The 127617-nt window shown below is 39.2% G+C and overlaps 19 protein-coding genes and 2 long non-coding RNA genes across 34 annotated transcripts; 6 read left to right on the top strand and 15 right to left on the bottom strand.

Moving 5' to 3' along the window:
- Positions 1-16251: 16251 nt before the first annotated feature.
- LOC133726292 (protein RIK) lies at positions 16252-21737 on the top strand. 2 transcript variants are annotated; one of them, XM_062153804.1, is made up of 12 exons: positions 16254-16435; positions 16903-17137; positions 17389-17487; positions 17589-17623; positions 17708-17783; positions 18126-18257; positions 18340-18417; positions 18960-19053; positions 19153-19270; positions 19631-20174; positions 20806-21034; positions 21193-21737. In XM_062153804.1, exons 1-12 carry the CDS (start codon positions 16380-16382, stop codon positions 21312-21314), a joined length of 1818 nt encoding a protein of 605 aa, XP_062009788.1. In that variant the 5' UTR covers positions 16254-16379; the 3' UTR covers positions 21315-21737. The 2 variants fall into 2 exon arrangements, with proteins under 2 accessions (XP_062009789.1, XP_062009788.1); XM_062153805.1 differs by lacking the exon at positions 21193-21737 and having other exon boundaries at positions 16252-16435; positions 20505-20946.
- Positions 21738-22459: 722 nt separating this feature from the next.
- On the bottom strand, positions 22460-25458 carry LOC133726291 (exocyst complex component EXO70E2). The gene is made up of 2 exons (XM_062153803.1): positions 25176-25458; positions 22460-25003 (listed from the first exon to the last, which is right to left on the bottom strand). Exon 2 carries the CDS (start codon positions 24729-24731, stop codon positions 22758-22760), a length of 1974 nt encoding a protein of 657 aa, XP_062009787.1. The 5' UTR covers positions 24732-25003; positions 25176-25458; the 3' UTR covers positions 22460-22757.
- A 3864-nt stretch (positions 25459-29322) lies between these two features.
- On the bottom strand, positions 29323-34010 carry LOC133726290 (serine carboxypeptidase-like 25). The gene is made up of 8 exons (XM_062153802.1): positions 33439-34010; positions 32093-32296; positions 31317-31492; positions 30926-31210; positions 30683-30813; positions 30491-30586; positions 29955-30060; positions 29323-29780 (listed from the first exon to the last, which is right to left on the bottom strand). The coding sequence occupies exons 1-8, from the start codon at positions 33719-33721 to the stop codon at positions 29634-29636; spliced, it is 1428 nt and encodes a 475-aa protein (XP_062009786.1). The 5' UTR covers positions 33722-34010; the 3' UTR covers positions 29323-29633.
- A 2502-nt stretch (positions 34011-36512) lies between these two features.
- Positions 36513-37091, bottom strand: LOC133733482 (cytochrome P450 71AP13-like). Its single transcript, XM_062161117.1, has one exon. The coding sequence runs from the start codon at positions 37089-37091 to the stop codon at positions 36513-36515; it is 579 nt and encodes a 192-aa protein (XP_062017101.1).
- A 764-nt stretch (positions 37092-37855) lies between these two features.
- LOC133726289 (uncharacterized) lies at positions 37856-39120 on the top strand. Its single transcript, XR_009854735.1, has 3 exons — positions 37856-38567; positions 38712-38813; positions 38937-39120. It is a non-coding gene; the product is annotated as an uncharacterized LOC133726289 (long non-coding RNA).
- An 8367-nt stretch (positions 39121-47487) lies between these two features.
- Positions 47488-48334, top strand: LOC133745519 (uncharacterized). The gene is made up of 3 exons (XM_062173606.1): positions 47488-47766; positions 47885-48000; positions 48113-48334. The coding sequence occupies exons 1-3, from the start codon at positions 47576-47578 to the stop codon at positions 48175-48177; spliced, it is 372 nt and encodes a 123-aa protein (XP_062029590.1). The 5' UTR covers positions 47488-47575; the 3' UTR covers positions 48178-48334.
- A 128-nt stretch (positions 48335-48462) lies between these two features.
- LOC133745509 (protein CHLORORESPIRATORY REDUCTION 7, chloroplastic) lies at positions 48463-49943 on the bottom strand. The gene is made up of 3 exons (XM_062173596.1): positions 49785-49943; positions 49292-49398; positions 48463-49203 (listed from the first exon to the last, which is right to left on the bottom strand). The coding sequence occupies exons 1-3, from the start codon at positions 49867-49869 to the stop codon at positions 48931-48933; spliced, it is 465 nt and encodes a 154-aa protein (XP_062029580.1). The 5' UTR covers positions 49870-49943; the 3' UTR covers positions 48463-48930.
- A 260-nt stretch (positions 49944-50203) lies between these two features.
- On the top strand, positions 50204-52378 carry LOC133745494 (uncharacterized). Of its 2 annotated transcripts, XM_062173585.1 has the most exons (4): positions 50204-50405; positions 50477-50588; positions 50809-51648; positions 51929-52378. In XM_062173585.1, exons 3-4 carry the CDS (start codon positions 50846-50848, stop codon positions 52125-52127), a joined length of 1002 nt encoding a protein of 333 aa, XP_062029569.1. In that variant the 5' UTR covers positions 50204-50405; positions 50477-50588; positions 50809-50845; the 3' UTR covers positions 52128-52378. The 2 variants fall into 2 exon arrangements, with proteins under 2 accessions (XP_062029569.1, XP_062029563.1); XM_062173579.1 differs by having other exon boundaries at positions 50204-50588.
- A 2519-nt stretch (positions 52379-54897) lies between these two features.
- On the top strand, positions 54898-58824 carry LOC133726288 (LRR receptor-like serine/threonine-protein kinase RPK2). The gene has a single exon (XM_062153801.1). The coding sequence runs from the start codon at positions 55148-55150 to the stop codon at positions 58580-58582; it is 3435 nt and encodes a 1144-aa protein (XP_062009785.1). The 5' UTR covers positions 54898-55147; the 3' UTR covers positions 58583-58824.
- A 10069-nt stretch (positions 58825-68893) lies between these two features.
- On the bottom strand, positions 68894-71797 carry LOC133726287 (ninja-family protein AFP3-like). Its single transcript, XM_062153800.1, has 2 exons — positions 70784-71797; positions 68894-69625 (listed from the first exon to the last, which is right to left on the bottom strand). Exons 1-2 carry the CDS (start codon positions 71424-71426, stop codon positions 69207-69209), a joined length of 1062 nt encoding a protein of 353 aa, XP_062009784.1. The 5' UTR covers positions 71427-71797; the 3' UTR covers positions 68894-69206.
- A 5732-nt stretch (positions 71798-77529) lies between these two features.
- LOC133733475 (agamous-like MADS-box protein AGL103) lies at positions 77530-78332 on the bottom strand. Its single transcript, XM_062161105.1, has one exon. The coding sequence runs from the start codon at positions 78330-78332 to the stop codon at positions 77589-77591; it is 744 nt and encodes a 247-aa protein (XP_062017089.1). The 3' UTR covers positions 77530-77588.
- A 400-nt stretch (positions 78333-78732) lies between these two features.
- On the bottom strand, positions 78733-83890 carry LOC133726286 (nuclear transport factor 2-like). The gene is made up of 9 exons (XM_062153799.1): positions 83692-83890; positions 82807-82993; positions 81751-82039; positions 81418-81656; positions 81158-81338; positions 80863-80984; positions 80700-80765; positions 79779-79842; positions 78733-79628 (listed from the first exon to the last, which is right to left on the bottom strand). The coding sequence occupies exons 2-9, from the start codon at positions 82990-82992 to the stop codon at positions 79102-79104; spliced, it is 1674 nt and encodes a 557-aa protein (XP_062009783.1). The 5' UTR covers position 82993; positions 83692-83890; the 3' UTR covers positions 78733-79101.
- A 1022-nt stretch (positions 83891-84912) lies between these two features.
- LOC133745484 (phenolic glucoside malonyltransferase 2-like) lies at positions 84913-87149 on the bottom strand. The gene has a single exon (XM_062173570.1). It carries the CDS (start codon positions 87027-87029, stop codon positions 85650-85652), a length of 1380 nt encoding a protein of 459 aa, XP_062029554.1. The 5' UTR covers positions 87030-87149; the 3' UTR covers positions 84913-85649.
- A 3772-nt stretch (positions 87150-90921) lies between these two features.
- On the bottom strand, positions 90922-92540 carry LOC133745477 (phenolic glucoside malonyltransferase 2-like). The gene has a single exon (XM_062173560.1). It carries the CDS (start codon positions 92398-92400, stop codon positions 91036-91038), a length of 1365 nt encoding a protein of 454 aa, XP_062029544.1. The 5' UTR covers positions 92401-92540; the 3' UTR covers positions 90922-91035.
- A 330-nt stretch (positions 92541-92870) lies between these two features.
- On the bottom strand, positions 92871-100202 carry LOC133726285 (phenolic glucoside malonyltransferase 1-like). 5 transcript variants are annotated; one of them, XR_009854734.1, is made up of 6 exons: positions 98337-100202; positions 98048-98127; positions 97473-97547; positions 96989-97152; positions 95798-95872; positions 92871-93111 (listed from the first exon to the last, which is right to left on the bottom strand). XR_009854734.1 is itself a non-coding variant. In XM_062153798.1 (6 exons), exon 6 carries the CDS (start codon positions 95424-95426, stop codon positions 94044-94046), a length of 1383 nt encoding a protein of 460 aa, XP_062009782.1. In that variant the 5' UTR covers positions 95427-95872; positions 96989-97152; positions 97473-97547; positions 98048-98127; positions 98337-98403; positions 98532-100202; the 3' UTR covers positions 93397-94043. The 5 variants fall into 5 exon arrangements, 3 of the variants coding, with proteins under 3 accessions (XP_062009782.1, XP_062009781.1, XP_062009780.1); XM_062153798.1 differs by lacking the exon at positions 92871-93111 and having other exon boundaries at positions 93397-95872; positions 98337-98403; positions 98532-100202; XR_009854733.1 differs by lacking the exon at positions 95798-95872.
- Positions 100203-102243: 2041 nt separating this feature from the next.
- Positions 102244-103664, bottom strand: LOC133733467 (phenolic glucoside malonyltransferase 1-like). Its single transcript, XM_062161094.1, has one exon. It carries the CDS (start codon positions 103645-103647, stop codon positions 102244-102246), a length of 1404 nt encoding a protein of 467 aa, XP_062017078.1. The 5' UTR covers positions 103648-103664.
- A 1054-nt stretch (positions 103665-104718) lies between these two features.
- On the bottom strand, positions 104719-106148 carry LOC133745469 (phenolic glucoside malonyltransferase 1-like). The gene has a single exon (XM_062173547.1). The coding sequence runs from the start codon at positions 106146-106148 to the stop codon at positions 104766-104768; it is 1383 nt and encodes a 460-aa protein (XP_062029531.1). The 3' UTR covers positions 104719-104765.
- Positions 106149-114370: 8222 nt separating this feature from the next.
- Positions 114371-116125, bottom strand: LOC133745461 (phenolic glucoside malonyltransferase 2-like). The gene has a single exon (XM_062173538.1). The coding sequence runs from the start codon at positions 115853-115855 to the stop codon at positions 114512-114514; it is 1344 nt and encodes a 447-aa protein (XP_062029522.1). The 5' UTR covers positions 115856-116125; the 3' UTR covers positions 114371-114511.
- Positions 116126-116951: 826 nt separating this feature from the next.
- On the bottom strand, positions 116952-118718 carry LOC133745442 (uncharacterized). Of its 3 annotated transcripts, none has more exons than XM_062173525.1 (4): positions 118212-118718; positions 117883-117968; positions 117592-117653; positions 116952-117455 (listed from the first exon to the last, which is right to left on the bottom strand). In XM_062173525.1, the coding sequence occupies exons 1-4, from the start codon at positions 118289-118291 to the stop codon at positions 117387-117389; spliced, it is 297 nt and encodes a 98-aa protein (XP_062029509.1). In that variant the 5' UTR covers positions 118292-118718; the 3' UTR covers positions 116952-117386. The 3 variants fall into 3 exon arrangements, 2 of the variants coding, with proteins under 2 accessions (XP_062029509.1, XP_062029502.1); XM_062173518.1 differs by having other exon boundaries at positions 116966-117455; positions 118384-118718; XR_009863631.1 differs by lacking the exon at positions 117592-117653 and having other exon boundaries at positions 116963-117455.
- A 1984-nt stretch (positions 118719-120702) lies between these two features.
- LOC133745423 (small ribosomal subunit protein uS5w-like) lies at positions 120703-122639 on the top strand. Of its 6 annotated transcripts, none has more exons than XR_009863611.1 (3): positions 120703-121355; positions 121732-121813; positions 122093-122639. XR_009863611.1 is itself a non-coding variant. In XM_062173496.1 (3 exons), exons 1-3 carry the CDS (start codon positions 120958-120960, stop codon positions 122101-122103), a joined length of 486 nt encoding a protein of 161 aa, XP_062029480.1. In that variant the 5' UTR covers positions 120703-120957; the 3' UTR covers positions 122104-122639. The 6 variants fall into 6 exon arrangements, 2 of the variants coding, with proteins under 2 accessions (XP_062029480.1, XP_062029472.1); XR_009863610.1 differs by having other exon boundaries at positions 122058-122639; XM_062173496.1 differs by having other exon boundaries at positions 121737-121813.
- Positions 122640-123931: 1292 nt separating this feature from the next.
- Positions 123932-126424, bottom strand: LOC133745415 (uncharacterized). Its single transcript, XR_009863606.1, has 4 exons — positions 126095-126424; positions 125259-125826; positions 125017-125163; positions 123932-124127 (listed from the first exon to the last, which is right to left on the bottom strand). It is a non-coding gene; the product is annotated as an uncharacterized LOC133745415 (long non-coding RNA).
- Between the last annotated feature and the right edge of the window lie 1193 nt (positions 126425-127617).

Raw genomic sequence — 127617 nt, 5'->3', positions numbered from 1 at the left:
ATGTATGTGGTTGATAGCAAAATATGTGTTCAGGTATCACATTAATAGCATTGGGAGTGTGGGTATCAAATTGGCCGGTGCACAAGAGTTGAGGGACTGTTGGTGCATTTTTCTCTTTATTTATTTATGAATTTTGATTTATGAGATTATTTATGATTTATTGATATACTGATTTTTATGAGCTTTGGTTTATCGAAATTTTGTGATTTACGCTTTTGATGATTTATGAGGTTGATTATTTGGTTTATCTAGCTACATATGGTTAGTCGGTAGTACCTTCTAGCCATCACCTCTTCGTCCGGTCGGTAGTCCCATCCGATGCGTCACTGGTCGGCAATTCCCTCCAGGTGGCATGAGATGACTAGTCGGCAATTCCCTCTAGTCATCGCCTATTTTGAGATATGATTTTGAGATGTGAATAATTTAAAGAGATTTTGAGATGTTTTACAACACGTGATTGAGATTTCAGTAAAGATGAGAATTAAGAGTTTTTCACGAGACTTTACTGCATGCTTGGTTTTTAAGAGAATAATTTGGGAAAGCAGTAAATCTTATAATTGTTTTCCTTCGATATTAGTTATTTTTCGTCCACTCACTCTAACGTTTTAAATGCTTTTCCCCTGGGCTCTTCGGTTTCAAATGCTCAGCTTGCAGGCTAACTTAGTTGAGGTCAGGCATACATGGAATTGAGGCATAATCATCACTGCTTCCGCATTGTAGGATTTATCGGTCCTTTACCCTTTTTGTTTTATATTCATGTGTATTAGATTGCTCTGATAACCTAGTGGCTATAGTGTTAAGAGTAGAATTGTGTGATGTGATATGGGAGATGATGTGAAACGGGAAGCATGATGGCTCCAAGAGTTGAGGATGGTTTTGATTTTGGAAGTGTATTGTTTTCTACAGATTTTTGAGTAGTCCACTTTGGGGGAAGTTCTACTAAATTTTTGGTAGAATTTCTTCTAATGTGGGCTCCGCAGGGCCACTTCGGATTTCAGTGTGAAATCTGGGGCGGGTCCTGTCACTGACAAGTGTACATACCACCTATATTACATACCGCCAAGCATAATCAACGACCTCATAGGTGGGCCCCGCGGCATGGCTAGCCCCGCCTATGACATGCATCCGGTAGGCCGACACCCGAGCTACGTTGCCATGGTGGAGGTCGGCCGGTATCTAGTCGGGAGGCCACCCTCCCATGCTCTACAAGAGGCTTCAAGGGAAGCAATATATGTATTATTGTCCCACATCGAGGATATGTAAATAGAGTGGGACTTCCCTTAGCTATAAAGGGAAGTCCTTCCCTTCTTAGAAGGGATGGATCCATGATCCCTATACTTGTATCACTACAAAGGTCACTTGACCTCACTCATAGTAAAATATCTAAGTGGACGTAGTCTTGCCCCAAGTGCAAGGTGAACCACTATACATGCTTGTGTCCCTCTCTCTCTCTCTCCCCATCATGCTTCTTAGTTACCGTATTCTCACACAGAAACATTGGCGCCGTCTGTGGGAATCGATACAAAAAGTCATGTTGCTCTTCCCGCTCGTATTCATCTCGCCCATGATATCCATCATGCTTCCTAGAAGGAGGGTCCCTAGGAGTTCGGGTACGAGCCTCCGACCTTGAGCAAGAGTCATGGATGGGTACCAAGAGTCATGTACGGGTACCACAAGTCATCGGGTACATGGGTACATGCAAGACACCCCACCTCCCTCCCCAAGCCTCCAACGAGCCAGGTACTCTAGCCACCCGGTCTATGAGCGATCCGGTACTTGAGTGACCTCTTCTTGGTCAACATACCGCCCGGTATCCACTACACATCCCGACAGCCCCCAAACTTTATGTTACTCACAGTAATATATATTCTACTTGTCAAACTGGGCTAACATATTTCTGTCTTGAGGAATCTCAATCACTCGAACCGGATACATCACCGGCACACTACATTGTGGCATCACTTTTCAAAACACGGAAATTTTGCATTCGGCCAACTCCACCATTGTTTACAATTTTTTCGAACGGCTCCAGATAAGTTCTCACTTGTGCTCTTTCAATTGGAGCTAATGCAATAATTTACATGCTTCAATAACGGTTTCTATAATCTAAGCATGCCTACGATATGTGATAGTCTCGGTATCATATCTATTACGACTATGTATTAATGTCAAGCTTTAATTTAATTGCAATCCAATTAAATTGCTACATATACACATGTGACACTCACTAAAATAAATGCAACATGCATCTCATAAATCCTCGCCCCGAGCGTGGTACCCCCAAGGGGTAAGTCAAGGACATATCATTACATAAATCCTCTTCAATCGGCGAGGTACCCCAACGGGGTTACGAGGCCAATGCCATCATTCTACCAGGGGCCACGCCACCGGGTACCGGAGGCGAAGGCCACCTGTTACCCCAACGGGGTTGCATCATTCTACCCGAGGTCACACCACCGGGTAAAGGAGGCCTACAGGCCCTCATTCAACCCCATTGGGTTAAGGAGGCTCAAGCCCTCACGTGACCCCATCGGGCCACACTGTACAAGCCCTCATGCTACCCCATCGGGTACGAGAGGCATCAAGCCCTCAGGCTACCCCATCGGGTACGAGAGGCATCAAGCCCTCACTCTACCCTATCGGGTACTAGAGGCATCAAGCCCTCACTCTACCCCATCGGGTACGAGATGCATCAAGCCCTCACTCTACCCCATCGGGTACGAGAGACATCAAGCTCTCAGGCTACCCCATCGGGTACGAGAGGCATCAAGCCCTCAGGCTACCCTATCGGGTACGAGAGGCATCAAGCCCTCACTCTACCCCATCGGGTACGAGAGGCATCAAGCCCTCAGGCTACCCCATCGGGTACGAGAGGCATCAAGCCCTCAGGCTACCCCATCGGGTACGAGAGGCATCAAGTCCTCAATCTACCCTTCCGGGTATCAGAGGCCCAAGTCCTCAATCTACCCTTCCTGCTATCAGAGGCCCAAGTCCTCAATCTACCCTTCCGGGTATCAGAGGCCCAAGTCCTCATTCTACCCTTCCGGGTATCAGAGGCCCAAGTCCTCAATCTACCCTTCCGGGTATCAGAGGCCCAAGTCCTCATTCTACCCTTCCGGGTATCAGAGGCCCAAGCCCTCAATCTACCCTTCCGGGTATCAGAGGCCCAAGTCCTCATTCTACCCTTCCGGCTATCAGAGGCTCAAGTCCTCAATCTACCCTTCCGGGTATCAGAGGCCCAAGTCCTCATTCTACCCTTCCGGGTATTAGAGGCTCAAGTCCTCATTCTACCCTTCCGGGTATCAGAGGCCCAAGTCCTCATTCTACCCTATCGGGTACCGTAGGCTCAAGCCCTCAGAAAACCCCACTTGGTACCGGAGGCGGGGTAAGCGAAGGTCCAATCCTTTGCTTTTAAGTCATCTCACCTCCCGGGCATTCTCTATACTTGGGGGACTTATTCATACCACTTATCACAGGTGGAGGTAGTACCCGACCGGGACTATCATTGAGCTTCACGCTCATACTTTCGTGTTATGGTCTATTAATGGAAATATTGAAATTTTTCACCTATTGTTGATCGCAACAATTAAATTTCTTTTACATCCCATTAATAAGACCATAGGATAAAACTCACACCCGCTCAACATGAGCGAGCTCATCTCTTACGTTCCCGTTACACATGAGCCAAGCAATCAGGTTATGACTTATACGTTCGGGTTAAGTAAGTTAGAGTTCCTTCCTCTAACCTATACTTGGGGGACTATCATGGTCACGCCATAGTCTCGCTAGTATTGTCAATGGTTACTTCGATACCGGAGCTTCATTCTTAGCCTTACCGGCTTTGTCTACCATAGCCTAAATCCAAATTCCTGTTTTTCTACGTGACTTGGGGGACTCAGCGAGTAACTACACTCCCGGTCCTAACATGTGTTCATCACGTGCATACAACATTACATATCATTATGTGTCATCGTGTTCATCACACATCTATGCATCATATGCACTTCGTTATACTATCATAACACATACATTTTCGACTTATACGTCGTATGTCAAACATTACATAATATATGCATACACACATTGTGTAACATGCATCTCACATAAACATTCATGCACCTCGATGCATTTGACTCAAATGTCACTTCGATTGCCTTAGCGCAATCAATATGCTTTGTGTGCACTCATCTTATTTGCAGGTACTAGCTTGATGAGGGCCCCGGGGCACCAACATACCCGTAGAGTCCCTTCTTACTTACGGAGTTGGGGGACTAGTATGGGTATAGCGTTCAAACAAGGTCATCACTCATACTTGGCGGCATCATATTTAAACTCCCCAACCAAGAAGCGCCTCTTACTCGGGGACTTGGGGGACTTGTACATACCACCTATATTACATACCGCCAAGCATAATCAACGACCTCATAGGTGGGCCCCGCGGCATGGCTAGCCCCCCCTATGACATGCATCCGGTAGGCCGACACCCGAGCTACGTTGCCATGGTGGAGGTCGGCCGATATCTAGTCGGGAGGCCACCCTCCCATACTCTACAAGAGGCTTCAAGGGAAGCAATATATGTATTATTGTCCCACATCGAGGATATGTAAATAGAGTGGGACTTCCCTTAGCTATAAAGGGAAGTCCTCCCCTTCTTAGAAGGGATGGATCCATGATCCCTATACTTGTATCACTACAAAGGTCACTTGACCTCACTCATAGTAAAATATCTAAGTGGACGTAGCCTTGCCCCAAGTGCAAGGTGAACCACTATACATGCTTGTGTCCCTCTCTCTCTCTCTCCCCATCATGCTTCTTAGTTACCGTATTCTCACACAGAAACAACAAGGTCTCATTGATAGGGTTGCATACTTGCATTACTGGGCCTATGATATGGGATATCAGGCACCTCCAATACAGTTTTGGTTTCGAATTCCGGGTAGTGAGGAAGATACAGGATATCTTCCAGTGATGAATGATAATGAGGCAGTGGACATGTGCAAGTATGTCTCCCCTAGGACCAAGCTTCTGGAGCTGTATATACTTTGTGAAAGTCCAAGGAGGGTGTTCATGGAAAATGAGCTTGACAAGTATGATGAGGATTTAGATCACACTTCTTTCATGAACTGGTGGATTGATGATGTAGAAGAAGGGTCCATTAGTGATAATGGGGATGATGATGGGCCTCCAATTGTGGAGCTGTCAGATGATGATGGGCCATTTGTTGATGAAACTACAGAAGATAATGTTGTTCCAGGTAACCATGATGGGCTGGGGGTTGGTATTGGGCCTAGGGTTGGTGATGGGCCAAGGTAAGATAATGGGCCAGGGAACATGGACGGGCCAGGCCTTGAGAGCCAATCAAGGAAAAAAAGAACTTTAGACAAAGGAAAACAGAAGGTGTAACATGATGACATTCCAGCACCAAAGAAAAAGAAAGGCAGGCCTAATAAGGTTGTTCAGCCTAGATATGCAACACAGTATGGGGGACAATGTTCTAGGCATGGAGAAGGGACATCAAATGGTGGGAGTAGACCTCTGCAAGAGGAAGATTGGGATTCAAGTTCTACTGATTCTGATGACCCCAACTTTGATGGGATTAGAGATTCTGACATTGAGCTGGACAGTGAGGGTGATGACCAGCAATTTGCTGAGAATGTTGATGGTGATCCATCTAGGGTAAATGAATGGGATGATATGGGCTTTGAGGGAAACATTTCAGAGAACGATGGGAATGAAAGTGATAAATTGGGTAGTTTACATGGCTCTTCATATGAGGAGGGTGATCGAGGATAGAGGGAGGTTTCCTGTGAAGTGCAGGAAAAGGTATTCCAACTGGAGAGACTTTAAGGGAAATGAAGACATGAAGAACCCTAGCTTTGAGTTGGGAATAGAGTTTGCCAATTCAAGGGTTTTCAAGAATGCTAAAGCATTCTATTCTGACAAAAAAGGAACTCAGATTCCCAACCAACACCAGACACAAGGTGAGTAATAACTACATTTATGAACTGTGGTATGTTTTCTTTTTCATTTAATTTCTCCACTGTAATTCTTTTCATCTTCATTAACTGATGTGTTTCATGTTTATTGACAAGGTGTGTGCAAGGTGTATAACTTCACCAGGTTGTCCTTGGAAAGTTTATGCCTCAACTACTGATCTTGATAATCCCACAATCTACATTAGGACATTGAAGCTTGAGCACAAGTGCAATACAGTGGTGAAAAAGGTGTACCAGATGCATGCTCCTTTCATAGCAGAAGAGTATCAAGCATTCTTCATGAGTGATCCCAACTGGTCTAGAGAAGGCATGCAGAATGCCATCGATCAACAAGGACTTCTGGATGGAGGTTGGATACCAGATGTGCTATAGGGCAAGGATGAAGGCTAAGAAACTAGCACAAGGCACTTATGAAGACCAATACAATTTACTTGAAAGCTATGCTCATAAGCTCAAGAGAAGGAACCCTGGTACCTCAGTTTGGATTCAGACTGAGTTGGATGGAGAGGTTATTAGATTCAAGAGGATTTACATATGTATAGAAGCTCGATCTGAAGAGGGGATGGAGGGAAGGATGCAGGCCACTCATAGGATTAGATGGCTTTCACTTGAAGACAGTCCATAAGGGTCAGCTGCTCTCTGCTGTTAGCATTAATGGAAATAATGGGATTTACCCTATAGCTTGGGCAATAGTCGAAGAAGAAAGCAGGGAAACTTGGACATGGTTTCTGGATTTTTTAAGGCTGATCTGGAAATACATCACAGTGGACATTACACTTTCATGAGTGACAAGCAGAAGGGACTGGAGCAGGCCATCAAAGAGTTGTTCCCAGATGTTGTATACAGGCATTGTGTCAGACATCTTCACAACAACTTTAAGAGTGATGGACACACAGGTTGTATTATTTGAACTATTTTTCTTCTGAATTGTTTTCTGCAGCTTATGTCAGACTTCTAACTTAGCATGTTTAATTGTTCATTGATTGTAGGGCCGGAGTTGAAACAAAAGTTTTGGGTCTTGGCAAGGAGCTGTACAATGAACACTTTCATTGAAGCAATGGAAGATTGAAGAAAAGCTCAGCTAATGCATGGCAATGGTGCATGGACAGGCCTGCAATTCACTAGTCAAAGTCTCATTTCCAAGCAAAGTTCAAATGTGACTTCCTTCTCAACAACCACAGTGAGAGCTTTAACAAGAGCATTTTGTCAGCAAGGAAGAAGCCTATACTAGCATGTCTGGAAGAGATCAGAACAGGAACTATGGTGAGGTTAGCAAACTGCAGGAATTCTTGCCCTAATTGGAAGTGTAAGGTAGGGCCAAGAGTGGAAAAGTTATTGAAGAAAAGTGCAGACTTTAGCCATGAATATAGGCCAGTTGCATTAAGTCTATGGAGATATGAGGTACAAGGAAGAGGGGTTGGATGTCAGAGTGGGGTGGTTGCACAACACTCAGTGGCCTTGGATACCAAGTCCTGCACTTGTGGAAGATATGATGTATCTGGCCTACCATGTGGCCATGCAATAGCAGCCATTTACTCAAAAGGAATGTCCCCTGATGACTTTGTAGATGCCTGCTATACCAAGGAGACATACATGAAGGCTTATGACCCAATTATGCATCCAATTGCTGGAGTGAAGGAGTGGGAAAAGATTCATAGGCCAATTGCACCTCCTTTGTATAGAAGACAACCTGGTAGGCCTAAAATGAGTAGGACCAAAGAACCAGGTGAGGTGTTTTACTTGTCCAGTTTCTATTCAGTTGGTTGTAACTATTACTAATATCAAGTTATCAACAACTTTTTTTTTTTGGGTTGTAGGTGAGGTGGCTCCACCTCTTGGAACAACCAAGTTACCAAAGGTCTACTACTCTTAGGTAAAATGTGGGATCTGCCATAAAAATGCCACAATAAGAGGACCTGCCTCAAGAGAAATCATGTATGCTTTAGGGATAATTTTGTGTTTTGGAAATTTGAATTAGATGGTTGGAAGTGTTGATTACTGTGGAATGTTGGGGAATTGCTAAACTATTTGTTATTGTAGGCACCTGCTGAGAATGTACGAGCCCAACCTGCTGAGAATGTAGATGCCCAGCCTCAGCCTATGCATATGCCTCCCCAGCCTGAGCTTATGCCTTCCCAGCCCGCTAACCCTGTGCAGCCCCAATCTCAGAATGACCAGGGGCCCCAAGTGGATTATGTGGCTACCTAGCAGTCCTAGACTATATCATCTACCCAAGAAGGAGGATCCCAGCCTTAGTTCAGAGCTAGGAGGTTCAAAGCCCTAGCTCATAGGAAACCCAAGCCTCAAAATGCACCCCCAAGCCCACCAAGTTCAGATGAATGAGTACATGATGTTTTTTGCAAGAACCAGATTATGTTGTCAATGCTTGGCGTTTTAGAGTTATTTTAGACTGGTTCTGAAATAATATGTGATACATGTCATTTTTGTTGTTTATGTGCCTTCAAACATTGGCATTTTAAGTTGTTGAATATGGCTTTTTAGGACATATGCCTAACTTCATCACTTTTGTAGCAATGGACATGCCTTCTTGAATGAAATTATGAGTTGTTGTGGACAAATTTTTAGCTTCTGTGTTGTTTCATTTCTTTGCCATTTTTGGGCTATCAGATTATTGAGCAGACTAAAGTTCAGGTACCAAGATTGTATGCATTTTGGTCAGTCAAAGGATGGTTTAGTCGTTCCATCCAAATTTGGCGCGAAAAAGGGTTCAAAGGGCCCACAAAACTAGTATGACCAGACTCAGTGGCGGGAATACATAAATGGACAGAAATACCCTTCCAAAATTGCCACGTGGCTTACAGCGAAATGGGCTCTAGGTACTTATGCTAGGTCAGGGAGTGAACCTCAGGTACTAATCGGACATTTTTTTAAGTTGAGGTACCAAAGTTACTAATGAAACGAACGTCGGGTATGGTTTGCATTTTTTTCCTAAAACTAAATGGTTTTTGTCCATTTACCCCATTTCTAGGGATTTTTATTCCACTTACCCCATTAAGTTTTTTTAATTCCCCCTTACCCAAAACACTTTAAGGAAGTCTTCCCTAATAACCTATTAAGTTTTTTTTTTTTAAAGACTATTTTACCCTCACCCCTTTGTTACTTAGAGAGAGAGAGAGAGAGAGAGAGAGAAAAGGGAAGAGTGAGAAACCATAAGAGACTTCGCCGGAGCCCCGTCACAGGATTCAGGTCACCGGTCGCCGCCAGCCGGACTTTTCTGAAAATCTCGCCGGAGATCTCATAGGTCGCCGGAAAGATTTATTTCCCTCAATAGACGTCTATTGCCCCACAATAGAACTTGCCCCACAATAGAACTTTCGGTCGCCGGAATGAGAATTAATCTTCCTAAAATTAGACAAATAAAACTTTGATTAAGTAAAAAAATGAAAAGATTACATTAATTCAAAATGTCTATTGCCTCCCAATAAACACTTTTTTCTTTTCTTTCTTTTTTTCATTCCTTCTCGGACTTCTACCCACTGTTTACAAAAAAAAAATGATATGGGCACCCAAGAAGCCATCCAACAAGAACGACGTCGACGCATTTCTACAGGAAAACTTGTCTCCAGCGCCACCAACAACGACGCCGGCCCCAATTCCATGGTCTTCACCTTCGCCAATCCTTTCTGGATCGAAATCTATCACCAAGTTTGAAGTCGGAGACGGAGTCGGCCTTTACAGCATCACAGCGATCATGGAGCTACTTCAGGCGACGTGGATCCACTTCCTCTGTTGCCGGTCACCAAAATCATCTTCGGGTCCGGAATCGAGGTAGGGCCTTATCGATTGGAATCGGAGGCGCTGGGTTGAGAAGGATGAGAGAGAGAGAGAGAGTCGGGTTGCAGAATAATGTTGATGACTCCAGCGCGGAGGCTCGTTCTGGATTTGGAGGCTCTGGTCGCCATCGCTATCGGCAACTTTATCGCCGTCGCTATTGGCAACTTTATCGCCGTCGCTATCGGCAACTTATCACCGGCAAGAACGTCGTCGAGTAAGAGTAGAGTGACGGGGAGAGAGAGAGAGGAGACAGAGTGGCAATAGCTGTAATTTATTAATTGTGTTGAGGGAAAATTGGTCATTTGATGTTAAATTGGGTAGGTGAGAACAAAAAACTGTTTCTGGGGTAAGTGGGATAATTTTTACTTATTTTAGTGCTTTGGGTCAAGGACCCAAAACTAAAACCCAATTCTTTCTTTCTCCTTCCTTCTTTCTTCATCGGAAAATCTCTCTGAGAGGAACAATCAATCACCAGCAATAACAGAGGACAGTGGCACTAGGGTTTCCAATGATGCATTGCAAACAAGGCAAAGGTAATCATGCATCATCTTCCATTTTTCATTCTCAATATATACAGCCACAGAATCATCAAGGTTAATAAAGCTTCTAGCATTATGATCAACAAGATTTAGAAGAGGAAAATCGAACGTCCTGTTAAAAATCCAAAATTTAATATCCCTGCTATTAACAACAATCCAACGCATACCTTTAATAATAAGATCTCTAGAATCCAGAATACCTTTCCAGACTGGAGAGTGATTAGATTGTTTTTGAATATTGAAGAAAGAATGCTTCTGTAAATACTTTTGTCTCACTCTTTCAACCCACCAATTATCTTTTTCGGTTACCATCCAACCAAGCTTGCAAGAGCAGCATTATATATTAAAAAAGAAAATTGGTCTAAGTTCAAGTCCCCCTGGCCTTAGGGAGGCAAATCTGATCCCAGGCCATCGGAGGAGAACTAGAACTATTTCCCCAAGAGAAATTTCTCATGTCTTTTTCAATAGCTTTGGAAACTTTAGAGGGACATTTGAAACAAGAAAGCACATGATTAGGAATAGCTGAAGCATTTGACTTTAAATTAAGGGAAAATTACTATTCACACCTTGTACTTTGGGCGCGTCGACATTTTAGTCCATAACATTTTAATTTCAACAAGTAACTCCCCAGACATTCGAATTTCAACAATTTGGTCTAAAATGACCATTTTACCCCTCACTTTTTTTTTCTTTTTTTTTTTGTTATTTTTTCTGCTTCTCTCTCTCTCACTCTCGGCTCAGCAATGCGATCCAAAACCCACCGCAGCCTCTCCCACCTCATCTGCACCTTCCCTCAGGACACCGCCCTCGCCGGACGCTACCTCTTCGACCTCGCCACCTCGCCTGGTGCCTCAGCGACGGAGCCGGCAGCGGTGCCTCATTTTTTTCCTCTTTCTTTCCCTTTGGCCGCACTATTTTATCTCTCTCTTCCCGACCTCTCTTCTCTCCTCTTTCCTCTTTTACGGCCGGAAACACCACATCCGGCCACCACCTCACGTCGCCATCACTATCAACCAAATCAAGATGGAAATCTGATCCAAGCCCAAGCTCCTCGCTGCCAAAACACGATCGGCAGCCTCCGCGTGAGGTCCTCCAACCCACGACGCCACCTCCATTACCCTTATCTGCTTTCAGGCCTCCATCTCGCCTCACCGTCACCGTCACCGTCACTCGACTCAGCAACCATCAATCAGCCAAACCCCGAAGTCGTCACACCAGCCAACGCCGAGCGACGTCGCGCACACACCGTCGCCGAAACCCGAGCTTCTGTTGAGATTGATTCACCGTTCTCCGGCCACGTCTGAGCTTAAGGATCACCATGATTCACCGTTCTCCGCCCACACTCTTCTCCGGCCACGTCTAAGCTTAAGGATCTCCGGCCGGAACCCGAGGTCCTAGTTTGTTGTTTGCCCGTGAGGTCAAAACTCGAAACTTGATTATTATTATTTTTCCTTTTTTCTTTTTGGCAAGGGTTGTTGATGATATTCATCATGAAATTGAATTTCAGAGATAATTCTAGGGTTTCATAGTGATTGATAGTCGGATTGTTTTTTAGATTGGTTTCATTTGGTTGCAGATAAGGGATTGTTGAAGATTATGGAGGAAGAGTCATGGAGACTACGATGGCGGCGAGGATGACGGCCATGGTGGAGTAGAGTATGGCGTGCCAGTGGGTGCAGTAGGAAGAAGAAGAAGAAGACGCCATTGTTGATTCAGTGAAGGTTCTGGTGTGGTTGTTAAGACTTGAGAGAGAGAGAGAGAGAGAGAGAGTGAGAGAAGCAGAAAAAATAACAAAAAAAGAAAAAAAGAGAAGAATTGAAAAAAAAAAAAAAAAAGAGAAATTGAGGGGTAAAATGGTCATTTTGGACCAAATTGTGTGAGATTTGAATGTCTGGGAAGTTATTTGTTAAAATTAGGATGTTAGGGACTGAACTGTCGACGCACCCAAAGTACAGGGGGGGGCCCAGTAATTTCCCCTTAAATTGAAGAGTAAGTTTCCGGCTCTAGAGAGGGTTGAATTTTTCCAACCATTAAGCCTATTCAAAATCTTAATAATCCGTTCCTTTGCATTATGAGGATCTTTCTAGAAAACAATGTTACAAATGCCCAAATATTTTTCAATAGTTGATCTATGCTGAATACCAAGAGTAGAAGAAATATTCATTTTCACATAAGCATTAAGCTTAGAAGAGAAGTAGATAGAAGACTTATCTAGGTTCATTTAATTGTTGACCAAAGACCAAATTTATCAAGATCCTAGACAAATTCCTAGATGCAGTAGGAGAGGTCTTGCCAAATATTAAACAATCATAAGCAAATAAGAGATTGGAGACTCTGAAACATTTAGGAGAAGTAAGAAGACCAATTTGGTTTTTCAGGTAGCCTTGTTTAAATTTCTAACCAAAGGTTCCATACACAGGATATTAATGTACGGAGAAATTAGATCTCCTTATATAATACACCTTGAAAGGCTTAAGATGACCTTCAGGTTTACCATTAACTAAAATAGAAAAGGAAACTGAATTAATACATTCCATAATCATAGAGATCCATTTCTGGTGAAAACTAAATTTGCGAAGAGTAAGCTTAATATAATCCCAGTTCAGGTACATAGTCATAAGCCTTTTCTAAATCTAGTCATAAGCCTTTTCTAAATCTAGCTTAACATACATAGCACCATTACTTGCTTTCAGCTTATTGAAATTGGAAAAAAGTTCATGAGCAATGAGAATATCATCTACAATGGATCTACCATAAGCAAAGGCTCCTTGATTTTTGGAAATACATTTTTCTAGAATAGGTCTTTGTTTCAAAAGGTCCTTAAACAACATTTATTATTAACTGCAATTTTGTATCCAATTCAGCAATTAAGTTCCGAAACATATTCAGTTCATCGCCAATGAAGGTTCACCAGCAGGTGAACCACCGCCAAAACAGGTGATCCAGTTTTTTCTCCGCCCCTGTGCCACCTTCAGCTATGGAACTAGTCTCAAAATGACCGCCTAATCCAATCTAGTTGCTGCCCAAACTGCACCGCCCTCCACAACTGCCCATGACGACATATCAAAGAGGAGAACCAAAATGGATTGGAAGTTGCAACCAGGTTCTTTATCCTCCGACTGTTGAGAATGTGTATAAATATAACTCCCACATTGGAAAAATATAACTTTACTTCTGGGTTTATAAGGGTTTGGGCCACTCCATCCATTGCCAATTGGTTTTGGATGTGAACCCCAGATTACTTTACACGTGGGTAACCGTCACCCAATATAACTTGTCCACGTGTATGGCTTGAGAAATCACCATACATGCGGGGGCGTGTTGAGAATGTGTATAAATATAACTCCCACATTGGAAAAATATAACTTTGCTTATTAGTTTATAAGGGTTTGGGTCACTCCATCCATTGCCAATTAGTTTTGGATCTGAACCCCAGATTACTTTATCACCGACCATCTCAAGCTCCGCCACCACTTAAATTGTGTTACTCTCTTACTAACAGTTCCAATGCCACCACTTAAATTGTGTTACTCTCTTACTAACAGTTCCAATGCCACCACATAATATCGACTGAAAAAAACCTTCCATCGCTCTCTCTCTCTCTCGAAAGGAGAGGGCGGCTAGGTTTCCTTAGGTAAGCTTGGAGGCTCTCGTCCGGCGGCTCCCGTGCCGCACTAGGCTATTAGCCTTGTTGGTTTACGGTGAGTGCGGCCGGGCGGGGATGTGTTGATGGCCGTTTCTCAGCCTGTGCTGCTGCGGCGTGGCTTGGACCTTGACAAGCTTGCAAGCCTGTGGTGGGTCTGCGTCTTCTGATCGTTTGGAGGCTCTAGCGGCGGTAGACTGGTGGTATCGGCGTTCTCTTCCCTTGCTCGACGGCGGCGACTGGCAGGACGGCGTGAGGTGGGGCTTCGATGGGCTCGTTTTGGATCGGAGTTTTCCGATCTGGTATGGGTGCTTCGGAACCATGTAGAGATGAGGTGTTTTGGGGGAGGTGGTGCTTCTTGTCGGCGTGCTGGCGATGATGGCGGGGTGGATGGTCGTCCGATGTCTACTCGTGGCGGTGGCTAGGGTCTCTCCAACGTGGTGGAGGCGTGGTGGCTGTTACAACTTGGAGTTTGGCTAGGGTTTGAGTGCTCTTGGGTCTGGGCTTTGCTTTGGGCCCAATTTTATTATTTGTTTGTTATTTTATTTTGTGTAATAATGCTCCATCTTTTACTGGTGGGTGCAGTGGGCCTTGGCCCTGTATACCTTGTTTCTTTGGGTTGTTACAATGTTTTGGTGTTGTAGCTTCTTATTGATCAAGGCGGAATAGTCTAGGCTAGTAGTCATTTTTAATGTGTAGTCAGTGCACTACTTGAGCAACGATTGTAATGGGTGATCTTCGGATCTCCTAGCTTGACCTTGTACGGTCGTATGATCTTTTCGATCACAGGAATATATCTTCCTTTCCCCTAAAAAAAAAAACCAGTTCCAATGCCACCAACCATACAAATCGAATCGATTCCACACACACAACCTTTTAGGCTTTTACCAACTACATTGTTTTTTTTGGGCAATCTCACCAACTACTAAAAGTACATTGTTTTTTTTGTGCAATCGCTTCAATCTGTCTAATTTTAAAGATGAATAATAACAATTAGAATGGCTTTGACTCTCTCTCTCGAGAGAGAGAAATATCGTTGTTTCGTCTCCTCGGTGAGCGGTGGCGACAAAACTTATCGCTTGCTTCTCTATTCTTATGGCGGCGGCGACAAATCTCTTCGTCCACCTCTTTCTTCGGTTAGAGGCGGCGATGGTGCTGATGTTGGTGGGATTGGGATTAGATCTCTGATTGTTTAGATCTGGTTTGGTGGATCTCTTGATAGTGAGGTAGGATCTGCTCTTGATCCGTCGATCGATGGTGATGGTAGCGAGTGGCGAGGCAGCCAGATTGATTCTATTGGAGATGGTGGTGCTTGGGGGCGGGGCTGTGTGAGTCCGAATTGGTAGGCTGACGGCGTTGTCTTCCTCTCAAAGTCCTCGTTGTCTTCCAATGGGTTGAGTGCAGATGCTGAGGGTGAGGACGATGGTGACTTGGCTGTTGATGAGACTGACGTCTTTGCCGGTCGAGCTCTTCGAGATGGAGGAGATGGTTGTGACTGCGGCGGTTTGCGGGTCGTCGGCGATATGGGATCAGACTCGGTTTCTGGATCTCGTCAGGGAGCGTTTGCGAACACGGCAGTGTTCACTCGATGCCATGGGTGGGAGGTTGAAGGAGTTGGATCGGTGGCAATGTTGGCGGGTATCGACGGCGATGTGACTGGCGGCTTTGGGATGGAAAGGTACCGGTGGGCTCATTGGGCTAGGGTTTTGGCTTACCCTTTTGTTTGGGCTTGCGTTGGTAGTGGCTGGGCCTTTTGGGTATTAATCTAGCTTGTGGGTCTCAGTTTTTGGGTCACTGGGCTAGGGGCCCTTATGGGCCGGATTACCCTGTTCCTATGGGGTTGGATGTATTGGGTCTTTATGACCCATAATATTGTTTCATTTCTGTTTTGGGTCGCAAAAACCAGTACTTTAGTTGGTTACTTTTAAGTCTTGCTTCGAGGTTTCTTGGTTTTTGTTAGAATAAAGGTGCGTGAATTTACCAAAAGGTGGGGGTACTCGGGATTTTGTGGGATTTTATTCTTCTAGAATAGGTTTTCATGAGATTCTAAGGGGCGATTCTTTCTGACGACCCCATAGGGGTGTTTCGTTCTTGTACTGCTTGCTGAATTATAATGAAAAGGGCTGACCTATTTCTCTCAAAAAAAAAAAAAAACTTATAAATCAAATCATCAAAAACTAACGAAAATGGTGTACATTGACGAATAAAAAAACCCATAAGTTTTGTGAAGGACAAACTAGAAAATAGAAATTGTATAGAAAAGTTGAATTTGGCCCGTGAAAGCGTAAAAACTAAAAAGAAAAAAGAAAAAAGAAAAAAGAAAGTAAACTTGAAAACCAAAAGAACTCTCTTCTTTCTTTTCTTCATCGGAAAATCTCTCTCGGGAGGAACAGTCATCCAACGGCAATGACGGAGGAGAGCGGCGCTAGGGTTTCCAATGATGCATCGCAAACAAGGCAAAGGTATCATCATCATCATCTCTCCTATAATAACCAAAACCCTAATTTCTGTCATCCGCTTCAGAATTTCAATCTGTTCCGTATTTGCTTACGAGTTTCGTTTCGATTAGATGATTGAATGGGATGGTTTTGATGTTCGGTGAGTCTCACGAATTTTGGTTTTGTTTGGTGTCACTTTGCATGTTTGAAATTTTACCAAGTTTGAAACTTTGAGCTCAGCTAGGTTATATGGATTGGGATTAAGGTGGAAGAATAGATATTGATATCGGAAGTTGTTTAGTTTGAAATAATCTAGACATCAGGACTTGCTTTTCGCAGTTTTCGCCTTATTTTACCGAAGTTACTGAAGATTGTCAGTGCTTATACTTTGTGTTATTTTGTGTATTTTGATTCAAGCTTGACCCTTGTTGCAATGTCATTGCTCATTTGTGTTTCACCACAATGTCGTAACCTTTTGGTTCGTGCAACAGAAAGAAAAGAAAGTGGGATCAACCAGCGGAGCCATTGGTTTCAGCTGGTTTAGCGGTGCCTGGGGCGCTCCCATTAGGCAATGTGGGATTGCTTGGTGGGATGACGCTTCCCGGTGTAAGTCCAGTGTCCGGTGCGATGAATCCACTTGCTGCTGGCTTTCCTACTGTACCGCAGGCGTATCAGGTGCCTCTGATACCGCAGCAAGCTGCAACAGTTATCCAGAAACTAATACAAGTGAGATACCTTACGCTTGGATTTTGCTGCATTTTGTTGATTTTTTGAAGAAGCATTGTGATTATAACTGTCAGCACCATTTACAATTACTTTTGGGATATGCGTTGTCTTATTACCATGTATATTCTGGTTTTCGTTGGCTCCACATATGAGTTATTTGTTATTTTTCCTCATATTTCAGCTGACATTACAATTAATTTTTTTCCAAATTTCTTCTTTGCAATTGATGTTCTGAATGATTTGCTATATAGCCAAAGATCCAAGATGAGTTAATAGCACGAGAAATTGTTATTAATGATGCAGAGTCTTCTATTCGGTACAAGCTGACAAAACGCCAAACACAGGAGGAGGTGAATGTTTTTGATTTTTTTTCTGTACAGAAAACTGTTTTAGTGTTAGTTCGTAATGGGTGGTTCTTTTGCTTGAGATTGATTGTGCATGATACTTGCAGATCCAAAGGTGCACTGGTGCTGTGGTGATAACAAGGTTCGTTGGTTTACAGTGGCACATTCATAGTCGGCTTTTTCCTCATGTATCATGTATGTAATGCATATATGATTGAATTTTCAGGGGCAAGTATCATCCACCAAATGCGTCAACTGATGGTGAAAAGGCATTATATCTTCATATTTCTGCAGGGGCTAATGTAAGTACCTTGGTTTCATCTGTTGACATTATTATTTCTGTGCACATTACTGCTTGTGATAGATGTATTATGTTTGATGATAAAGGTTTACAATTATTCTGGGATATTTGGGTAAAATAGGTTTATCCACACGATTTGGTAGTTCTTGTCAAAAATATTTTGCAGATTTGCAGAATCACCTTAAAAATTATTTTAACATATTCTAGATGGTTATAAAATAATTATTGTAGTAATCTGCACCCTATCACCTTTTGATTAGAGACATCATAAGGTTTAAACCGTCCTTCAGTATAAGTTCTCATGGAGGATTTATTTGCTTTCATCATAATCATGACTTGCTAGATAAAAGAGACGACCGAACGGATTTTAGCAGTTGATCGTGCTGCTGCCATGGTTGAAGAAATGTTGAAACAGGGTCAAAATTTACATCCCTTGTCATTGTTGTCTTCTTCTACCGTGAGTAATGGACTGAAGGTATGTTTCCATTAAATGTCATCTTCTGAATGGTATGGCAAATTGCTGGCATAAATTCACTAATGTAAACTGGTTTACTCAGGAACCAAGCACATGTGTATATCTGGGCTTTGATGCAGATCCATCATTGAACATTGCTGCCCGTATACGTGGACCAAGTGTGAGTTCTTTTATCCCCCTTCCCATACCACCTGTCCTATCAGTAACTTTTAGATAGTTCAATTCATCCTTTCAGGTGTGAGTTCTTTTACAAACCCCCCCCCCCCCCCCCCCCCTCACCGTGCCCCGCCTTTTTTTTTTTTTTTTTACTTCATGCATATGGTAGCTTCATCGGTTCTTGAAATTTGTGAGAATTTTTTTGCATTGTAGATTTTAAAAATCTGTATAATCAGTATAGCTCATTGCTGGGGTATGTTGTGGACTTCTTTGTCCACTTTCTTTTATAATATCAGTCTTTTGATCAGCATTTCATGTTTTAAAAAAATAAAATAAAACCACCCTAGTTATTGTGTTTAAATTGCTTCTTCAATTGCATGTTTCATTATGTTGATGCTTGTAATCAGGTTTAACTCTTACATTTTATTATAAAGTTTATCTTGCACTTGATGAAGATATGTGATTCTAATGTTTGAAGCTTTCTCTGACATCTCCATACAATGGGGAGAAAATGTTTTTGTGTCGGATGTTGGTTTGTAAATGCAGGACCAGTATATAAATCACATTATGAATGAAACAGGAGCAACTGTCTTACTCAGAGGGCGTGGTTCAGGAAATATTGATTGTTTACATGGTGAAGGTATCCCTTTTCTCATGCAGTATGATCTTGTTACAAGCTACAAGCCTGTTGATCTTATATTAATTGTTATTTCATGTATTTCTTCTATCTTTCCTGCAGAAGGACAACAACCATTGCATCTGTTCTTGTCAAGTAATAATTTGAAAAGTCTCGAAGATGCTAGGCTTTTGGCTGAACATCTTTTGGATACAATCAGCGTAGAGTGTGGTGTCTCCAGGTAATTGGATTATAACTTTTAGGCATTTCACAGTTAGAAGTTCTCTAACTCTTATTACTAAATAAGTAAATATGCTGAGGGGGATTCTGTACTCGCTCTCTTAATTGCTACATTTATTTTGGAGAATGAAAGTATGGTTTACCTGTATTCCCAAACTTTCATATTTCATTTGCTTTTTGTATAAACTATCTTTTTCTTTTTTCATCCACGATGTGAAGTTAATTCTGTCTTGGCTGTGATTTTGCTTGACAATCCACTCTGGTTATGCTCATTGCCTGGACATGCAGTTTCCATTAGCTAGTTCCATTTGTACTGTAGCTTGTAATTGCGTATATAACTTGTTGCAATTTTCTGTCATAGGGTTTCTTCATCTAAGGTTTATAGTGCTATTGCACCCCCACAGCAGGTATATAGTGCTGTTCCTCCACCACATCAGTTGTCGGCTGGAGTTCAGAGTTCTGGAAATGAGATAAAAGCCATTACAACTTTGGCGTCTGCAACTGTCGGTCTTACACCAGCTCCTCCGGTTTCCTCAGTTGGGACTCCTGTGACCACTACCGTTTTTACTCAAGGGACAGTATCTCAGTCTGAAGGATTTTCAAACTGTGTGCAATCTCAGGCAAGCAGTGGTGGTTGTCCACAACTCCCATCTGGTGGAACAATCTACAGTGGATATGGTGGGATATATCCTCATGTCACACCTTTACAACAAGTTGCCCTGGCCCTTAGACAGTCAACATCCCCTATCACTTCTACAATTGCTCCCACAACATCAGTCCCAAGCACTGAACCAAAGTTGAATACGAAATTCAGCTCTGATTCTGAGAAGGAAAAACGGCCTCCACAAAGACGGAAGTTTCAGGAGTTACCAGTTAGTTTGAAGGGTCCTGCCAAAGTTCATCAGGTATCAATGCATGCTCCTTGGTGGTTTGTCTTTTGGGAAAAACATAAAAATAAAATTTGTTGAACTTAGTTGAACATAGATAGACAAGTATGGAAATAGAAGTCTTTTAAGAGTTTCTGTGCGAGAGGCCAATAAGGTTTTGTTTTAACTGTTCTGAAGATTGGCCTTTGTTGTTGTTGTCGTTTTTTTTTTTTCTTTCTTTCTTTCTTTTCCAGCAGTAAGATGATAGTTTAAGTGATTATGGTCCTAATTGCTACTTGTTTAATTGATTTTGTCTTCACCTTGTATAATTGAATCTTGTGCTGACTCTCTCATTGCTCGTTATTCCAGGTATTTTCTCTGACCTTCTATGAGGCTAACTGGCCGATACTGGACCTCTCTTTTGGGCCATTGGTTTCTATTTTTCACAGGGTTTTCAAATTTTGGGGCACCATTCAAGGGCACTTACAGCTTGAGAGCTTTCTCAAGCAGACAATCTAGATTTCATACTGTCTAGTTTAATGTTTTTACTGGGCATGTTAGCAAAACATGCAGCATTTTCTTTTTGTCAAGTCCAGCGTTGGGATTCTCCATATTTTGGTTATTGAGCTATCAGCTTCTTTTTGGTTTCTTTCTCCCTAACTGAGTGCAGGAATTGGACTTATTAAAGCCACCTGAACTGGTGTCAGATTTGGGTGTGAGGAATGTATTAACTATGCCAGCTCCAAAGAAGTTGGTCCAGCAGGTTTCAAATGGAATGCCGCCACCGCCACCCAGAACCATGCCTCCACCTCCACCAAAATTTACATCATCAACACAGGTTGTTAAAGAGATTGACAAGAACAATGTTCTGAAAAAGACAAAATCTGATAATGTACCTGGTATGGCGGAAGACCTGCTCTGCTTTATGTTTCCTGTTTGTGCTTCTTGTGTTAAAAATATGATGGGAGTCTAGTTGTGTGTGTGTACGAGGGGGCCTATTAGGTACTGGGAGAATTATTTATTGTTTTTCTTATATGTGCTTCTGTTTGGTTATCAGATACTTTGGTCAAGCTCATGGAATATGGAGAAGATGATGATGACTCTGAGGAAACTGATGAACAGTCACCCAATAGCAACCCTGTTGCAGTAACAGCTCGAAAGCCTTTCTGGGCTTTATGAGTTGTCAGTTAGTGGAGAATGGTTTCAGATAATACATCATAATGAATGAGCTCTTTCAACACCATGTTTTGGGAATGTTGACCTTTGCTGTAGTGTGTTTTTCCAGTTAGGGATCTGTTTCGGCACTTACTGGTCACTTTTCTCTGGAGTCGTCAGCTAGTGGAAAAGCTGTGTTGTACTTGTATCTTATCCTGGTTCAAGTAGGTCGAGATTAGTAGCATAGTTGTAGTTTAAAAAGCAATTTCTTTTTCATTAGATTGTGAACATGCGTGCGGCACTGCAGATTTGTAAAAATGACATAACATGCATATCGGTTTCTTCCGAGTATATTCGCTGTGATGTTCAGTGTATGTCCATTCAGAATCAAGCAGGTTAGATATGACAAATTTTTTCTGGTATAAATTCACCGAACATTTCAGTCCATTTGTTTGGGATACCTTGTGGTTGGAAGAATTATCTGCTTACTCATGTATTTAAAACTTTAGTAGCACGCATTGAATCTCTTTCCGATTTGCTGTGCCCTTCTTAATTGAATGAAAATGTGACAAGGAGGTTAGGGTGATCAAAAGTTTCTGGTTGATCGCGACAGTTCATATAGACTAGGTCACGCATTGATGCACAAATGACAATTCTTGTTCGAGGTTACTTGGATCTGGCCTCAGAGTCCTTGACTCGGCGCTGATGGGGTCTTCTCCTCCACAAAATTATAGACGAGGCACCTCCCAATTCAGTGTCTATAAATATCTCTTACCGCTAGCAATAGCATCACCATTGACGAGATTTCCAACTAAGGTTTTCAACTGGACAAGAAATTAGAGGTACAAGTCTTGATTGCCAAGTTCTTTTAAGCGGGACACGTTTTATGGCTCAACTTGCAGGATGACCACATGCTTGACAATTCTGCTGGGTATTCATATGGCTAGTTGGGCACACAACTGGACAACTTCAAATATACCCAAAATCTACTTGACCTCATAAACAAACAGGAATACAATCATTTTATGGAGATTTGACTTGGTATTGACTATTGTGATGGCTCACAACATGTCCCATTCTTAAATAGTCCTGTTTCCAATTTGCAGAAGCATGTGGACTTTATCACAACATATATCTTCATCCATCTCATACTCAAATAATAATAATAATAACAAAAGAAAAACATGGAGAAGTTTAATATAAAACATTGCAGCATCCATTATGTAAGTATCACATTGAGTACAGAGATCACAAAGTGAACATTTTCATCATATTACATTGCACACATTGAGTACAGAGATCACAAAGTGAACATTTTCATCATATTACATTGCACAGAAGAAACTACTGAGAAAAAGAACCCATTAAACTGTTGTTGATTAATCAAGCATACATGAGTAGAGTGGAACATAGAATAAAATCATTCCTCTGCTGTAAGTAACATACCAGTTCTTATTCATGATGATGTCACCTCCGGCTGGAATTTTGTAATAATTTTGAGGAACCTTCAAAGAGATCCATGAGGTAATTCTCCATGTCATCAGCACTGTACTTGATGAGCTTGTCACTTATGTCATTGGAGTGTCTTCCCACAAATGTCCTGTAAGCTTGGATCACATTAAGGGATGTCGAGATTTGCAAGTCTTCTCGAAGCTGAGGATCCGGAATGAGCCATGCCGACTGGACCTTGTATATCTCCTCGAAAGCAAGATAAAAGCTGCGGAGCCTTTCCTTGAGAAGGCTTTTTGAGATAGAATTTGACCCAGGATTTTGTATGCCCTCCTCTTTTAGCAAAGAAAGGATGTAACTCCAACTAGCTCTCTGGTAGCTCATTGCATGCTGTTGAAATTTCCTGTTGTGCTTTCTAATCCAATCATCTCCAAAGATAAGCCTCAATTCTGCCCCTTTAACCTTCTGAGCCATGTAATGTATATTGTTCATCAAAAAGACGTGTTGCAAAGAAGCATCCTTATATAACTTTGACTTCTCATCAAGATTGGATTCCAGACTTGAAGCAAATGATAGGAACTGGTGAGCCATTGGGGATTTTCTGCCTGAAGAATCAGTGCTTTTGTTCTCCTCTTCTTTAGTTGGACTAGTGTCAGGAGACAACAAAATGGGATCACCTTCATCGCAGTCCTTGAGAAGCAGATCAAGGGTCTGACCATAGTCTGTAAGAGTCCTCATGTAATTCATCACATATCTAGTCAGCGGGTGTATACCCCCACCTGAAACAGGGTTAGTGGAAGGGTTTGATGCAATGGCATTCTCAAATTCAATAACTGTTGCCTTCACAGAATCACCCAATCTCAGCAGGACATCATGACACTCCATGCTTACAGAAGAACCAGCCTCACCAAAGTATAAAGCATCTATATCAGGAAGAACATCCGCTAGCACCTCATACATGTCAAGAATGCGAACCAACTTTTCTGGCTGGTGAGGGCCGATAGACATGGCTTCGGCGAAATTGAGAAGCTGCAGTATTGAAGCCTTTGATGCCTCAACAAAACAATCTAGCCGAACAGGTCCAAGCTCCTCAAAAATCTGTTCACTGAGCCATTTCTCACTAGCCAGATAAATCCGCACGAAAATCTTCATAACCCAGACCCATCTTCTGATTTTGGAATTCAAAGAAACCCACTCCATCTTCCGCACATCCTCAATGCTCAGTTTCTGAATTTCTAGATATGAGAGACACTCATCCAAGGCATCCCTTCGGAGGTTGGTATAAGCTTGGGTACATTCCTGATCATAGTTGCAATTGAACATCATATTTGCAATGCCCCTGAGGTCAGGAATAACTTCCGGGCGAACCAAGTCAATGATGGAATCCTCAGAGGCTCGGCTAACACTATCCCTTTGAAATGAGTCCTCAATTGAGTCATCCCCAAAAGACATCAATGAGTTCTCATCCACAGCATCCTCTTCACATGAACGAAAAGACATGTGCTCCGGTGCACACGGCTGCCTGTTCTGAACAAGCATGTACCTGAACTCATCCTCCAGCCTAATCATCGCCGTTTGAAGAACATCATTCGCCTTGTGTAACAGCTCATACTTTTCATCATCTTTACTCAGACACAAACTCTCCAAACTTTCAATCAGCTGGTGAGCCTCCTCCACCGTGTTCAAGTACTCATTCGCCTCATTGGAGCTCGAATCCCATATCATAGTCTGATCTGCCTCCCACCCCAAGACCTTATCCTGAATCGAAGTAAGGCGAACTTCAATGTCACCAAAGTCCTCCACCTGTATCTCATTCAGTGTGCTCCTATTAGTCATCAGGGAAGACAATTTGGTGCCAAGATCAGCCAAAATCTTCCTCTCACCGTTTGTAAGGTTCTTCTTCGAACCCAACGCCCTCGCTATGCTTTTGGCTGCAACAATCAAGTCCTCCCCAACCTCCACTTCAGGGTTTCCAGGTTTACAATCCCCCATGGCCAAAATGAACTAACAAACTCTGACACAAACCCAGTAACCCTACACTCCCAAACAACTTTGGCAATTGAACCAAAGCCTCCCTATTTCCTCCAATCACCAAATCAAAACACAACTACCCTCTTTGCTGGCACAACCCAAAAATCAATACTTTTTATTCCACTCAAATAGTCTAATATTGAAAATCGCAGAGACCCAATACAGAACACCATAGAACACTCACAACAATTCTAGTGGGAACCCAAAAGAGATTTGAGGAAAAAGAACAAGTCCTGTCAATCATGAAGAAAAAAGGAGCAAACTTTTTATTATCTAAACCCAAAAAGCACCAGTCTTTTGAAAAGCTGGTCATCAGTGGGAAACAACATAATCAAATAAATTACAGTAACAACAGACAAAACAAACCCAGAAGTTGAATAGACAAAGACAACAGGAAAAGCCTACCTCTTTTGCAAGTCTCAAACTTCAGCTCATCAGAAACTCCATAGATACACAAATCTTTGAACAAGGGAAGAACAAGATCTGGTAAAAAAACAAAACAGTACGGAAGCGCTGACTAGAGAAATCAGAGGTGGATAGGACCAAAGTTTAGGCGATGAATAATATGAGGGTGCAAACTGGGCAACTTTAGCTGGACTTTTAAATGGGTTTGAAAACTTATTGGTCGTCTTTTCTTTCTTGTTGAGAGCCGATTTGACCTTTCTCGGTTCAGTCTGGTATGCATATAATCTGTCTGTCTGTCTATCTATCCAAGTAGAAGAGCAAGATTGCGATGCTTGGAACGCGTATATTATTATTTTTAGTGACAAATGTAACATTATTATTAGAGACAAATGTAAATTGGAATATAATATGGTACTATGGTACGTATTTGAAAGTAGAATCTGTGACGCACTTGTTTGTAATGGTACTGTTTACTCCTTTTTACTCTAGTCGTCTATGCACTACTAGTGTGTGCATTATTAAATTGGATGTTAAATCGTCAATCGTTATGATTTGTTCTAACATGTTAGTTGTAAAGTGATTTTAGTTAATCATTTAATCAAAAAGGCCAATGGGTTTTGTCCATTTATCCCATTTTTAGGGATTTTTTTCTCCCTTACCCTATTAAGTTTTTATAATTCTCTCTTACCCAATACACTCTAAGGGAGTCTTCCCTAATACCCCATTAAGATTTTTTTTTTGTTTTTAATTTTTTTTTAATACCATTTTACCCCTCACCCCTTTGTTACTTAGAGAGAGAGAGAGAAAATAGAAGAGAGAGAAACTATAGGAGACTTCGCCGGAGCACGTCACCGGCCGCCGGAATCCGGTCACCGATCACCGGAATCCGGTCACCGGTCGCCGGATTCCGGCCAACTTTGCCGGATTCCGGTCACCGGTCGCCGGAATCCGGCCAACTTTCGCCGGAATCCGGTCACCGGCTGCCGCCCACCGGAAATTGCTGAAAATCTCACCGGAAAGTTTTTTTGCCCCCAATAGACATCTATTGCCCCCTAATAGAGGGGCAATAGACGTCTATTGCCCCCCAATAGACGTCTATTGCCCTAATAGTCTATTGCCCCCTAATAGACGTCTATTGGCCCCCAATAGACGACTATCAGCCATGTATTGCCCCCTAGTAGACGTCTATTGCCTCCTAATAGGACTTTCAGTAGCTAGAATGGGAACTAATCTCCCTAAATTTAGACAAATAAAACTTTGATTACAGAGAAAAAACAAGGAGATTACATCAATTCAAAACGTCTATTGCCCTCCAATAGACGTCTATTGCCCCCCAATGGACCATTATTACCCTCCAATAGATTTTTTTTTTTTCTCCTTTCCTTCTAGGCCTTGTACCCACATTTTACCCCAAAAAAAGGAAGAGAGAGAGAGTCAAGACGTGCTCGATCTCAGACGGAAAAAAAAAATGCACACAACCAAAACAACCACCTCACAATAGAGAATGCAATACACACATCACCAAAGCAGGAAATGAGAGAAGACAACAACTACAACTATTATTCCATTCCAATTCAATTCAATTCATATAGCACAAAAAATCTTCTGGAAAAAAGCAACCAACCTTTAGTGGCCTACCATTCTCAAAACAAAAAAAAAAAAAAAAAAAAAAACTGCAGTTTCCTACCGAAACCTTGAAAATCCATAGAATGTGCTAATCCAATCTCCATAATTGCATAACAATGAGGATCAATACAACCTAACAGGCTCATAATAGCCAACAAGATAATCAAAACAAGGCTAATACATCAAAATTAAAACAATATGAGATCTTTCTGATACAATATATTCAAAATTCTCATGCATATTCTCCTTAATTAGATCGCGAAAAGAAAACCTCCAGATTCTACATGTCAGCCTTGTGCTTGACATCATCGGCCTTCTTGACGGCATCGGCCTTCTTCGACGGCTTGTCATCGTCGGAAGACGACGACGACGAGCGGCGGTGAGAGTAGATCTTCTCCATAAGCGACGCCCCTGGTATCTCTTCTGGCTCCGCCATGGCTTCTTCTATACTAAAGATCGAACAGTTTCAGAGGGAGAGAAAGATAGAAGGGGGAGATCTGAAGGGAAGGGGAGAAAGGAGATGTGGGCGTCGTCCTCCGGTTCCGGAGCTGCCATGGCAGAGAGAGAGAGAGTGCAGATCGGAGAATGAGAGAGTGCATATTGGAGGGATGAGAGAGAGTGGCATGATAATAGTTATTTAATTAGGTTAAGGGCAGGATAGTCATTTATCTTGAAATTGGGTTAATGAGAATAAAAATCTATTATTGGGGTAAGTGAGATGATTTTAGCCCATTTTGGTGTTTTGGGTCAATGACCCAAAGGCCAAACATATTTTTTTTTTTTCGTGCTACGTAGAAATGAAGATTAGTTATTGCGTACTTACTTACGTAGTCTCAACTGTTGTTGTATCATTTAGTATATTAATATTAGTCTTTATTTTGTAATTGAGAAGCTATGAGTTCGACTAACAAAAGACTAGTTGTTGTGTAGTCTAAGTTGTTATTGTTATAATAAAAGAAATAAAAAAGAAAACGAGAGAGACGTTTGTAGCTAGATTACGATTGAAATTCAAGTTATGAAATTTGTAGATCATAACGGGAAGTAAAACTTCCATACCTAGTATTGACGCAAAAAAAAAAAAAAAAGATACAGTTGCCACAAAAACAGTGGAGAATCGTCTGATTTGTGGTCATTATTGATTACATAGGCGATTGATGCCATCATTTATTTTGTTATCTATTTTAACCTGTAATATATCAGCATATACTCATAGCCACATTTTGTTTTCTAAGAAAAAAAGGGATTCCGTGGTTTATGGGATGACCATTTTGGCTCTTCAGAAGTCCTAGAGTTGGTTTCTTGGTCTGGTGGTCATTTTCGAAGAAAAACACATTTAAATTTTCAATTTGGAAGTCATTTTCGAAAAAAAGCTTATCGTTATGTTCAAGATACATTGCATATTGCCTTCCATCAGCTATCACAATTCTTGTACCTTCGGGTTTCCATCGTCTTTACCATTGTCAATTTGTCTTCTTTTCATTGCCACTATAGTAATCTTCCACACTTATATAATATAATTCTAACACGTATGGTAGTTTTCATTTTTGTCAAACCAAATATCTTCTTTATTCAATACGATTTGTTTTCTAGAAGTGGTCATTTTCTTCTAAACATGTGTTTTCCTCGATAACGAACTTATATAACAAAAGGGTTTTGCTAAAGTCCGAGTCAACTTTCTGCATCAAAAAAAAAGAAGTCCGAGTCAACCTACAACCTCTTGAATCATCATCTATGACACATTTTAACAATATAAATGATGGAGCTGCCAAACAAATACTAATTCTTTAAGGAACAAGTTGATTAATCTCGTTGCAAAACGGCTTGACCAGTATGGACAAACTGATTAGGGTTAGTTGTGTATTTGGTCTTTGTATTTTGGATATATATATATATATATATATATATATATAATCTTGCTCAGGTGCGGATATCCGTACCTAAGCAAAATGTACGGATTTTCAGTTTTTACCCAGTTTTTTATCACACATTTACATCTTAACCGTTCAGTTTTTAGGTCCTAATGTATAGATCATCTCTACAAATTTTCAGCCAAATTGATTATCGTTAAGGCATCCCAAACTGTAATTTACACGAACGAACCGAATCTGTCGAACCGGAACCATTCGTGTTCATTGTTGTAAATTGCAGTTTTGAATGCCTTAACGATCATCAAATTGGCTGAAATTTTCCAGAGATGATCTATACATTAGGACCTAAAAACTTAACGGTTAAGATGTAAATGTGTGATAAAAAAGTGAGTAAAAACCGGAAATCCATACCTAAGCAAAAATATCCGTACACCTGAGAAGCCCTGTATATATTGTTTTTGTTGCTTGTTTTTAGTATGGCAATTTGATTATCATACTCTATTTTTTTTTTTTTGGATCAAATCATCATCCAAGATTATCATACTCTATTTGTAATCTCGGTTCATGCCATTAGATGTTAAATAAGTAAACCTCGTCTTCTCTCAGTCTCCTTTAATAAATGAAAAAGAAACTAAAATGAAAGAGTTGGGTGATGAAACAAACACTTCAACCATCGATCACTTCCACATATATCCTTGGTCTAAGAGAGTTAACAAACTGAAAATACAAACTAAACCTTCTTCGTTTCGAAGGCCATTTGCCTCTCCTAAAGCATAATCAAATCAAATAACCATCCCTATTTCTCTCTACTTGTTTCTTAATAGTGACATATCAATTCCTTGTCTCGCAAGAATCATAACAATTCAGAAGATCAATCACACTGGTATTAAAATGGGAAGGAAACATTTTTTTTCCTTTCTCATTTTGTCTTTAACTATCTTGTTATCTCATTTTAGTTGAATTTTCATGACGACTTTGGAAGGGGCTTCCCCTTAATAAAGGATTTGAAAAGCTGAAGAGCTGCTCTTGGCTTGAATAGCGGGACTTCATGACCTGCTCCTCTCACTGTTGCAAATGTCAACCCTTCGTAAACCTCTGTCCACCCTCCCACCTATCACATCACACGAACATTTTTTCTAAATCGTATCCAGCATCGATCAGTCACTCACATTTTTAATCACATTGCCAAATTCATTAAGAAAACTTAATAACAAGGATTAATGAAAATCTTTGATTTGATCCTAATTAACTTTAGGGATAGAGGAACATTGATTAATTTGCTCACCTGTTTCTTTGTGTACCAGGGATACCATGGAATTTTGGTTGCCAATTTGAGTTGTGCAAGGGAATACCTGGTCGCTGTGACCGGCACCACTGAGTCAACGTCTCCACTACAATTTGCAAGAAAGCAGTCACAGGATTAATACACAATGAAAGAAGAAACAATAAAGGCTAATGTTAGCAAGGGGAGCCCTTGTATGGAGGACATGGTCTTTCTAAGAAAATGAGGACCTCTGCGCCTTTATATACAATATACAATCTAATATTCAAACTAGTATAGATTTTAGGTCGTCATTCAAACTTAGCCAACTTGAAAATTGTTGAGCAATTAATACATGATACGACAAAGTGTATTTATGTGACATATAAATGACCAAACGGCAGCCGATTTGTGTGATTAGAGTGAGTTTTGCCATTTTTGTACGGTTGTGATCTTTAAGCTACATTGCAAAGTGGAGGAAGTGATGAAGCTGTCTACTTCAGAAGGGTTCTATGATCATATATACAACAATAAAGGGAAAGAAAAGGCCAATTAATTACCTGAAAACCCAAATTCTCAAACCAGCAGCAATCATGTCCTTGTAAATAGGAAGAACAGATACATCTGTATCGTTCCAATTTCGATTTAGAACCTCACTGCAAGTATCATCTCAAAATAACACAAATTAGTCAGCAGTTAGTTAATCAAGGTTTTAATAGTATAAAGAGGATGTTGAGTATGCATGGACTCACCTGCAAGCAGTCCACTTATAAGGAATTTTAGTAATGTTGGCATGGAATGCTTTCTGTACTTCTGGTCTATTGTAATAGAGCTCAGCATATTTTTCCGTACAAGGATCATACCCAGATATTTGTCGAAACATCTGAGATCGAGATATATACAAGTATAATTATGAGATAGATTGATTATACATAAATGATGACATTGTATTTTTAAGTATTGTAGATGTAGATGACGGAATACCAATTGCATACCGGTCGATGAGGCAAACGCATAGTCTGTCTCGTAGACATTGAGGTAGTGCTACCATCAGAGTTGTTGCAGGGTGGTGCATAAATGTTGTACTGGTCTATGTTCCCAAATTCTTTATCCATCGCGTAGCTATACAGTGATTCGCATTCGTCTGAGTTCTTCTGATTTCGAAAATCACAAGTGTGGATGAGCTGCTTGTAGGTCTTATCGGAGATCATGGCGTGACTCCACCAGTATGTTACTGTCCCCAGGTTATCATAGTAGTTGTCTGTCACGGCATTACCCACCTGCATGCAATTTGTGATTATTTAGTTCATTATTATTGAAATATTAACGTTTCCTGAGTTCAGAAACACAAAATTATTGACGTACGTACATATATATGCAACATACCATTATTCCTTTGAGATTAATCGGGTGCTTGGAGTTTTCATTGTAAATGATAATCGCTTTGGCAAGCTGAGGCACGTAATGTCCAGCATAGCTCTCTCCAGTGAGATATACTTCTCGGTTCTTGTATCGGGGAAATCGATCCAACCATCCGATTATGAAGTTCAGTGAGTCCTTTGCTGATTCATCATAGTAACAAGTTAATTAATTAGCTAGAACATATAACAATAGTGGTAATTTGAACTTTAATCCCTAAAGTCCTCAACCGACTAAACTTTCACTAGCTTAAAGAAAAAATTCAAAACACTGAATTGCGGTGAGCTAGAATTAGTTGACAACGCACAAACAAACCAAAAGTGGAGCCCAAGAGTACAAAAGTAGGCCCAACGGAAACAAGTAGAAACAAGAAAAACTAAATGGATCATCTTCTTGGGACCAATAAGTCACTTGGAAAAACGTGCACATGCATAATCCATATATGATATATCAAGGTCATGAAAGTGACCAATGATATTTGTTGCTAGGATAGATCTTAATAAGATCTTTTTTAACAATGAGACAGTCAGCTAGGCCATGGAGATGGACACAATCACACAAGTGCCCTACTCCACGGCCGATGATTAATAATCATGTATAAACGCTCGTGCTTAGAAATAGTGAAATACTTAACAACACACACTGTTACCCTGAAATACGTGATGTGCATGGTGGTTAATTAGGAACCGATCGATGACATCGATCATTAACTAAATTATATATCTTCGATCAAGTATACATACCCGTGCGGCCATCCCCGGTATCAAAGACATCTGCGGAGCGATTGGAGTAGGAGAAGCCAACACCGGCTGGAGTTTCCAAGAACAAGAGGTTGGCCTCGGTGTTCCATGAGAACTTGTTCAAGTACAGACCCGAAGCTGTCTTGTTTATTCTGAATGGACCTATCTCTTCCGATGCACCATATGCCACCGACGAGCAACCAGGGCCTAGTCACAGGTTATCACATGCCACAAATGAATGATTAAATCAAACAACATTGACTCAACACCATTATTTTGTTAGACAATGAAAAAATAGCTCTAGATCCATGCATGTGGCCACCCAACTTTCCAAAGACTAAATATGTCGCAAGACCATATGTAGGTTTAATTTCGCTGGTAAATACAGTTAGTGTGATATATCATTATACTCAAATATTATCACATTTTATACATGAATTTTGACATTAAATATTTTATTAGAATGTATGATTATATTTAAGTGACACAATATACGCCTGGTGTAATATGTATTATATAATAGTTTATGCAATAAAGGTTTGTGAGTTTGGTGAATCCGTGAATGCTAGGGTCTCCAGGATTTGTGGCTGGAACTTATTAGCTGGTGGTGGTGTGCAACTAAAGGCATTGATGAGGCATGCCTCAGAAGATACTGACAAGGGTGGGCAAACACAACTGCAAATGGCTCAATAGCTATGGCCTTAATAATTGAACTTTGTTTTTGGTTGTTTTCAATGCATTTAATGACTTCACCTTGTCACTCCATCCCTCCATCCCTAGCCTCATTTAACTTCAGCTTTAACTCTGTACATGTTTCCCTCTGTGCCAAAGCCAGCGAAAGTAATGAATTGGGTTCCTAATTTCTTTTTACCTACACCCAAAAAAAAAAAAACAAAAAGCTTCTTCTTACTCAAGCTTGGAAACTTGTGTATATATTCAATACTGGTAGTTGGATCATTCTGTTCATTTCTGTGTATAAAAACTAATGAAAGCTAGGCATGCAACCCATGCCAGAAGATATATATGTACCCTGCTTCATCCTAATTTCAACTATGATAGCAATGGGAACTGCTTCATCCTAATTTCAACTATGATAGCAATGAGGTTCCCACAACGCTCCCTAACCAACTAAGGGGTTTCATTTCAAATAATAACCAGAAGCCCAGAACATGCATTACATGATATTTACAGGAGGGTGGGTAAAAGACTATGTCAGCAACTATTTACCTCAATTAAGCCAGATAACCTAAACCAAAGTATATATGAGTAATGTAAATTAATAAGTAACTGAAGGCATTAAAACAGTGAGCAAATGTATATTATGTGAAAAGCTTAATAATTAGTTATACCTCCATTGAGCCAAATGACCAGAGGCTTAGACAGGGGATCTTTAACAGCAGCCTCAGTGAGCCAGTAAAAGAGGGCTCTTCCAACCTTGTGATTTACAGTGACGTAACCCGAAAACTGCTGGAAAGAGACCTTGGGTTGCCCAGGAAGTGATACAATCCTATCAGCTTCTTCATCTTCATTCACTGATCCATGACTTGCGCTTATGAACAGCCCCAGAAGTAAAACAGAGACCATGGATATCAGTAGGAGGGTGCTCGGTGTTTTGACCATGACTGTAACCATGGCCTTCCTTGGAAATGAAGAAGAGGAAGAAGAAGGTGGAGTAACTCTGAGATTCCTAGTTGTGTGTATTTGATGTGAAGTGAGACTGTGTTATTCAGCAGGGATTAAATAGGTGAGAGTGAGAATGAGAGCCATTATGAATGGTTTTATGAATGTCCTAACCCCAACTAATAAATGTTTTCCACACCCAAATTTAAATTTGTTAATGGGGTACTCTAGGGCAAACTGAAGCTGCTGGAACACAATTATGACCCTGCTGAGGCCAGTATGTATCCTTGAAATGAAGGCTGCCCATATGATTATGCAAAATTAATTGTGTGTATTGTTTTAGGTGTGGGATCACATGGCTTTTTGCATGCCCATGAAACAGTCCCTTTAATCCTCCATTAAATCCTCTTGTATTCATTTACCAGACTTTGACTAGATTTTTTTTCAATATATTGGCTCTAGCTACAATATCCTCTCATTTTAGAACTTTTTGTTTTTCTCCCTTTAACAAATATTTATTAATAATCTCTCTGGATAACATTTAAAATGTGTTCATTGTGTGATTAGTCTTTTTTAACTATATGATTACAAATGTAATTTGTCCATAGAAGGTAGTTGTGGAATATTTAATGTGAGAGCTAATGAGACTATTATTTTGGCTCTTACATTTTGCGGCCTCATCCGACAATTATTGGAAATAGATTATAAAGTGGCTGCTATGACTTAATCAGAAGTATTTTAAGACTGAATTTTCTTCTACTTTTCATTTAATGAAGTCTAATTTTTGTTAACCGTTATGCATCATCTAGTAAACAAAATTTGCAACAAAAATTTGATTTTACATAACTATATTTTGGTAAAATGATTATCGTAACTCGTAAGTTGCAGGAACATGTAGCTTTAGTATGTAAGTGTAAAAATACTTGAGCATATATGAAGTGAAGAATCATATTTTCTCTCCAATAACGTTGATAGTTTTCATAAACATAATGGATAAATTAACTCATCCGAATATCGGACTTTTATTCAAACTTCATTTACGTATGTCAAGAACTCTTGTTTAACTACAATTAATAAGAGCCTATAATTTCTGCACCATATGATATATGACGAAATATTACTTCTTTGGAAAATTTTAGACAATACAAATGGCTTGGTCAGCATAGCAGATAAAAAAAAAATTAATTTTTTTTTCATAGATGTCTTAACGTGCACGCGATGGAGTTGTGATCGATTTCTAAAAATAGCATGGTGTGGGCTTGGCCATGGTGTTGATGATGAAATATCATCAAAGCTCTTTTGGACTGGCATTGCCTTAATTTCCAAAGCTTGAACTCCCCACTATTTCGTACTCGGCCAAACTTAGCATTCTCCATCATATCCATCATAACCTCCTCCAATATCTCTATCTTTAGAATTGTCCATCATATTAGCTTTTTCTCCATAAATTTTGATGCTTAATATTCAGGTACTTCTTTCTGGGAAGCTTGACAAAGACATCCGAAGATTCTATACTCGACAGTTCCATTTTTGTGGCCTATAATGTCCTATTGTATCCCTTAAGAACATATTCCTTCTGTGTTGATTTGGAATGTACAAGAAATCTCTATATACAAATTTATCCATTAAAATACAAATTTTGTTGGTTTATAATTGAAAAGTAATGTACATTTCTGTAGTAGCTAGATACTTGCGTAGAGCAGTGGAAATAATAATAATGATGGTTATTTATGCAAAAGCAGAGAGTTGTTGAGATGGAATGGAAGAATATATTCACTACTACAGAAATCAGTTTTGGAGACACGTGGTTAAAACTTACAAGGACGCATTTTTAAAAAATTGTCTTTATAACTTATTAAGGACGCTCGGGATTCTAAATTTCATTTATCTAAAACCCGGGCGTCTCATTCTATTCGATACTCCGTGAATCTTTTTGCTCTGTCCTCCCATCTTTCATCTCTCTCCCTCGCAGACTCGCAACCACAGCCATCGCTGAGAACCCATAACGATAACCTTCATAGATCACTATTGGGGCGGTCTTTTTCTCTTCGATCTTCATCTTCGATTAACACTTCTCTAAAAAGGTTGACTCACTTCTCTGGAACTTTCGTTGCGAGAACTCTCTCGCTCTCTACCCATTGGGCGTTCTCGTGTGCTCCCTCTAACGATGATTTCAACCAGGTTTATCTTCTAATCTTGCTTTAATTTCAATTTCGCATTTCTAGGGTTTGGATTTTTGCAAGTCTGCCTCGATTTATTCAATAAATAAGTTACAGATCTACTTTTTCAAACCAAAATTTCGCATCCCTTCCTCTAATAATTGTATCTTGTAAGGTCAGAATATTTCCCCATATTCCAGTTTTCTTAATTTCATACCAATCACTCGATGCTAAAGTTGTTAAACAGTCAACATTTAAAAGGACCAATAGCGGAACTGTTGGTAATGATTCTAATGAACTTTACTCTATATAATCAAAGAAAACTTACTATTATACATCAGAATTAAGTTATGAGATGCTGCTACAACTCAAATTAAGTCTTAATTTTTACCTAAGTTGTATCAAAATGACGATATTTCTGGAAGCACATGATCCCTTAATTCGCTTTTGAGGGTCTGGAATGCTAGTTTTCCCTCTCTTGATTAATAGTGTTTAATTTTAACTATGTTTTCATGTCCATATGTTAGCTTAGATTTCTTAATCGAAGCTGAAGCATTCAGGTTCCAAATGTATAGTGATGCGTGAATTAATGTGCTGATTCATATAATTACAGACTAAACTACAACGGCCTGGCGGCAATGATGTCAATTGACAAAGAAAATAGTAATCCTGACATCAGGATTGGAGCTTTGACATTGTGTCACCCGGTTAGTGTACTTAACTATGTCAACCCGACGAGCCAGACGAGCAACTTCTTCTTCTCTGGCATGGCTAAATGACTGCACTCTTTTGGCACTTAACAGCTCAAGTATGCAAATCTTACGTATGTGTCTCCAATAAGCACCATAAGGGGAGAAGACAACATCAGTGCAATTATAGAAGAGGTGTATGGCTGAAAAGATTTGTGGACGGCTTGATAGTGCAAGATCATGGGTTTTCAGTACTTCCTTGGCAACTCTAGCTGATGAAACCACCACAGTTGGGATCTCACCAAGTTGTAAGTAAATTATTGGACCATACTTTTGTGCCAAGGACCGGAGAGATAGGTGAGGCTGGTTTCCTAGCTGGTGAAGGTTGCCAACAACAGGTAGCTTTGGAGGGCTTGGTGGGAGTTTAAGTTTTCTTTTTCTTGAACTATCCTTGAAGAGGAATGTAAGCAACACTATGAGGAAACTGAATGCCAAAAGCAAAGAGGGTATGTTAAGAAATTGAAGAAGATCCATTGGAGTTTAGATCAAAATCAGGTATGTAATTAAACAAACCTTTATATTTCTGTGTTCATCGATTTTTAGTTGCTTCTCACATGTCTCTTTTATCTCACAAAACAATTTGTAATGCTGATGCTTGACTTTTTGCAGTGTAATAGTCAGTACCAGCCAACGTAGCCGCCTAAATTATTTTGCATCGTTCAGATTTTCCAAATCTGTGTGGTGCTTGTTTTTCTAACTGGAAGTTTCGGTGCTAATTTCTACTTCTGATCTGGTGGCCTTGGAAATGGACGGACAGCTAGAAAAACTACAAAACATGTATGGAGCTCCATGAGCAAGTATCTAGAAGAAAACGACTGGTGTGCTGGCATGACTCATAGGTTGCATCTTTGCACTTCTCTCGAAGATAAAGTTGTAGAAAATGATTCTCATTGATTGGTTTTTTTTTTTCTGAATGTAAATTCACAAACTATATCATAGTTTAATTGTACAGTAGTACATGTAGGTTTATTTTTTTTTTTACTATATTTGCTTGTCTATGGTTTTATTTTAGGTACTTGGTTTTATTTTGTTTTGTTTTTATCTATATTGTTGCTCTCACAACCTTCTAACTTGGTTCTCTGTTTTGAAATTTTTGTTTGTTGCCTCATGACGGTAGCTTGTAGCCTTCTTGTTAGTCTAATAGATACAATATGTTTCTTTTTTCAGATTGTAAACTATATGATTATGGATGGGGACTTGGTTTGCCTTGCAAAAATGGGAAGATCTGTAGGTAATCCTGAATTGTTGTTTTTCCATTGTTTGATATGGATTTATTTTTCATTGATGTATTGGTTGCTTATTTTGCCAATGCCTAGCATTAGATTAATTGGTACACAAAAAAAATTACCTTTCTCCTGCCTTAATACCGAGCTGTACTATATGTCATCTAATATTGTTGCAAGAGGGATATGTGTTTTTTTTTTTCTTACAGAATTGGTGAAATATTTGAGAGTAGAGCTCTTGTTTTTCTTACTAGGTCTGTGCTTGTCTTATACTTGACAGAGATAATTGCATCCAGTTTGGGACTGGATTTTTGCATTGTGCTTAGAGGTGTATTGTTTTTTCTTTCTTGAATATGAATCCTGTAGTGCATCGTCTCTTCAAATTGATTTTTTGGAATATGGATTCATGCTATGTCAGTTGTATGTATATGTCCTATATCTTGCTTTTATGAAATTTGCATTTTGGAAATTTACTAGTTATGTGACTTTATCTTATGTTCAGTAGAAAAAACTATTTGGATGGAAGCTTAATGGCAACACATGGAAGCTTAGGTGCCATGCAGAAGTCATTATTTGAATTTTGGTTTAATTTTTTTGGTCCTTTGACAAGATATATATGAAGAAACTTATGCTTTTGCTTGCAGACATTTATGATTTACGTGAGAAATCGCATTTGGAGTTGAGACCATTCATTAAGGCTGTTTGAAAGTTGCAATGTTTTCTCCAGGTATGGAACTATCTAAAGGCAAGACTAAATTTATTAGTTTTCTTACTTGTTTTCTTTCTCATACTGAAGACGTTATTTGATTGCCTTACTGCTTCTTCTATCTTGCGAGTCTCAAACTGAATGTGCTTGAATGTTGTTCTTTAGGTAATTCTAACTTTACGATGGAGGTTTATGGGATAAAAAAAAAGACTTAATGAGCAGGAGCTTGAGTTCAAGTGTTAGAAGTTGCAATCTCCAGAAAACCTGGTACAACTCATTTTTAATTTTACAAACTCTAAGAACAACTTATATTTACACTTGTTAGTACTTCAAATGTGACAAAAATTCATCAACACTTGCTATTCTTTACTATTTTATTGATTTTTGCAGTTCAAAGTCAAGACAAATTCATGGACATCCACAATGAATGCGCTGTGGGTTGAACTTGTAAAGCTATAGTTAGATTATTGTTAGTAGTTATTATTGAATCGTTACTTATTGCCTAATAACTTTGTGCTCATTGTTTTGTATTTTAGTTATAATAGATATATTTGGTTACTAGTCTTGTATTGAATTGTGTGTGTATTTTTTTTTTTTTTTTGTGTCATGCAAAAGATACAAGGGCGTTTTTTTAACGTTCTAATAGACATTAGATAACGTTTTTATGAGATACGAGGACGTTTTTCATGTGTCCTTGTAGACATTAGATGACGTTTTTTTGAGTTACAATGACGTTTGTTTAGTGTCCTTGTAGACATTAGAAGACGTTTGTGAATAGAAACAAGGACACTTTTTCAGCGTCCTTATAGACATTTAAGGACGTTTTTTCAACGTCTTAAAAGATGACTTACTATGACTCCTTGATAGATGACGTTTTTTTTGCGTGTCATCTAAAGTTTTCAAAGACGTTTTTCGAGTGTCCTTAAATGCATTTTTTGTAGTAGTGATTGCAAGTATAATAATGTTGGATGGCGTTGATCGAAGGCCTTATTACACGGTTGCATCAATGTAAATAGTCTGCGTAGTCTGTACATACAAGTTACAGTTGTAATTATCGGAAAGAGCAACAAAGAAAGAACCAGAGAAAATAGATGGATGAATGGAAGAAAAGCTTATGTCATCAAAAAAAAGAAAAGCAAAGCTTAGCTAGTACAAGATGATTGGTGAGTAGTCAAGGCAGCTTAGCTAGTACAAGATGATTGGTGAGTCGAGGCTTCTATGCTCTCTCTCTCTCTCTCTCTCTGATCAAGTCTCATCCTGCAGCTAGAAGAAAACCTTGAAATGCTCATATGTTCTAGCATTTGGGTTTGGAACTTCGAATATGTTCTCGATTAATTAAAGAAAATTAACTAACCGGATTGAGGGAAGAGTACGTAGTGTTATATTGTATATTTGTATATACGTACTAAATGTCTAAATCAAAAGCTCTAATCGATCAGTGTAATTAACGAATTATATTGTTTGATGTGTGATCACTTTAACATCTTTTGTATTTCAATTATCATTCATCACTTTGCAATGAATTAGCTCTCGAGTTAAATCTCTCTTTAAATCCGAAAATTAAACCCTACCTTACATTAGTTACATACCCAGTGTTGTGCAATATATACTTAATCCAGATTTGCTCACTTAAGGGACAGTTTTAAGAGACTGTGAGGGACAAATGCATCTCAACCACATGTATTAAATATAAAAGTAGAAATTATAACAACTTAAAACTGTGTATTTATTTTCAGCCGTCAGATTCACTTGTCCCTCACAGTCCCTTAAAAACTGTCATTTAAGTGAGCAGACCTTATACTTAATCGATCTATATATCCCGGCCCTACTAATAGTATTACACGACACGTATAATATTGTCCATCACTAATTAATTGATTAACAATCTTGAGCAATAACAATTAATTTCAAAATTCTTAGTGGGAATTCTTTTTTTTTTTAAGTATATATATATATTAACTTGCATCGAGCTACACAATTCAAACACTGTATAAAATTAACCTTAAATTTATGTTCGAACTAACTGCTCTACATACTCCACCATGTTTTCTAATACTAACCAAGTGTCAAACAATAATTTGTGAAATACATTATTTTCTTTACAAAGAAAAAACAAAGAATTAGCTATAGCTATTTCACGAGGAATACTTGCATGTAGTAAGGAATCGATCACGCGAGTAACTCTTTCTTGCTATTCAATGCCAAAGAAAAGGATACGATTAATCATAGCGAGATCCATTACTGGTTCATCCACTCCAAAGGAGCGCATCTCTGGCCTGAATCTGAATTTGTGAATCTGAAGAAGCTAGGTATCAGAATCCTCAGAATTACAGTGTGGCGGTCCCAGATCAGTCGTAGCAGAACGTACTGTTTATGGATCATATACTTAAAGATAGAGGGAGGTGGATGCGAACGCACGTAGCTCTGAATAGTCAATAGTGAATAGTGAACAGTGAACAGCTATTGGTTATGATAAATGATTCCCTGCACTCCACACGTACACTGTACATATATGTATGCCCTAAGCATGCATCACCATCCCCTTCCATAATACACTGCTGGCTAACTTTATTTGCCTCCACTCAATACAATCTATGCAGCTAGCCTATTTCACATTGATGTCATAGGACCAAAAGATTCACCAAAAGATATATCTAGGAAAAGATAGCTAGCAGTCTCGTCGATCTGAGCTACCAGCCACAGGAGATGAGTTCATGTTACTGTGGTATATAATCGTAACATCACTGATAAAAAAAGTTATGGTAATTCATTGGAACACTTATCTTTATAAATCAATGATGATAATCCAAATGCTTTCGAGATGAACTTTGATGGTTCGGTAGTTCAAGGCCTCACTGCACTGCAGCGTCTGGTTTTATTATTGATAAAGTAATCTGGGGTTCACATCTAAAATCAATTGACAATGGATGGAGTGGCTCAAACCCTTATAAACCCACTAGCAATGTCTCATTTTTCCCATGTGGAATGTATATATTCTCAACACGCCCCCGCACGTGTGGCGAATTTTCAAGCCATACACGTGAACAACTTTTGGGTGACGTGGAGCCTGTGTGGCCGTTAGGCATGCACACGTGGATAACCCGCTCTGATACCATGATAAAGTAATCTGGGGTTCACATCCAAAACCAATTGGCAATGGATGGAGTGGCCCAAACCCTTATAAACCCACTAGCAAGGTCCCATTTTTCCCATGTGAGATGTATATATTCTCAACAATTATTAGAGATGATCATGACATCCCAATAACAGCGGGATCCAAAAGAATTAGTCGTGCTAATGTTCCTTTTGTAGAAGCTTTAATTACCTCTTCGTGATGGCCTCATCAAAGCCAAAAGAAAAGGCCTTCTTCATATTCTAGTTGAAGGTGATTTGCAGCTGGTTATTAACTGTGTTACTGGCAAATTTGGTGTTCCTGGAGATTGAAGACCATTGTCCAGGATATCACACAAATTGCAAGCACTTTCTCCTCTATTGAGTATTGATTTCTTTCACATATTCAGAGAAGCAAACTTCATAGTAGATGTTTTTGCTGATATGGGTCATTCTCTATTGAATGAGCAAACTTGGGAGAATAGGCTTCCGTATAATTTTATAAATGCTTTTATATTTGACCAACTAGGGTCAGGTTACCCCAGGAACTATTGGGAAAATTCTGTAATACATACCCGTATGTCATACACACATTTATAAATGTGACAACAAATTTGTTCTCAGAGTGGTAAAGTTGAGTCATATTTTGTGTAATCTTAATTTTATTAGTAGTAATTACATCACCTATGACTTTGTTACATGTTTTGAACAATTCGTTGTCAATGTTGTAATTTTTGTTTAATTATATGTAAATAGTGTAAATGAATATGGTAACTTTGTTCTCAATGTTGTAATTTTGATTCATATAAGTTGTAATTTTTGTTCAAATAGATGTAAAATGAGTGTATGATAAACATCACAGTACCATAGCTTGTCCTGAACTATTGTATCTACTTTTTATTTTTTATTTTTTTATTTTTGTATTAGTCTTGATAATCTAAATTTTCATTCATGTATGTCAGCTAAAAATAGAAATAACATTTAAAGATTTGTCTCGAGTTTAAATTGTGACAATCCACCTTAAGTTGTACCTCTTCACATAAATAAAACTTTCGAGGTATAATCATTTTAGGGAGGTATTTAGGCGTTCTCAGATTCATAGATACATCACAATTAGTTGTACAGCCAAACACATTTATTTAGCTACATGATCTCTCTTCTAAAGCCCTATGGCCTTTTAAATAGTGTCGTGATCATTTTGCCCCTTCTCATGTTTTGGCTCTGTTTCATGCTTCTTTTTTTGGGTTTTGGTTGTTTGCTCGAAACTGAGAGTGAAGAGAGCAGAGGAAGAAGGGAGAGAAGAAGAGGGGGACGGGAAGCTCTCAGTGAAACCATCAGTTCGTTCCATCATCTCATGCATTTTGAGATTTTACAGTTCCGCTAATAGAGAATGAAGAAGAAGAGGGATCTAATACGCATTAACTAATTGCGAGATTTCCAAACGTCTTTGGTTGAAATTTTTGAGCCTCAAACAACTTAAGAATCATCCAGAATCTAACTAATTAAAGGGTCTTCAATCATTTCATAGGGTTATGAACATGATGAAAATCTCACATAAGACTCATTATCAGTCCTCGATCACACATGCTTTATACATGTTATCATAATGTGAGCGAGGTGTACGTTATAATCATGAACTTGCTTTCTTTTTGGACGATAATCATGATCTTGCTTAGTTTGTAAATGTTTGATATATATCATATTTTGCAGTTATTTAACCCTTTAATTTAAGGATTAAATTATGTTTAGTCCCTGTACTATGACCCTTTTTTCGTTTCAGTCCATGACATTCTCAATTAATCTGAAAAGTCTCTAACGTCAAAATTTCCGTCTGATTGGTCCCTCCCGCGTCAAATTATGAGTTGGCCTTAGGTGAAATGTCCAATATACCTCTCTGTATTTATTTTTCCTTTTTAATCTCTTTTTCTCCTTTTTTTTTTCTTTTTCCTTTTTAATTTCTTTTTTTCCTTTTTTTCTTTTTTCTTTTTAATTTCTTTTTTGCTTTTTCTTCTTTTTTTCTTGTTCCTTTTTAATTTTTTTTTTCCTTTTTAATTTCTTTTTTTGCTTTTTCTTCTTTTTTTCTTGTTCCTTTTTAATTTCTTTTTTTCCTTTTTCTTTTCTTTTCGTTTTGCCTACTTTCTCCTTCCTCAACCCACCAATCCCATTCCGATCAAACTCCACAACCCATCTGTTTCTCTCCCCAAATTGAAACCAAACCTAGCAAAGACCTAGCTTGGCGGTGCAGAGATGGACATTGAGCAAAAGCAAGAGGCTAGGAGCTGATCGATCACTTCTTCACATTCTCTGAAGCCATCTCCCTCTGTTGGGATCCGCCATCGCCTCCATCGTCGCCGGCGCCATCTCCCAAACACAAGCAGATCCCAATCAGCTCGGAAATTCGCCGTTAAACCACTCCCCTCTTGTTTTCACAGCCTACTTCTCTCTCTCCCACTCAAATCTCACTTTATCTCTCCACATCAAGCCTCAATTTGGAAACTTTTAACTGAAAACTACCATTTTTTCAGACCCTGAGGTTTTTGGGTCTTGCTCAAAATGGTGATTTTGATTTTGGGTCTGGTTGAAATGATGATTTTTGATGGCCAAGTTGACCAAAACCAGAAGTGAAGAAGAAGAATAATGATGGAAAAGAAAAATGGCCGCCGGTGTGGAGAACAATAATTGGGGTTTCGGGTCGATCTGGATTGGTTCGTCGACGTGGCGCTACCGATGCAACAGGATACGATGGTCATTAAAAAGGAAAAAGAAAAAAGCAAAAAAAAAAGAAATTAAAAAGAAACAAGAAAAAAAGAAGAAAAAGCAAAAAAGAAATTAAAAAGGAAAAAAAGGAAACAAAAATTAAAAAGGAACAAGAAATAAAGAAGAAAAAGCAAAAAAGAAATTAAAAAGAAAAAAGAAATTAAAAAGAAATTAAAAAGGAAAAAGAAAAAAAAGGAGAAAAAGAAATAACAGAGGGGTATATTGGACATTTCACCTAAGGCCAACTCCTAATTTGACGTGGGAGGGACCAATCAGACGGAAATTTTGACGTTAGGGACTTTTCCGATTAATTGAGAATGTCAGGGACTGAAACAAAAAAAGTGTCATAGTACAGAGACTAAACATAATTTAATCTTTAATTTAATATGACCGGATAGGTTTATATACGTAATGTTTGATTGCATTTTACTTCTTGCTCGATCAGTGTTGTCAAACAATGATCAAAGTTTGTTATCAAAAAAAGCAATGATCAAAGTTGGACAGCCTAGCTAGACTTAGAACCTTTTCCCTTTTCCAATGATGATTTATCGTTGTACTTTTACAGGGTCATGTTATAATTAGTCAACTTTTCAACCCTATCTTAATTGATAGCTCGCTAGCTAGCTAAGTCCCCCCATGACTTTATCTGAATGCCAATGCCTTTCTACCTCTACAACCGCAATGTTCATCATTAGCAAATTAAGAATATAAATGATAACAGGCCGGTTCTGAAGCGGACGTCTGCACTTCGCTAAAGTGCGGACGGCGACGCAGCAGCGGCATTCCAGGCGGCGACGGCTGCTCGGGGCTTGGCAAACGGAGGCCGGAGGCATCCCAGACGGTTCTGGGCAGCGATCGAGGTCGGAGGAGGTCGAGGTTGCAGGTTCTGGGCAGCGACTCGACCTGCAACTGCAACTTTCTGGGCAGAGCTGCAACCTCGTTGCCGGCGACTCCACTCGACTGCAGACAGGTCCGTCCTACCCCTGGCCTCCGTCCGGCAAGCGACGCCGCGCCGTCGAAGCGAAGCTTGATCGAGGCTGCTGCGACGACGTCCGCACTTTAGCAACAGTACGGACGTCCTCTTTGGAACCGCTCCGTATATGATAATTAGTTCAGAGGGAAGCTTTAATTGATCAAATTGACTATAGTATTATATGTCTTAATTAAGTTCTCCAATTATATGCACGATTCTTATCACTTAATTTGCAGCAAACTACAAGTAGCTCTTCGGATTGAAGATAATGGCCTCTGACATGTCCACTCAGCTTAATTATCTGTTTCAGGATTGTGGCCATGGTATCTGGATTTTGGGTCAATTAAATTTGTGATGAAATAATTAATGGTAAAAATATCCACACATTCGTGTACATATATATAGCAGTAAACTACATTATGTGTTGATGAATCACAAAGATTTTTTTAGATAAACAATGAAAAATAAGATCGTAGTTCCCACTGAATGATTGGATTTTTTCTTTGGTCAATAAAGTGGGCAAATAGTGCAGCTTATTGCTTATAGTTGAAGAAGCTTGGTAGATAGATGGATTGTAATGCAGCTTTGGAATTATGCATCGATGTGATGTGAGCCATCAAACTGTAGAGAAGATGGCGGCAGCTGTTGCGCTAGTTGGAATTATTATGAGTTCATTACCTATCCTCTCAATTAAGAGAAGCCGGCTAGAATACTAGTTTACATAACGATTAGTTTTCAAGTGATAAAGTAATTTGGGGTTCACATCTAAAATCAATTGACAACTGATGTAGTGACTTAAACCCTTATAAACTCATAGGCAATGTCTCATTTTTCCCATGTGACATTTATACTCTCAACACGCCCCCGCACGTGTGGTGAATTTTCAAGCCATACACGTGGACAACTTATATTAGGTGACGTGAGCCATACACGTGAATAACTTATATTGGGTGACGTGGAGCCCGTATGGCCGCAAGACATGCACACGTGGGATAATCCGCTCTGATACCATGATAAAGTAATCTGGAGTTCACATCCAAAATCAATTGGCAATGGATGGAGTGACTCAAATCCTTATAAACTCATAGGCAATGTCTCATTTTTCTCATGTGAGATTTATACTCTCAACATCAAAAAACTGTGAACAAATATTTAAGTTCAATGGCAATAAGCTTGTTCAAAACCACAAGTCTAAGGTGTGGTGCCAACTTGACTTCAACTTAGGCGGGCTTCCAACTTTCCAAGTCTGGTATCCTCAATTTTAGCTCTCAGGTTTGATTCCAGTTGAAAACATCTGTGGCCAGGGAAGTCCATACCTGAAGTAGATTAGTCTCCTTAAATGTCAGCTTTGGAGGAAACCACCGTAAACAAAAAATAAGCTCGTTGTTGTTTTCCTTAGTACTTCTCAACAAAAGCTTAGATTGTTCTTGAAGGGAAGAACATAAATAATTATTTTTTTTATTTGTCTTTTTTCTAATGAAATTATCGTTTATCCTGTAAAAAAGTTTCATCACTCAATTTAAGAAACTTAGATCGACAGACCAGTTCACAGAACAATTGGTTCCAGAAAGATACTCATTGTTCAAGCCTAGTGTCAACAAGCTTGTTGTTCTCCCCAATTCTTCGAATCAGTAAATCATAAGCCAGAATCAGACATCTCCTCAAAAAAAAAAAAAAAAAAGCCAGAATCAGACATATGAGTAAAGAGTTATGAAGACCTAAAGTTTAGCTTTTCATCCCTTCAATGTGTGAGTATGTCAACAGTCATTCTGATAAGTACATTCACCGTCCGTAGCCCAACATAATATATCATCTCGAAGTTCTTGATTCTTTTTAGGTAGGTATATTGGAATTATACAGTTCTGGGCCAAGTATTTACCTTAGAGGAGGCCCAACATAAGTTCCATATAAATGGAACGGGAACGCCTAGAACATCCTACGTGATCAATGGCTCATCTGGAGCGTACTCAACTGAGTATTTTAATTTTTAAACCATAAACTTTATTTTAAAACCCAATCCAGACACTTCCAAAATTCGACCGTTGCAAATTTCTAACGGTAACCTCTGCCATCAACAAGCACTCTCTCCTCTTAATCTTAAATCCAACATGAATTTATTCCATTCTTCAGTTCATCTCTCTCTGTTTGTTTCATCTCCCTCTTTGTTTCTACAGAGAGGCACACTCCAATGGAAAACGTGCAAGAAATAATGCCTCCTAAAACCCCAATTCAATCTGAGACTATGAGCTTCTCTGATTGCATAACACCACCTCCACTCCAACACAAAGATGAAAACTCTCAAAATTCCGGCAACGATATACACAAAACCATCACCCCCGATCGCCTTAAAGTTCCAAAGGCATTCAAGTTCCCAGAAAGGTATTCAATCTTCCAAGGTTCCAATATATAAACATTTATTAATGTATATGTATATATAATTGTATTAGTTCATATTAGATTATTGCTTATATTTGAAGATCATGTTTCAATTTTGTAGGTATACAAGCCCAACTGATATGATAATGTCCCCTGTAACAAAAGGACTTCTGGCCAGAAACAGAAAGGGTACTTCCCTCTTGCCTCCTAGCAAAAATTTGCTCAAGCCTACTCAAGGTAAGAGTCACATTCATAGTTTTATTTGGCTATCAATATTCTTTTTGTTGAATTGAATATGTTGCTAGTTTTACTCCATGAATACATTGCTCATGTTTTGGTCCTGCTACAGATTCTGGATTTGCAGCAGTAGAATGTGGGATTCCTTCAGATTTGAAGTATGATCGGAAGAATTGAAGACTAGGAGGCACTTTTGGGACATGTCCAATAGAATTTTTATTTCTTTGCTTTACTCGGGTGTAATGAAAAATTGTGGTATGTGATTTTGTCAATGTTTTGTTCATGTACTTTGGAATTTGATACAGTTGTGAATGAATAATGAGATTCTTGATCATACCAACTATTCAAGAGAATCAACAATGCAGAGTAATGACAGTCACTCATTTGTGATATAGAATGTGATTCAAACATGATTAGAAAACAAATGAAGCAAAATTACCAACTATTCAAGAGAATCAACAATGCAGAGTAATGACAGTCACTCATTTGTGATATAGAATGTGATTCAAACATGATTAGAAAACAAATGAAGCAAAATTACCCAAGACGGTGTTAGGGTCCATTGGAACTTCTGTAGGAAGTGCTTTCTCTCAGTAGTACTCATGTTGGAAGCCCTTTTGTTAGAAGCACTTTCCTCAGTACTTTCTATGAAATCTTACTAATAATAATGCACTTGGAAGCACCATCTGAGAAAAGCACCTTGTGCTGAGATGCAATTTTTGCTCATTTTGCTACCAAACTTGGTGTTCTAGAAGTAGTGCCAAAAGGGCCTTTAGTTCTAAGTTCTAACAATGGTCAGCTTTTACAAACTAATGATTGCTGTAAATGAAATCACACTCTCAGTTCACCGAGCGAAAACACTTTTGATCGATCTCTTTCAGTCCACAAGTGTAGAATTCATGTTTCATGAGTAAGGCTTGAATCCTATTTTCATTCTAAACGAACTTCGTACCACTGAACTGAACCAACATCTCCATGGATTTCAAGTTCACAAACAGACCTTACTAAATAAGTAACAGCATCATCAATGCTTTTGAATCTAGCAAGATCAGTTGGAAGGTTCTTGGCTGGCCAGTTTTCGAGCCAACCTTTCAACTTGACCCTCAACTCTTCTTCTGTAACAAACTTCTCATCCTCTCCTGGTTCCAGTAACACATAAGTTTCACTATCAGTATGTATCCTTCTCCTCCTCACAGCACAAACCTGACATAAATTGCAAGACAACTTTAATAACATAACTTAATAGTAATAACTATAATTTGACCATGAAAGACTGAAATTGATGTACAACCTTGACTGTATTTCGGTGATGGACTACAGAACTTGTGAACTCGGTTTTATTGGTCGACATTAGGTGGTTTAAAGGGGTTCGAATCTCCTGCTTTGTTGCTTGTTTGCCTGGACATATGTATCATACAGTTAGCTAATGAGGCTGGAATGCCATAATGTGCTACAAGTTTTGGTTAATTTGTTAATACCAAAAATGAGAGACCGAACTAAACTGTATCAAAGTCATTGAACTTTCTGCAATTACATCAACTGTCAAAAGGTTCAGTTACTTCAGTACATACATGTTCTTATTTTGTACACCTAACCACTTCTATTTTCCAGAACTCAATTAGTCAAAAGATGTAGACAATCTAAATTCATTCAACTAGGATCTTTCTACAAACTCAAACATTTTTAAGAACTGTCAAAATGCCAAATTATGCAGTATTAGTAATCGATTTCGAACACGTACAATTTATAGTGTCAAAGGTCTAAGATTAGGAGTTTGAGCTTACAGTTGATAGAGAGAACTCCACTGTGGCATAACTGTTTCTCCAAAGCTCCTTCCATTGGAACCATTTTGCTTGCAAAATTGAGCATCTTGGTCCAATCCCAAAATAGTACAATCCCAAACTAAAACCAATGTGGTGTGTATCAAAACTCAAAACAAACTTTTGCAGATAACATGCTCAAACTGAGCCTCTGATTTGCAGCTTTCCACTTGTCACCCTCACATTTCATTGTATTTTCGATACTACCCCTCAAAAATGACCAGAGCCCGTTATCAAAAATGGGCCGGCCCAAATTCTAGAAAGACCAATTTTTCCCGCTTGAAGCAGTTAAGTTCGTTTCTTTGTTCTCCTTTTGGTTACAAGAGACCCATCAGTTAGCAGAGAAAGTTCCTTGAGCTAACTTAGTTACTCCGATAAAACAAATTATGAAAATCCCCTTTTTCTAGGTCCTCTATACCTCTCAGAACCACCCAAAATCTTGGCTTGTTCTTTCCAATTCCTAATCCTAACAATCAACATTCTTCACTTAACTTATGGGTTTTCTCCAATTTGAGTTTTGAGCTTCATAAGCGATTAGCAGACAACAATATTTCAATTGGAGCTGAGGATTTGATATTCCAAGAGGTTCTTCTTGAACTTGTTTCTTTTCGTTTTCTTGATTTATTGCACAAAATTCCCAGTTTTTTTTTTTCTAGATAACCAAACATCCTTAAAGTAAAGGAGAAACCCCTTTGACGGACAGGGTTGGCCAAGATCATAGATATGCATGCTTAGGGGATTTATAGGCACTAAAGCTTCTGCTTGAAGGTAATTGCAGTTTCATGATCCAACTTGAAAACTTGAACCAGGGTTTTTTTCTATGAATGGTTATGTCTCTATGACTACAATATTATATGATATTGATTTCTATTGCTTGTGTGTGACCTTCTAAGCCATTTTCTTAAACTTGTAATCTTGTCCATGAGTCCATCCAATGTTCAAAATGCCCCATCTTGAACTTGTTGATCAATATCTTCCAATTTTGCAGTCTGAGGATTTTCATCTGTTTAAAGCTACGTACAGTCATGGCTTATGCATATAGCGATGAAAGTAATAAACACCTAAAGGTTCATTTCGCATCTGAACCCATAAATCGCTGCCCGAGTTCAAGCTGCTACACATCTTCTTCTTGTTCCTCTTCATCATCTTCATCACTGGACGAACCATATGATATTGACAAAGCTGAGGTTGATCCGTCTCCCGAAGCTAAACAACCGGACCTAAATGAGCCTCCGGCGCCTGTGCCATCACCAGAGGTTACTTCACAGACTACTGTTTGGAGCACTGGGTCATCATCTTCACAATCTCCTCCTCAAATTCCAATGGCGGGCGGGCGGCCTTCCGGATATGATCCAAATCGACTCCCATCAGCTATGTTTGCTGCTAAGCCTTCATCTGCTATGGATTGGAGTGTTGCTTCAAATGAATCATTGTTTAGTATTCATGTGGGGAATAACAGCTTCTCAAGAGACCAGTATTTCGTCATGTTCAACAAGTCTGGAGAACTGGGGAAGCTTGATGAGATGTTCCTCAATGTTCCAACTCCGCTTTCCCCAGTTACCGAGACTGTGGAAACTAATCCGAGTTCCAATGCGTTAGTAGAGACGCTTGAAACTGATCATCACAGTGTGGAGACGGAGAGTGTCGACGAAACTAAGAGTGAAATTTCGGAGGAAGAGAATGTTGTGATGGTGACCGGGAAGGTAGAGAAAGACGAAAAAACCAAAGAGACAGTTAGGCTGCCTACTATGGAGGAAACCAAGGGTTCTGCCTTCTCTCACCGTTCGAATGAGAGCAATCATAGTAATCAATCTTTCCAATTTCCAGTGTAAGCCATATTACTTTCATTCCATATTTAGAGATACATGTACATGAGATTGTTTAGATATACAAATCGATCATGAACCAAAACCGTTGAATTAAGGTACAAAAATTAGTTTTACATTCAAGATATCTATCATCTCATTTTAATCGGGAAAATTTAAGGCATATATGATTTCTTGCAATGCAGGCTAGGGTGTGTTTTCCTATATATCTACTATTATGTACTACTTATTAGGTCTCCTGAAGCAAGCATAGTTCTAATTGAGAGCTGTTGTTGTTTTCAGGTTGGCAGGTCATCATGATCACCATGACCATGTAAAGCACCCATTAGAGCAAGTGAAAGAGGAGAAGCAGGAGATGCCGGCGCCTAAGCATGAGCAGGATCAGCCACAGCCCGAAAGCCCTGAAAGAAATGCACCATTAAAGGCTACACGAAGCAGCAGTTGGTTGTCTTGCTTTTCTTGCTGCTGGATCTGCCGGTGATGGAAACTAAACTGTTTTCGATCTCTACAATGATCCTTGGATTCATTGCATGATCTAGCTTTTGTGTATGAGGGTTATACTGCAGCCGGATTTCAAGAATCGTTTGTCTTGTCAAAATGTGGAAGGGAATTCCGTAGCAGGTTGAGGCCAGTGTTAGATTCGGTACTTCAACGACATTTGGTTTTCAATGTTGAGGATAGAAAGGGAAAATCAAAAGAATCCAAACTGAAAGTTGTTGTACATTGTTGAATATGATGTTGAATAGATAGAATTTTGACACTGAATTCTGCAACTCTCAATATTGTCTCTTAAGTACTGCTAAGTCCGACTCATTTAGCAATCATATAGGTAAGAAGAAAGTTTCTATGGTGCTCCGGAGTACTGGAATTCTAGAACCAAGAAATAGTTAGATAGTAAATTATTTTTTGTGAGTAATATTTTTTAGAGTTTCAAGAGTTCGGAGCACTATGAAATACCTTATAAGATTGACTCAAAATAAATGTTGCTGTTTGATTTTCTTTTTTTTAGCCTCATAACTCAAAAATTGAAAATGAATCCCTTTTTTCATGGTTGTAGAGGACTCATAGGTTTCTAAGTTTGGCCCTTCAAATTACCAAACAGGCAAATGTTTGTATAAAGAGAAATAGCCAACAACCAAAGCATTCAAGCATGAAATAGATGGCCCCATAAAGAAAAGGAAAAGATGCTCCCCTTTATGGGTTGAGAAAATACCAACCACATGCAAGTGTAGGATATAAGTTAAAATCTTTTTAATAAATTATTTATATGCAGATAGGTCACATTTTTTTTTTTTTTTTTGAGAATGACATATAGGTCACATTATATCGAGACGATAAACGCTGAATTCAAATGTTTTAAATCAAAATTTAAGATAATCAAATAAGTAAAATTAAAGTTTTAGATGATTGAATGTCTAATTTTTCGGCAATTCTTGATAAATTGTTCCTGATTAAATGTTATTTGACTTCTAAACAAACATTTTGTGCGTTATTATTACTTTATTCCTATAACTTATGAACGATTGCATGTATTTTGATTGTGACTTGCGCCCTTTTTAATTACCTAATCCTAAACCAACCACAAAAGATGATCTTATAGTTAATCAAAAACATATGAGTGATTATATACATTTACCCTATTTGTAAAGTCTCAAGAATATGTGCTCTAAATATACCATACCTAGCAACTTTAGACTACATCACTAACACGTCAATCCTACATCATTTAGCAAGAAAGTTTGCTCTTTCTGATGAGGTGTGAACTTTGTGTTTATGCTACATATGCCAAAAGAAATAAAGCATCTTCTGTCTGGTTGCTGGAAAGCCTGGAATTTCTATAATATATAAGGTGGCTTTTCAACAGTGTGTTATACGCGCATCCATTCCATGCCCACTATGATACTTAGTTTAATCATGCTTAGCTTGAAATTTGAAATAATAGAGCACTCTGATTAATTGCTCCAAGTTTTTATATAAAATCTTGTATATCACTTTGATTCAGAATAGCTAAATATAAACCCAAGTCATACAACTCGAGCTAGAAGGGACACAATCACACAATATCAGAAATCGATCTATCCGCAACTCTCTCAAATGATGAGATTTGGTTAGGAATCTTAGGGATGTGTATATATTTTGCCTTAGGACTGGGATTGTGTCTTGTTGTTGTAAGCTGTAATAATTAAGGGGCAATCATTTCGAAACTTCTATAACACATTAATATTTAGACTTAACAATGAAAAACCTTTTTCATTGCATGTATGACGTACAACATGTATCGCAAACTCTTGTTCTTTACCAATACAGTAAGTAAACATTGAATGATTGTTTTGGATTTAGTCACCGACTCATCATATAATCCCTCACAACAATATATATATATACGTAACAGTGTCTTTGAAAATGTGCTTCATATATACAATAAATTAAATCTCAGGCTTTCATAATTGTTAAACAGCTAATTAGTTACATTTGTCAAAATTCATGAAAGAAGCTCAAACACGAGCAATGATGATAAAATGAAGAATCTTTAGAAATTTTACTATAGAATAATGTTGAGTGAAACTAACATGCATTCTATCTTTTGTGACAGTTATTGTAGTAGAAAGTATAATCTATCACTGAGTGTAATGTGAGAATGTGCGATACAGGTTGTACTAAAAATAGTGATTCACCTGATATATTAATTTTTAAATATTCGACAAATTGCTTCAAATAAACTGCGGTGATAGAAAAACGAGAGATTGATGGTAAAGAGTATGAGAAAGGGGCAGCCGCCAGGCGGGAGGCAAATCGGAGTGGTGAGTGGAGTACATGCAGTTACAGCCTACATAAGATGGCCTCTCTCTGCCTATCTGGACCTCACGAACCACTCACTCTCCTCACTAGTCACTACTCTAGTCTCTAGAGAGAGAGAGAGAGAGAGAGACTCGAAAAGTTAAAACCACCACCAACAAAAAAAAAAAGCCTGGTGGGGCCCCCACAACCTTCCCTTCTGGAAGGACATCCCACGTGGACACCTCTCCGATCAGCCGCGTGTCACCGGAATCTTTTTTTCCCACCTTTAGTTTTCCAATTTTAACCACCACCATGAGGAAGAGGAGGCGGAGAGTATTGACGGGGCTGATGCATTTATTGACCGCCTGTGGCCCCCCACCTCACAGACACAGAGAAAAAGGGACCCCACCAGTAAGACGACAAACCCGAAAAAAAAAAAAAAAAAATGTAAGAATTTTTGAAGAACAAAAAAAGAGAGAGGAGAAGAGAAAAGAAAAGAAGGAAGAAGAAGAACGCGTTTTCTTCTCCAAAGAAACAACACCCCACAGTTGAATTGAATGACCTAATTCTCTCTCTCACCTCATCTCTCTCTCATACCCACAAAAAATTTCAGAGCTAGGGTTTGTCCTAAACCCCTCACTACTCTTTCTAGGGTTTTGGGGGCCTTGATCTTTCCGGGTTTTTTTTTTTCTTTTTCCGACGACCCTGGGGGGTTTCGCCGAAATGGGTGTTCGATCTTCTTCCTCTCCGGTCACCAGTTTGCTGTCTTTTCCGGGACCCACTTCGCCGCTGGTTCTGAAGCTCGTTTTGGTGCTGTGGGTGTGCGCCGCGGCGTCACAGAACGGCGTCGTTTCGGCGGAGACGGACGCATCGGTGCTGCTTCAGCTCAAAGGCTCAGTCTTGGACTCGGAAGGGTTGCTTTCGAGCTGGGGCTCGGTCAATTCCAGTCACTGCACCTGGTCCGGAGTCTTGTGCGACGCGAATTTCCGTGTCGTTTCGCTCAACATTACCGGCGGCGGCGGCGGCGGCGGAGGTAAATCGAAATCGAGCTCCTTTCCGTGCGTTGATTTTGGTCAGTTTCCGTTTTATGGGTTGGGGATTAGGAGGAGTTGTGTGGGTGGTAGTGGGAGGTTGGTGGGGAAGCTCCCTTCTGTGATTGGGAAGCTCACTGAGCTAAAGGTCTTGTCTTTGCCCTTTAATGGTTTTGATGGTGAAATTCCTGTTGAAATTTGGGGCATGGAGAACCTAGAGGTCGTTGATCTTGAAGGAAATTCGATGACCGGGTCTTTGCCGTTTCGGGTGAACCCGAATTTGAGGGTTCTGAATCTTGGGTTTAATAAGATTCACGGTGAGATACCGATCTTTGACTCTGTCAGCTTAGAGATCTTGAATTTAGCCGGGAACCGGGTGAACGGCTCCGTTCCGGGCTTCGTTGGCAGGTTGAAAGGGGTGTACTTGTCATACAATTGGCTCAGTGGGGATATTCCTAGTGAGATTGGAGGTAGTTGTGGGAAGCTTGAGCATCTTGATTTGTCTGGTAACTTCTTGGTTCATAAGATTCCGAGTAGTTTGGGGAACTGCAGTCGACTGAGGACGCTGTTGTTGTATTCGAATATGTTGGAAGAAGGTATTCCGGCTGAACTCGGCCGGCTTCAGGTGCTTGAGGTGTTGGATGTGTCGAGGAATAGCCTGAGTGGTTCGTTGCCTCGAGAGCTGGGGAATTGTTCTCAGTTGTCTGTGCTTGTGCTTTCCTCGTTGTTTAATCCCCTTCCCCTTGTGCGAGCCAATTATACAGATGACTCGTTGTTGGAGCAGTGGAGTTCCATGAATGATGACTTCAATTACTTCCAAGGATCAATGCCGATGGAGATTACAAGCCTTCCAAAGCTGAAGATCTTGTGGGGACCAAGAGCAAGTATTGAGGGCAGCTTTCCAAGTGATTGGGGTGCTTGTGAGAACTTGGAAATGATCAATTTGGCTCAGAATTTTTTTACTGGGGGAATTTCTAGTGGGCTTAACCGCTGCCAGAAGCTTCATTTTCTTGACCTAAGCACTAACAAGCTTACTGGGGAGCTTGTTCAGGTTCTTCAGGTTCCTTGTATGACTATGCTTGATGTCAGTGGAAATTTCTTGTCAGGTTCAATGCCTGAATATGCTAACAGTACTTGTCGTCCTGTTTCTTCTGTGGATCTTTCTTTCAAAGATGATGATTTTTCCTCACCCTATGAAGCATTTTTTGGATCTAAAGCTCAAGCTGGAATGCCATTGCAATGGGCCACAGAGGATGATGTTGTTGTAGTGATTCACAACTTTGGGCACAATAATTTTACCGGCACTCTGCAGTCATTGCCCATTGCACCCGAAAGGTTTCAGAAGAAAATTCTGTATGCATTCCTTGTTGGAGAAAACAAGCTTACTGGAGCATTTCCAGGTAATTTGTTTGGGAAGTGTCAGGGATTAGATTCACTGGTTGTTAATGTAAGCAACAACAGGTTAGATGGGAAGATTCCAACTGAAATTGGTAAAATGTGCAATTCTCTCAAGTTTTTAGATGCATCTGTGAATCATATTATGGGTTCCATTCCTGCTAGTTTTGGAGAATTGGTGTCTCTTGCTGGCCTTAACTTGAGTTCGAACAGGTTGCAAGGTCAAATTCCAACCACTCTTGGCCAGATAAGGGATCTGGAGCTTCTTTCTTTGTCTGGTAATAACCTTACAGGTGTTATTCCTGCTAGTTTGGGGCAGCTTTACTCCTTGCATGTGCTTGAGCTTTCTCGGAACTCTCTCACTGGTGAGATACCAAAAGATCTTGTAAACTTGCGAAACTTGAGAGTTCTTCTGCTGGACAAAAATAAACTTTCTGGCCAGATTCCATCTGGTTTGGCAAATGTGACCACGCTCTCAGCCTTCAATGTGTCTTACAATAACTTCTCTGGTTCATTGCCTTTGAACAATAACCTGGTGAATTGCAATACTGCTATTGGAAACCCCCATTTAAGTTCCTGTCCCTCACTTTCTCAAGTACCGCCAGCTAATACTCAAGGAAGAGTTGGCGATTCAGAACCTTATGCTGCTTCACCATTGGTAGGAACTGAGAAGAGTGCTGGTAGCGGTTTCAATTCAATTGAAATAGCATCCATTACATCTGCATCTGCCATTGTTTTAGTGCTTCTAGCTCTTGTTGTTCTATTCCTGTATACGCGGAAGTGGAATCGGAAGTCTGGAGGTCCAGGCTCTACTAGGAAGGAAGTTACCGTTTTCACAAACATTGGGGTTCCACTGACCTTTGATAGTGTTGTTCGGGGCACGGGGAGCTTCAATGCTAGCAACTGTATTGGGAATGGAGGTTTTGGAGCAACTTACAAGGCAGAGATATCACCTGGAGTCCTAGTGGCTATAAAACGGCTTGCTGTTGGAAGGTTCCAAGGAGTGCAACAGTTTCATGCAGAAATCAAGACTCTGGGGAGGCTTCGACATCCAAATCTGGTCACTTTACTAGGTTACCATGCCAGTGAAACAGAGATGTTCCTAATATATAATTATTTTCCTGGTGGTAATCTGGAAAAATTTATTCAGGAAAGGTCTACCAGGGCTGTGGATTGGAAGATACTTCACAAGATTGCTTTGGACATAGCCCGTGCACTTGCCTACCTACATGACCAGTGTGTACCTCGTGTCCTTCACCGTGATGTCAAGCCCAGCAATATTTTGTTGGATGATGATTTTAATGCATATCTATCAGACTTTGGTTTGGCCAGACTTCTTGGGACTTCAGAAACCCATGCCACTACTGGTGTAGCTGGGACCTTTGGATATGTTGCCCCAGAATATGCAATGACGTGTCGTGTTTCAGATAAGTCTGATGTGTATAGTTATGGTGTAGTGCTTCTTGAGTTGCTCTCTGACAAGAAAGTGTTGGATCCTTCCTTTTCTTCATATGGAAATGGATTCAACATCGTTGCATGGGCATGTATGCTTCTTCGACAAGGCCGTGCAAAGGAATTCTTTTCTGCAGGGTTGTGGGATGCAGGCCCCCATGATGATTTGGTTGAAGTTCTACACTTGGCAGTGGTATGTACGGTTGATTCTCTCTCGACTAGGCCTACTATGAGGCAAGTCGTTCGACGGCTAAAGCAACTTCAACCCCCCTCATGTTAGCTGCCTGACGAGGTTTGTACTGGTTAACATTAGTATATGTGTAGAAAAGAGGAGCCATTGTAATCTGTGCTTTTGCACCGAGCCCTCTCTGGGGACTGGCTTTAGGTTAAATTCTAGAACTATAGTTACCCCACTTGTACAGTGTTAAGTAGTTCTACCCCCAATTTTTGTTTGTGATGTATTGCTGTGATTAGGGTCCTTGCTGATGGATCTGCAGAAGAATGCAGATGTTTATTTCCTTGTCCTAAATGTGTATATTACATTTGTTGTTCAATAAAACATTGAGTAGATATTATGAACAACAAATATGTCTATATTCAGCTTCATTGGCTGATCCCAGATACGGCCCCCAGACACAGCCGTCGATTGGTTCTTGCTATTAGAAAGGCTGAAGTCATTTTTGAGAGAGACTAAACCCCTAAGAAATGATACTGATGAAATCAAACTGTGAGGGTACAAGAGACAAGGATCCAGAACTTTTCTTCATATGGAAATGGGTTGAACATTGTTTCATGGAATGAAATCATACCGCTTGAGTCCAACATGTCCAACATGTCTTAAAAGGTATATTTTCTTTGAAATTTTATATCATGTTTCTTGTATCTCAGTCTATGATTTCATTCCATTGTATGTAAATAAGAATTTTTACAAGTGCATGAATATCAATACTTGATTAATGAGCATTGAGCATTGTGGATCAAAACTTAATAAAAACATACATAACATCAGCGCTTCGGTCTGGTAAATCAACCAAAATTGAATCAGGCAAATTGAAAGCCTATTTAGGATTGTTTTGCACAACGGGCTGTGTTCTCATCTGTCTGAAACAAGCATTATACTGATCAGATCATCAGAGGTCTTTTTTTTTTTGTTTTTTTTCAGGATGGCAAGCCGTGATCCTCGTGGTGGTGCAAGCAATAGCAATGAAGCAATAGACCAAGTAAAGCAGCAGTCGAAGCAAGTGACACACGAGAAGCAGGAGATGCTGCCCCTAAGGAGTTGGAGCCTCAAATTCGATAGCAGTAGGAGACATTCCATTTCATGATCTCAATAGTTATACCTAGATTTCAAGAATCTCATGTCTTGTCCAAGTGAATTCCATTTCTTAGCTTGAGAGTAGCACTGGATTAGGTACTTCGAAGTATTGTGTTGTCATCTCTCATATATATATATATATATATATATATATATATATATATATATATATGGTGTTCTTGTCTTAAACATGTATGTGTAAGCAAGTGGTGTTCGCTGTTGGCTTTACCTCTCATGTTACTATAATCCTGATGGTTTTTACCATTACTCTGATTCTTTTTAGTGGGTAAAGGTAAGAGAAGCAGTATCGAAGTTAACTCTTGAAGTCGGGATTGATTTTCTTAACTAGTTAACTTTTCGGAGTTGTACGTCAGTGTTACTCCTATCTAGCATACTTCTCAAATATTGTAGTAGCCAGGCTCTAGCCAGAATGAAGGTGACAAAAAAGCCAGCATCTAATTTTTCGCGAACCAGATTCCTTTGTACCATTGACGGCCTTCGTTGGGGTCCCTAATCTCTTCTGTTGCCCAAAAGCCTCGGTCCAAATGAAAAATAGAAAATTCACTTAAAAAAATGAAGAACTGAAAATCAAATTAATTAAGCACATTCGCTGACGAAATTTATTATTGACAAATCTTGCTAGGTTAAAATCTTTTTGAGGAGTATGTATAAATTTCTTGCTTGAAAATTATTCGACCATTACTAAGTCAAGTTTGAGTAAATTATAATTCCAACATTGTAAAGGTCATGAGTTCAATTCTCAATGACATATATAAGGATGAGATGAGTTAAGAGTTAAAAAAAAAAAAAAAAAAAAAACAAAAAAACAAAAAAAAAGAGGAAAAAAAAGTCAAGTTTGTTGAAGGAAAATCAGTTTTATGTGTGTTTTATCAAACTAGGAGTAGCAATAGGAGAGAAGGTTCTAGATTTCCCAATCCTACACGGATTAATATTCCATGTAACATTAGAACTAGTACTTTGTAATCCCTATATATAGGGCTCCTATTCTCAATAATATGATTACAATTCTCTCTTCATTCTCTCTCGAATCTATTTTACTTAAACACGTTATCAACACGAGCTCTAACCACAAATCAAAAACCAAAAACCTGAAAATCTTCTTCATCACCACAGCTCCTAGCCCACGCTAGCCTCACCTCCGCGCCCCTGCGCACGCATCCCTGCTGCCCCTGCAGCACCAACGCACACCAACTGCATCCTTCTCCTTTCCTGTGCACGTCAGTCTTCTTGCAAGCCCCGAAACGTCTAGTTCGGAACCTCAGATAAAAATACTTTCTTCATCAAAGTTGTTCGTCTCTGTCTTTTCCATCTGACCTCCGAATTTCAGCCTTATCGGAGTTGTTTTGAGACCGGTACACCAATCGAAGTGCAAGCTGTTCAGAAGAGAATCTGTTCCGAATTTCAACAAGTAAGTTTTTAAATTAAAGTTCCAGCTTTCTGAATTTTAATTTCTCCTTCTTTTTTTTCGGGGACTTGCAACCTCCCTTCTTCTACATCCCACCTTTCTTATAACGTGAGTTCGATTCTTGAAAAGCGGAATCGTGGGGATTCACGCAATTAACGAACTAAGAGCGTTCGTAAGACTTCGGACTAAGAGCGTCCGTAAGCATCGATTTAACGAACTAAGAGCGTTCGTGAGCTACGGACTAAAAGCGTTCGTGAGCATTTATTTTGACCATTCAAACATCATTGTTTCGGTCTAATCCAAATATTCTTGGAAATCGATTTCTTGGTAGCATTAAGGCTCAGAAATCTTATATTAGTTTTCGTGGAAGCATTGACTATGAAACTAATATGTTCTTGCTTTCCTTTTCAGGATTTAAGACTTGAACGAGCTCGATTTTACTCCATTGGATTCTACGGGCATGAGATATTTATTTGCCTACAATCCAAGAGCCCTGTTCTAAAGGAACCGCTCAAGACTCACAAACTGAGATAGAAAATTCCAGGGCATTTACCCTGATGAAGCGCCACATTATGATGGCCCTCCAGTTTGAGTACATGAATGAGGATAACGCTAACAACCTTTGGGTTGCGCCTAGTGAACGTTTTTGGTAACATTCACAACTTTCCGAACATAGAAGCACGATGAAATAATATCTGCTTCACTAAAACTTTGAAAGAGTTATGAAATATGGTTCAGAGGCTCTCTGCATCATATTATTTATGCATGCTTGTGGAAAAACGCGAAAAAATAAACAATTGATTGAGAAAACCCTAACATGACCATAGGGGTCATGACGTTGAGGGTATAGGGTTGGACACCATGGCGCCAATTTTGGCCATGATTGCACTATTCCAACGCCATTGGTCCTAGAGACCATATGTATTTTGTCAATACACCTCAATCAAGAGAGCATCCTCTTCATGGTATTTTATGGAGTACCTGATTAATGGTAATCAAGATATCGAGCTATAAAAGACTTTAAATCTGGCGATAAAGATAGAATGCCGCAGATTTTCATTTAGCATAGTCTTTTAATTTTCCAAGAATTATGTAATGGTAATTATGCCTTAATCAATAAAATGACTTATTGGATTATCTCTTTTCCTCTAGGCGTACTCAATTAAGTATGATGTCTAGGAAAGTAATTGAGATTAGTGGTACTTAAGAGAGCTTTGCTCCACCGACATCTCTCTCTACTTCCCTGGTCATATTTAATTGGAATTACCGAACGTAGGGCTGGGCACGGTCCCAGACCGGCACTGGATTTGTAGAGACCGGGACCTGCTATCTTTTTTCGGGCCGGGCTAAACCCGGACCGGGACAAACGGGCCGGTTTTTTCGGGCTTTCGGGCCCAACCCGTCCTTGAACAAAAAAAAAAAAAAAAAAATTGCTGGGAAAAGAAAGCCAGAAAGGTTTTTGGCTTTGAAAAATCAAAGGGAGAAGAGATTTGGATTGCGGGGGAAAGAGAAGAAAGGTCCTGGGTTCTTCCAATTCTTGATGTCGCAGTCGATGCACGACTTGCGGCGACGGTGGCGGTGGCGGTAGCGGAGGAGGACGAAGACTTAACCGTTCAAATCCGAAACCTCAACTAGTTTTTGATCCAGGTTGGGTTTGGAGGCTGTGCTTCCACCAAGAGAGAAAAGGAACTAAGTGTGGAGGAAATGAGGGAGAGGAAGGAGTGAGGAACTGACGAGCTAAGGGAAGAGGAAGATGGGAAAGAAAGAAGAAAAAGAGAAGAATAAGATAAAGAGGAGACGTAATAATTTTTCTGAAATGAAATGGGAGACATAATGATTGATGAAAGAGGAAGTTGAAAGAGCAAGTAGAAAGAGAAGGAAGAAAAGTTAAGTCGTGAAGAATAAGGAGACAGAAGAGAGAGAATGAATGATAAAAAAATAAAAAAATGAATGATAAAAAAATAAAAAAGATTAAAGAATGATGCATAATAAAAATATACATACAATATTCGGGCCCAACGGGTTTTATGTATTTCAAAATTCAGAACCGGGACCGGACCGGCACACTGACTACAGGGACCGAACCGGCCCGAAAACCCTTATTTTCATACGAAAACCCGACCCGAACCGGCCGGTCCGGATCGGTTCCTTGCGGTTTTTCGGTTTTTCGGTCATTTATGCCCACCCCTAACCGAACGAATTGAGTGACTACAATTTGTCTAATGTTTGATTTTACTTTGGATTAGATTATAGTCACGAAATCTTGATGTAATCATTGGCTATTATTAATAAAGTATCGATTTATTTTATCTCATGTCATGGGCATATTTTTCGAACTTTATTACTTAAAAGATATAAGAGCCAATGGTTTTCATGTGGAAACACATTGTGAGAATGGACAAGAGTTCCTTTGCATCACCTCTAATGACTACGGACATAAAAGAGTCTTAGAGAAACTTATGTGTCGCTCTAGTGGGTTGTATGCAACCACTATTCGAGTTATTGAATCCAATCATGTTATGAGAGATGATTTATGGGATTCTGACACATATAGGCTTTGGCACGACCGTTTGGGACATCCAGGTTGTGATATGATGATCTGTATATTAAAGACTTCACACGGACATCCATTTTTCAGAACGAAAAGAAGTAAAACTCGGTTTTTGGACACCGAAGGAGCTCCTGCGCCTCACGGCGCCGTTCACCCCCAAATCCGGCCATCCTTGGCCGGCGCCGCCATCCCCCTGCGGCCTCAGGGTGGCATTGACGCCACCAAGGCTCCTTTGTCTCCAAATTTTACTTCTAAAGTCCATTGTGACTTCATGGCTCAACCAAAATCCTCATTGGTTGTTGCCCATCATTCGTTCTGCAAAGCCTGCTCTTTAGCAAAATTAGGATCGAGACCATCCTATGCAAAGGACACTAAAGAAAATATACCATTCTTGCAAAGAATCCAAGGTGATATTTGTGGACCTATTCAACCACCATGCGGACCATTTAGATATTTTATGGTGTTGGTTGATGCATCGACACGCTGGTCACATGTCATGCTATTGTCCACTAGGAACGCTGCATTTGCTAAACTCCTAGCACAAATTATTAAGTTAAGGGCTCACCACCCTGATCATCCTATTAAGTCTATAAGGTTAGACAATGCTGGGGAGTTTACATAAAAAACTTTTGATGATTATTGCATGTCCATTGGGATTGAAGTTGAACATCCAGTTCCTCATGTTCACACCCAAAATGGTCTCGCAGAAGCCGCCATTAAACGACTACAAATGGTCGCTAGGGCATTGGTAATGCGCACCAATCTTCCTATTTCTGCTTGGGGCTATGCAATATTGCATGCAGCCGTGCTTATTCGTCTGAGGTCTACTGCCACTCAACCCTTTTCTGCGTCCCAGATGGTGACCGGGTATGAGCCTGATGTCTCACACTTACGCATATTTGGGTGTGCAGTTTATGTGCCAATTCCGCCGCCACAACGCACCTAAATGGGTCCTCAACGACGATTAGGCGTTTACGTTGGATATGATTCTCCAACAATTGTCCGCTACTTAGAACCCTTGACAGGCGATCTCTTTACCGCAAGATTTGCGGATTGTCACTTCGATGAGACAGTCTTCCCGTCGTTAGGGGGAGATAAGAACATGAATGTTCAACAGGAACGACAGGAATTGTCGTGGTCTGTCCCCACTCTGTCTCATCTTGATCCCCGAACCGCACAGTCCGAAATTGAAGTGCGGAGAATTCTCGATCTTCAGAACGTAGCAGAATCGATGCCTGATGCGTTTTCTGATATCGCTAAAGTGACGAGATCACACATACCTGCTGCAAACGTGCCTGCAAGGATTGATGTCCCTAAAATTAGAGGACATGACGCCATCTCAAGGTTACCAGAGCATGGCGCCAACGTCTCCACTCACAGTGATGGTGACGTTGTGGCTAGGCCCATGGCTCCTGCCAGGAAGCGCGGGAGGCCTATAGGTTCGATGGATTCTCGCCCAAGAAAGAAAGCGAGTTTGGCACAAAATAATCCATTAATCATCGATGTGAATAATCCATCTCATGAGAATATTCCGGATTATGGTTATGTCCAAGAGACATCATTGGGGGACGCTCCGATGTCAGAACCAACTCCAGAGAATAGAGAGATCTCCATAAATTACACTAGTGTACATGAGATGATGGATAGAAATTCTATGGCAATTGATGATGCATTTGCATATCATGTTGCAAAAGGAATCATAGAATATGATGATATCAAACCTCGCTCTGTCGAAGAATGTCAACGAAGAGCGGATTGGCCTAAATGGAAAGATGCGATCCAGGCTGAATTAGATTCACTAGCAAAGAGACAGGTATTTGGGCCCATAACGCAGACACCCCCAGATGTAAAACCTGTTGGCCACAAATGGGTCTTTGTTAGAAAGCGTAATGAGAAAAACGAGGTGGTTAGATATAAAGCCCGTCTCGTGGCGCAAGGTTTCTCACAACGCCCTGGAATCGACTACGAGGAGACATATTCTCCCGTAATGGACGTTATAACGTTCCGCTACCTTGTCAGTTTGGTAGTTTCCAAAAAACTTGACATGCAGCTTATGGATGTGGTTACTGCATATCTCTATGAGGATATAGATTCAAAGATATACATGAAGGTTCCAGATGGACTTCAATTACCCAAATCAAGTGGCTCTAAACCACGGAGCACGTTTTCAATAAGATTAAAACGCTCAATATATGGATTAAAACAATCCGGACGGATGTGGTATAACCGTCTAAGTGACTACTTGATTGGGAAGGGATATATTAATAACGAAATATGCCCATGCGTGTTCACTAAAAGAACAAGTTCCGGATTTGCAATCGTAGCAGTTTATGTCGATGACATGAACCTAATTGGAACTCTAGATGAGTTAAAGGAGACTGCTACATATTTGAAATCCGAATTTGAGATGAAAGATCTTGGGAAAACACAGTTTTGTCTCGGTTTAGAACTCGAGCACCGTAGTGATGGGATTCTGATCCATCAGTCTGCATATACTCAGAAAATCCTAAGGCGCTTTAATGAAGATAAAGCAAAGCTTGTGAGTACTCCCATGATCGGTCGTAGTCTTGAGCCCGGAAAAGATCCGTTTCGCCCAAAGGATGAGGACGAAGAACCATTAGAGGCCGAAGTGCCCTATTTAAGTGCAATAGGCGCATTATTGTACTTAGCTCAATGCACAAGACCAGATATCTCATTCGCAGTGAACTTGTTAGCTCGACATAGCTCTGCGCCAACACGCGCCATTGGATTGGTGTAAATACAATCTTTCGATACTTAAGAGGTACGATTGATATGGGCCTATTTTATCCCTACAGAGAGAAAAGGAATGACGGAAGAATGGGATCGGACCCCATTAGGCATGGAGCCACCGTCCACCATGACAAAGAGGCCGGCCATGTTGCCGCCAACGCCGCCACCATCACCAAGGGTGGCCGGCCTCACCCTATCCCCCTTCATCAAAACGACAGTGATGTTTTGATGGGTTTTGCTAATGCAGGGTACCTCTCTGACCCTCACAAATGTCACTCCCAAACGGGTTATGTCTTTACCATCGGAAGCACTGCGATATCTTGGAGGTCTACAAAACAGACCCTTATTGCTACTTCCTCAAATCATGCAGAGATTATTGCTCTACATGAAGCCGTCCGTGAATGTATATGGCTAAGGTCTATAATTATACATATACAAGGAAGTTGTGGTTTGAAGTCTACCACGGATGAACCTACATGCATGTATGAGGATAATGCAGCTTGTATTGAGCAAATGAAGTTAGGTTTCATCAAGGGCGACAACACCAAGCATATATCGCCTAAGTTCTTTTATAATCAGCAACAACAATCACTTCTAAAGATTGAAGTGAATCAAATCCGATCAGAGGATAATGTAGCGGACTTATTCACTAAGTCGTTACCTAAATCCACATTCGAGAAACATGTGAAAAGCATCGGATTGAGAAAGTTATCCGAACTTCCATGATTGTAGCAATCAGGGGGAGATATCGATATCAGGGGGAGTTATGATGTCTACATGTTCGATCTCGAAGAGTAGAGGACGTGTTGTACTCTTTTTCTCCTCCTCGAGCGTATTTTTTTCCCACAGGGTTTTTTCACTCGAGCAAGGTTTTTAACGAGGCAACGGATGAAGCGTCACCACTAAGTTTGAGCGGCATAAGGGGGAGTGTTGAAGGAAAATCAGTTTTATGTGTGCCTTATCAAACTAGGAGTAGCAATAGGAGAGAAGGTTCTAGATTTCCCAATCCTACACGGATTAGTATTCCATGTAACATTAGAACTAGTACTTTGTAATCCCTATATATAGGGCTCCTATTCTCAATAATATGATTACAATTCTCTCTTCATTCTCTCTCGAATCTATTTTACTTAAACAAAGTTTGAGTAATCACAGCTGTACAGTTTCATTATAATATTGAAACCACAAATCAGCAAGACTAGAGACCTTCCTAATTATTGGTACTTCTGACATGCTAATTATTCCAAGGGCTAAACAAACCAAAAGAAAATAACAAAAAATTAAATTAAAAATAAACTGCAACCTAAGCTACTCATCTTCTCAAAACTTGAACTAAATGCAATATGCAATTGTGGAACATATTATTGTAATGTAGCGTAAAACATATTTGAGAAGGCTACCACCCCAGTAAGGGTCCGAATATACTACAACCTTGTAAGTATATTGGCCCATTGCCATTCAACAAATGATTTCCCATTACGACAAGGAAACCGGAGCTTCAAGAAAAGAGAAAGATTACAAGATCGGATCTTAAAGAAAAGATCAAGCCAAATCGAGTCACTGATCTTGAGTTTAATGTGTATTCATTCCATATCAGTTGGTATAAATTGATATGCATATCGGTTGTTTTGAGTCAATAATCTCTTTGCATTAAAGTGGTTTTTAACATGCATATCAATTTGAGATATTGTTTAGGAAAATGTCGATTGCATATTCAAAAACTGTTTTAAACCTTTCCATGTTTATCTTAATTAATTATTAAGAAAAGATTTGATTGAGGGGGAGTTCTTCTCCCTTATAAAAGGGTTTCAAAACTAAAGTTTGAGGGGGTTTTTGGATGGCATAAATTGTTTTCTATTGAACTACTTGGTTTGTTCAAATCGTTTTCTAAAAACCCTCTTTACTTGTTTCATGTGTGATATTGCATAATCATTCATATTCACTCTCAAGATCAGTGATTCATTTGAGAGAAATGAAGGTTGAAGATTGATTGCCTAGAATGTTGAATTAAGAGTTAGAACAATTATAAATCAAGTTAGCATTTGTTGCTAAGTGAAAGTGATTGTTATGAACAACACTACTTGTATATTGTAAACTCCTTTGATTAATATTGGATTGTTTTTTTCGTGTTGGCTACGTTAAAAGTCACGCAGTGAAGTTTCCTCAGTGGAGAGGTTTACACTGCGTTAGCAAATCTTTGTGTCGAGTATCGTATTTTCTTTGGTTAATTTCATTGAGATAAAATATTTTATCAATACATGTTCCATCTAGTATTTTCAAACCTCTAGATGGCACATTGGTTAACCAAACCCAAATTATACTCCTCTACATGTTTCTACAAACCGAGTTCTTTTGTGAAGTTGATGTTCATTGGGACAAATAGTTCGTTAATAAGATTATCCTCTTAAATTGAAGTTTTCCTTTTGTTCTGAATTTTCAAATTCAAGATTGGGTTGTTAATTTTTTTATGTCTCAACAACCTCTTGAATTCGAATCATATGAATTGGCAAACCCAAAGCTCTGACTACTCCTCCAGTGGTGGATCTCCTCACAAGATCATGGTTACCATTTGATTATATTTCTATAAATAAGGGGGAAAACAAAACAGATAAAACATAGAAACAACCCGCCTCTTGGTCATAACAGCTTTCCAACAAGGGGCTTCATGGATCAAATACAATACAAAGTGCCCGCCAGTCCATTGAAAGACCACAGAGAGAGAGAGAGAGAGAGAGAGAGAGAGAGAGAGAGAGAGAGAGAGAGAGAGAGAGAGAGAGAGAAGGTGGCAATTGATGGGTCTCTTCTACCTTCTTCATCAACCTTGCATTCGGATTTTGAATGGCTGACAGGCACACCTATCATTACAAAATGGGAGTAGGACTGACCACTATATGTTTGAGAGGATGTTGCACATCACCACCACCAGCGTGCTTAACAAACTCAGCCGGAGTCAGAAAGCTGCCATGACAAACGCATACTATCCTCACTTCCTCACCTTTCTTGTACCTGTAAAGAAAGCCTTCTATTCTTTTCCCGTCTGGACCATCTCCTCTAGTAGACACACAAGGCATATTTTCCAACACATTCCTCACAATCTCCTTGGTTCCCTTGGCAGGACTTGTGGATTTGTTGCAGTGGTTTTCCATTGGGACCCCTCCGTTCAACAGCCCAGAGTTTTCAACAGTAGAATTCATCTGCGGGGTGACGAGTGGTTCCTTTTCACTCTTTGGCAATGACTCAATATTGGTATCACTTCTCGCTTCAGTGCATTTGTGCACCACTGAATAACAAGAAGTGAAATGTCAGGGTATAAATGCTTCACCAGTACAATAGTCAATATAAAACTAGCTTATGTGACGAACAATCAAATATAGGAACATCTGTTTGTCAATATTCTTTTGGTCCTTATCAGAAGTAAATGTCATTTCGCAACTATAAAATCATTTCTCAAACTACATGGTAGAACTTTTGTTTATCTCAGTAGCCACTCATCTGTTGAAGGCCACTATCATGATAAATCTTCAAACTTCCAAAAGACATGTTAAGAGAAATGTTCTCCACACCATTCACTCAGCAGTTTCAAAATCTTCCTTGATAATTTCATGCTCTACAGCTAGTTTCAAAAAGTCATAGGGTACGAAGTTATAGGAGGAATTGAGATGCATTTACTCAATAAAAACACATCCATAGAAGGGACTGAAATTCATACTCCATGTTTATTTTTTTTTTAGGTATCTCAACATAAATTTTTTACAATCTGCAGTACAAAAGACAAAACTTAAGACGGTGATGGATGACGTTTGGTTTGGAGAGACTCTTGCTATTATTCAGGACGTTCTCTACGAGGATTATTGTAACGTATCTAATGTAGCTTGGGGTTCAGGTTTTATGTCCCCCCTGATGCAAAATTTTACTAGTAATATAATAAATGAAACCGGGCGTGGGGCTGAGCCTCCCAGCTAGGCTGGGTAACAAACCCCTTCCAAAAAAAAAAAATAAAAATAAAAGACAAAAACTTGAGATACTAAGAAATCAAATTGTAAAATTAGGAATGTGAAATTCACTGCCCTCGAACATTAGGCACATCAGTAACTAGCATGGACAAAGTTACACATGAACCCTAGAGGCCTAAATCATGGCTCCTAGCACCCCATCAATTCTTCTCAACCCACTGCACAGAGTCTGTTCACATAGACATGCATCATTTTGACTCTAGTAAAGATGCAATTTCACAGTTTTTAAGTGAAAAAACATTTCCGGCAAATCAGATAGCAAATTATCCATCTTAAACTAAAGAAAAGGATCTACTACTTCACTGTTCAATCTCCATTTTAAATGCAACGAGAGTCGTCAGATTAGCAGTCAACCAAAAAGCCGATCGAGGCAGGTTCAAAATCATTTAACACACTAATGTGGTTCGAAATGAAAACGAGAGTACCTTGAACAGCTTGGCCATCAGACTCGGTAACCCCCGAGGAGCCACTCCCCAGAGACCCAATAGTCCCCTGAGATTCCGCCGGCGGTAGCGGCGGAAGAGGAGGACAACCGCCGCCATTGATGGCCTCTACTCGCCTATCCTCATCGAAATTCTCACGGCTCCGATCCCTATGCAGCTGCTTCGAATAACTCCTCTGCTGCTTCTCCGACCGCTTCCGCTTCGCCTCCATTCTCCTCAAGCTCTGCAGCTCCTTCCTCTTCCTCCACTCATCCTCTGTCTCCGTCGGAAGCGAGCAAGTCCTCATCAGAGGCACCATACACGGCCGGGGTACACGACTCGTCGTTGCTTCCTCCTCTCTCACCGGAGTCCTCGCCGCAGGCGAGAAGTCGGAGACTGACGACGATCGTTTGAGTTGCAGGCCCGCCTTGGCTCTCGGGTCCATCCCAAACCGACCGTTCAACGACAGCCCCAGGCTCAGCTCAACGTCGTCGGAATCTTGCACCGGCTCGTCAACGACGACTTTTCGAGATAAATCGTCGCCGGAAACAATTCTCCTCAATAGATCTCCCTGAAAATTACTCGCTGGCATTGAGAAAAGCTGCCGGGTTGCTCTGTTGTTCCCACCTTCCTCTGTTTTCGCCATTGAAACAAAACTCACCCCCACAAATCAAAACCGCCTTAAATCCAGAGAAACCCTGATGAAAATGAAATCCAACTTCCGGCAGAAAATCCAAGGAAGTCGAAAAAGTAGCGAAATTCAATCTAATAATCCAATTGCTTCGGCTTTATCTAACGAAAATGTTGTGTCTCTCTCTCTCTCTCTCTCTCCACCGCGAATATAGCACACCACAATTGTTACATTTTTCTTCTCAGATTGAAACCGAAAAGGGAAGCCATCGTTAGTAAAGCACGAAACTCATGAAGCAGGAGGAGAAGAAGATTGAAGAACGCATAAACGAACCGACGAGGAGAGTCATTTCTACAAGAAACCAGAGGGGGGAAGGGGGAATTTAGACTTGGAGAAAAACAGAGAAACAAGGTAAAAGTTTTAACACATAAAATGACGAAAATGCCCCGGGAAGAAGGGGAAGGGCGACGCGTGGACGTCATGAAGAGCCCCAGCGAGCACGTGGAGGTGGAGAAGCAGATCTGAAGGACACGCCGAACATGCGTCGCGACGTCTTTGGTTTTTGGGATAGAGCGACACGTGGCGCGGTGGAAGATGTGGAGGTTGCGGAAACGGCCACGTTTGTGAGGGGAAATATCTCTAGTCTTTTTTTTTTTTTTTTTTTTGGAAGGAGAGAGGGTGAGACCCGCAATTCGCGATATCCAATGCCTAATATCTATCTATCCCTATCTTAAAATTAGAGTGAGGAGGCGCTATTCAAAAAAAAAAAATAATTAGAGTGAGGAGGCGTGGAGATGAGCCTCCTCTCCCAGCTAGGCTCCCATTTCGAAAAAAAAAAAAAAAAAAAAAGATTTAGAGTGAGGGGAGCTGGATTCCCCAATTGGGCGACCTGATTCCTCCAACGGCCGCCACGTAGATGCCGCCTGGGGATTCCAGTCAGAGTCTTTTCCTTGTCGCCGCGAGTGGATGTTTCGGAGCTACTCGCTCCGTGAAGATGGACAGGTTTCAGAAAGGGCAAGGGCGGTAATTTTAAAATAATCACTAATGATGATTAGGAGGGTTTGAGGTGTAATTACCATGGATAGTGTTTTGAAGAGCTAATAAGCACATCAATAATACAATGGCTCAAAATTAATCATCTTCCATGTAATTTACTTCTATGTGTAACGCACTAACGTTTATTGGCCCTCCAAATATTTATATGCTGATTGTGCCACTGTTTTTATGTATTGTTAGTGACAATTAGGGAAAAAAAGTTAGTTCTCAAACTTTTTGATAGTAACTTTCTGGAGCTCTTACAATAGACCTTACCTTTTGGGCTAATGCTTTTCTTTATTGTAAATGGACGTGAGCTATGACCCTTTTTAGTCTATTAACCTCATCTTAGCACAGATCTTAAAAGTTAAAACTCTTATAACACATTATATTTCTTGAATTAGGCTCATCACAAATATATCTTTGTGTTTAGTTTTTCATTTTCATCACATATTAATTGAGAATATATAACTAATTCATGAGTTGGGAGTTTATGATATTTCATTTATAAATAATTACACCGAATTAAATTATATTAGTTTTTGAAAAAAATTGAGTGTGATTGATTAGTTTTAATATACAACTAGTTCCTCTTGAATGGAACGTATGAGTTATGACCTTTCATTTGTTGAAAATATACGGGATCAAAATATCACATCATTCGTCTTTGAAAAAATCAAAAGTGTAATTGATTTAAAGAAAAAGAATAGAAAATGAAAGTGATTGAGTCCCAAATAAGATGATGGGAGAGGAACACTTTTGAAAGAGATGAGGTGTCAGGTGGTGGGGCCGAAAAGAGCAAGAGGGCCTAGTTGAAAAGAGCATGACAAGAGGGCCAAGTTGCAGATTTCTTTTTCAATTGGTAGTGGTGGTTTGGCTGGTAGCCATCAGGAGTAGACACCACGTGGCGTGAAAAGGGAAGGACGCAGACGTGGCGGCATGGGACTGGTTAGAAACAGCTAGCAGGGAGTCAAGTTGCGGAGACAGAAGATCTCCGCTCAGGATTCGGCAAGTGTGGAAAAGGTGACCTTGTCAATGTCATCCGGCGTGTCGTACGCACACGTCTTGTCGCACTTTTATTAATTATCTCTCTTTTTTGTCGGATCAGGAGATTAGATTTATTAATGGTAATTTTAGATGTGTTTTTTTATTCAAATTACCAAAAACACCATTCTAGTTTGACCCCCCCCAAAACAGAGACTGCTTTGGTCAAATATTTGACCTGCTCAGGTTGGGGATTTGGCTTCTCTGCTATAATATGATATGCTATAATTTGCTTGGATTCTATCACAACCGTCAGATATAGTTTTAAGGGTCAGCTGATGCCACATCAAGAAACATCAAGAAGTTTTAAGGACCAGATGATGCACTTTTTTTTCTAGCAAATTACAGTTATAGCAGAGAAGCCAATTTCTGGGGTTTGATGGTGTTTTATTCGAAAAGCTACAAACAAGTAAAATGTTTATCGTTTTAATTCGAAAAAGTTGATTGTATTTGTGTTTATACATATATGACTCGGAAGGAATTGTATCATATTCGATAAATTTGATTAAATTGATATGATTACAAAAAAAAAAAAGAATATTTGGTGTTTGGGTCAAGATTATAGAAGGCTAACCATGTAATTACACTATTAAATTATTTGTAAATTTCAATTTAGGTTAAGTGAAAAATAATACGCATTTTGAGTCGAGAGACAAAAGTGAACAATTCTGTCTTAATCTACACAATAATTTATATATACGAAGCCTAACAATCATCATATTCAAAAGTTTATCGAAAGGTTATAAAAGCATCTCTATAAAGTTGGCTTTGTGACCAATTCAAGACTTCAATCAGCTGCTATTAGGACCCAATAGCCAGACAATTAATAAACAAAAAAAATTAGTGTTTCAGACAAAGAAGAATTATTCTTTCTCAAAAAAAAAAAAGAACTATTCTTCATATAAGTATGATATGTCCAGGAGAATCAAACTACTAGATCACAGCTAAACTACAACACAAAAAACAACAGAGAATGAACTAGAGGTGGACTAAAATTAGTCAATGATAATAAGCTCATGGTTCTTGTGAAACTGCTCATGCTTTGGACCCAATGAATTAGTCAGCAATACTTCAGGGGATGGTTGAGGAGCCACCGTGAATTTCTGATCCATATCTCTAATATCCACCGCCTCGAAACCTAACGTATCTGTATGACCTTTCCCGGATTGACAAGGAAATGGAGTACTAGTACAACCAGAAGTTCCTGCAGCAGATTCACAACTTTGATGTTCCTCTAACCTTGTCATCCTCATCATCTCATTGCTTGACCAATGTTCAAAACCCTCCAATGAAATATGATTCTCAATCCAAGATTCATCACCAATACTACTGAAGATAGTACTATAGTTCTCAATACCAGTACTAAGCTCCCACCATTGGTCATTACCACTATCAATATTAGTACTGCTACTAGTAGTACTACTCCCAATACCACTGGGAAAACCAGGGTAATGGGTATTTTGGTAAACAAGAGAGCTACTAGTACTAGTCCCAAAACCACTATCAAAGCCAGGGTACTCACAAGCTTGCAAGATTGTTTTCCCCTCATAAAAACCCGCAAACCTCGGATCGTTACATAATTCTTTGGTGAGCCCTAGAGGGGAATTACAATTATTAATGCAGTCAGGCTGATCAGTAGATTTTGATCCCTCGATCGAGTTGATCTTCTCTTCCAATTTTTTTTCCTTGGACTCCAAGAAATCAATAATATCCATCAATGATTCCCGGGGTAACTTCTCAATTTCCTCCGTGTGATGATCAACCCCTTTTCCAGCAGTATCAATGGGCTGTGATGATCCCTCAAATTCGTCCGATTTAACTCCCAACAACTCAGTACATTCCGGGATCAACTTCTCCAATTCATCGGCCCACGATTCTATATCATCGACCCCTTTTCCAGCAGTATCAATGGGCTGTGATGATCCCTCAAATTCGTCCGATTTAACTCCCAACAACTCAGTACATTCCGGGATCAACTTCTCCAATTCATCGGCCCACGATTCTATATCATCGACCCCTTCTCCAGCATTATAAAGTACTTTTTGTTTCTTCGATTTTGGTGAGATATGTGATCTCTTCTTACCGGCGGCGTCGGATTTGTTTGGACAGATTTGGACATTGCCTTCACAATGGGTACCGAGCTCCTCTGTTTTTCTTTTTAGGGTCAGAGACCGACGCTCGAGCAGTGTAGGTTGAGTATTCTGCTTCATAACCTCTCTCTGGTCTCATTCGGTTTGCTCTGCGTGGCTAAAGATCAGGGAAGAGAAGAATTATAAAAGTTGCAAGAAGTTCTAGAGAGTCATATAGGCACCGATTTCGTAGGATTATCTTTTTTCCTCTTTGGTGAGGAGAAGGATAACTTTCCTAAAACAAACCGGAAGAATTAAATTCCACTTCATAGACCGTTGGATAGCAAAGTTTTCAAAGTGTAACTTTACTACCCAAGTATTATAGAATTTCAATGTTTCTATTGGTTTTGGTGGTTGTTTGGCCGTTAGGTTCTCTAGAATTTGCTTCTTACCTTTTCCCTTTAGGTCACAGAATGGCAAAACAAAATTAATTCTCCAAATTTAATAATATTTAGACCTCTTTATATATATCTATATATCTATATATATATATATATATATAGAGAGAGAGAGAGAGAGGCCAGATCACAGGCGACGTCTGAACTATCGCTAAAGTGCGGAAGTTGACGCAGCAGCAGCTTTCAGGCGGCGACGGCGGCGCGGGGCTTGCGGAACGGAGGCCGAATGCATTCCAGACCGCTTCTGGGCAGCGATCGAGGTCGGAGGAGATCAAAGTTGAAGGTTCTGGGCAGCGCTGCAACCTGGTCGCCGGCGACTCCACCCGATTGCAGACTGGTCCGTCCCACCCTTGGTCTCCTTCTAGCAAGCGGTGCGGCGCCGTCGCGGCCTTAGCGGAGCAGAAGCATCGACTTCCAACGACTTTATATATGTATATATTTCATTATAACATTTATAGTTGTTTGTTTTCCTTCTTGTGGGAACGAGCTTGTACATAGTTTCTTTTTTATTTACTAGCGCGGCTAGGGGTCAAGTTAAACTTTTAAATTACATAAAAAAAATTAAAAAGATGATAATAATAATAATAATAATTATTATTATTTTTTTATTATTATAATAATAATAATTGGGAGGTCTAATTATAAATGGGAGACTCTTACATATTTTTTTGTGAACCATTCTTTCTTGATCTGCGGAAAATTTTCTATATAAAGAAGCCTGACAATAATCATAGTCACAGTTTATCCAAAGGTTATAAAAGCATCTCTATGAAGTTGGCTTTGTGACCAATTCAAGACTTCAATCAGCAGCTGAGCAGCTATTAGGACCCAATAGTCAGACAATTAATAAACAAAAAAATTAGTGTTTCAGATAGATCATATCTTGGTTCGGTAATATGACTTTTTTTTCACTTATATAGGTGTGCTAGTTCGGCTGTATGATATGTCCAGGCCCCCAGGAGAATCAAACTACTAGATTACAGCTAAAATACAACACAAAAACAACAGAGTGAACTAGAGGTACGGTGGACTAAAATTAGTCAATGATAATAAGCTCATGGTTCTTGTAAAACTCCAATTGCTTTTGGCCCAATGAATTAGTCAGCAATACTTCGGGGGATGGTTGAGGAGCCACCGTGAATTGCTGATAAAGAAGATTGCTAGTATCCGCCGCCTCGAAACCTAACGGATATATGTCTCCCCTTTCCCGGATTGACTTGGAAATGGAGTACTAGTACTACCAGAAGTCCCTGCAGCAGATGCACAACTTTGGTGGTCCTCTAACCCTGTCATTATCTCATCGTTTAATTAACCAACATTCGAAATCCCTAAACGAAACATTACTCTTAATCCAAAATTCATCACTGCCACTACTAAAACTAGTACTAAAATCCCCATTAGCCTGCAAAATACCCCATTGATCATGACCAAGTTCACCAAGAGTACTACTACTAGCCCCAATACCAGTAGGAAAATCTGGGTAATAGGTATTTTGACAATCAAGAGAATTACTAGTACTAGTCCCACTATCAGTGTTACTAATAGTACTAGTCCCAATACTACTGGGAGAATTAGGGTAGTAGGTATTTTGCTAAACAAGAGTTACTAGTACTAGTCTCAATACCACTATCAAAACCAGTGTACTCACAAGCTTGCCATGGGCAAATTGAATCTGTGAACAATGTTTGGCCCTTATCAAAATCCTCAGACATCGGGTCTTCCCAGATATTTTCAGCGAGCTCGATAGGAGAGTTACAATTACTATTGTTGTCAGGATGATCAATAGCTTTTGATCCCTCAATAGGTTGTGAGGAACCCTCAATCAAGTTGATTGTCTCGTCCGAATTCTGTTCCTTGGATTCTAAGAAATTACCAGTCAAACCCATCAATGATTCCTGGGGTAACTTCCCAAATTCCTCATCCCGCAACTTATAACCAGTGTGATCATCAAGCCCTTCAAAACAAGGGTTTTGATTAAGCCCTTCTCCAGTAGTATCAGCCACTTTATGTTTCATAGATTTGAATGATCTCTCAGATATTTTCTTACTGGCCGCGTGCTTGTACTGTAATAAAATGTCTTTGACGGTGTTCGAGTTGTTTGGCCAGGTCTGCACACTGCCGTTGAAGCCATAAATAAGCACAGCGACCTGGGCATTGCAGAGGGTAGCAAGCTCCTCTCCCTTTTTTAAAAGCGTTAACGATCGACCCTCGATCAGTTTCGGGCCAATCTTCTGCTTCTTGACTTTTCCGGCCAGTTTAGGTTTCCTTACTTGCTCCTGGGTTGCCGATCTGGCTGGTGACTTGCACTTGGCCATTGTAAGACTGACTACAGAGAATGTCACATGAGACAGAGACGCGCAGAGAAGAATAGCTAGGGAAGAAGCTTAAATACCTGTTTTCGTGACTGAAGCAATTAACTTACCTAAACAAGCCGTCTTTTCCCAGCTCAAGTCGGAAAGCTGATCTGAACAAGTGGATTTGACACCATTCAGTAGCTCTTAGGCCCCATTTGAGTGGAGTGCTTTCAACGCAGGGTGCTGTTGTGATAGTAGGGCTACAATTTTTCAAAAAGACTTCACTAACAAACATTATTTGTCACGAGATGACGTAACTATACGCAGAGTCGTGTAATAACCAAGTCGCGAGATGGAGATCCATCTAAATGGATCCTTAAGTTGCATTAGTGTAGCAATCAGAGCTAGATAAGGGGACCAATGAAAAAGAACAATATGTAAAGTTGCAAACCAAACAATCAATAGAATCCAGTATACCCAAAACAAACCAATCTATTAACTGTTAGGATCTTTCAACTACCGGCTACTAAACACCAAAACTATGCAATGAGAGTAAGCTCGAAAGTTTCATGTAAAACTGGCGGGCGACCTGAACTTTCTGAATGAACAAGTTACATCATACCCAACTGAGACAAAATTCCGCTAGGTAGAACAAAACCTAACCTAAAGCAAATGCCTCCTCCTCTAACTGTTACTCCAATTTAGATCCATACTGTCAATACTTCCAAGTGCACTAATCATGAAAGCAATTACGTCAAAAGTACTTTCAGCCTAGTTTCCTCAAAATACTTCATGCTGAAACCGCGTTATGCTTTGGTCCACTTGGACGGCCACCTCTTCCTCTCCCTTGCTGATAACCGTCTCCTCTCCCTTGATGATAACCGTCTCCTCTCCTTTGTTGATAAACTTCTCCTCTCCCATGTTGATAACCGTCTCCTCTCCCTTGCTGATAACCGTCTCCTCTACCTTGGTGATAACCGTCTCCTCTCCCTTGTTGATAACCCTCTCCTCTACCTTGTTGATGACCGTCTCCTCTCCCTTGCTGATAACCGTCTCCTCTACCTTGGTGATAACCGTCTCCTCTCCCTTGTTGATAACCCTCTCCTCTACCTTGTTGATGACCGTCTCCTCTCCCTGGTCGATAACCTTCTCCGCCACGCCCAGCTCGACCCCTGCCTCGACCTGAGAATTCAGCCCTGTTCACATACTCACTTCTAACAAAGCTCCGGCCACCACCATAACTACCATGGCCCCTAAAGCTGTCACCCCGAAACCCTCCCCTTCCAGAAGTGAATGAACCACTTCCACTGCTACCAACTGGAAAAACCGGGATCATGGACAAAAACCAAGCAGCTTAGTCAACCCAAATATAAGCAGCATCGTAAAGGTTTAACATAATGTTACTCTTTTTTTTCTTCCTTTTCTGGTGACTTGTCTAAATTACTTTAAAAAACATATTACACTTACTACGTGTGTTAGTTCTCTTTATCTCGATGATAGCTTGACGGCCCCCAACAGTGATTGGTGAAGCCTGAAATCATAAAGTTTTCCGTATTAGATACACACAAAATCCAATTAAACTTTAAAAGTTAAATAAATAAGTTATGGCTGAAAGCTCTACAGGCACTCATATTTCTTCAATTAAATCTATTAGAGAAGAGATTAGTTATAGTTTTCACAATAAAAGGAAACCAAACAGATTGAATAACTCAACCCCTACTGGACTAACTAAATGTGTAAAATAACAAATAAGCAAAAAAGAATAAGTCACACAGAGCTACGTAACTTTTTGGTCAAGTTTATATTTTGAAGAAATTATTGCAACTTCATCATGACTGAAAACAGAATTCTACAATAGGTGACTGATAACAGAAGGTTGCCGTTATATCAAATTCTAAACAACCACTAGGTGATCGATCCAAAATCTCAGCAAAAATGTTTAACCCTCTAATAGCTGCAACATCTCATCTTTGTGCCTCAGCATTACTGAACTAAACTATGAATACTCAAACTATGTGTGCGTGGCTTAATACGGTATGAAGATGCTAGTGCCCATGAGCTAAGGTGAAAGAGCCTCTAAAAACTTGATTCAGCAGAATATAACAAAAGAAGCCCTATAAGAGAATAATAGATGAAAGAATTCTCACATATCATATCCACATTGTTCTAGTAAGACTTGATTTTGACGAGAATGAATTATATCTTTCTTAAAAATAAAATATAAAATAGAATTATAATAAGGCCACATTAAGTCATTAAGTACAATAGAGGTCAAGAAGTCCAGCAGAGATTTCAAAAGATGGAATCATGAAAATTGATCAATAGCGCATCCTCCTATAGAAAATCAAATTTCAAAAGAACTAAAATTTAATCAACATATAGACCTACCTGAATGGCACTATTCATGGAACTTAGAGACAGAAATTCAACAAATCCAAAACAGTATCCCTGAAGCTGCATACACAAAAAATTTGGGGAAAGGAAGCAGGTATATCAGAAAAATGCAAATCTAAGTGGGACACCAATGGCATGAAAACCACTAGAGACCAACCTTCTTATTTCGGACTTGGATGCCTCCTTCCTTTATTGGTCCAAATTTCTTGAATTCAACCTCAAGCTGATCAGCCGTCACACTCAAGGGCAAATTACGTATGTATATAGAATAGCCCTCAACTAATAGGAAATGCAGTTGTGTCAGTACAGAACTCAAATTCTAGCAGGAAAGACCTACAAAATGCTTAATATACAGAAATTTAAAGTATATTTCAGATGGAAGAGTTTTAGATGCAAAATTGCAAATATAAAGAAAAAAAAATAAAGGGAAAAGTCAGAAAAGACACGAATACCTTCCTCATTAGTCTCACTGCCCTCGAGGGTACTGGTGCTAGTTGGAGCTGATGCTTCAGGCACAGAAGCAGATGCAGCTGGCACAGGCAAAGAATTCTCTGTTTTCTTAGGAGCAACTTTTACGGTGTTAGTGGGCACATAAACTTTATTTGGTCCTGGACTTCCTTTGGCTACTTTTACCTACAATAACATTTGATGAAATTCTATAACTATTTCAACAACAATTTTGGCCATGAACTTTTTCAAACTCTTAACTTACAATTGATGCATAAGACTTCTTTGGGCCATCTTCTTGGGCTGTAGTAGAAGTTGATTCAACTGCAACATGGACATCATTCCCATTTGAATAAGATGGGCGTTCGGTATCAGATTCTTTCTCATTAGCTGATTGTCTATCCTGGTCCGATGTGTCAAAAGCTTTCTCAATAACAAATTGATCCTCTTCAACTTGAGTAGTTTCCAGATCCGGTGAGGGAGGATCCAGAACATGAGTTGGTTCTGCAATATTATGATAGAAAGTGTAAACAAACTGACGGTCTAATTTCAACCACAGTAATAAAGAGGGGAAAAAACAAACAAACAATGAACTTACCTGGTTCTTGGTTCAAGTGGACTGTTGTGGCATCATTATTAACTGAATGGTTTTTCAACAGTTCTCCATCTTCTACATACCTAAAGACATCATTCAATACAAAAAACCCATTCTCTTGTGGGGCAAGAAAAAATGATTGAGCGAATTTCCTTTTCAAGTTATCCTTGCTTGTTAAGCATCCAGTAACTAACACAGTCACCCCATCTTTATAAGAGTTCTGAGCATCTGCAGTTTCTATCTCAGCCTTATATTCCTTGTAATCAAAGGAAAGGATCTTCTCATTGATTCCCTGTTCCAAGGAAAAATTAGATAACAAAAGAAAAGAAAAGAAAACAGAATTTATATGCAGGTAAATCTGATAATCTTATCAAATTATTTTCAATAAATTGTTGGCGGAGACTTTTAAGACAGTATGTCCTGGTTATCACTTCAAACAAAGTTTGTAAACGAAGAAAAAGTTGTACACATGTTCTCATTTCTTTGGTTTTGGATATTTGAACACAAACCACATGGTTTCATTTGCATATATACTTCAGAGAAATAAAACAGTATATCCTTCCACCTGAGCTCATATTGTGTACACATATATAGTAACTTTGATCAGGACATGACCATTTAACCCATTTCTTGACTTGCATTACTCAATTTTATGCATTATATCTAACAGAGCTGATAGCAGAACACACCTCATTCTATTTTGATTCATAGTAACAGTATGATTCATGGCATAACTAAGATCCACAATGGCCCCAAGCATTTTTAGAGTTTGGCAGACTCATGCAGAAGTTCCAAAACCATAACAGATTAAATCCAAAAAGAAAAGAAAAAAAAATCAGGAGACAAACATACTTCAATAGCACCGTGGACGACAGACCAACCTAAAAAAATCAACATAAATGAACTATATATAAGATCAGCGAGACTGTTTGTTTATTTAGATGTACTGTTTGATGGTTTATAATATTTGTCAAACATATCTCTTCACAAAAGTAGAACCAGTAATACACCACCAACTACAACGCCACAAAAGAGAAAAACAACCTAGCAAAAACTTACTGTCATCGTGGTCACCGATCTCATCACACCGTCGGAATCAGGCCGGCTCATCACACTTGAATCCTGATAAAATCTATAGACATGGCCAGGGTTGTGATGAAGAATATGGTAATACTGCGCGATGAAAGCATTTGCAACAACTTGAGCACTGGGGATCACTGGAGGAATCGCTGTCTGCAAATCCATTCTGCCAAAAAGCCGCCATGAAAACACTCTTAACAAACCTCAACCTCTCTCTAAACCACTAGATGAAAACAACTAACTCGAAACCCCAAGGTGCAATGAGTAATATATTGCGAAACATTAAGATCAATCACATAAACAAAAACATAGTAATATGCACATACTACAAAATTAAAGGCACTAAGAACAACAGAACACGAAGGAGCCACCAATACAAAACAGAGAGAGCTAGGTTCTACAAAACAGCGACATTTCGAGACAAAACCCTAGAAGCATTAAAAACTAAACTTTTATATCCCACAAAACTCAGAACAATGTAATCTGCTCATAGAGTACTTGAAAATGCAGGAAAATCAAATTACTCTCTTCCCCGGGCCTAGTTCTCATGATTTTCATGGTTAGATCCCTATAATGTAATCATATTGCTTCAAGGATCTAAACCCTAGGCGAACCTAATTACCCAAAATTAACAAAACCCCATATCACAAAATCAATGAAAAATTGATCAATCAAACGATTAATCACCCCAACATTTCCGCACAGATAACTCAAAATCACAAAATTAATCAAACAAATTCATCGCCCATTGCAATGCTCGATTACGCTAACACAACCTAAAGATTACGCAAAAGTGTGCTGAAGAAATGAATAAACGAGTGGGCGAAATGTAATTATCGGGAGAAATTAATGGCGATAGAGTACCTTACTAACGGAATGCTATGACGGCGGTGGAGACGGAGGCAGGAGACGACGAGATAGATGGCACGGCGGTAGGTACGGCGGCGAAGAAAGAGTGAGCGAGCGAGAGAGAGAGAGAGAGAGGGAAAGATGTACAGTTGGCGCACGAAAAAAGAGGGAGCTAATTTCACACAGAGTGGTGCACAGATTCGGTCAAGTAACTTTTTTGCACTGTCAATCTTTTACTTTTATAGCCTTTTGTTTTTTTAGGTCTAAGATTATCGGGGTTATTTTAATAATTAAATAAAGTAAATGAGTGATTTGACACTTCATCTTTCGCACTTGCACCCGAGAAATATTAAATGTATTATCATATGGATGGTCACAGTTTATATAAGAGGAGTGAAATCTATACTTTTCATTTTACGATCTACATTTCATATTTCTTTTTTTGATAACTTAAATTTTGTTTTTATTAACTTAAATTTTATCTTTATGAGAATTTTGAACAAGAAAGAAAGAGAGAATGTGAATTACAAATTAAAGAGTGTGGATTTTACTCCATTTATTTAAATGAATGTATACAGTTTGATGATATTATTAGCACACACAAAACTTACGTTTTAACACATTTCTAGAAACAATCTAGCATCACTAATATCTACATCGACATAGACCCTTGTCCATGCACGCAATTTTAATACGAGGAATTAAGTGAAATTCAAGATGGATTGCCGCAGAGTTAATGAAAGACGGTTGCTAAAAAGGTTCCAAATGTTATTTATGTAAGGCCTAATTTAGACTCAATAATAAAGAAAAGAATAGGGCCTGATGGACCTAGGCCCAAAAAGCCTAAGCCCACATACCTCCACCCCTTTCCCCTGCCATTGGCGCTTTCAAGCATGTCCATGTGTGTTGCATGTTTGTTCTCTCTTTTGAATGACCGATTATTATGTCTTGTGGAGATGGTTGATTGCCTGTGGATTACGCCAAATTTGGTTCATTTCTTACAACTAGCTAGCTAGTGATTTCAATCTCAAGCTTTGTCCACAATGTCCAACTAGCTATCACAACTAACCAAAATTACGTTTACTCATCCTTCCAAATTAACAAGTCTCCAATGTGACACGCCAACCGATGATGCATGCAGTGCTAGCTTTCAGTCCCACTACCGTAGGAGCTGATTTACTACTCGTTAAATAGATTTTGAACTAACACATTAATGTAATAGCGAAGAGAGTTTTTGCTTACCATCACAAACACCGAGACAACCAAACTCTCACCCCTAGATTCCCAGTTATTAATAACCACCAAAAGAAAAGACACACAAAAGAAAATTCTGACACGTTTACTTACTTGGAATGGAAATAATCATGAATCGGAGACAAGTGAAATGGGAGAAGAAAGGAATCGGTATTGATTCCGGAGGAATGATTCCTAAACCCATCTCCCCCCTTCGTAATCGAATTCCTGAGTATTCAGGAATCGATTCCTGATAAGGAGGTGAGGCCTACATCCATTCCGATTCCTTCATGTGTTAGTAAACGCAAGAATTCTTTTACCCGGAATCATTCCGATTCCTTTATGTGTTAGTAAATGCAGGAATGTTTTTACCCCGTAATCATTCTCTTTCCTTCCAAGTAAGTAAACATTCAAGTCTAGGAGTACAAGGTGCTCAAGACCTTGAGCAAATAGAGAAACAAAAACTTGCGTATTCGGTTCTTTCAAAACCACCCCAACCTCAACACTTCCACCACCATTCCTACCATCCGAGAATGAGATCGCTCCTGTCGCATCTATTGTTCTTCTTGGGTTTCATTCTTCTTCGGTCTTCATCCTTTACTATTATTTCAATCTTCTCACATAGTTTCAATTACAGCAGATTCTTTTCCTTAATTGTGATATTAAAGAAACTTCAGAAGTAACAGAGGCATCATATATAAGCCAAAAGATCGAACCATAGTTATACACGTAATTTGGCTTCAAATTCTTGAATGGTTTTTGAGACCTTTGGCAAATAGAGAAGCGAAAGCATCCATGTGATGTTTCTTCAAGACCAACCCAACGTCAACGCCTCCACCACCGTTCTTGCTATCTGTCAAGGAGATGGCTCCTGTCCTATCTATGGAAACAACCTCAACCTTGCTTGGTGATCCCCATCCAAAATCAGTTTCATACGCACCAAACTGATGTGAGCCAGCAATGCCAACCAGTCTACCTGTACGCACACTGCTCAATATTGAAACCCAATGTTCAGCTCCGTTCAAAATCCCCTTCTTTTCAAAGTTCCTCAAAGCTTCACTAATTGCACTTAATGCCACAATCAACCCATCTTCTCCCAGTAGATCTTTTGTTTCTGCAACTACCAAACAGCCCACTAAGCAGTTCCCGAAATATGTTGCAGGTAGAGGAGGGTCTAGCCGAGACCTACAGTCCACGGAAAAGATGATTCGTGCTTTATCTTCTATTGTTTCTTCAGCCTTTACTAAGCAAACCCATGTATAGGCACATGCTAGAGAAAACGTTGACAAGCGGAGAATCGTATCAGAACCTATTGCAGCCAAGACATGCCCTCTGAGTGATTGGATAAATGCGCGAGTGAGTTCGAAGGTGCCTCGAATTGAGTCTTGGGGAACTTGAAGCTCCCAGACCATTAAGCTTCTGTTGTTGGGACCGTCCATGGCTTGGTATTGGTTTGCGAAGAGTGCTCCGAGCCCCTTCTGGTCTTGGATGAGGCTTCTGTCGTAGAAGGGTTTAAGCTGGTCTGGTAATGAAGATGAAGTCAACCCTTGATGTTTGCAGATGTGCGCCCATGATTTTAAAAATGAAAATGCAGTTAAGCCATCAAGGACTGCTTTGTGCATTGCTGCTCCAATGGAAAAGCCTTTGTTTGGAAACAGAGTGATTTGCAATGCCATCACTGCAGCTCGTTCATGAGACACCTCCAATTGGGGTACAAGAGGATGGTATTCTTGGGCTTCAAGCAGGTTGTAATTGCTCGAAAGGCGGTCAAAATCAGCATTGGATTCGACTATTGTAAGCAAAAGGGTGTCTCCTTGGACATAGCTCAGAATGGGTTTGAGGGAGTCTTGAGGCCAAGTGAGGTTTCCCGCGAGAGGCAGGAACTGTTTGAGGGTAAGAGAGAGTGAGGTTTTGAGTTTGTCGAGTAAGGAATCAAATGAGAAGGTCGAATTGTTAGAGGAAGAAGATAATTTGTAGAAATAGAGGAGCTGCGGTGGTGCAAACCTTAACCAACGTATGTCGAAGAAGGTCAGGGGAAGGGAGTGATCCGGTGAGGCTGGAAGTGGCGGAGCCACCCTGCAAACTTGAACTACTTTTACTGATGAGTTTGGGAGAGCCATTGGAGATGATGGTGAATTGATTGAAACTTGAACAATTATATGCAAGTTTTTATTTTTTGTTGGACAAACATGTATAAGCTTCTGGCCTTGCCTAGTTGCCTTGTTGGTGGTACATTTATGATTTATCATTAACTTTTTCATGATTGTTTGTTTTACCAAATGCTCCGCATTAAAAGCAATCACACAAAAGTTGAACAACGAGGTACACAAAATGAATTATTGGATTCCCAGGTCATCACAAAATGAATTATTGGATTCCCAGGTCATCATTGATGGGATGTGTGGGTGCTTTCTGCCTCGAGAACTCACGGGAAGAAATCTGCTGTTCCTAATACCCTGTGCCAAACCTGTCCCCATGCATTCATTGGTCCATAAAGATTAAGAAAATATTTTCTTAATCTTTTGTTCCATATTTTATTCTTTGTGGACCAATGAATGCATGGGGACTGGTTTGACACAGTATTTTTGGGGACAGCAGATTTCATCCCGAGAACTCACCTAGTGCTTAAGCCCGTCCGATGCCGGAGAATTTTTTTTTTCTTTCTGAATTTATTATTTATATAAGTAGCAGTTATTTTTTTTGAAACGAGATTTGGAATCCAGCCTAACTGAGAGGCTCAGCCTCATGCCCGAAAATATTATTAATAGAATAAGAAGGATGATTGTACAGCGAGGGGGACATATTACCTACACCTCGAGTACTAGTACAAGAATCATCAAAGAGAGCATCCCGGATAATCACAGGAGTCTCATCTAATCAGTAATCATCTAAATAATCAACAGTAGCAGTTATAATTTAAGAAACATCGGCGCTTTACTGTAGGTCTTTTTGTTATTGATATGTGATTTTAGACTTTTAGTGAACTTTATCTTGCAGAAAACGTATAATAGATAAACAAATAGAAACTAAAGAGTAAAGCCCATTGCGGGCAGGAGCAATTGTAGAAAACACATCTTTGACCGGAATAAAACAACTAAACACAGGGTAATTCTATTGTCAGAACAAAATTATCAGAAACTTGAAAGTAGAAAATGAGCACATCTGATTATCTTCAGTTCACAGCACTGGACTGAGGCGGTTCTTTTATATACTCCTCCATTGCTGCAAGAAATGATGGTGGTGGCTGTTTAATGTAGAGAAGAAGATTGTCATAGACTATAGTGAGTGATATCAACTTAACATGAAACCTGTCTCGGTGTTGGCAACTGAAAAGTTCTAGCAAGATCCAAACCCTTCTTGCAGTACACATAAAACTCAGCAAGATGCTCCACTTGCAAAACAACAAAGCATAAAAGAATCGATTCAAACAAACAAACAAACAAAATTGGAGGAAGTCCTTATTCAACTAATCCAACAATTTACTTAAATACGTATTGTCAGTGGTGGAGTCAGAAATTGATCTCTATTGGGGCACTCGAAAGTTTAAAAAAAAAAAAAAAATTAGAATATATTAAAATTTTAATAAAAATTAGAAAGATCAATATTTTTTTTTTTAAATTACATATTTTCTTAACATTCAACTACATGAAAGGACTGTGTTGAGAAGCTAGAATGACACTAATGTTATAAAGATGAAGAAATAAAAAAAAAGGTTGACATATTGTGGCTGGTACCAACACTCGAACTTAGGACCAGGCTCAAGTTCTTGAATACCTCCACCACTGCATCACAAAAGCTTTTCATGTAATTTTGCCACCGTGGCTCTGCCTCTGCGTATTGTAACTTGATACAGCATGTAGTGAACCAAATGTTGAACACGAGTGAAATATAAAATCCTATTTCCTGTTGATTATCTAGATTGAGAATATCCATGAATTAAAGGATAAAAGAACTAGATACAAACCCTAACCTCTTATTGATTCTCTACATGAGAATAGCCAGAATTATAGGGTCGTCTATGCCTCATTGATTCCGGAAGGAATAGCTGAGTTGATAGAACAAGAAGATGAGAAAAACTGCTCTAGTTTTATTAATCAAAAACCAATTGTTACAAAAGAAGAGGGTTCATACAGGCTCGAAACCCTAAAACAACTAATAATTAAAAAAAAAATCAAAATTAGGTAAGAAAAGGAAAAATAAAACAAATAAAATAACCTAGTCATTAGATGGCGCGCGACTAGCTAGTAGCACGCAAATTCGCGACCAATCACGTGCACTCTGCCTCCTTTGTGACCAGTAATACTAAGATTGTGACTAGTAACAAAATGCGACCAGTAGCACTCCTGATGCACCGCATCATTCTCCTAGGGTTGGAGAGAAATCGCCCTCAAATTTGAGTCTTCAATTTTTGTTTGAGCTATTTGTCAACGCATTGCTTAATTGATTTCCATTTTTCAAGACTGAACATTGAATAGACCGACTTTGCAACGAGTACTCAAATCAACATTTTTGCATGGACGATGAGAGAGCTTCGTTGATTAATCCTTGCTTCAGTAAATGGTATGAATGCAAAATCATGGCTTGTGCCAAATTTATGCAAGTTTTAAACCCTTGAATAAAGACTCAACAGTGGATGTCTTACTTGACTCCTCGAACTTCAGTCATACGTTAACACATTGTAGAATTTCCCACTAAGATCAGTCTTTACCCCCTGACTCACTTTGAAATTCCAAGTAAATGCTCAAGTTTAGTAACCACGTACTATTAAGTATAATTTACGGTTAGTGAGACATGACATGTTGGTTAGCTAGCCTAACTGACACTGTGGAGGTCATGAGTTCAATTCTCATTGACATTAGGAGATGAGTTGGGGTGGGGAGTTGCACTGTCGTTCAGAGTAAAAAAAGAAAAAGAAAAAGATCAAAAAAGAAAGAAAAAAAAAGTATAATTCACGGTCACCATGCATGCTTGGAATTAAAAGATAGTGAAAGGTACTTTCCCAGCTTGAAATTCATGGTACTTGTGAAGCTGTATAGAACTAATTCTGGATAATTCCATTTTCATATCAACAAACTCCATTAGCTCATGATTCTCGTTCTCCTTGACCTTTTCATTATATAGTCTCTGATAATTCAAGAACCATCATGAAACACACTTCACATTTTCCATGCATGTGACTAACCAAAGTGAGGCTGGAGGTGGCGGAGCCACCCTGCAAATCTGAACTACTTTTATACAGACAGGACTGAACTGTACAGGTCGACAGGGTCCGCACCCCCTAAAGTTCTAGACAGATGTCGCTCAATACATGTGTACGTTGTAGTAATTAAAGTTTTACCAAATTACAGTCCCACCCAATGCCACTCCACCGCGTTCTATTTGATAGATAAGACAATAAGAGAGAGAAAAGGTAAACAAAGAGGTGAATGTCCACGTGACTATTATTTTTTTATTAAAACATCTTCTAAGTTTTAATAGATATAATTGGGCTGATCACCATATCTTACACCTCGAATAAAGAACTACAAGTGCAATATGCATGATATGCGGGAGAAACTCTAACTAAAACAATAAAAACTTTAGGAGGATTTTTAAATTAATGGATGAATGATTTATACGATGAAGAAATAATATTTAATAATGAAATTTCAAAGTCTTTATTAGAGACGACTCTCCCTATATTCTATGTTACAGCAATATAATGCAAGAGCCAGTCTACTTTTGTTTTGGTGAAATGGCTCAAAGCTCAGCAATACAAAACAGAGAACAGTCTGGGACCAAGCTAGCAACGAGTACAGACCATTTTTGATGCACCTTTACTCATACATAATACCAATTCCTTCCGAATCAAGAACTCTCAACTGTCAAGAATGACAAACCAAGTGCTGTACTGACATCATTTCCTAGTCTGCTGATCTACTGTACCTGAACTTGTCTCATGTATCAAATTGATACATTAATCTAGTTAATGAACTTTTACTTGAACCAAAACAGAAAATCAACATCCATATATAGAATCCAAATTCTGAGTGTTAGAAATATTCTCAGTTATTAACCACCAAAAAGAAGAGAACAAAGTAAATTCTGAGGATAGATAATAGGAAACATCAATATGAATGATGGTTTTTAATTAAGGTCTTCAAGACCTCTAGCAAATAGAGAAGCAAATACTTCCATATTTGATTCTTTCAAAACCAGCCCAACCTCAACACCACCACCACCATTCCTGCTATCCGAGAGTGAGATTGCTCCTGTCATATCTATGGAAACAACGTCAGTCTTTTTTGGTCTTCCCCATCCAAAATTCGTGTCATAAATCTCAAACCTACTTGAACCAGCTACCGAAAAAAATCTCTCAGTCCCCTTCGCACTGCACATCTTTGAAACCCAAGTCTCTGCCCCATTGAAAAGTCCCCTACTTCCATCCAAAGCCTTTATACTTTCACTAATTGCATTCACAGCTACAATCCACCCATCTTCTCCTAAGAGTCCTTTTGTTTCTGCAACTGCTATATGACCTATAATGCAGTTCCCAAAGTATGTTGCCGAAACTGGAGGGTCTAAGCGAGACCTACAGTCCACACTAAAGACTATCCATACTTGGTCAGATTTTATTTCTTCTGCCTTGACTAAGCAAGCCCATGTATAGCCACATGTTAGAGAAAATGATGACAGATGAGCTGAATCAGAATCCACTGCAGTCTTGACATGTCCTCTAAGTTTTTGTATATTCGCTTGAGTGAATTCAAACGTACCTCGAATTGTGCCCGGTGAATATTTAGTCTCCCGAAACAGTAAGCTTCTTTTGTTAGACCCCCCAAATCTCAACCAGTCATTCGAGTAGATTGCTTCGAGCCCCATCGGGTCCTTGATGGCCTGTCTGTCACTGTAACATGGTTTCAGCTGATCCGGCAACGAAACAGCTGAACCATGTTTGCATATGTGAGCCCAGGATTTGAAAAACATGGTTGAAGATTTGCCATCAAGCACGGCATGGTGCATGCAGGTTCCAATGGAAAACCCATGGTTGGGAAAGACAGTGATTTGCACTGCCAACACCGCAGCTCGTTCACTAGTCACTGCCAATTGGGGAACAAGAGGATGGTACTCTTTGGATTGGAGATATTCATTGCTTGAAAGATGGTGGAAATCAGCTTCAGACTCGGCTATTGTGAGTGCAACGGTGTCACCTAAAACATAGTTGAGAATGGATTTGGAGGAGTCTTGGGGCCAAGTTAAGGTTCCTGCTAGTGGTAGGAAGTGTTGGAGGGTGAGAGATAGTGAGGTTTTGAGTTTGGGAAGTATGGTATCAGTGGAAGATGTTTCATAGAAGAAAATCCTTTGAATGGGTTTCAATCTTAGCCAGTGTATGTCAAAGAAGGTTAGAGGAAGGGAGAAATGATCTGGTATGGGTGAGTCTGGTGAGATTGGTTGCGGAGCTACTCTGCAAACCTCAACTACTTTCAGTGAGTTTGAGTTTGCCTGTGCCATTGCTGAAGATGGAAAAAGCTTGAGGTGCTGTATATGGAAGGTACCTGATTTTCCTGGTACCTATATACAATTCATATGATTTATTCAACATTATAATCGACTAATACAGAGGATTTCAACTCTCGACCACACTGGCTAGAGTTTATCTTACACTAATGTCCTATTTTTCTTGATTATTCCTCCCAAATTAAAATACTAAGTAATAATTGACCAACGGTGTCACCCGCAAAGCATGAATCATGATTGTCCCATTACCCCCATATATAATTATATATAAGGCCAAACAATACCGCAAAATATACTGCAAACGCACATGCTCATAAATTTTAATCCCCATATAATATTTCTTTCTTTGTTTCTTATGTGAATATATAATATTTATTTTTGTATGTTTCTGATATGCTCTATCACCTCTATGTAAAGAAATACATGGTTGACAATAATGACAACATGCATGATATGTGTGGGAATATTATACTAGGAATATATAAGTTGGTAATAACAAAACGTACTTGTCTACCTATTTCTTTACTGCGAATGATTCGTACAATATAATTGCATCTTAAAGTTAATTCAAAGTGTTGAGTGTGAGGCGGTCGGGTTTGAGCCAACTCAGTGATGTGCGACTCCGGAGCTATCTCTACCTTATTCTCAAGGGAAATGCTGGACTTCGCAGTTAAATCCCGGACTTCACTCATCAGATTCTCAGCACTACAGAAAATATTTAATGAAGAAAAGCTGATGATGGTAGCAACGAGCAAGGTTTATGCATCACAGATAACATGTACTTTATAAAATCTAATACAAAATCTAAAAGGAAAAGAAGTTTTGACGGGGAGAGTTTGAGGTTTTCTGTAAGTACAAAAAAAAAAAAAAAAACGTGTAGAGAACACACATGATGTGTAAAATTGAAGTCTAAATACATCAACTGTAGTAACACACACACACACACAATAATAATCACAGGGGCAATGATTTAGAGTTTAAGGTTTTCAGTAAATTAAGTTAAAAATATATACATGTAATGACATTTGAGTGAAAGATACACTCATACACATGATATGTATAAATAAAGTCTAAAATACTCTAAATACATTTATTGTAGTACTTACTACTTACATACGTAATGTTTATTCAGAAAGGATCACGGTTGAAGGTTTCTGATCAAGACAGGTATGGAAACATATTACTCTGTCCTCACATACAAAATCATACTCTGAGGACTTATCCAACATTATGGAGTGAATAACTACAAGACTACTAGTTAGCCGGCTAAAAAAAAATTTACCTAGAAAAGTTTGACTTCACATCTTTAGTTCACTTACCGGCCGGACATGTTATACTCTATACTCATCAAATTTGTCTATAAACCTAATTCACCAAATGAAGTTTCATTTATTTAAATTTAAACCCGCTCTACAACTCATTGCTTCCTAAGACATGCATATGCAGTTGTGATCACCATGTATGCATATAACTTAAAAGTTTGAAGAAGAGGGCACATGACTTAAAGTTGATGATCATGATAATTGAAGATTCCAATCAGACCCGCCCCTCCTAACAACCCATCTTCTCCCAATATCCCTATTGTTTCTGCAGTTGCCAAACAGCCCACAGCGTTAACACCATTATGGCTAATGGCTTCAAAGGTTCTCAAGACCTTTGGCAAATAGAGAAGCAAAAACTTCTGTATGATGTTTTTGTAAAACCAATCCAACGTCCAAACCTCCATCACTATCATTGGTATCTGAAAGGGAGATTGCTCCTGTCCTATCTATAGAAACAAGATCGACCTTTTTTGGTATTCCCCATCCAAAATCAGTTTCATAAACACCAAACCGATGTGAGCCAGCAATGGAAGCTACTCTATCACTCAGCACAGTGCACAATCTTGAAACCCAATTCTCTGCCCCATTCAAGACTCCATCATCCAAACCTTTTATAGCTTCAATAATTGCGCTCACAGCCACAACTAATCCATCTTCTCCCAATAGCCCTTTTGTTTCTGCAATTGCCAAACGGCCTGCTATGCAGTTACCAAAATATGTTGCAGGTATAGGAGGGTCTAAGCGAGACCTACAGTCCACTGGAAATATGAGTCGTGTTTTATCTTCTTTGGCTTCTTGAGCTTTGACTAAGCAAACCCATGTATAGGCACATGCTAGAGAAAACGTTGATAAACGAAGTACTGAAGCTTCTGAATCATCATGTTGTTTCTTCTTTACCATCCTAGTCATGACATGTTGCCTTAGTTTTTGTATTTTTGCATGACAGACTTTGAAGGTGCCTCGAATTGACTCTGGTGGAGCTTGAAAATTCCAGACCATCAAGCTTCTATTGTTGGGGCCATCCATGTTTTGGTATTGGTCCGAGTAGAGTGCCCCAAGCTCTGCCAAGTCTTGGATGACCATTCTGTCATAAAATGGCTTTAGCTCATCTGGTAACAAACTAGATGAAGATCCCAGTTCTTCATGTTTGCATATGTGAGCCCATGATTTAAGGAAGGAGGTTGAAGTTTTACCATCCAAGACAGCATGGTGCATTGATGTTCCAATGGAAAAGCCTCGGTTGGGAAAGATAGTGATTTGCAATGCCATTACTGCAGATCGTTCATGAGATACTTCCAACTGGGGTACAAGAGGATGGTATTCTTGGACTCCAAGCAAGTCGTACTTGCTTGAGAGATGGCCAAAATTAGCAGCAGATTCAGCTACTGTAAGTGAAACAGTGTCACCTTCGGCATAACAGAGAATGGGTTTGAGGGAGTCTTGGGGCCAAGTGAGGTTTCCAGCAAGGGGCAGAAAGTGTTGGAGTGTGAGAGAGAGGGAGGCTTTGAGTTTGGGAAGTATGGAGTCAGTAGAAGATATTTCATAAAAGTACAGGCGCTGCACCGGTGCAAACCTTAACCAACGTATATCGAACAAGGTTAGAGGAAGGGAATCTGGTGTGGCTGAGTCCGGTGAGCCTGGGTTTGGAGCAACCCTGCAAACTTCCACCACTTTTACGAGTGAGTTTGAGTTTGCCATTGGGGATGGACTGACTGGAGCTAGTTTTCCTTTTGCCCTACTTTCGACTAAAAGAGGTATGTACTAGTTGGTGATATCAATTTCTCTGGTTTTAATATATGGGCGATCATCAACTATCGCACCTCTTTTGCATAAGGAAGTGTGTGAGTGACAATACGTCATGATTTAAAGATAGAATAAATACTGCATGACATGAGTGGGAATATTGGATATGGATAAAGTTATTATATTATTCACTTTTCATAACACTATAAGCTGTTGACTTGTACCTATACATAGAGTATATAGAGTGTTACATGTAAGGAAACATGGTATGTTATCATTGTCTTCCACTGTTTCATGTTATGTAATTTTGAATGGAGTACGGTTACCTTCCTTTATAACAGATTGAACAATTCGATATCCTCAAATGATAACATCAGAAAGCAGTAATTTTTGTCCAAAACCTGTCAAATGGAGTGTTTAAGCATTTTGAGTTTAAGTAATGGTTATCTTTGAGCCAAAGGACCAAATTTGGATGATCTGGAGGAATAAATTGTCTCTAATATATATTCTTTCCCGGATGGGGAAAAAGGGATCATGAAACAAAAAATGTGCCCATTTACAGACAATGAACTATGATTTATTTCAAACTAATTGGACAGTTTCTTTTTTTTTTTTTTTTTTTAAAAGGCTTGGATAGGTGAGGAAGGATCCTACCTATCCACTTAAATTAAGAGAAGGAAAACCAAAATACAAAGGAGGGGGACCAAAGCCAAAACCTCCCAGATAAAAGGAAAGCGTACATGACACTAACGAAAACGAAAGTTCGGAAGACCTAATTGGTCTCTGTTACAATGTGCAAGTATAAAGGGTGGAGCAGAGTCCCACCAAAACAAGCTTGTAGAAGCTGTACCAAAATTCGCTAATGCATCCGCAACTTGATTACCTTCTCGAAAAATGTGTGATGAGCGGAAGTTCATTTGAGAAATACGATACAAGCAATTGCGCCATTCGATGCGAAGCATCCAAGGAACTAAATTAGGACTGCGAAGAAAGTCAAGGATAAGAGAGGAATCCACTTCCAGCCAAATATGTTTCCAGTCTCTAACCCAAGCAAGTTCAATGGCCTTGATGACTGCCATCACTTCCGCAGCAACAGAGCTAGGAATTTCAAGATTAGCAGAGAAAGCACCCAGAACATGACCCCTGTAATCTCGAAAGACCGCACCATAACCCCCCACATTAGAACCATGCTTCCAAGCACCATCAGAGTTAATTTTAATCCACCCAGAAGGTGGAGGCTGCCAATTGACTTCAATTCTCCTAGGAGCATTGCGAGGCTTACATTGGACACCAAACCTCTTCAATATCCGGAGATCGCTTACATTGCGAGGCTTACATTGGACACCAAACTAATTGGACAGTTGTTTTACCATACAAAAGTGAAATTAAAATATTCTAAAAAAAAAAAAGGTGAAATCAAAATGAAATCATATGCATACTTAGATAGAATGTTATTAGGCCACATAAATTGCAACTTGAAAGGTAAGGTGAAATGAACAGTTGAATTTGAAGATCACCTGTTTGAAAATGATGACTGACTCCAAAGTTGTGATCTCCTGTGTAGTTGCTGCAAATGCTGAACCCCCAGCCCCGCAGTCAACTCTCCTTTCCCCTTCAAATGCTCAGGATTGCAGAAGAAGTTACTGAAGACACACGGTTCCTCATAGCAAGTTTTTATAGTCTGCATGCCATAGGTGTATTACATGAGTGCAAAAACAGGATTAAGATTCAGAAAGTGAATATAACAAACAAAAAATTACACAGTTAAGGGTAAAAGGAACCAGATTCAAAGGGTTGTCAAATGTCATGTTAAAAGTCTCAAGCTAAATCAGTAATATAATATAGAATTATAGATGGAATACTAATCGAGGAGAAACTAGGAAAAATAATTATATTAATTAGATATGGACTTGAAAACCTATGGCAACCACGATCTATGCTTTACACTGCAAAGTCATACTTCATTCTGAAGAAATATAGCGAAAGGATATAAACATTTACCAGTTTATCATCACATCTGTTCTTTTATAAAGGTGCTCCTGTTTTACCTCCATTTCCCTCTCAAGATCCTGCAGTCTAACCCCTTAAATGTCATTTATATTCTCCCTTTCATCAAGCTCTTTCAACAATGGCACATCATAACATGTCAAGCATATCGTTAGGATAACCACTAGGACAACTTAATTTACTAAACAAACAACCACTAATATCATTATTATTGTGTTTATTACCAATATTATCATTGTTAGTAAATATTTTTATTATAATTATTATTCTTTCTATTGTTGTTGTTGTTGTTATTCTAAGAGTATACTAACCTACACACTACAGATATTTTGTATTCTAATTTCTATCTCTTGAGAAATTTAATTTATACACTCAAAAGGCTTCCAAGTCACATCAACACTATCAATTTGAAGCACAGGAGTCTTCCAAGTTCCAATTAGATGCTAAAAATTTAAGTACAGTAGAACTACAATTTGAATGCCAAGGTGCCCAATTCTCAAGCTGGGCTAGTCCTTGCCAAGTGAGTCAAAAAGAAACAGCATATATACATTTCATGATCAGAGTTATACCCAAAGTGTCGGTATCAGATGTGCAGTTATCGAAGATGCCAATAGTAGTTGCTGCAAACTTTGAATTAGAATGCACGCTCCTGATAGAAATGAACAAAAGATACATAAGAATGAGATGCTTTCCCCAAACTACTAGAAAACTTTTGTTTAGCTTTTCTTAAAGAAACTACAGTGATTGCAGTGAACCATAATAGCCGTCTTCTAGTAGAGCATGGGACACCACTCCCACTAAGTATCAATTAATGGAAGTGTAAAACTTTGTGAAGAGGAGAAACAGAATTGAAATTACATTCATGGCATGAAGTTGTTGTGCCTCAGACACATACTGATGATGTATGAGAATTTTTTCATATGGTCTGCAATCAAAAGACCAGGTAAATATTGCACTCAAAATATAGATATTTAAAAAATTAACGTGGCGAAAGGGAAGGATAGGAACACAAAACAGTGAGGCATAGGCTGCATAAGCCACATAAAAGATTACCTCTTACTATGAGATTTGAGGTGTCTTCATCACTCACCCTTGAACACTTAGATTTGCCCTCTTTAGAAACTAAATGAGGACCTTGTTCTCAACTTTATATCGCTTAGTGGCTTTTCTTCTTTTAAGTACAAAAGTTCTTAAAAAGAAAAACCTTATACATGAAGAGTATGAAAGAGAGAAGAAAGTAAGAGAGACTGCAGAATTCACGACATAATAAAAGCTGGCACAGAGTGCAGAATTTACTTTTCAATACAGATGATTATAGAGATAAAGCTGGCAGAGAATATTGATGGACATCTGAAAAGTATTGAAGATAATATAATGTACTGGACATTTGATTAATATAATCTAATGCACTTAAAGCATAATCCACTTTACTAATCTAATATACTGAAAGCAACTCTGACCCTCATATAAAGTTGCCCATTAGATAAATAAAGCTCTTCATTAGAAGAAAAGTGGGAATGCACTAAAGAGTTAGATTAAAAGCACAGAAGCACAGATGATTCTACATGTAAAATATGGTATTCATGGTATTTGAGAACCAGGTTGAAGAAGAACTTGCTAAAGTTCTGTGCTAACTGAAAGCAACTCTGACTGAATACATGGGCCAACTCTTGTGCTGAAGAACCAATCCTTCCGAGAACTGCATTCATCTGAATTACAATGACATAAACATGTTTCCCTTACATACCTCCAAATTTCTTTCCAAGAGTCTATAGCTTATAGTTGTACAATCTCCATCGTTTATAGGTGTATAATCTCCACTGACTGTAGATGCTCCACCAACTCTTCCCTGTCTACCATGGATCAAAACAGAAGCCTAACCAGTAAGCATGTCATATTGATAATACAGAAGCCTAAGCTCACCCTGCAACTGTGATGCTTCAGCTTCATATGCCCGAGTTTCATCCCTGAGGAAGAAAAGAAGTCCAGAAGTACTGGGAGCAGGACTCCCAAAAAATTTCCATATCTTCAAACATATATTTAAAGAGGGCAGCAAACGATTCAGAGTTTCAGACTCTGTAAACCACTACAAGTTCTGGCACATAAGAGAGGAAATGAAACGGTCATATCAGAATTAACATAAAGAAAAAACTGCAAAAGGAACTTTAAATGTTATCAAAGTATAAAAGATAGCTGCAATGCTAAAATGCAAGAAAACAAGCTATTAAAGCCCCATTCACTGTCTATCTTGAAGTAAATCTGAATTGCCACTCATATCTTATACTAGAAATACAAAGAGTAACAAATCTCTGCTCGGGCTGATTCCATCAAGTAGTGGACTCCATGTAAGATCAAACACCATGCATAAACTTGAACCATACACTTCTTTAACGTCTATATCTAATCTATATTCTTTAATGTGATCGATGCAAAGAGACTCTTTCAAGGATTAAGTATAGTTAATAATTTATAGCATACAAAGACCATGCAAGGCTTCATTTTATAAAATTACGAGTATATTTATACACATAGCTAACTATGTTCTGCGGTCTCATAGTCCAAAAATATTGAATACTGGTTTGGTCATATAAGAACTGAATACATAAAACTTCAGCAAATGCTAGCAGTGTAATTGTAACATGAAAATCCCAACCCCTTCAGATGCATTTTAAGCATATGTGAAGCCTACTAAATTGCATCCTAATCTGAATATTCAGTAAAAATATGTTAGGTGAAATTCGAAGGTCAAGGACTGAAACGATTACAGTATACCATTCTTATCACGTTATTTATTTGCTAGCGGTTGTCTGATGGCTGGCGGCTGAAACTAGCGGGAATATTCAGTAAAAATATGTTACCGCCCTACCAGCTCTCCTTCGTCCGGCCTGGAAGCAGAAGCTTATATGGTTTTATAAGCAATGTCCAAATCCTCCCCCTGCAAAATCAAGAACCATCAATGCATATTTTCGAATTTTAAACAACACTATACCAAACTCAAACCTGGTAATAACAACATGAAATTTTTCCTTCGATCACCTCTAGAAACTTCCCCTCCTCCCTCGTAATTGCACAAAGAAGCACAACTTTCGCCTAAATTATAAATAACAAATTTCTATTCAACCAAATGAGAGAGAATTTTACTGTGAGAGGTCGAAAATTGAAGGATCGAAGCTGCACACAGTAACGCTACAGTCATTCCGTCCCCAGTTTGCTCATAAAACCTCGATGATCCTCCTAAACCTGCCACAAGCCATATAAGATTCCTCAATTAACGTCGAAAGAGATAGAATCGGGTGGTGAATATTTCGAGGAAGGCAGTTTCCGGCAACAGAAATGCATGAAATTATCGAGAATTGAACGTACGACAGTGAAGGGAAGGGGAAGAGGAAGCGGCTGAAACTAGCGGGAGTATGTCGGTTTTGTATTTCCTATGTGTTACCTTTACTTAAAATAAGGCTTCTCCTAACTTCGGGTAAAGAACTTCGGGCGCAAATCTCTCAATTTAGAAGAGATGAAAAAAATTCTCTCAAGTTCACCCGTTGGGTCATTGGGTTAAGATCACCAAGTCAAATAGTGTTTACTGCTTTCTTATGTTTGTTTTCACCCATTGAATAATGAGTCACTGGTTCAGTTTCTAGACTGACCTAGGTCACTCTTGGTCAGTTTCTTGGCCTGAGTCAAACACTGTTCACTGCTTTCTTATGTTTGTTTTCACCCATTGGATAATGAGTCATTGGTTCAGTTTCTAAACTAACCTGGGTCACTCTTGGTCAGTTTCCTGGCCTACAAACTGACCCAGAGTGACCCAAGTCAGTTTTCAAATTGACTAGTGATCCAAACTCAACAAGTGCAAAGAAATATTAAAAAGAAGTGAACAGTGTCTGACCTAATAACTCAATTGGTGAACTTGCTCTTAGAAGGGTATTTTTTAGTATTTGACTGAATAGGGAGAATATAGAGGAATATCTTTGTCTTTGTTTAAAAAAGAGGAGACAAATTTGAAGTTGGGACATCTAATAATTTTGTTAGAGAGAAATGAGGTATCTATTAAACCAAATGTTCGTTGGAAAAATCTGAGGGACATCAAGTAAGGATAACTGGATGGAAATGAAAAATTCCTTATACTAAGGGAGAGTAGGGAGGTGATGAGAGTGGGAACGATTCGGGAGATGGGGATCGAAGGGTAGGAGAATATTGCAGGGGGGGGGGGGGGGGGGCGGATTGGGTAAGGAATGATTTTGGAGATGAGTTTTTGATCATCATCCTCGGCTTTCCTCATTGGCATCCCTGCGTAGAAGTTAATTTAGCTAAATATCGAGTCAAATATGTATGTATTCTAGATTAATTAAATTTTATATTATTTCATTGCCTATTTCATTATCCAGACTATTTGGATTATACTGGAGAAGTTTGAATTGGTATCTATACCCATATATACCACTAGAGAACTGCAAGACTAGTTGGCCTCTCACTCTAGCTGTGGATCATGCAGAGACATCGATCCCATGCCATATATGACTCCTCGTACCTAATAATAAAGGTAATTACGTCTCAAACTCCATGGATCGAAATCATGGAATACGTACAGAACTATCTTAAAGACTGGAAATATAACGAAACCATTAGGAACCCTACGTACGTAATATGAAGCTAGCAAAAAAGAAATTATAAAAATACTCAACTTCGAATTGTCATTTAATTCAATGTGGTACAAAACTTATTAGGTACCCAACAAAAAGCACGCATAATCAGTGTATCACTTCACTCAATGGTCTCCAAAACCTTTAGCAAATAGAGAACCAAAAGCTTCCATGGCATGTTTTCTCAAAACCACCCCAACCTCGACCCCTCCACCGCCGTTCTTCGAATCCGAAAGTGAAATCGCTCCGGTCCTATCTATTGAAACCACCTCAACCTTCTTCGGCCTACCCCATCCGAAATTCGTCTCATAAATCTGAAACCTATGCGAGCCAGCAGTAGAATACACTCCCTCGACTTGCACAAAGTCCTTGATTCTCGAAACCCAAACCTCAGCTCCATTCAAAACCCCTTTGTCCAAACCCTGTATAGCTTCACTAATTGCCCTCACCGCCACAACCAACCCATCTTCACCCAGTAACTCTTTCGCTTTCACGAACCCCGCCGCACCGGCTACGCAGTTTCCGAAATAGTTTGCAGGTATAGGAGGATCCAAACGAGCCCTACAGTCCACGCTAAAGGCCTGAACCGACATTTTGTCACCATCTACTTCTTGTGCCTTGACTAAACAAACCCACATATAAGCACATACTAGAGTAAACGTGGATAAATGAAGTAATGAATCCGAAACTTTCGCATCCAGTACTATTTGCCTTAGGATTTGTATTTTTGCGCGCGTAAATTCAAAGATTCTTCGAACTGAGTCTGGTGGTGGAGTTTTCATATACCACATTACGCTTTTGTTGTCTGGACCGTCCATGTTTTGCCATTCATTTGCGCAGAGGGATCCAAGTCCGTGCCCCGTCGGGTCATGAATCACCGTTCTTTCATATAACGGCTTGAGCTGATCCGGTAACAAAAAATCCGAGTCAGTGGAAACGCCATCGTTAACTATCATATGCTGGCATGCATGAGCCCACGATTTAACAAATGAGGTTGAGGTTTTGCCGTCAAGGATCGCATGGTGCATGGTTGTTCCGATTACAAAGCCGCGACTCGGAAATAGGGTTACCTGCAATGCAATGGCTGCAGCTTGCTCGTGAGAGACGTCCAATCTCGGAACAAGAGGATGGTAATCTTTGGCCTCAATAAACTCACCGTAGCCTGAAAGGTGGTCGAAGTTATCAACATCGGACTCGGCTACTGTGAGTGAAACGGCGTCGCCTTGGAAGTAGCGTAGGATGGGAGTGTGGGAGTCTTGGGGCCAAGTTAGGTTTCCGGCGAGAGGTAGGAAGTGTTGGAGAACGAGAGAGAGGGAGGATTTGAGATTTTCAAGTACCAAATTAGAGGGAGAAGATGTTAATTCATAGAAGTAAAGCCGTTGAACAGGTGGAAACCTCAGCCAAAATAGGTCAAAGTAGGTTAGAGGAAGGGACAGATCTGGTGTGTCGGCGGTGGAGTCCGGTGAGTTTGGTTGCGGTGTCACCCTGCAAACCTCCACTATCTGGACAGATGTGTTTGGGTGCGGCATTGGATAAGGGCAAGAAGAAGCTGAGTGCGTGTTAAAGGCTTTTGAGCTAATAACCAAATTTGCATGCGTATTTTATAAAGAAATTTCGCGCCAAGGCCGGATAAGGCCGGCACCTCGAGATAGAATTGTATGAATAAATCCCTTGTAGGCTTGTATGACCAAAAAAAAAAAAATCCCTTTACTTGTATAGTTGTATCACTTAGATGTCTCGTGCCGATGCTGTTGTGTCATATCGCTGAGCCACAGACGATAACAGGTGTGTGGCTGTGTGTTATCCAAGTTCGCAGGTAGTACAAACCAAACAAAATGCATGGCATGCTATTTTTGGTAATTTGGATAACTCTGCTCTTTATTCGAGTCGGAAGTACATATCTGCGAAGGAAATAGGGAGATCGGTGACGTATATAGAGTGAAGAGAAAAAGTTCAAGCGGTGGTATTGATCCAATTTGTTCAAAGGTAGGTCGAAGTAAATAGTTTAAGAGACAAAGAAATCTACCATAATTACGAGTTTAGTAATCAATCTCAGCTACCATAAATAGTGGAAGAAATAATAAACTATGTTCACAAGATACTAATTTGGGAGCGATAGTATCCGCGGTTCAGACTTGTGAAATAATAACTAAATTATTTGTCAATAAACATAAGAATTGATAAACAACCTTATTTGAACAAGATCTCTTCTATAGGATTATACTTCCGTGTTGGTTAGCTCAAGTAATGAGGAAAGTATAGATTAAGCAGTTACGCTACATCAGTGGTTCGATTTCCTATGATAAATTATGTTACTAAAATACTAAATACTAAATTTTTTTATCATATACCATACAAAAATTATTTAAATGAGCTTATCAACCCCGCCTAAAGGGTTCAGACTCTGCTCCATAAACTAGATACAATCTATTCACTATCAATGAGAATTGATAAAGTCAAATGCGCTCAACTTCTAACAAATATATACATTACTATAAAGAAAATATAGATACACCAAGCGAAAAACGCTCAATATCTAAACTTTAGATCCATATGCATCCCTAAGAAAACTAGGAACGCCTATATTGCAACTCCATACTCCCATATAGATCATTCATGATGTGTACTCGAAACTTCTTCAAACAACTTAAATTGCATCAGCAAATAAAGAAGCAAAAGCCTTCATATACAGTTTCTTCAGAACCAACCCAACCTCAACAGCTCCACCGTCATTGTTGCTAGCTGAAAGAGAGAAGGCTCCTGTCTTATCTATGGAAACCACCTCAGTCCTCTTCGGTCTCCCCCATCCGAAATCAGTATCATAAACCTCAAACCGTTGCGAACCCGCCACCGAAAACACTCTCTCATACTGTGAAAAATCAATGAAGTTTGACACCCACGACTCTGCCCCATTCAAGATCCCATTCTTATCCAAACTCTTCAAAGCTTCAGTAATTGCACTTAATGCCACAACCAAGCCATCTTCTCCCAATAGCCCTTTTGTTTCTGCAATTGCTACACGACCCACAATGCAGTTCCCAAAATACGTTGCGGGTATCGGAGGGTCCAAGCGAGCCCTAGCGTCCACCGCAAGAACCAGAGCGGTTTTACCGCCTTTGATTTCTTGACCCTTGACTGAGCAAACCCAACAGAACGCGCATGTCAAAGAAAAAGTTGACAGATGAAGTGGTGAAGAATCAGAAGCCATTGTAGTCTTTATCACATGCTCTCTGAGTGCTTGTATTTTCGCTCTTGTGAGCTCGAAGGTACCTCTGATCGAGTCTGGTTTAACATCCACTGCAAAATGAAGAGAATTCGAAGGCGTTACGCTTCTGTTGTTGGGGCCGTGTTCATCTAGGTATTGGCTTGAGTAGAGTTCTCCGAGCCCGGCCGGGTCCTGAACGACGGTTCTGTCATAAAATGGTTGTAGCTGTTCCGGTAACGAAACGGTACAAGAGGACCCGGATCCAGCCACATGTTTGCATATCCGAGCCCATGACTTAACGAACGAGGTGTAAGATTTGCCGTCCATGATGGCGTGGTGCATGATTGTGCCTACGGAAAAGCCGTTGTTGGGAAACAGAGTGACTTGCAAAGCTATCGGTGCAGAAGCTTCAAGTTGAGGAACAAGAGGATAGTACTTTTCGGCTTCAATAAATTGGCTGCCGGAGAGGTGGTGGAAGTCTTCAGGATTAGAGTACTCGGCTACGGTGAGCGAAACGGCGTCACCTTTGACATACCGGAGGACGGGTGTGGGGGAGTGTTGGGGCCAAGTGAGATTTCCGGCGAGGGGCAGAAAGTGTTGGAGAGTGTGAGAGAGTGAGGTTTTGAGCTTGGAAAATATGAAATTCGGGCAAGAAGATGTTTCGAAGAAGAAAACGCGTTGAATTGTTGGGAACCTTAGCCAGACCAAGTCAAAGAAGGTTAGAGGAAGGGAGTACTGATCCTCTGGTGCGGCGAAGTCCCGTGAACTCTGGTGTGGAGTCACCCTGCAAACCTTAACAACTTCCACCGAGTTTGGTTGCGCCATTGTTCGATGGACGAGCAGGAAAAAGTTTAACGTGCATATGAATATCGAGGTCTGTATATCCAATAATGTTGTATATATAGACATATATATATGGATTTGGATTATGCAGCAAAGTTGTTGGAATGCAAATTTCAATTGTAGCCACGTAGGGTAAGTGTTTAAAGGCCAGACGCAATTACACCCTTGTCAACTTGTCAACTTCTCTATGTGCAGTGGATTAGTCTGGTTTTGCCAGGCTTTCGCAGCAATGTCGGTGCAGGTGTCCTGGCGCTGGGATACCACTGCATGGGTGTGTGAGTTATTAACAACTAACCCGATCAAAAAAAAAAAAAAAAAAAAAAAAAAAACTTGTCTATATAAACAATGAAAACAAAGACGTGGTCTAAAATTGCCTAGAAGCAATGGCAAATTTTAGTTTTCAAGATTTACTACTAGCATATTACAGGTATTAAATAATATGTTATAGATTAAACAGTGAGTTGAAATTAATATACATCAATACCAACATTACTCTCATGTTACAGTGAGTTATAGTAGAGGTGGCAAACGGGCCTAGTCGTGCTTCGTGCTGTGTTTGGGCCGGCCCATTTATTATCGTGCCGGGCTCACGCCGGCCCATTTACTTAAACATTAAACCCGGCCCGAGCCCATATCGTGCCGAGTCGTGCTCGTGCCGAGTCAATAACGGGCCGTGCTCGTGCCTACCCACTATAAAGCACGATTTTAAAATCTTAATTTGAACAAATAAAAATTAATTTTATTTAACTATTTAGAAAATTAAAATAAGGGCTAATGATAAAAGAGGTTATTTTGAAGTGCCTTATTATAATTTAGGATACACAAATGTCCCCATGATAATTAAGGTCACATCTTTACAACCTACCATTAGAGTTAAATTTAATTACAACTCATGCCATCAACTCTCTCTTCCCCGATCCATTTTAGAATAACCCCTCTCGCTCTCTCTCAAATCCACCGGAAATCGAGTCACCATCCACCATCGCAGACGACGATCGATGATGACGACGAGGATGATGAACTCGGTTTCCGATTCTCTAGTCAACCGCCTCATGCAGGTACCATCTTCTTACTCCAGCAATGGCACCAATCGGCGGGAGCGGTCTTCTGGCGATTTTGACGACTCGGCCTACTAGATCTCCGTCTCCGGCGGTAATTTCAAAACCTATTTTAAATTACGATGCCATTTTTGAATCTCATATTTTGATGACGACAACGATGATGGTTGGGAATTCAAAGCTGCAGAACTAGAGAACCAGGTTGGCAATGAGAATTCCAAGGTAAAGGTGGTTCATTTTCGTGTTTTCAATTGATCTTGATTGTTTATGATCACATGAATTTGTCTCATGTGTTTTGCTGGACACTAAGTGGAGCATTGGAAAAGCTATTATCTTTGCTATTGTTTTTGTTTATTTATCATGCCTTATTATGATGCCATTTTTGAATCTGATATTGGTTGGTTTGGGTGTTGCATGATTTGAATTATGTTGAAACAAAGTTTGCTTTTAGAGCATTTGTTCAATTTTGGTGTTTATTTTGAGATTTAAATGTTAGCTACTCTAATCCATTTTTGAATGAATTAGAGTGAAAGAAGTTTGAGCATGCATGATTTTGGAGCTCTGTTAGAATTTCAGCTTCCAACTGAACCATTTATGGGGACTTGAGGTAGTTGCGTCATATACAGCCATTCTAAGATGTTCAAAATTGCAGATGAACTGTTTGATTTATTGTCTCTAAAAAACTTGTGGCCAGAAATTGATTATGGTTGAAATTCATTGTTCCATATCTGAAAAGGTGTGTTTTGATCCTCTTCCTTTCTTTGGTTGCTATGATCACTATGAAATGGGATAAATCGACGGCTCAACTTTGGTGTTTCTCCGTCTTCGAGATTCATCATTTCATTGTTTGCTTTGTATGAATTCTTGTTGGGTTTTGAGATTTTTTTGGGAAGTTTAAGTTTTAAGTGGAATGACCAGAAGTTTAGACGTTTAGCATTCAATTTATTTAGTCAAGTAATTATGATGCTAGTCTTGGAAATGGTTTCACATGTAATATTGTTTTGAACCAAATTATGGATCAGGTATCATCCAGACAAGAATACAAGCAATCCGGAAGTAGCAGAACAGTTCGAGGAGGTTGCATTTTTGTATGGCATCTTATCTGACCCAGAAAAGATGAGGCAGTATGACAATGCTGGGTTTGGGGTGATTTCTTCTTAAGTTCAGTCTCGCTGTGTTTTATTTTTATAGCCGAGTTTTTATGTGTCTGCTTGAATGTAAGATGAATTGTTGAATAAATTTCTTGATAATAGTTCATATGCATAGCATGAACAGTGATGTCATTACATATATACCGCCGCGAAATTTATAGAGAAATCTTGAATAGTTTAGCTGTATGTAATTGGTGAGCACTGGTCCTTTTATTTGTAGAGGAATATTGGCAAATGACATGTGATTGACAGTTACATGATCAGTTACTTACTGACTTTGACAGTTACATGGTCAGTTACTTCACTGGCTAGTGACTTGATCAGTGACATGTATAACAAGGACATAGTCAGTGACATGCAATGTGATTTGGCTAGTAACTTGGTCAGTGACGTGTGTATAACAATGACTATGTGACATGCAATATAACCTGACCAGTGACTTGACAAATGACATGTGATTGACAGTTACATGATCAGTTACTTACTGACTTTGACAGTTACATGGTCAGTTACTTACTGAAGATTATCAGTTACTTACTGACTTTGACAGTTACATGGTCAGTTACTTCACTGGCTAATGACCTGGCAAATGACATGTGATTGACAGTTACATGATCAGTTACTTACTGACTTTGACAGTTACATGGTCAGTTACTTCACTGGCTAGTGACTTGATCAGTGACGTGAATAACAAGGACATAGTCAGTGACATGCAATGTGATTTGGCTAGTAACTTGGTCAGTGACGTGTGTATAACAATGACTATGTGACATGCAATATAACCTGACTAGTGACTTGGCAAATGACATGTGATTGACAGTTACATGATCAGTTACTTATTGACTTTGACAGTCACTGGTCAACTCACTGTTACACATGTCACTAACCAAGTCACTGGCCATGTCACAGGCCAATGAAGTCATTAGCCAGCCCAAGTCCTTAATTAGTGAGGTCACTAAGCAAGTCAATGTTAACCTCAAGTCACTGGTTATGTCACTGGGCAAGTCACTGATCATGTAACTGAAGTCACTGACCAAGTCACTATCATGTCACTTACCAAGTCCTGGCAAAATCACTTTTGCCACTGTTATATCCATGTCATTGTTTAATAGTGTAATTGATCTTTATAGAAGGTTTCTCAATTTACGGCAGTGAAGTAAATGAATGCAAGTTGCTATCAATTTATTCAAGTATAAACTAGTCTGGATTATAGTGATAGGACAAATTAGATACACCGCTCCTGATACAAATATATACAATAATGAGATTAAAAAAAAAAACTACTAATTTTAGCCTATAACTAGATCAGAGAGCTATCCTTTTCCCGAAACCAATTTTTGCTATGGCTTTGTACAAATCCAGCTGCGTTCACAAGTGTGATATTAAGCGGACTCTTTGTGCATTTTCCGAAGAGCTTATATGGCAAATTCAAGACAATCTCTGTATATGCTAGAGTAGGAGCCAAAAACACAAAATCAGAATTGTATTAGAAAAAACAGATGCATATAAAGCGTAGACATGAACATCACACTAAAAAAGTTCATGAAAAATGTTTTGCCCTCGTGAAACAAACTCTTTCATCTAGATATCTTTGCTTAATTATAACTATGCAAGGAAAGTTACATCTAGTGAAACCAACTCTTTGACCTAGATATCTTTGCTTATAACTATACAAAGGTCACATGTTCATATCATCAAGATAGTTTGTTATTGACAATACTAAACAAGGAAAAACATTATACATTACAAGTATACCTTCAGGTAAGCTCATAGTTCGTAAGGCATCCTCTGCATAGAGTAGACAAGTTGGAGCTTCCAGTGTATTCATGGTTGATATATTTAGACTGAATCTCCAGATTTGAACGGGCCATACTACTACAGTGACATTGGTTGGAAGTATGGAAACAAGATCTCCATACTTAAGCTTAACAATTACCTTGTTGCAAAAGAGAAAATTACACTCTTCAGCATGATAATAAATATCTTTACTCAAGAGGATGAATCTGTTCATGCTTACCACATTCAAAAATCAGTGTATTTATTTTGATGACTTAGAAAACAATCTATTATCATGTGACAACGGATATGAAAAGCAACAAGTAGTACCAGCCACATTTGTCTCTCAAAGAAATATAGAAATGGCTAGTTTATGATTCAGCAACTTAGGATATTTGCGTATTAGCAACAATAACAAATTGCTGATCTCAAAAGATAACCTTCATAAGGAAATGACTCAATATATAAAACCCATGTGACCTGCAATTTATATATGGCACCAAAAGAATAAAATCCTGATAGATGACTACTAACATGTTTAGTATATCAAAATTAATGAAATACTATATCGAAAGCAGGAAAAAAATAAAAAAAACAAAACAAAAAAGTATAATGCAGAAAGGAAAATGTACCAACTAGCCAAAATCAGCAATGCAAACAAAATCAAGTGGTAGCTAGGTCAGCTACGTACAGTGAATTTCTTTAATCTGGTTCCCATATAACTCATTGACAAGCCGAACCTTCATGCAAAATTAGTGAAGTAGCAGAAGTATCAAATTAAATCATGTTCTTAACAAAAATATCTAAAATGAATAGCAGAAACCTAATAACATCATACAGAGCTCTAACACAATTCCATTACACATTGCATGTTACTTCCAGCAAGTCTTTTAACTTTTCAACACTTCAATTTTACTCTGAGTTCCACAGATTCGTTCTTTCATCATTTCATGGATGTTCGGATGGCACAGGTAAGCCACCCTCCACCCAAATCTAATGGGGCAGATTTAGATTTGAACCAAATGGAATAGGACTTGGTTTAACCTAACTCATATCATAAGTTAAAGCCTGGTAAAAGCAACAGGCAATAAACAATTGTCTAGTTATAAGAAACTAATCATCCTCATTATAGATACTACCCAGCACCATACAATAACAAAAAGAAAGTTCCAAGACGTTCAATAGCAACATCAACCCCTAAATAGAGAGACCACAAAAACTTTCTTTTAGTAGTTTAACATTTAGCACCACTACATTTAGCACCACTATAGCCTACAAGTGGAAACAAATAGAGAAAGCACAAAAACGGAGCACCACATCAATTTCAGCTCAAATACAAATAGTGATTGAAAATCAAAGAGCTCAACCTCAACCTAATCCTAGAAATAGTAAGAAATTAAAAATCAATACTACAAAAACTGAAAACGTGATCAATACAAAGCATACACAACTCCAGCAATTCAATTGCTTCCACAGAGATCATTTTGATGCTTCTATCACAAATAGAATTAAGCAAAATCAAATTGTACCAGGTAGACCTACTCGAAGAACTAACCATTGATAAATTGCATCAAAACCAAACAGATCGGGGTACTACAAAACTAGAAAACAAAAATAAAAATCAAAACTGAGATTTCACGATTAGAAAAGAACTAGAGGAATCGAGGTACTTCTCGAAATAGACCGGCGCGTGCATCACCTCGATCACCTGCTCGACAGCGTTCATTACGAGCGGTCCAATTCCGTCGCCGGGGATTATGTTTTGGGCACTCGGAGCTCCGTCGTTGGGTCTGGGCATGTAGGTGACCGATTGGGTTTGGGCCTTGACGCCAGGTGAAGTTTGAGTTTCGTCTTCTACCTTTTGGATTTCTAATCGGAGCTCTGGGATTTCTGATCAAAATGGAGAGAAGATTTGATCTCTGATATTTTTGAGTATAAAGCTATAAACGTTTTTAAGGGCATAATCGGAATCCAAAAAATTGAAAACTGACATTTTTTAACATCACCTCATTATTAATAAGGACTAAATTAATATTACTAACAATTCATAATGGACATTTTTACCAAGTGAGAAACTAGGTGATTTTTTTATCATTTCATACTCTAATATGACCTTTTTCATAATTCCCTTTTAAAATAAATTAAGTTCTACAACGTTTTTCTTAATCTTAGCTTTTTAAGATTAGATTTCTAATAATTTTTTATATTCCACTATAAGAAAGAAAGAAAAAAAATTCAAAATATATTGTTTTTAGTATATTATTGTGAGATTAATCTTTATTAATATAATGAAGATTTAGTATCTATTATTCTTTCCTTCATTCTATAGTTGTATTATTATGAGATTAGTCTTTATTAATAAACATGTATTTAATATTTAGAAAAAATGCTTATGTCAAAATAAGGATATAATGTTTTGGTTCATTATTTTGACAATATAAAAGAAAGCATTGGTGGAATTGTCATGAGATTTTAAATAAAAATGTCTCATATTCAAATCTCATCATTGTAGTTTTTTAATATTTTTAAAACAAAATGAAATTTTGTGTTTGTAACGGGCCGGCCCACAATATGTCGTGTTCGGGCCGTGCCGGGCCCATTACGGGCTCGGGCCGGGTTGGGCCAATGGGCCAATATTCTTAGGCCCAGCCCGACCCGTTATTCTAACGTGCTCGGGTCGTGCCGGGCCACTAACGGGCTTGGGCAGTGCAGGGCCGCTTTTAAGCGTGCCGGGCCCGTGCCGTGCTCGTGCTTAGTGGCCCGTTTGCCACCTCTAAGTTATAGTATATTACAGTACTAGAGTAGTGGACTAGTGGTGACTATTGGCCGCCTGAGGGCCTATTAGGCCTTTCATTCAATTTCTTTTTTCAGAATGTTTTGTATATTTTAATTTCTTCGTTATAAACTCTGACATATTTTCATGTCGTATAATTTTGAAAATTCAGAATATGTGATTATTTACCACATAGTACAGTACTTAGAGCAACTCCAACATATTCCCTATATTTTGATTTTTCTCTACTTTAGGGAAAAATAAGCCTCTTTTGCTCCAACAGATTCTCTATAACTATCCCTATTTTAGGGAAAGTGAGGAAAGAGAAAATCAAATTCCCTATATTTACAGCAAACTCTAAAATTTTAAAGAAAAATATAGAGATTTTAGAGATTGTTGTAAAATAAGGAATCTGTTGGAGTTGGAGAAGAAAAAGAGGCTAAAGCTTTGACTTTTGCTTCCTTATAATACAGAAATTATAGGGAAGCTGTTGGAGTTGCTCTTATATGGAACTTGTAACGATTCATTCAATGATTTCAATCCACTGAATTACAAAGATCAAAGTTGACAAAGTCATGGTTTACGGGCCATAGAAATATAGGATTGGACTGTCCAATAAAGGTTGGAGTGTCCAATTAATTTGGACATGGTCAGGCCCGATTTCATTTCAGACCACATGAGTGAGGTCCAATTTTGTCGATGACGTATGTAAGCTTTTTCCTCGATGCACGTCGAGCGTTGTTTTTCTTGATATATATGTTTAATTATGATCTCCAAATAATGTAGTGCACAATTTGTTCATATAGATCTATGATTCATAAGGTGCAGCAGCATCATGAACGTAGGAAGCAACAACAACTTTTTCGGTATGAGAATTGCAAATGTCGCTATATATTTAAACTCCAGACGCAAGTATACATGAATCAAGGCAGGCATATTGCATGAATCAAGGCAGGCATATTGCATGAATGGATGGATTAGTTATGACGCTACTCCCACCCTTGTCAAAGGTATATGGTTATAAAGCACGCTTCCTAGTCTTGGTTTTGGGAAAAATTTTGGTATTCTATATTTACGAAAATTTTGGTATTCAGAATTACGAAAATTTTAATGAAAATATTTGGTGTTAATTGACATATCTTTAAATAATGACAAATAGTTGGTTTCAAAAATATGCTTTATATTGTTCGAATATTGATAAGTTCAAATTTCAATAATTTCAAGAAATTGTAAGTGAACCGTGGTCTGTTGGTTAGTTAACATAGCTAACATCACGGAAGTTTTGAGTTCAAATCTCAGTGATATCAGAAGGCGCGCGGTGGAAAGTTACACCGTCCTCCAGAATATATATATATATATATATATATTTTTTTTATTAAAAGAAGGTTAATTTCAAGAAACTTAAATCTTTAATATAAAGAAAACACGACAATTGCCCACATGATGCATCATACATTTTGAAAATAATTCTGTTGTGTTCATTCTCAAAAAACAAACGATAGTAATAATAATTCTTATTACAAGAAAGCATGAAAAACCAAGAATAGAATGAGAAAATCCTTGTTTTCTTGGTCGAGAATCTCAATCCTAATGCACTGGGCTAGCAAACAGAGCATCGAAAGCCTCCATATACTGTTTCTTCAAAACCACGCCAACCTCAACACCTCCACCACCATTCTTACTATCCGAAAGAGAAATGGCTCCCGTCTTATCAATGGAGATTACCTCAACCCTTTTCGGCCTTCCCCATCCAAAATCGGTATCATAAACCTCAAACCTATGTGACCCTGCAATCGAATATATCCTATCATACAGCGAAACATCGAGAAATTTCGAAACCCAATTCTCTGCCCCATCCAAAACCCCTTTCTCCAAGCTTCTTAAAGCTTCTGTGATTGCTTTCACAGCTACAACCAGTCCATCTTGACCCAATAGCCCTTTTGTTTCCGCAACTGCTACACGACCCACTACGCAGTTACCAAAATACGTTGCAGGTATTGGAGGTTCCAACCGGGACCTGGAGTCCACCCCGAAGACGACTACCGTCTTCTCCCCTTTGATTTCTTCGGCCTTCACCATACAAACCCATGTGTAGGCATAGACCAGAGAAAAAGTTGACAAGTGGAGCGATGAATCAGAAGCCATTTTAGATATGACATGCCCTCTAAGTGATTGGATAAATGCGCGAGTGAACTCGAATGTGCCCCGAATCAAGTCTTCTTGATCTGAAGCTTTACGGTAGGAGACAATGCTTAAGCTTCTGTTGTCGGTCCGGCCGTCCTTGTTTTGGTGATGGACAGAGTAGAGTTCATCGAGCCCGGCCGGGTCCTTGACGACCGTTCTGTCGTAAAAGGGTACCAAAGACGAAGGCAGAGCTTGTGCTTGTGCTTCTTCATGTTTGCATATATGAGCCCATGCTTTGACAAACGAGGTCGAAGTTCTGCCGTCAAGGATTGCGTGGTGCATGGCCGTTCCGATGGAGAAACCGCGGTTGGGATAGACAGTGATTTGCAACGCCATGGCGGCGGCTCGCTCATCAGTCACGTCCAACTGAGGAACAAGAGGTCTGAAATCTTGGGCTGCAAGAGAGATACTGTTTATGAGGTGGTCGAAATCTGCATCGGACTCAGCTACGGTGAGTGAAACGGCGTCGCCTTGAACGTAGCTTAGAACGGGTTTGAGGGAGTCTTGGGGCCAGGTGAGGTTTCCGGCGAGAGGTAGGAAGTGTTGGAGAGTGAGAGATAGGGAGGTTTTGAGTTTGGAAAGTACGGAATCGGTGGAAGAGGTTTGGTAAAAGTAGAGGCGTTCAACGGGTTGAAAACGGAGCCAGAATAAGTCGAAGAATGTTAGAGGAAGTGACTGGTTCTCTGATGAACCTGGTTTTGGTGCCACCCTGCAGACCTCAACTATCTTCACTGATAAGTTTGCCATTAATTACCTCAGATTGAGAAAGACTAGATATTCAAGAAGCTTTAACTGTACACATCCATATATATAGATAAATATCTATGCATGCCACCGCCAACCTCAGGGTCCGGTTAGTGTTTGTGAAATGATAAAAATCTGTGGCTGTCAGTCTCACGAGTTGCAACTTGCAACTCTCTTGCTAGCTCTTTGATTTCGTATCCCTTATCGCTTTGGAAATTTCAAGTCAGAACGACAGGACACTAGAAAAACTGACCATCACACAGATTTTGTTGACAGTTGACATTTAAAGTTGCGCGAATAACTATGTATTCACACGCTTTGTGTCAAAACATTAGACTTTGACTGTTTCTAGCCTTCGAGAATGCCTTTGCAAACAAGTATTAAAATTGGGAGAGACGGGGATATTTTTCTGTCTGGGAAATCTAAGCCTTGGATCCCAATGTAGGTACACTTCATGGCTGTGATCTTATTGGTCATAGATAGAGGGCTGAAAGGGAGGTTGAGGGCTGTGAATTTTGAGAGTACACGTATGCTTGGATTTGAATGGAGTGAGAACCGAGAACGAGTTCAGAATTGTATTCTTTCCTCTTTTCACAAAAAAAAAAGAAAGAAAAAAGCCAATTCTTTTCCCTTTTGGTCTCCTTTATTTATATTGTCTACTAGTCATGCGATATACATAGTCAATTGCGTGCATTGGCAAAGGAGGATTCAAACTATTTTATTTTCTGTGAAACGACTTTACATAGTCATATAGGCTCTTTGAATAATTGAGCAAGATTTGTAACAGTGAATGGTACCGGGTGTCCATATGGACCGTTTGTATGTGCCGTTCTGGCCGTTCAATCAATGGAATTCATTTGAACTCAAAAAAAAAAAAAAATGCGATATACAATTATACATTCTCATACTTTTGAGTTCAGAATTGAGAATTGTATTCTTTCCCTTTTTCACAAAAAAAAAAAAGAAAAAAGAAGAAGAAAAAAGCCAATTCTTTTCCCTTTTGGTCTCCTTCATTTATATTGTCTACTAGTCATGCGAACATTCTCATACTTTTGAGTTTTGACTTTTTTTTGTTCATACTCGTCATAGAAGTTCGATTAATCTTATTGATATGAAAGAAACAAAAAAAATAACAAAATTGAAGAATAAATTATTGCACCAAGTTAAATGCAAAAGATTACTACCTGACATGAAAAGAGGTAGATAAAAATGACGCAAACCTAGCGTATGCTAAGCTTGGTACCGGTCCTCTTATATCAATATTTACGCTAAGGCTTGCCCCAAAAAAAAAAAGATCAATGCTTCCTGCAATTCCTCCGTTAATTATCATGCTGATCATTATAGGTTTATTAGCCTTCACGCGCGTGCAGAAGTGCGGCTGAATGCTTTCTCAACTTTCTTTCAGCTTCTAGCTCATCCTTAACCAACTGGACAGCAGCTTTGATTCGACTTTTGGTCTGAAACTTGCTTCATCAAGTCATCCATTTCTTGCCTATCCAATTGCTTATCATACACCAACAGACCAACTCTTTAATTATAATTCTAGCCTGAGAATGATCAGTCTATACTTGCTCAGCTCTTTAAACAGATCCTCATAAGAGTCCTACACACAAAAACCACATCAAAAATTTTAACAATTTTAGTTAAAATCAAGGAGTTTCCATCTTGCACAAAGATATATGCGAGTGCTTGATTTTTCCTGCAGAAAGTGAATGATATAGCTTAGTTTTGTGTAGTACCTCATGAATTGAGTCCCTGGTTACTTTAAGGATTTGGCAAGAAGTGAATATCACAAAGAGGGCTGTCATTAATAATGGGATAGCAAACTAATATGAACATATTGTGAAAGCAGCTTATTAATATTAAACTGCTAAATGGGCAAGCATGCATAAGACATTGCCTCTAAGAAATCGGTTTGATTTTAACTAAAATTGTTAAATTTTTTGATGTGGAGTATGCTTATTATTATACTGAGCTAAGTAGCATACTCTAACACTCATTAAACTGCAAAAATGGGCAAGCATGCATACCTTTAATAAGGGTGTGGCTTAAATTGCAATGAAACAATAACTTATTCGATACTTGACGACCCAAATCAAACGAAGCAACAGGGCACCTGCCACAAATATAAAACGAAAAGGGCATCGCTTTCTTGAACTCATAAACACACATTTCACTTCACCATCATCATCAAGTATTTGCACCTAATGGTTCAGATTGATCAGCAGAGCATGTAAATAAAGACATTATTACACAGTATCCAAACCCAGAAGCTAAGAACACGAAGGCTACCTCAACAAATAAAGAACAAATTCAACAAAAATTACATGCAACCAAAGACCAAAAAAGAAAAATTCACCGATTTCTATAAACTCTCCAAGGCGTTCTACTGGCCGAGAATTGTATTATGGTATGGTTACTGGTATTCAAATCAGGCATTCAACCACCAGAGAACAAAACTTGTCTTGAGTACAATCAAAGACCCAAACTTGTGCAAATTTGTTGAAACAAATCAGATGGTTAAGTCTGACCTTTGAAGTTCCCCAGAAACAAAGTTCCCTACTTTCAGATACCCAACAATCTCAATTGCATGTATATCTGAACCATGCCCCAATCTTTCACCCCTCTTGTAAATTATTGTACACGCCCAAAAATCCAATCCTCTTCCTCTTTTCATGCTTCTTTTCCTTTCTTTCCTCTGCATCTCCTCTTCCTTCCTTCCCGCTCCGTCTTCTGCTTCTTCCTCTCTCTCCCCATTTCTTCCTTATTCCGAATTTCTTCCTCTATCCCTTCTTCCCCTATTCTCTCTCTCGGTTTTTTTTTTCTCGTTTTCTATGTGTCCGGCAGAAGCCGAATCTTGGTTTCAGTCTCACCTGTTTTTGTTTTTTGTTTTTTTTTTCCTATATGCTCTGTAATTTACGTTGTTAACTATGGGCAATTTCGGAAGTTTAAAAATTTAACCAAACTATGAACAGTACCAGACGCTTCGCTTTATATATAAAGATAAGTTTTGGCCCATCTAATTTTTATTCTCCCAAGCTCCCTTGTGGCCAGGGTTCGGATTTGTTGCCTAGGTTGGATCTAAATCTAGGCCTGGTTTCTTTTTATGTTTGTGATGGGTTTGAAGGGTTTGGTTCTTTGGTACTATGGTAGAAAATTGCTTTTTATTCAACATATTGTGCGTGGAGTATGCATAATCGATCATACCACCAGTTACGTTCATGGAATATTTTCTTTTGTTTGACGTATTTAGAGTGAAATATGCATGGTCGATCATATCATCAGTAGCTTTTTACATATTCTAGATTATATCCAGTGCTTCATTAAATGCGATATCGCATTCAATAGTATATGTGTTAGGTTTATTTTCTGATGTATTGTTGCATTTCGTATTAGTTTCATCATTTTAAATTATGATACAGTTTTTACATATTTACAATGTAATCCTTATTAATCGAGTTGTCATATTTTAAAAAAAGGATTAAATTATGTTTAGTCCCTGTACTATGACCATTTTTTTGTATCAGTCCCTGACATTTTCAATTAATCTGAAAAGTCCCTAACGTCAAAATTTCCGTCTGATTGGTCCCTCCCGCGTCAAATTAGGAGTTGGTCTTAGGTAAAATGTCCAATATACCCCTATATTATTTCTTTTTCCTTTTTAATTTCTTTTTCTCCTTTTTTTTTTCTTTTTAATTTCTTTTTCTCCTTTTTTTTTCTTTTTTCTTTTTAATTTCTTTTTTTCTTTTTAATATCTTTTTTGCTTTTTCTTCTTTTTTTCTTGTTCCTTTTTAGTTTTTTTTTTTCCTTTTTTTCCTTTTTAATTTCTTTTTGCTTTTTCTTCTTTTTTTCTTGTTCATTTTTAATTTCTTTTTTTCCTTTTTTTTTTCTTTTCATTTTGCCTACTTTCTCCTTCATCAACCCACCAATCCCATTCCGATCAAACTCCACAACCCATTTGTTTCTCTCCCCAAATTGAAACCAAACCCAGCAAAGACCTAGCTTGGCGGTGCAGAGATGGACATCGAGCAAAAGCAAGAGGCTATGAGCTAATCGATATCTTCTTCACCTTCTCTGAAGCCATCTCCCTCTGTTGGGATCCGCCCTCGCCTCCATCATCGCCGACGCCATCTCCCAAACACAAGCAGATCCCAATCAGCTCGGAAATTCGCCGCTAAACCACTCCCCTCTTGTTTTCACAGCCTACTTCTCTCTCTCCCACTCAAATCTCATTTTCTCTCTCCACATCAAGCCTCAATTTGGAAACTTTTCACTGAAAACTACCATTTTTTCAGACCCTGAGGTTTTTTGGTCTTGCTCAAAATGGTGATTTGGATTTTGGGTCTAGTTGAAATGATGGTTTTTGGTGGCCAAGTTGACCAAAACTAGAAGTGAAGAAGAAGAAGAATAGTGATGGAAAAGGAAAATGGCCGCCGGCGTGGAGAATAATAATGGAGGTTTCGGGTCGATCTGGATTGGTTCGCCGACGTAGCGCTACCGATGCAGCAGGATACGATGGTCATTAAAAAGAAAAAAGAAAAAAGAAAAAAGAAAAAAGAAAAAAGAAAAAAGAAAAAAGAAAAAAGAAAAAAGAAAAAAGAAAAAAGAAAAAAGAAAAAAGAAAAAAGAAAAAAGAAAAGAAAAAGGAAAAAAGAAATTAAAAAGGAAAAAAGAAAAGGGTCAATGATAAAAGAGGTCATTTTGAAGTGTCTTATTATAATTCAGGTAACACAAATGTCCCCATGATAATTAAGGTCACCCATTTACAACCTGCCACTAGAGTTAAACTTAATTACAAAAACTGCCACCGACAGCTCTCTTTCTCCCTCCCATTAACCAAGCCTGTCTGAACCCCTATTCATTCAGACTCTCGACCCTTACCGAAAACTCTCTCTCTCTCTCTCAAATTCTCTGCATCTGGATTTTTTGTTCGTTCGCGGAGCTCAGAAATTGATGGCTTCTTCGTCGTTGAGATCTTCGTTGACGATAATGGTAGCGGCCGCTGTGAACAATGGCAGAGCTGGAAGGTTCGAGAGGCAGCAACTCCATCCCGCTCGGCAAACGACTTTGTCTGTTCGATTCAAGCCGGCGTCTTCCTCGACTTTATGGATGAAAGAGGAGGCGGCGCCACTGGCGAGCCTGGAGGCTTCGGCCGCGGAATCAGAGGCTTCAAGGTCTTTGTCGTCGTCGGCGACAGCAAAAGCCATGTCGGACTCGGCATCAAGTGCAGCAAGGAGGTTGCTACTGCTATTCGTGGAGCCATTATTGTGGCTAAGCTGTGGGTGATTCCTGTGAGGAGGGGTTACAAGATCGGAAAGCCCCACACCATGCATTGCAAGGTCACCGGAAAGTGTGGCTCTGTTATCGTGGGGATGGTGCTTGCTCCTCGTGGTTCTGGTATTATGGTGGCTAGGGTTCCCAAGAAGGTGTTCCAATTTGCTGGTATTGATGATGTGTTCACTTCATCCAAGGGGTCTACCAAGACTCTCGAAACTTTGTCAAGGTTTGCTTCTTAAACGCACTTGTTTTTTGGTTGTTGTTGTTGTTAATTATTGTGTTGGTGACGTGTAATTCATACTTGAATTGACTGATAATCTCTATTGATTCATATGTGTTTAGGTGCATATTTATCCCAATATTTTGATTCTTATGTATCAACTCTGTTCCCCTGAATCACGAATTTGAGGTTTTCTTATCTAATTGTTACAATTATTCATATTTCAAGGTTGTTGAATCGGTTTTTAGAGCAAGTTTGAAGCTTTGCTGGGTTGCTGTCTTATCATATTAACTTGCAAGATCTCGAATATGTAACTATTTTATGAGCTGTATATGGTTATTTTGATGTTGTACTGTAGGAATAATGATTGAGCTATTTAAAGTGAAGGAAAAGCAGAGGGAGCTTGCTGAAAATGCCAATGGAAAGTCACCGGTTAAGAAGCAAAGTTCTGGAGAATTACAAAGGTATGCCATGTTAAAGTTTTACATATCTGCATATTTGTTACGTTTAAGCAAGTAGCACATAATATTAACTTTGTATCTGTTATTGATTATGTCCAGCATGCAAATGACATGAGTTGGTGCATAAATATAATGATAACATAGGGTTTTCTGATTAATACTTCAATTCACTAATCTCATTCTCTGTCTTGATCACCCAACCACATGTGTACTTGCATGTATTTTGACATTTATCTTACTATCGTAGGCTTTACCCCACTTCCATAACAATTGGCTGTGCAGTCCTCGTTTGAAGTTGCTACTTTGAGCTTGTGTCATTCTTTGTATTCAACAATGGCTGGTGAAGTAGTGACCGCAAATGAAAATGGCAATGGCAACATCCAGCTGAATCCACAAAGGACTTACCAAGTTGTTGTGGTTGCAACTCGAGAAATGGGTATTGGAAAGGATGGGAAACAGCCTTGGAGACTAGCTTCCTTATGATCTCAAGTTCTTTAAGGATGTCACTGTAACCACATCAGATCCCGGAAAAAAAGAATGCAATTATAATGGGCATAAAAACATGGCACAACATTCCCCCTGAGCATCGGCCTTTACCTAGACGCCTTAATGTTGTTCTGACTCATTCGGGGAGTTTTTTTTTATTTCTCTTTAAAACAGTAACTTTGTTCGTGTTTAAATTGTGGTTGTGTTGTTGTGGAAGTTATTTATTATATTTTATGAGAGTGATGTGTGGTGATTTCTGTTGTGGGGTGATATTGTGGTTATTACTTATTAGAACTATTGTCAATATAGCGTTTGAGTTCTCATGCCTTATTCTTTTTTCGGATCTTGTATTCTCTTTTGGCATGTTCCTATACAATGAATGGTTGAATATAGCTAAACTCCATAAGTCACTGGTTAGGTCACCAGTCATGTTCAATGTTGATCACTCACTGTCAATCACATATCACTTGCCAAGTTACTGGCCATGTCACAGTTATAAACATGTCACTGTCAATCCCTGTCCATGTCACATAACCTCAAGTAACTAGCAATGTTACTGTTCATTGTAGCATTGGCTATGTCACTGGCCAAGTTACTAGCCATGTCACTGTTAATCCTTAGCCAGTGAAGTCATTGTTCAAGCCAAGTCCCTAGTTAGTGAGGTCACTGGTCAAGTCACTGTTAACCTCAAGTCACTGACCATGTAACTGTCTCAAGTCATTGGTCAAGTCACTGACCATGTAACTGTCTCAAGTCACTGTCAATCACATGTCACTGTCTCAAGTCACTGTCAATCACATGTCACTGACCACATCACTGTTATACACATGTCACTGACTGACCACGTCTTGAGAAGAAATCCCCTCTCGAACAATATAAGTGAGAAGTAATCTCTTTCCTCAAAGGAAATCTGTGTGAGGAGCTATCCCCTCAAAACAAATTTGGGTGAGGAGTAAGTAATTCCCTAAAGTGGAATCTGTGTGAGAAGAAATCCCCTCAAGGCCAATATGAATGAAGAGTAATCTCCTTGAGGAGATATTTGGGTGATACCGTTAAGGCAAATTAGGATGAGGAGTAAGGTAATTCCCTAAAGATGAATCTCTGTGAGGATTGTGAGGATAGATCCCCTCAAGGCTAACATGGGTGAGGAGTAATCCTCTCGAGGCGAATCTAGATGAGTAGAAATCCCCTCAAAAGGAATCTGGGTGAGGAGGATTGGACCAATTTACCTATAAAAGTAATTTTGATCAAGTCCCTAGTTAGTGAGGTCACTGGTCAAGTCACTGTTAACCTTAAGTCACTGACCATGTAACTGTCTTAAGTCACTGGCCAAGTCACTGACCATGTCACTGTCTCAAGTCACTGACCATGTAACTGTCTCAAGTCACTGACTAAGTCACTATCTCAAGTCACTGACCATGTAACTGTCTCAAGTCACTGGTCAAGTCACTGACCATGTCACTATCAATTCCTGGTCAAGTCACTGTTAATCTCAACTCACCGGCAAAGTCACTGACCATATCACTGTCAATCCATAGCCAAGTCACTGTCCATCTCAAGTCACCAGTAAAGTCACATTATAAAAATAATGTTTCATTAAGAAAAATTAGACATAACAGTGACGCTATAAAAAGATACAAAAAAGTAATTGATTTAATTCACTTGCATCCTAGGCTCTAAACAAATTTCTAAAATTTCTTCTATCCTTGCTACTCTTCTTCATATCCTTTTTCTTCCTCGCTGGAATTTCTGCTTCTTCTTCATGATCTTCTTCTTCACTTTCTTCCTTATGTTTTCTTTTGCCCCGCCCCATGTCTTCTATCTATATATCCTGTACAAAATTGTGAAAATGAGAATATCATCAGTGACTTTGACAATTACATGATCGGTGATATGGTCAGTGATATATTCATGACTATGACATGATCAGTCACATGGTCAGTGACTTGAGGTTAACGGTGACCCGCGAATGAGTAAGATGCTTACAAAGACTAGGCTACCAAGGGTGCAAATGACCTGGATTTCATACCAACACAGATTCAGCAACTTTTGTAAGATACTCAAGTGAAAACTAGATACAGGCATAATTCAAAGGTGACACAAACGCTGAAATACGACTTGTAACTTCTGTGTTACTTTATAATCCTTAGTCAGGTATACCACACAAGTGGAAGCCCTCAATTAGAACATCAACCACATAGAGCATTATGACTTGAAAGCTATTAAAGTAACAATGCATACAGGAAATCCCAGGTTCACCACATACCACTTCATTGCACATTGCTTGCAAATACACGACATTCCTCACATTTCACATTGTTACATATATCAAGTTCCTATATCACTTCACAAGCCACCCTGTAACATGCACCAGCTAATAGAACCATCAACAATGCAATGTTCCACTCGATTCTATAGATTCTTCTTAAGGCATTTTGTCTAGTCAGATATTTTGTGCAGGTAAATAAAAGGATAAGGAACTTTGAGAGAGTGAAAGTGCTTCGGAAAGAGAGATTCCTAGAGATCTATCATTGCAGAAAGTTGATGTTGATTTCCAACATTTGGCCTGCATGGTTTTGGAGGTCATGGCACAATAAATAGAGGTCTCAATCAATTCTGATTCAACTAATTACTTTGCAGCTAAGAAGTTACATGATGCAGTAACTTCATGTGTTAAAATTTAAAAATTACAAACACCCGCAAAGGAGGGAAGGCCATACCTCGTATGTTAAAATACCTCCAAAAGTACTGGGCTGTCGTAGTGTGACATTTGTTATGGTACTATTTGCAGAAAGTATACAAATAACCTGAGATCCTTGTTGAGAGAATGTCATAATCTTCATCTTTATGTTTAAATTTAGTCAAAGCTGTAGTAATGTAAAAGCACTAATCAAACTGCTACCAAAGAAGTGCGATATCCCAAAACGCAAGGAAATAGAGCAATGGAAATCAAATAACAAACCTGATGCGGAGGAGTTTTGCTTAGGTCGCCTATTGCGGAGGCGCCGCTTCTTCTTCTCCTTATTCCAACCCACACGTCTTGACTTCTATTAATTGTGAAATCTAAATAATGAAAGCTACAAGGCTGTATAACAAACAGTACAACAATCTCTGAAAGATGCATTTCCAAGGGATTCTATTTGATCCTCTGAACACACAAACAAAAGATCATCCACACTATTCTCTAATCTTTAAGCAACACAATCGCTTTCACTAAGTAGATGGCAAGAATTGGAAGCTATATATCTAACCACCATCATCCAACTACTTAAAAATAACAGTTTATCCGCACAAAAACAGTGCGAAACAGAAGCTACATTGAACCTAATCGAAAGTAAAAAGAGGCAATTTATCAAACAGGTAGATGGCATGCCAAAAAATCAAACTTACAAATCAATTGAAGGGTACCAGTTATAGTGTGGTGGAATTTGGATGGAGTACTGTAGGTTTTTCTCCTCCTCAGCAGTATGAATTATAGTCATCATTGTACTCACTGCCTACAAGAAGGATAGAGCTAAAACCAACAATATCTGAAACTCACACCGCTTCAATTAGATCAAAGAAAACAACTAAATCGAAGCGTTCATGATTCAAAACTACTCAAACCAAAGAAAATCACATCACGCTAAATCATCTAGACAAATTCTTCCATATCAAACACTGTTGCTCAATTTTCCTCTTTCAAAGTTTCACAGAAAATTTACCAATAATCATACAAAACACTAAGGAACAACGAGAAAAGTAAAAACAAAAACGAAAATTTTCGATGCGATTGAAGAAAGGATAAGAAACACTCACAAGATTACTGATAATGCAAAAACCAAAGCTTTGAATTTTCAGCGCACCGCTCGATCTTCTACCATGACTTGTACGCCAGCAAGGTCGAGTTCCAGTCGCCGTCCGTCTGCAGGAATGAGAACACGTGCTCCAGCACCTCCTAGGGGAACGACCGCTCCATTTTCAACATTTTCCAAGCTCGAAATCGATTTCAAATCCAAACGACGTCGTCCTGCTCCGGATGCGAAGCGAGGGCAGAGAAACAGAGAAGAAGAAGATGCACGCCATTGGAGAGAGAGAGAGAGAGTTGGGATAAAAAAAGCTCCGATCAGAATCGCATCAAGGTTTTAGATTTTGATCAGATAATCGTCTTCTACCAATCTAATCTGGTCAACGAGAGAGAAAATTTGAGCTTTGAGATTTTGAATGAACAGTTATAACGTGTATTACCCTTCGGGGCAGAATCGGAATCAAAAAAATTAAAAACTGGCCTTTTTTAACATTACTTCATTATTCATAAGGACTAAATTAATATTACTAGCAATTCATTATAGACTTTTTTATCAAGTGGGAAACTAGGTGACCTTTTTATCATTTCACTCTCTAAAGTGACATTTTCAATCATTTCCCTAAAAGAAAAACAAAAAAAGGAAAAAGAAAAAAGAAAAAAAAAAAAAAAAGGGCCGCCGGCATGGAGAACAAGAATTGGGGTTTCGGGTCGATCTGAATTGGTTCGCCGACGTGGCGCTACCGATGCAGCAGGATACGATGGTCATTAAAAAGAAAAAAGAAAAAAGAAAAAAGAAAAAAGAAAAAAGAAATTAAAAAGGAAAAATAAAAAAATAAAAAAGTAAAAAAGAAATTAAAAAGGAAAAAGAAAAAAGAAAAAAAGGAAAAAAAGAAATTAAAAAGGAGAAAAATAAATTAAAAAGGAAAAAGAAATAACAGAGGGGTATATTGGACATTTCACCTAAGGTCAATTCCTAATTTGACGCGGGAGGGACCAATCAGAAAGAAATTTTGACGTTAGGGACTTTTCAGATTAATTAAGAATGTCAGGGACTGAAACGAAAAAATGGTCATAGTACAGGGACTAAACATAATTTAATCCTTAAAAAAAATACAAAAATTGCATGGGTATTTTGGACGGTAAAAACACTTTGCAATGTGTTACTACCCCACATTTATATGGTGCAGTAACTTTCGCAAATCTTAAACATCTGGAGTTGGCCCGTGTTATTATTATTATTTTTTGAGAAAAATGCACCATAAGTTCCTTAACTCTTGTGCACCGGCCAGTTTGATACCCACACTCCCAATGGTATCAATGTGATACCTGAACCCATATTTTGCTATCGACGAGGTACTTCCGTCAGATTTCGCTGACGGCTCCGTCAGATGTCTGACGTAGCAAGCACGTGGACCCCAAAAATGCAATGAAATGACTTAAATGACCCTAGACTCTACCGGACATTGATTTCCCGCCATTTTCCATGGAGAATGACCATCATTCCCTCCATTTTTGTACTCTACCACACAAATTT

The sequence above is a fragment of the Rosa rugosa genome, chromosome 1, assembly GCF_958449725.1.
Source record: "Rosa rugosa chromosome 1, drRosRugo1.1, whole genome shotgun sequence".
In the NCBI taxonomy this organism is placed as follows: Eukaryota; Viridiplantae; Streptophyta; class Magnoliopsida; order Rosales; family Rosaceae; genus Rosa; species Rosa rugosa.
This window is presented reverse-complemented; position numbering and strand designations above follow the sequence as displayed.

Bases quoted from the DNA above. Each gene is read 5' to 3' on its own strand.
- LOC133726292 (XM_062153804.1), top strand. From the start codon at position 16,380: ATGACGGAGGAGAGCGGCGCTAGGGTTTCCAATGATGCATCGCAAACA. The intron at 18,258-18,339 runs GTATGTTTCCAT...TGGTTTACTCAG, and splicing joins CCGTGAGTAATGGACTGAAG to GAACCAAGCACATGTGTATA. The intron at 18,418-18,959 runs GTGAGTTCTTTT...TTGTAAATGCAG, and splicing joins CCCGTATACGTGGACCAAGT to GACCAGTATATAAATCACAT.
- LOC133726291 (XM_062153803.1), bottom strand. From the start codon at position 24,731: ATGGGGGATTGTAAACCTGGAAACCCTGAAGTGGAGGTTGGGGAGGAC.
- LOC133726290 (XM_062153802.1), bottom strand. From the start codon at position 33,721: ATGGTTACAGTCATGGTCAAAACACCGAGCACCCTCCTACTGATATCC. The intron at 31,493-32,092 runs GTATGTATACTT...ATGATGAATCAG, and splicing joins TACCGGGGATGGCCGCACGG to CAAAGGACTCACTGAACTTC. The intron at 30,587-30,682 runs GTGAGTCCATGC...TGATACTTGCAG, and splicing joins TATAAGTGGACTGCTTGCAG to TGAGGTTCTAAATCGAAATT.
- LOC133733482 (XM_062161117.1), bottom strand. From the start codon at position 37,091: ATGGATCTTCTTCAATTTCTTAACATACCCTCTTTGCTTTTGGCATTC.
- LOC133745519 (XM_062173606.1), top strand. From the start codon at position 47,576: ATGGAAAACGTGCAAGAAATAATGCCTCCTAAAACCCCAATTCAATCT. The intron at 47,767-47,884 runs GTATTCAATCTT...TCAATTTTGTAG, and splicing joins GCATTCAAGTTCCCAGAAAG to GTATACAAGCCCAACTGATA. The intron at 48,001-48,112 runs GTAAGAGTCACA...GTCCTGCTACAG, and splicing joins TTTGCTCAAGCCTACTCAAG to ATTCTGGATTTGCAGCAGTA.
- LOC133745509 (XM_062173596.1), bottom strand. From the start codon at position 49,869: ATGCTCAATTTTGCAAGCAAAATGGTTCCAATGGAAGGAGCTTTGGAG. The intron at 49,399-49,784 runs GTAAGCTCAAAC...ACATATGTCCAG, and splicing joins TGGAGTTCTCTCTATCAACT to GCAAACAAGCAACAAAGCAG. The intron at 49,204-49,291 runs GTTGTACATCAA...AATTTATGTCAG, and splicing joins ATCACCGAAATACAGTCAAG to GTTTGTGCTGTGAGGAGGAG.
- LOC133745494 (XM_062173585.1), top strand. From the start codon at position 50,846: ATGGCTTATGCATATAGCGATGAAAGTAATAAACACCTAAAGGTTCAT. The intron at 51,649-51,928 runs GTAAGCCATATT...TGTTGTTTTCAG, and splicing joins CAATCTTTCCAATTTCCAGT to GTTGGCAGGTCATCATGATC.
- LOC133726288 (XM_062153801.1), top strand. From the start codon at position 55,148: ATGGGTGTTCGATCTTCTTCCTCTCCGGTCACCAGTTTGCTGTCTTTT.
- LOC133726287 (XM_062153800.1), bottom strand. From the start codon at position 71,426: ATGGCGAAAACAGAGGAAGGTGGGAACAACAGAGCAACCCGGCAGCTT. The intron at 69,626-70,783 runs GTACTCTCGTTT...CTTGTTATTCAG, and splicing joins TGATGGCCAAGCTGTTCAAG to TGGTGCACAAATGCACTGAA.
- LOC133733475 (XM_062161105.1), bottom strand. From the start codon at position 78,332: ATGGCCAAGTGCAAGTCACCAGCCAGATCGGCAACCCAGGAGCAAGTA.
- LOC133726286 (XM_062153799.1), bottom strand. From the start codon at position 82,992: ATGGATTTGCAGACAGCGATTCCTCCAGTGATCCCCAGTGCTCAAGTT. The intron at 81,657-81,750 runs GTAAGTTCATTG...ATAATATTGCAG, and splicing joins CCACTTGAACCAAGAACCAG to AACCAACTCATGTTCTGGAT. The intron at 79,843-80,699 runs GTAGGTCTATAT...TTATGATTTCAG, and splicing joins CCATGAATAGTGCCATTCAG to GCTTCACCAATCACTGTTGG.
- LOC133745484 (XM_062173570.1), bottom strand. From the start codon at position 87,029: ATGGCTCTCCCAAACTCATCAGTAAAAGTAGTTCAAGTTTGCAGGGTG.
- LOC133745477 (XM_062173560.1), bottom strand. From the start codon at position 92,400: ATGGCACAGGCAAACTCAAACTCACTGAAAGTAGTTGAGGTTTGCAGA.
- LOC133726285 (XM_062153797.1), bottom strand. From the start codon at position 95,426: ATGGCAAACTCAAACTCACTCGTAAAAGTGGTGGAAGTTTGCAGGGTT.
- LOC133733467 (XM_062161094.1), bottom strand. From the start codon at position 103,647: ATGCCGCACCCAAACACATCTGTCCAGATAGTGGAGGTTTGCAGGGTG.
- LOC133745469 (XM_062173547.1), bottom strand. From the start codon at position 106,148: ATGGCGCAACCAAACTCGGTGGAAGTTGTTAAGGTTTGCAGGGTGACT.
- LOC133745461 (XM_062173538.1), bottom strand. From the start codon at position 115,855: ATGGCAAACTTATCAGTGAAGATAGTTGAGGTCTGCAGGGTGGCACCA.
- LOC133745442 (XM_062173518.1), bottom strand. From the start codon at position 118,556: ATGCAGAGGAAAGAAAGGAAAAGAAGCATGAAAAGAGGAAGAGGATTG. The intron at 117,969-118,383 runs GTCAGACTTAAC...TATTTGTGGCAG, and splicing joins GTTTCTGGGGAACTTCAAAG to GTGCCCTGTTGCTTCGTTTG. The intron at 117,654-117,882 runs GTATGCATGCTT...TATTAATGACAG, and splicing joins AAGCCACACCCTTATTAAAG to CCCTCTTTGTGATATTCACT.
- LOC133745423 (XM_062173488.1), top strand. From the start codon at position 120,958: ATGGATGAAAGAGGAGGCGGCGCCACTGGCGAGCCTGGAGGCTTCGGC. The intron at 121,356-121,736 runs GTTTGCTTCTTA...TTTAAAGTGAAG, and splicing joins ACTCTCGAAACTTTGTCAAG to GAAAAGCAGAGGGAGCTTGC. The intron at 121,814-122,057 runs GTATGCCATGTT...TTACTATCGTAG, and splicing joins AGTTCTGGAGAATTACAAAG to GCTTTACCCCACTTCCATAA.